Source organism: Monodon monoceros, unplaced genomic scaffold (assembly GCF_005190385.1).
Source record: "Monodon monoceros isolate NGI ecotype Baffin Bay Population unplaced genomic scaffold, NGI_Narwhal_1 Super_Scaffold_3, whole genome shotgun sequence".
Classification (NCBI taxonomy): Eukaryota; Metazoa; Chordata; class Mammalia; order Artiodactyla; family Monodontidae; genus Monodon; species Monodon monoceros.
Window position 1 is genome coordinate 67,272,679 of NW_021703780.1, and position 136,273 is coordinate 67,408,951.

The following is a 136,273-nucleotide window of genomic DNA, read 5'->3' on the forward strand; positions in this document are numbered from 1 at the left end:
AAAGGAACTAGAGAAAGAAGAACAAACAAAACCCAAAGTTAGCAGAAGGAAAGAAATCATAAAGATCAGAGCAGAAATAAATGAAATAGAAACAAAGAAAACAACAGCAAAGATCAATAAAACTAAAAGTTGATTCCTCGAGAAGATAAACAAAATTGACAAACCATTAGCCAGACTCATCAAGAAAAAGAGGGAGAGGACTCAAATCAATAAAATTAGAAATGAAAAAGGAAAAGTTACAACAGACACCGCAGAAATACAAAGTGTCGTAAGAGACTACTACAAGCAACTCTATGCCAATAAAATGGACAACCTGGAAGAAATGGACAAATTCTTAGAAAGGTATAATCTTCCAAGACTGAACCAGGAAGAACTAGAAAATATGAACAGACCAATCACAAGTAATGAAATTGAAACTGTGATTAAAAATCTTCCAACAAACAAAAGTCCAGGACCAGATGGCTTCACAGGTGAATTCTATCAAACATTTAGAGAAGAGCTAACACCCATCCTTCTCAAACTCTTCCAAAAAATGGCAGAGGAAGAAACACTCCCAAACTCATTCTATGAGGCCATCACCACACTGATACCAAAACCAGACAAAGATACTACAAAAAAAGAAAACTAGAGACCAATATCACTGATGAATATAGATGCAAAAATCCTCAAAAAAATACTAGCAAACAGAATCCAACAACACATTAAAAGGATCATACACCATGATCAAGTGGGATTTAACCCAGGGATGCAAGGATTCTTCAATATATGCAAATCAAAGGATGTGATACACCATATAAACAAATTAAAGAATAAAAACCACATGATCATCTCAATACATGCAGAAAAAGCTTTTGACAAAATTCAACACCCATTTATGATAAAAACCTCTCCAGGGCTTCCCTGGTGGCGCAGTGGTTGAGAGTCCGCCTGCCGATGCAGGGGACACGGGTTCGTGCCCTGGTCCGGGAAGATCCCACATGCCGCGGAGCGGCTGGGCCCGTGAGCCATGGCCGCTGAGCCTGCGCGTCCGGAGCCTGTGCTCCGCAACGGGAGAGGCCACAACAGTGAGAGGCCCGCGTACCGCAAAAAAAAAAAAAAAAAAAACCTCTCCAGAAAGTGGTCATAGAGGGAACCTACCTCAACATAATAAAGGCTATATACAACAAACCCACAGCAAACATCATTCTCAATGGTGAAAAACTGAAAGCATTTCCTATAAGATCAGGAACAAGACAAGGATGTCCACTCTTGCCACTTTTATTCAACACAGTTTTGGACTTTCTAGCCACGGCAATCAGAGAAGAAATAAAAGGAATCCGAATTGGAAAAGAAGAAGTAAAACTGTCACTGTTTGCAGATGACATGATACTATACATAGAGAATCCTAAAGATGCCACCAGAAAACTACTAGAGCTCATCAATGAATTTGGTATAGTTGCAGGATACAAAATTAATGCACAGAAATCTCTTGCATTCCTATACACTAATGATGAAAAATCTGAAAGAGAAATTAAGGAAACACTCCCATTTACCATTGCCACAAAAATAATAAAATACCTAGGAATAAACCTACCTAGCGAGACAAAAGACCTGTATGCAGAAAACTGTAAGACACTGTTGAAAGAAATTAGAGATGGAACCAAAAGATGGAGAGACATACCATGTTCTTGGATTGGAAGAATCAATATTGTGAAAATGAATATACTACCCAAAGCAATCTACAAATTCAATGCAATCCCTGTCAAATTACCAATGGCATTTTTTACAGAACTAGAACAAAAAATCTTAAAATTTGCATGGACACACAAAAGACCCCGAATAGCCAAAGCAGTCTTGAGGGAAAAAAACGGAGCTGGAGGAATCAGACTCCCTGACTTCAGACTATACGACAAAGCTACAGTAATCAAGACAATATGGTACTGGCACAAAAACAGAAATATAGATCAATGGAACAGGATAGAAAGCTCTGAGATAAACCCACGCACCTATGGTCAACTAATTTATGACAAACGACGCAAGGATATACCATGGAGAAAAGACCGTCTCTTCAATAAGTGGTGCTGGGAAAACTGGACAGCTACATGTAAAAGAATGAAATTAGAACACTCCCTAACACGATACACAAAAATAAACTCAAAATGGATTAGAGACCTAAATGTAAGACCGGACACTATAAAACGCTTAGAGGAAAACACAGGAAGAACACTCTTTGACATAAATTACAGCAAGATCTTTTTTGATCCACCTCCTAGAGTAATGGAAATAAAAACAAAAATAAACCAATAGGACCTAATGAAACTTAAAAGCTTTTCCCAAGCAAAGGAAACTACAAACAAGACGAAAAGACAACCCTCAGAATGGGAAAAAATGTTTGCAGACGAATCAACGGACAAAGGATTAATCTCCAAAATATATAAACAGCTCATGCAGCTCAATATTAAAAAAACAAACAACCCAATCCGAAAAGGGGCAGAAGACCTAAATAGACATTTCTCCAAAGAAGACATACAGATGGCCAAGAAGCACATGAAAAGCTGCTCAACATCACTAATAATTAGAGAAATGCAAATCAAAACTACGATGAGGTATCACCTCACACCAGTTAGAATGGGCATCATCAGAAAATCTACAAACAACAAATGCTGGAGAGGGTGTGGAGAAAAGGGAACCCTCTTGCACTGTTGATAGGAATGTAAATTGATACAGCCACTGTGGAGAACAGTACGGAGGTTCCCTTAAAAACTAAAAATAGGATTACCATATGATCCAGCAATCCCACTACTGGGCATATACCCAGAGAAAACCGTAATTCAAAAAGACACATGCACCGCAATGTTCACTGGAGCACTATTTACAATAGGCAGGTCATGGAAGCAACCTAAATGCCCATTGACAGATGAATGGATAAAGAAGAGGTGGTACATATATACACTGGAATATAACTCAGCCATAAAAAGGAACAAAACTGGGTCATTTGTAGAGATGTGGATGAATCTAGAGACTGTCATACAGAGTGAAGTAAGTCAGAAAAGGAAAAACAAATATTGCATATTACTGCATATATGTGGAACCTAGAAAAATGGTACAGATGAACCGGTTTGGAGGGCAGATATAGAGACACAGAAGTAGAGAAAAAATGTATGGACACCAAGGGGGGAAAGCGGCAGGGGAGTGAGGGTGGTGGTGTGATGAATTGGGAGATTGGGATTGACATGTATACACTGATGTGTATAAAATGGATGACTAATAAGAACCTGCTGTATAAAAAAATAAATAAAAGAAAATTCAAAAAAAAAAAAAGCCCCAGTTCTTGGAAAAAACTAAAATCAAATGACATGAAAGGTAGTAATTCCCACTGTCAGAAAATTCCATTGCAAGTTGCCACAGCAGCAGAAGGAGCGACAGATGCCTGGAGGTCTCCCTTTCTCCACCCCCTCTTGTTTGGTCTTAGGGCCACACTAAAACCTCTCCCTCACTCCTCAGGACCTTGCCCAGCATGTTCCAGAGGCAGAGCTGGAGAGCCTCCTGGGAGCCCCCAAATCACGTCCAGGATGCAGATACACAGGTTGGGCTGATGTTTCTTGAGCAGCTACTAAGGTCAGATCCTGCATTGGAGGCTTTTCTAGTGTATTTGTGGTCATGTCTCTGAAATGAAGGCTGGACTCGTCAATTCACTCTGTGAGCATTTAGTAAGCACTGACTGCATGTCAGGGCTCTGCAGGATGGTGGGAAACTGTGCAAATGAGGAACAGGCTTGTGGTCTCCTGGGGGAGGCAGGTCTGTAAGCAAATTACAGTACAGGGGAGGGTGGGGGTCAGGGTGTCCGCTGGGGCTGTGGGTGGACAGAGGAAGTACCGGCTCTTCCTGGGAGGGCAACAGGGACTGGAAAGGCCTCCTGGAAGAGGAGACATTTAATCCTGAGATCCAAAGAATGAGTAGGTCCCACTGTCGGACCTGCAACACTTTTAAAGTCTGCTAATACCAAGTTTTGCTGAGATGCAAAGCTGCAGGTCCCTGTTAGCAATCGTGGGAACGTAATTGGCCTCATTCCCCCAGAAGGCAACTTGGCACCCTTTGGGACTGCTGAAGACCCAGCCTTCTTGCTGGAGAAAGTCTTGGTCGCGACACTGCGAGCCACACAGGTAAGATTGTTCATTGCCACACTGTAAAGTGCAAAATTGGAAACAACCGAATGTCCACACAGGAGACTAAATGGAGAAGTGGAGGTGAGTTCGTGCAGTGGGTATGGAGCCTCTGCCTTCACAGTGGACAGGGCTGCCAGCTTCAACACCGACTGACTCTCAAACCCACGTTAAGAGGAAATGTGGAAGAATATGTGTGGGGTGATGAAATAGGGCAGCACAGAGCTGCACGAGCTCAGGGATGCAAGCTTCTGTGTGAAGCGCCCAGAACTCCAGGAGTCAGAGGGTGCAACCAGGACGCAGGATGCTGGGTCCTCTGAAGGGTAGGGGTGGGGGGAGACCTGGGCTCCAGAGACTACTGAAGGGCTTGGCTTCTGTCTGTAATGCTTTACCTCTTTCAAAAAAATTTTGAAGCATGTACAGAAAACCATCAGAGGTTCATAGAGCTTGGTGGAGGGTCTGCAGATGTTTGTTTTATTCTCTGTGCTTTATGCTCAAAACGTTTCATAATTTTTAAAAGTATGTTTTTAAAGAACAGGTAGGTGTTCTGTCTCTTGACCTGACTGCCAGTTACCCAGGTGTCCCTTTCTAATGATTTGTTACACTGTACATTTGTGCTATGTGCTTTTCTTTACGGAGGTGACATTTCACAGTTTTTTAGAAATTAAAAAGAATGAGTAGGCAACAGGGTGGGGTCGGGGAAGCGGTCCCAGGCAGAGGAACTGGCAGAGCCAAGGCCTGGGCGCCGGGCAGGGCCCTGGAGTCCCGCCCTAAGGATGCGTGGTCCCCTGAGCACAGCCCTGCTCCCAGCCCCCACCCGTGGGTGGTCGGGCTCTCTGCACTGGGGGGCCAGGCTGGCAGAAAGTGAGTGCTCAGGCAGGGGCGCCAGCTGGAGTGAGAGGACAGCCTTGACGAAAGGTTTAATCCCTGCCTGGTGTGTTAAGAGGTGGGCGTGCGGCCCGCAGGTGTGGGTTATCATGACCTTGGCATTACTTGTTGGAGGCTGCGGGCGGGCTGCAGCTGAGCTAGTGCGGGAGCTCGTGGCGGGGGCGTGGCGGCCCGGCGGAGCTGCGGAGAGAGTGATGCGGACCGCTGGGCCCGCGAGGTTCCGCTGACTGCAGCCTGCACCAGCTCGGTAAGATTTTCTGGGGCTTTGGGAAGGTTGGGGGAGACGCAGCACGGGCAAGTGTGGTGGGATAGTTGCGCTTTCCCAAGGGAAGCAGAAAACAAGCTTCAAGGGTTGTTTTTTTAAACTCTCCGGCGTTCTTTCTGCATCAGAGATGGGAAGTCAGGGTCCGTGGGGCTGGCGTTCGCTGTGAGGTGCTCGGCCTGCGCAGGGATGGAGAGGCACTGACATCAGGCGAAATGTGGGTGATTTATCTGACAAGTAATCTTATTAAGAAAGCTCGTAAAGGGACTTCCCTGGTGGTCCAATGGGTGAGACTCCGTGCTTCCACTGCAGGGGGCCCGGTTGGATCCCTGCTTGGGTAGCTAAGATCCCACAAGCCCTGTGGCCCACCAAAAAAAAAAAAAAAAAAGAAACAAAGCTCTTAAAGAAAAGTGTAGAGATAAAATTGCCACCCTTTGTACCTCGCACCCTCATTTCCTCTGCATTCTTCCAGAGGGAACCAGCACCTGGTTTTAGTGTGTGGACCATTTCTCTGTACCATAGGCAACCCTGAGCATAGTCTAGAGAATTTTTTTTTATTTTGCTTTAATTAGTTAATTTATTTTTGGCTGTGTTGGGTCTTTGTTGCTGCGTGTGGGCTTTCTGTAGTTGTGGCGAGTGGGGGCTGCTCTTCGTTGCATTGCGCGGGCTTATTGCTGTGGCTTCTCTTGTTGCGGAGCACGGGCTTTAGGTGTGCAGGCTTCAGTAGTTGTGGCTCACGGTCTCTAGAGCGCAGGCTCAGTGGTTGTGGCGCACGGGCTTAGTTGCTCCGCGGCATGTGGAATCTTCCCGGACCAGGGCTCAAACCCGTGTCCCCTGAATTGGCAGGCAGATTCTTAACCACTGCGCCACTAGGGAAGTCCCTAGAGAATTGTTTTGCATGTTTTTAAACTTAATTATAAACAGTGTCTGTGCACAGGAGGATCCTTCTGCCGCCTGATTGCCCACCCCGCCAACCCACGCATGTTTTTGAAATTGACCTTTACTAAGCCCTGTAGCTCAAGTGTATTTCCTTCCTTTTGTGAGAGCTTTGAGATATAATTCATATACCATTCACCCATTCAAAGTGTACAATTCAATGGTTTTCAGTATGTGCATAGTCGTACAATCATTACCGCAATCAATTTCAGAACAGTTTCATCACCCAGAAAAGAAACTCCATACCCTTTAGCCTTCAGCCTCCCACTTCCCCCATATCCCCAGCTCTTGGCAACCACTAATCTACTTTCTGACTGTATAGATTTGCCTATTCAGGATGTGTCATATAAATAGAATCATACAATATATAATCTTTTGTGACTGCTTAAGGAATCCCCATCAGGGTTGTATGATATCCCATCATATATATTGACCACACTTTATCCAAATAAATGATGTAGAATCCTGCTTTTATCTTGCCAAATGGAGTAGAAGGGACTATATTTACCTTCCTGTCCTGCCTGAGGAAAAAAGAAAAAAAACAAAAAACAAAACCAAAAACAAGATAAAATCAATGAAACAACAGTTCTCAAGATTCTGGACATGAGGTAACAAAGGGCAGTGTTCCCTGAGAGATGGTAAACATGGGAGGTGAACCCCATGTTTGCCCAGCTTACTGCCTGGAGACAGTCTCCAGGCTGAGGCTTAGGGAGGGGAAACCAGGTGGTGCCCCGTGGACTCCCCAAGTTGAGAAGATGAAACTGGGAAATCAGGCATGCCAAGGGGGCTGGAATTCAGAATGTAGCCTATTGGAGATGAGAGAGAAAGGCCCAGAGGTCTGCAGAGAATCCTTCTGGAGTACTTGGCTAAGCACTCATCAGGGCATGTGTGTGAGGAAATGCTCCAAGGTGAGAAAGGATTATCTGAGTGGATAAAAGGGAGCAATCCTTAGAACTCACAGGGTGTTGGGAACAGTGGCTATTCTCAGAAGCCATACTGGAAAACCTCATGATTCAGGGTCATTATGTAGAGTACCCAGAGTTCACCACATCCTAGAAAAAAGCCTATTTATGGGAATATAAAAAGTATCCAGCAACCAATCACATAAAATCCACAATGTCTGGTATCCAATCAAAAATTACCAGGCATGGAGACTTGCCTGGTGGTGCAGTGGTTAAGAATCCGCCTGTGAATGCAGGGGACATGGGTTCAAGCCCTGGTCCGGGAAGATCCCACATGCCGTGGAGCCACTAAGCCTGGTGCCACAACTACTAAGCCTGAGCTCTAGAACCCTCAAGCCACAACTACTGAACCCACGTGCCATAACTACTGAAGCCCGTGTGCCCGTGCTCTGCAACAAGAGAAGCCACTGCAATGAGAAGCCCGCACACTGCAATGAAGAATAACCCCCACCCACCGCAACTAGAGAAAGCCTGCGCACAGCAACGAAGACCCAATGCAACCAAAAATAAATAAGTTAATAAAAAAAAAATTACCTGGCATGAAAAGAAACAGGAAAAATACCAATTGAAACTGACCCAGAACCAACACACATATTAGGATTTGCAGACAAGGACATTAAAACTAGTTATTAACTAAATAATTATTATAACTATTCCATATTTCAAAATGTTAAGTAAAGGATGAATAGGCAAAGCACAACAAATGTTTAGGGCAGTAAGTAAAACTATTCTATATGTTAATGTATTGATACATGTCATTATACACTTGTCCAAACTCATAGAATGTATAACGCCAAGAGTGAACCCTAATGTGAATGTGGGCTTTGGGTGATAATGATGTGTCAATATAGGTTCATATCAATTGTAACAGTTGTACCACTCTGGTGGGGGATGTCAATAGCTGGGGAGGCTATGCATGTGTTGGGGTAGGGAGTATATGGGAGCTCTACCTTCCACTCAGTTTTGCTTGTGAACCTAAAACTGCTTTTAAAAATGAAGACTATTTAAAAAAAATAAACAGAAATATAGAAGATACAAAAAAAGACCCCAATTGCACAACGATGTCTGAGATTTTAAAATATGCTGACTGGGATTCACAGCAGATTAGACATAGCAGATAAAAATTTAAAGACATAGCAACAGAAAGTATCCACAATGAAACCCAGAGTGGGGGAAAAATTAACAGCACCAGTTAAGTCATGGTACAACCTCAAGCAATCTAATCTATATCGAAGTGGAATTTCTGAAGGATAAGGGGATGATGGTACAGGAAAAATATTGGAAGAAGTAATGGCAGACAATTTTCTAGACTTGATGAAAACTATAAATCCATAGCTCCAAGAAGCTCAATGAATCCCAAGCACAACAGACACAAGGAAAATACACCAAAGCACATCATAATTAAATTGCTAAAAAGCAGTGATAAAGAGAAAATCTTAAATATATCCAAAGAAAAAAGTCATGTTACAGGCAGAGGAACAAAAAAAAATAAGGATGACAACAGATTTCTCTTTGGAAACAAGGCAAGTGAGGAGACAAGGGGGCAAGCCTTTAAAATACTGAAAGACACACACACACACTCAGAATTCTGTGGCCAGCAAGGGTGTCAAGAGTTTTTCAGACATCCAAAGCTAAAATAATTCATCTCCAGCATTTACAGAAAATGTTAAAAGAGGTCCATCAAGCAGAAGGAAAATTATTCCAGCTGGAAACAGGGATCTACACAAAGGAACAAAGCATACCAGAAATACAAACAGTATGGATGACTTGGTATAGTCATGAAGCTTTGGTGAACTGTTTTCTGGAATTGCACATGCAGGGCAATTCGTTCCAGAGGTGACATGATTTAACATTTCTTTATAAAAATGTCCTTATTCCTCTAGGGGTGGACGCAAGGCAGGAAAACTGTTTCTGCAGATAACAAAGGGCAGGAAATGAGCAGTGCATCTGCATACACCTTTCCCAACCACCACAGTGAAGTTTTTCTCAGGTTAATTGTACTCTTTTGCTACTCATTTCTCATTTACCCACTTTGTTGGACAGCTATTCATGTGCCATCTGCCCCATGCACAACACTGCAACTGGCTATGTGGAGAAAAAGACGAACCAGAAAATTACCCAGGTTTTAAGAATTTCACAGTCTAGAACCAATTGCCATAATAGCAAGTAATAAATACAACTGCCTGATGAGAGGAAGAAATATAGAAGAGGCAGGGAGGGATTCCTCCCAACCAGAGATCTAAGGAAGGCCACTTCCTAGGTAACCCTCCAAAGCGTGAGAATTTAGAAATATTTAGTTAAGAAAGGCTGCAGCGTATCTGTCAAGTGTTGGCAGCTTCTGATGAAAATATAAAATTTCTCCTCCTGCTTCATGCCCCTGCCTTCTGTTACTCTACTGTGTTTGAAACTGGAGGAGCGTGGAGAGGGAGGGGGAGGGGGAGAGACACAGAATGGATGGTGAAGCAGCAAAGTGGAGGAAGATAGTTTTCACCACCAGAATATCTCGATGATCTCCAAAGGCCGCTGGTAGCAGGGTGAGTGGCCTTGGAAATTACGACTCTACTTTGGGCTTGCTTGCAGATTTCTCAGGTGTGTAGGGGGTGTGAACAGAAAGACGCCCTGTTGGTTTGGGAGCTTTGGAATCTGTGGAGAAGTGTGATTAATTTTTCAAGCACTCTATGCGTTGATATCCTTTTTGTTTTCTCTTGGTTTAGTGGACCCTTTCTTGAGAATTTCAGCCCATCTTGTCTTTGGTAAGGAAAGCCACAGAAAGGTGATATTCTGGGCCTGGGACTTGACGTGTGTGTGGAAATCTCCCATTCTGTTCATTAGCCAGGTTTGGGGAATCACTGGCCCAGAGGACATGAATTAGGGCTGGTCCAGCTTTGGATTCCTCTTTTCACAGGACCCGGGCCATGGAAAACATTCAATAAAATATTGGTTGGAGAAGGGAAAAAAAAGAAGTTCCTCTTCCTGTGAAAGTGAAATTGGAAGTCTTTTCGGGCATAGTTGAGATCCAGATTACTGACGTTAGCATTCAAGGCTGCATCCTTCCTCCCCCAGCCCCCCACCGCGTGTGCCCTCTAGTGACACTAGGCATGGGCTAGTGCACAGATAGGCTGTGCCTTCCTTCTGAGAGGCCTCTGCCCCCCAGCCCAAGCTTTCTCTTCCTCCTCCTCAGTCCCCCCGTTTTCTTCCTGTTGTCAAACTGCCTTGTGTTTTTCTCAGCACTAAGTGATCGGCACCAGCGCAGCCTGGGGAGGGGGTGGGAGGGAGAAGAGGAAGTGGGAGAGACCATGGAGGAAGTGACAGAAGCTCGGCCGCCGGGGCTGGCACTGGAGAGACAGGGGGAGATGGTTTGAGGTGAGGCTGCAGCAGGGCAGGAAGAGGCCATTCAGGGCTTCATCCAGTGGGAGTCATGAGGGAGGGGATGTGGTTGAACAGTAAGTGCTTGTGTCAGGTTCTAGAGGATTCCCTTGGGCTGCTGTGTAGAGAATGAGCTGGGGGGAGGGGCAGAAGTCAGAAGGCATCTGGAGGCCGTTGGCTGTGCTCTGTATAAGAAGAGGTGATGGGGACTTCCCTGGGGTGCAGTGGTTAAGAATCTGCCTGCCAGCACAGGGGACTTGGGTTCGAGCCCTGGGCCAGGAAGATCCCACATGCAGCGGGGCAGCTAAGCCTGTGAGCCACAACTACTGAGCGCGCGCACCACAGCTACTGAAACCCGCATGCCTAGAGCCCATGCTCCGCAACAAGAGAAGCCACCGCAATGAGAAGCCCGCGCACCGCAACAAAGAGCGGCACCCGCTCGTCACAACTAGAGAAAGCCCGCACGCAGCAACGAAGACCCAGCGCAGCCAAAAATAAATAAATAGATTTATTAAAAAAAAGAAAAAGAAGAAGAAGAGGTGATGGAGGTCTGGACCAGGATGAAGGCAGAAGCTGGCATATTTGGGATCATTTAGGAAGCAAAATCCATGGGGCCTGGGGTTACTGGGAGAGAACCCTGTCCAGTCCCACGAGCGGAGCGGGGGTGAGTAATTGCCCAAAACTTCCTCTTCATCCCAGCATGCATCTTGCAATTTCAGTGCTGTGTGACTACTGGGAGCCATTGCTGCAGCCCAGGGTCTCTGGTCCATGAGTCAGCTCCTCCCTAGTCCTTACAGGTGGAGGTACAGGCTACTCCTCCACATGGGCCACTTTTTCCTACAAAGTGATGTGACTTGGGCCTCTGAGGTGATGGAGAGACAGGCTCTTTGCTGAGGTCTGTGTTCCTGGGATCAGCTAAAATGAAATTCCTGGTGGGTCTAAACTTCAGCGCCCCTCACCCCCAGCCTGGTGGACCTGGGCTTAAGCACATGCAGAGGCCCTGGCTTGTGTCCAAATACCTCTTGTAAGGATAGAGCTGCTCATCCAGTTCTGAGCTGTGTGATGGTTTTCTTCATCTTTTGAGCTTGGAAGAGCAGAGGTGGAAACTTCTTGAATTTAAGGTGCACAGTATGGTTAGGAAGTTTTTGTTAAAACTCTGATCAGCTGCCTCCTACCCCCATGAAAATATGAGAAAAACATTTATTGCATGTTCAGATCTGAGGTCACTGAAGGCAACATAAAAATGGGCCATGTATGACTTGGGTACTAATAAACTCACCCTTTGTCCTTTGAGGAGTACTGAGGTAGAAAGAGACATTTTCTGGGGAAAAACATTTGTCGATGTTGGAAACTCTGTTGCTTTTTTTTTGTGGTGAGATGGGGATAAAGGCTGGGGGCTCTGGGCTTCCTCCACCCTGGCTTGGGTGTGTGTAGGGAGGTGGTCAGTGATCTGTGGATGAATTTCTGCTCCCTTTTTAAAGAACCTTCCCTCCTCTTCCCCTTTAAATCCCAGATATTTTCCTTTTTCTCTTAAACTTCAAGTTCTAATGTCCAGATGAGTGTTCCCCTGGGAGATGATGGGTGAACCATGAACTGGGTAGATTTGGGGGCTGCTATGCACTGAACTGTGTTGCTCCCAAATTCATAGGTTAAAGCCCTAACCCCCAATGTGACCATATTTGGAGATGGAGACTCTAAGGAGGTATTTAAGGTTAAAAGAGGTCATGTGGGTGGAACCCTGACCAGATAGGGTTAGTGTCCTCTTACTTAGAGACACCAAGGGCACTGTCTGTCTCCACTGGCACAGGGAGGAAAGGCCATGTGAGGACATCTATAAGCCACAGTGTAGGCCCTCACAAGAAACCGGATTGGCCGGCACCTTGATCTTGGACTTCCAGCCTTCAGAACAGTGAGAAATAAGTTTCTGTTGTTTAAGCCACCCAGCCTGAGGAATTTTGTTATGCAGCCCGAGCTAAGACCGGGGCTTCAGCAGCTTTGGGGTCCTCCTTTTTTTTTTTTATTTCTTTTTTTTAAAATAAATTTATTTATTTATTCATTTATGGCTGCATTGGGTCTTCGTTGCTGTGCACAGGCTTTCTCTAGTTGTGGCGAGTGGGGGCTACTCTTTGTTGTGGTGCATGGGCTTCTCATTGCTGTGGCTTCTCTTGCTGCGGAGCACGGGCTCTAGGTGCGCGGGCTTCAGTAGTTGTGGCTCACGGGCTCTAGAGCGCAGGCTCAGTAGTTGTGCCACACGGGCTTAGCTGCTCCACGGCATGTGGGATCTTCCCAGACCAGGGCTGGAACCCGTGTCCCCTGCATTGGCAGGCGGATTCTTAACCACTGCGCCACCAGGGAAGCCCTGGGGTCCTCCTTAATGATGACGTTGTCCCTCCCCGTTCCCAGATGGGTGGGAGCAGGACATCTCCTGGCTCAGGCTTAGGCTATAGAGGCAGTAGCAAGACACCTGACCCCGAGGACCCTGTCCTGCCTTGCCAGCTTGACCAAAGGCTCACTCTCCCCAAGGCTGCGCCTGACCTAGAGTGAGTCAGCACCAAGCCCAGCACCAATGCAGACCCTGTGCCTCCATCCAGGACACAACTCGAAGGAGACAATTTCCTTCTCTTGCCCTTAGGGCCACATCTGCATGACCCCCTTTCTCTAGAGTGGATAGTGGGGGCACAAGACCTGGTTTGGCGGGTCTCAGTGGCCCCCACTGAGCCACTACTTGGGGGAGGAGCCTTGTAGTTCACACCCTTTTATTGCCTCATCCTTTCCCACTTTTTGCCCTTATGTATTTTGTTTAACATCTTTATTGGAGTATAATTGCTTTACAATGGTGTGTTTGTTTCTGCCTTATAACAAAGTGGATCAGCTACACATATACATCTATCCCCATATCTCTTCCCTCTTGCATCTCCCTCCCTCCCACCCTCCCTATCCCACCCCTCTAGGTGGTCACAAAGCACCAAGCTGATCTCCCTGTGCTATGTAGCTGCTTCCCACTAGCTATCGGTTTTACATTTGGCAGTGTATATATGTACATGCCACTCTCCCCCTTTACCCATCCCCCTCCCCGTGTCCTCAAGTCCATTCTCTAGTAGGTCTGCGTCTTTATTCCCATCCTGCCCCTAGGTTCTTCATGACATTTTTTTTTTTTTTTTTAGATTCCATATATATGTGTTAGCATACGGTATTTTTCTTCTTCTGACTTACTTCACTCTGTATGACAGACTCTAGGTCCATCCACCTCACTACAAATAACTCAGTTTCGTTTCATTTTATGGCTGAGTAATATTCCATTGTATATATGTGCCACATCTTCTTTATCCATTCATCTGTCGATGGACACTTAGGTTGCTTCCATGTCCTGGCTGTTGTAAATAGAGCTGCAATGAACATCGTGGTACATGACTCTTTATGAATTATGGTTTTCTCAGGGTATATGCCCAGTAGTGGGATTGCTGGGTCATATGGTAGTTCTACTTGTAGTTTTTTAAGGAACTTCCATACTGTTCTCCATAGTGGCTGTATCAATTTACATTCCCACCAACAGTGCAAGAGGGTTCCCTTTTCTCCACACCCACTCCAGCATTTATTGTTTGTAGATTTTTTGATGATGGCCATTCTGATTGGTGTGAGGTGATACCTCACTGTAGTTTTGATTTGCATTTCTCTAATGATTAGTGATATTCAGCATCCATTCATGTGTTTGTTGGCAATCTGTATATCTTCTTTGGAGAAATATCTAGGTCTTCTGCCCATTTTTGGATTGGGTTGTTTGTTTTTTTGATATTGAGCTGCATGAGCCGCTTGTAAATTTTGGAGATTAATCCTTTGTCAGTTGCTTCATTTGCAAATATTTTTTCCCATTCTGAGGGTTGTCTTTTTGTCTTGTTTATGGTTTCCTTTGCTGTGCAAAAGGTTTTAAATTTCATTAAGTCCCATTTGTTTATTTTTGTTTTTATTTCCATTTCTCTAGGAGGTGGGTCAAAAAGGATCTTGCTGTGATTTATGTTGAAGAGTGTTTTGCCTATATTTTCCTCTAAGAGTTTTATAGTGTCTGGCCTTACATTTAGGTCTTTAATCCATTTTGAGTTTATTTTTGTGTATGGTGTTAGGGAGTGTTCTAACTTCATTCTTTTACATGTAGCTGTCCAGTTTTCCCAGCACCACTTATTGAACATGCTGTCGTTTCTCCATTGTGTGCTCTTGCCTCCTTTATCAAAAATAAGGTGACCATATGTGCGTGGGTTTATCTCTGGGCTTTCTATCGTGTTCCGTTGATCTATATTTCTGTTTTTGTGCCAGTACCAAACTGTCTTGGTTACTGTAGCTTTGTAGTATAGTCTGAAGTCAGGGAGCCTGCTTCCCCCAGCTCCGTTTTTCTTTCTCCAGATTGCTTTGGCTATTCAGGGTCTTTTGTGTTTCCATACAAATTGTGAAATTTTTTGTTCTAGTTCTGTGAAAAATGCCAGTGGTAGTTTGATAGGGATTGCATTGAATCTGTAGATTGCTTTGGGTAGTAGAGTCATTTTCACAATGTTGATTCTTCCAATCCAAGAACATGTTACGTCTCTCCATCTGTTTGTATCATCTTTAATTTCTTTCATCAGTGTCTTTTTTAAAAAAATAAATTTATTTATTTATTTTTGCCGCGTTGGGTCTTCGTTGCTGCACGCGGGCTTTCTCTAGTTGCAGCAAGCGGGGGCTACTCTTTGTTGTGGTGCATGGGCTTCTCATTGCGGTGGCTTCTCTTGTTGTGGAGCACAGGCTCTAGGTGTGCGGGCTTCAGTAGTTGTGGCTCGCAGGCTCTAGAGCGCAGGCTCAGTAGTTGTGGCGCACGGACTTAGTTGCTTTGTGGCATGTGGGATCTTCCTGGACCAGGGCTTGAACCTGTGTCCCTTGCATTGGCAGGCGGATTCTTAACCACTGTGCCACCAGGGAAGCCCCATCACTGTCTTATAGTTTTCTGCATACAGGTCTTTTGTCTCCTTAGATAGGTTTATTCCTAGGTATTTTATTCTTTTTGTTGCAATGGTAAATGGGAGTGTTTCCTTAATTTCTCTTTCAGATTTTTCATCATTAGTGTATAGGAATGCAAGAGATTTCTGTGCATTTATTTTGTATCCTGCTACTCAACCAAATTCATTGATTAGCTCTAGTAGTTTTCTGGTAGCATCTTTAGGATTCTCTATGTATAGTATCATGTCATCTGCAAACAGTGACAGCTTTACTTCTTCTTTTCCAATTTGGATTCCTTTTATTTCTTTTTCTTCTCTGATTGCTGTGGCTAAAACTTCCAAAACAATGTTGAATAATAGTGGTGAGAGTGGGCAGCCTGTCTTTGCCCTTATGTATTTTCCCAGATTCATACTTCAAATCCCCATGTCTGTAACACCCAGATCCCCAAGAGTTAGTGATTTCTGGAATCCTGCCCAGAGCACTTGCCAATGTCCCCTTGCTCTTCTGTTACCTCTCCCCCCACCCCGAAGGGGACAGAAGAGCACAGGGGAGCCCCAGGCAGGGACTCATCTTGGGGAGGAGGGCTGGAACCTGTCTCTGAAATGCTTTAATTATTAAAGTAATACCCACCCCCAAAACCCATTGTCCCGGAGGCTGGGAAGGACAGGCTATTTTAGGTGGCAGCTTTCTTTGTGGCAGAACCTGGATCCCCCTACACACAACATCCGGGGAGGGGATCTTTGGTGAGATGAGGGAACGGTTGTGACCCCAGCTCTGCTGCAAGAGGCGTCTGTGTGGATCTCCACACGGAGATCCTGGAAGCACAGATGTCCTCACTGGGAGAGAAAGGAGCATTTGGTCCCCGGCTGCAGTGAGACACCTCACATTCTGCCCCCCCGTCCTTACCACAGAAAGGACAAGAAGTGAAGGCCTTCAAGTCCTATGAAAAAGACAGGAACTGGTGAAATCTGAGTAAGGTTTGTGGTCACCTGAGACGTTGTACAAACGTGCATGTCCTGGTCTTGGTGATGCACAATAGTTATGTAAGATGCCACCACTGGAGAAAGTTGGTTGAGGTCATGAGACCTCTTCTTTTTTGCAACTTCTTGTGAATCCACAATTATCTCAACAAAAAAGATTTTAAAAAATGGCAGACCCACAGAACAGGAGAAAATATTTTCAAATCATAATTCTGATAAGGGACTTGTATCTGGACTACATAAATAAAGAACTCTTACAATTTGTCTTAGTTTGGGCTACTGTTATAAATTACCATAGACTGGGTGGTTTAGCCAACAATTATTTATTTATCATAGTTCTGGAAAGTCCAAGATCAAGGTGCCCTCAGATTTGGTGTCTGAAAGCCCTCTTCCTGGTATGCAGATGGCTTTTTAGTTATGTCCTCACATAACATAAGACAGATCTTATTTGCTTCCTCTTTTTTTTTTTGGCTGTGTTGGGTCTTCATTTTTGTGCGAGGGCTTTCTCTAGTTGTGGCAAGCGGGGGCCACTCTTCATCGTGGTGCGCGGGCCTCTCACTATCGCGGCCTCTCTTGTTGCGGAGCACAGGCTCCAGACGCGCAGGCTCAGTAGTTGTGGCTCACAGGCCTAGTTGCTCTGCAACATGTGGGATCTTCCCAGACCAGGGCTCGAACCCGTGTCCCCTGCATTGGCAGGCAGATTCTAAAACACTGCGCCACCAGGGAAGCCCCCTTTGCTTCCTCTTTTAAAAGGGCATTAATTCCATTGTAAGAGCTCCACCCTCATGACCTTATCCAACCCTAATTATCTTCCAAAGGCCCCACCTCCAAATTTCATCACACTGGGGATGAGAATGTCCACATATGGACTTTGAGGGGATACAAACATTCAGTCCATACAATTCAATAATAAGAAGAAAAATAACCCAATTTTAAAAATAGGCAAAGAATCCATATAGATATTTCTCCAAAGAAGGTGTGCAAATGGCCAATAAGCATATAAAAAGATGTTCCACACCATTATCCATCGTGAGAATGCAGATCAAAACCATGAGATACCACCTCACCTGTAATAAAAAAGATAATTACAAGTGTTGGCAAGGGTGAAGAGAAATTGGATCTGTTATGCATTGCTGGTGGGAATGTAAAATGGCACAGCCATCAGCCTTGCAGTTCCTCAGAAAGTTAAACATAGATAGTTACCAGCAATTCCAATCCTAGGTATACACCCAAGAGAAATGAGAACATATGTCCCCCCCAGACCACAAATGCTTATAGAAGCGTTACTTATAGTAGACAAAGAGGAGAAATAACTGATGAATGGAAAAATAAAATGCGGTATAACCATACAATAATATATATTATTTGGCAATAAAAAGAAATGAAATTCTGATACATGGGTGAACCTTAAAAACATATGGTAAGTAGAAGAAGGCAGAAAAGACCTGTATTATTTTGTCAGGCTCACCTAGCTCAGCCTCGCCTGAGAACCGAGAAGTCCCCAGGGCACCCCTCACCCCTGTAGCCATGTCACATGCACGGCTGTGGGGTGGTGCCAAGAAAAGTGATCCCTGGCCTCCCCTCCCTGCCAGCTGGGCTGGGAGGCCCTTCACTGGTGCCAGGAGTTTGTCCTGAGGCTGTTGTGGGGCCCTGGAGCTGACCCTCCCCAGGCCATACTGACCTCCCACTCAGCTGCCTAAGCCATGAGGCTTGGCCAGGCCTTTCTGGCTGGGAGGTCAGGCCAAGGAGAGCCTTGGACACTGTGTCCTGGCTTCTCATCCTCCCTGGCCAGGGGCTAAGGAGGAAATAACAGGTTCCTCGGACTCTCATGAGGGCCCAGCTGACTGGGCTTCCTGCACGTGCTTGGCCACACCGCACAGCATGTGGGGTCTTAGTTCCCTGACCAGGGATCAGACCCGCCGTCCCTGCAGTGGAAGCGCGGAGTCTTAATCGCTGGACCTGTAGGGAAGTCCCTACCAAGCACGTTTTATACTATGTCTTCTCAGCCAAAGAGAGGAAGCAGGGTTTCAAAGGCTCATCATGGGCTCTGGGTCCATAAGTGTCCCAGTTTCCTGTGTCCCTGATGTCTTAGGACTAGGTCTGGGGCCTTGGGAGTATTGTCACTTCCTTCACATCCTGCCTAAGCCCCAAGGGCCTGCCCGCCCAGGCCTTTGTCTTTTCCCTCACAAGCTGTGTGGGTTTTGAGAGGCTTAGCAGGCTGGGGTGTTGGGGCAGCTGCCTGTCCTGTCCCTCTGCTTGGATTATCCAGGGCTGCCCAGGTCCTTGGGGCCATGGCTGATGCATATAGATGGGCCCAGCAGGTCTACCCCAGCCTCCCTGCAGGCCTGGGCCTGTGTCCATGGCTCAGGTGCCCTTTTCCCACCATTTGCTTCTAGAAACTTACGTGCATGGGCCTTAGGCCCCAAGGACCACAGGTGGCTTTGCTGACAGCTGTACAGAATCTGAGCTCCAGCGTGCTCTGTCCACGCTCACCATGGCCATGGTCCTGCAGGACCCAAGGCCCTTCTCCAGGTGCCCGCTGCACAACCCCTTCTCCAGGGGGCTGAGGGTGCAGAGGCTGAGGTCTCGGAGTGAGAGAGAACCGGGTTCCAATCCCAGCTCTGCCTTTTACTACTGTGCTGGAGTAACTGGTGTCTCATCTGAGCCTCAGTTCTACCTCATCTGAAAGATGGGGATGATCCAGGTGGAAGGGCTAAATAGATGTATACACATAAAGCGCTGGCTTGCAGGAGGTGTTCAGCAATGTCACCTTCACCTCCCACTCCTCTGGTCCTGGTTGGCTGCAGCCCAGTCCTGGGACAACAGCTGCCGTCCCACTCCTTGTCTCAGCCCCACCTTGGGGATCCATTCCAGGCATCACAGTACCAGGGATGACCACCAGGTGGCACCCACCCCAGCTCCCTGTCCCCAGGCTGCTGCTTTGCAGACCTCCATGGATTTCCTTACTCTTTTTTTCTGGTTTACTGTAGTTTATTTTGGATTATACAAGAAGGGGCATCAGAGTTGTGTCAGGACCCAGAGCTCTGGCTGAGAACTATCCTCTTCCCCCCATCCCACTGGTCCCAGGCGGGAAGAGAGGGCTTGCCTGCTCCCCTCCTCCCCCTACCCATGTGGGCTTCCTGCAGTGCCTGGTGCCAGCCTCCCTGGTGTTTGCCCTGATGTCCGCTTCTGGTGCTTAAGTTGCCTCCAGTTGGTGCCAGCAGGCTGATAAGCCCCGGCTCAGGACTCCTCCCCGCCCCTGCTCTTCCTGGCACCCTTTGGAATTGGTGTTAAACACAGGCACACAGCCTCTGGTCCAGCCAAGCTGGCTGAGTAGCCTTGTGAGCTGACTGTGGGTGTAACTGCTTCATACTGTCCAGGTTGTTGGGCGGACAAATAGACATGTCTGTGAGTATCTCATCTCCCCAAGGGCTCCGGATTTCCTGGGAACCCCACCAGTGGCTGGGAGCACCCAGCTCTCTTTCCCTGGCATTAGTTTGTCCTAGGTCGGGATAAGGTTCGATGCATTTGGCTACAGGCAAGGCCTACCGTAGCTGAGCCCAGGGAGCAAGGGAGAAATAAGCTGTGGTCACGGGGGTGAGGGAACCAGCCCCACGTAGAGGCTGGAGCTCGGGCCTGGACAGCTTTCTAAGTGTGAGCAGAAGCTCCTGGACCAGCTGTCAAATACAGAGTCCGGCCCCAGAGGCAAGGCCCAGGAAACTGCATTTTCACAAGTCGTGGGGAGGCAGTTCTGCACACTTGGAATTGAGGACTGCTGGGTCTGTGGTGCTGGGTGGGAGATTCTTGTTTTTCTTGCTGCCTGCAGCTCTGATGCCGACCCGAGAGCTTCATTCTTTCTCAGGATGGGGCTACCCTGTTTGCCTCTGCTTCTCTGAGGCTGCTGGTTAAGAGGGCATGGGAAGGAACTGGAGCAATAAGCGAGTGCCCTCCCTACCCCAGGAGACCTCGGACCACAGGGGTCAGACTGTGAGGCAGCTCCCTAGACCCCTGGGGCCGGGCCAGCTGAGGGTGAGAGCTTCCGCCTCTGGGCTGGAAGGCAGGTTGCAGGCGAACCTGGTGGTGCTTGGGAAGCAGCAGCAGCAGCTCAGAACCGACTGCGCCAACCTCCCTACTTCTCCCTCCACCCTTCTTCCTCTGAACCAGCACTGGCTGCATTCACATCAAAGAAAAAGCATTTCAGGAGCCAATTCATTTTTCTCAAAACATATATTTATGACTCCTCTCGGCACATCTTTGAGCACCTCTGCCAGGATCTCAGGAATGTGTAGAACTCACTCCCACGCTGTACCCCACACCCCCCACTAGGCCTTGGTGACCAGGCCCCGCACGGCTTGCGCGATGGCGTCCTTGTCAATGCCGAACATCTTGAGCAGCTCTGTTGGTTTCCCGCTTCTTGGCACATGGCTGACAGCCAGGCGAGTGACAGTGACGCCAGGCTCGCCCATTACTGCAGAGGCCACTGCCTCACCTATGCCACCTGGACAAAGGAAAGGAGGTGAGTCAGGTGATGCAGCCTCAGGTGAGCAGTGGGCAGGTCCCCAGAGCCCCTAGCTGCCCCCCTGGGCCCTGAATCAGTTGGAGTTTATTCCCTTTCCCAAGGGTGGGGGGATGGCATATATACCAACCACCGTGCCCTACGCCTGTAGCCAGAGCAGACATCACCAATCACAGTACTTATTTTTTTCATAAGCCCAAATATGGCCTCTGAATCATATTTAACACCATCCTCTGGGCAGCTGTCATCAACCGACATCTGCACTTGATCTCAGGGTCTAAGCCCGTCTATTCCCCTGGGGCCTGCTTTGGAGGAGAGAGTAGTGTGTATTTGTAGAGGATGGCTTTGTGAAAAACTCATTAAAGCCAGAAATTGTGTCGCTTTCCCGGTTTGATTCTGCACAACAGCCTTAACTTTCAGGTACTTCAGGGACATGACCACTGTGTGCTCTTAGCACGGCTGGAACCCTCTCGGGCTTCCTGGGTCAGGCAGGGATCCAAGGAGCCATTCCAGCCGTTGAGTTCAAGGGTCCCCAGGCCAAGCCTGAGGTCTGTTAAGAGGCCAAGTCCCAGCTGCTCTGGGTTTCCTGGGCCGCAGCTACCTTCCTGGGGCTGGGATAAAGGAGGATGTCCAGCCCTATGCCCCCAGCCCTCCCAACCTGTGTGTCCCTGGCTCTCTCACCTTCATAGTAGTGGTCCTCCACGGTGACGATCCTGCCCTTGGTAGCACGGGCACTGTCGAGAATGAGCTTCTTGTCCAGGGGCTTGATGGTAAAAGGGTCCAACACGCGAATGTTGATCTTCTCTGTGAGGGGAGGAGAAGTGGGGCGGGCTGAGGGGAAGGAGCTGGGCACCATGGGTCTGCCCTTTGGGGGCCTTTGATGGGCACCCTGCGAGGGGGCCTGTCACACAGCTACCCACCCCCAATGGCTCGGCCACCTCCTCTGTTGATCTGTGATGCCCGTGTCCTCCACACCCACCCCTCCACCTCGGAGCCTCCCTGGCCTGACAGGAGCAGCAGGTCTCAGGCAGGAAGAGGAGCGCCTCCTCTCTCCCCTCACGCCCTGGGCTGCAGTATCTTGGCCTTTGGACTGACTGTCAGGGAAAGCCAGAGGGACGGCCGCCTCCAGGGGTCCACCCTGAGGTAAAGTGAGGGCATGTGGGGTGGTGGGGAGGGGAGCTGTGGCTGCAGGCAGGACAGTGTCAGGTCAGGAGGATGGGTCAACCCTCCCCCTGGATCTCCAGCCCGTCTCGCTCCTGCTCTGGCCCTCCCCCCAGTTCCTCAGAGCTCTGTTCCTTCTGCCTGGGCCTCTTCGATACCCTCTTTGCTTATCAGTTCCTACTCACATCTGAGGTCATTTTCTTTTCTTTTTTTAAATTTATTTATTTTTGGCTGCATTGGGTCTTCGTTGCTGCGCGCGGGCTTTCTCTAGTCGCCGTGGCTTGTCTTGTTGCAGAGCACGGACTCTAGGCGTGTGGGCTCAGTAGTTGTGACTCCCAGGCTCTAGAGCGCAGGCTCGGTAGTTGTGGCGCATGGGCTTAGTTGCTCCGCGGCAGGTGGGATCTTCCTGCACCAGGGCCTGAACCATGTCCCCTGCACTGGCAGGTGGATTCTTAACCAGTGTGCCACCAGGGAAGCCCTGAGGTCATTTTCCTAAGGACACTCATGTCCACCCTCTCCTGGGTGCTCAGCACGGCTGAAATCTGTTGTGATTCTACTGCAGGGGAGGCTAATGCCCGTCTTCCCTACAGCTAACACTTGTGAGCTCGCAGTGATAATAATAATGCCAGGTCACGTTTATTAAATCCTCAGGACAGCCCCGTGAGGAAGGTGATAGTACCTCCATCATGGATGGGGAAACGAGCCACAACGATGCTGAATAACAGACTTAGTTAATTAGCAGCCAGCTAAGTAGATTCAGGCTCCAGGGCCTCTGATCTGGCCACCATGCTGGGCACACAGTGAGTGTTCCAAGCCTGGTTTTTAGTAATATTCTCATCATTTAATTAGACGAGATTTTTCTTCACCCAAGACTGGGTCTGCAGTTAGCACCCCATCTAAAACTTTGTGGGTCCCACCCTCCTTACCTTTCTTTAGCAGGTCAGCAGCAGCCAAGGCCTCATGCAGGGTCACCCCAGCCCCGATCACAGTCACCTGGTCGTCCCTGCTCTTCAGGACCACCTGGGGGCAACATGGGGGCCAGTGAGGCTCAGAGTCTGGTAGACTGGGGTGGGTCCCGACCTCAGGCTCTCTCTGTGGGATCTCATTGGGGTATAAACCACACTGACCTTGGCCTGTCCGATTTGGAAATCCTCATTGTTGTTGTAGATGATGGCATTTTCTGGGCGGCTGGTCCGGATGAAGCAGATGCCCTGGAATGAAACAGAATAACTGAGGATTTCAGGATGCAGGACTTCCAACCCTGAGGACTGGAGTCTTTCCTCTGCAGCACGTGCCTCTCCAAATATTCCTCCTGCGTGACAGCCAGCCCCAAGCCCCAGATGGAAGATAACTTCTCCATCAGGTAGACTGGCCTCCAAGGACTGCACTCCCCCACCCCCCGCCCCCCGCCCCCGAGTGCTGTGGCTCACCCCCTGCCCTCAGAGGGACGAGAGCCATGTGAGACATTCCAGTCAATGGCAGCGTGGCTCTTGTTCAGGACTCAGTTCATTCCATCTTGGAGAATTCAACTCAGGGAGGGCAGACAGGCAGCAACTGCTGGATTGGCAGGGGCTGCCAGGATGCTCAGTGGTGAAAGAGAGCGGTGATCAATTAGCAATGTCTGCCACGCAGCAGGAAGGGTGGTGTGTATTTCATTTTTCCTGGTCTAACTCCTCCAAGCCACAACACCAGTGCAAGGTCAGGAGACACCACTCTGGGGCAGCAAATTATCAGCTCTGGGCCTGCATACTGGCCTCCCTTCCCGTCCCTTTAGGGAAGCGCTAGCTGCCAGCTGAAGAAAGAACAATTAAGTGACCTACCTTTCTATTGGCTGCTAACTCCACTGCCTTCTCCGTAGACACCCCATCGCTTGGGTAAAAGACGGTTGACATGGGGACAGACCGAAACATAGCCAGATCTTCCAGGGCCATCTGGGAGGGCCCATCTTCCCCTGGGGTGTGGGAAAGGATATGCTGAAGTAAGACCTCACGCGTGGAATGGAATCCTGGCCCCAAACCCTGTTTCAGAAGTCCAGGGACAGAATTTCGCGCCAAGCTGGTGGGCTATCCCCGGCAGTGTGACGTGCTAGCTCGGAAGTGTTTTCTGCCACCGTCATGGTTCGTCTGCTAAACTGCATTGTCGCTGTGTCCCAGAACATGGGCATCGGCAAGAATGGGGACCTGCCCAGGCCCCTGCTCAGGTAAACAGAATTTGGTGATTATGGGTGGGAAAACCTGGTTCTCCATTCCAGAGAAGAATCGACCTTTAAAAGGACAGAATTAATATAGTTCTCAGTAGAGAACTCACAGAACCTCCACAGGGAGCTCGTTTTCTTGCTAAAAGTCTGGATGATGCCTTAAAACTTATTGAGCAACCAGAATTAACAAATAAAGTGGACGTGGTTTGGATAGTGGGAGGCAGTTCCGTTTATAAGATATCCAGGTGTTCCTTCTGATGTCCAGGAGGAGAAAGGCATTAAGTACAAATTTGAAGTATATAAAAAGAACAATTAATGTGAAAGTGATTTCTGATCTAAAGCCTCCTCCTTCCCCCCCCCCAAAAAAATTATGTATTTTTTGTTGTGGAGAGTGTTGTTGACTTTAGATCTATGGATAATTATTTCTAAGCAAAGTACTTTTTTTTTAAGCAAAGTACTTTTATTCCCCATTAACCTTAACTAGACTGTATCAGATACCATTTGTGAAACATTTCTTGCTGTAACTGCCTGAATGCCCATCAAGAGTCAAGAATAGGTGACCAGCACGTGCCTAAGGTAGAACATCTACCAAGACAGCCCAAAGTGGCAGAGTCCCCTGGTAGCATGAGTTGAAACCAGAGCCTATAGAGCTAGGAGCTAGGCAGATGGGGCCAAAGGTCAGAAATGGATTATAAACAGAAGAGTTAGCATTCAGTTACTAAAACTAGATGAAAAAAGGGACTGTGAATTACTTTATATCACACTTTTGAAAAAAATTCTGTTCATTCAGACTAGGAGTCAATAAGTTGAAAACTCCAGGATACTCCAGAGATAGTAAAGAGGCAGGTACGAGACTACCTTTTCGGTGGTTAAAGGAGAAGGTCTGAGACCTTAAAAAACTTTGTTTCTGATCTTCAATGAGATTGCATGGGATGTTACAATGATAGAATAAGAATTGGCTGCTCTTTACAAGAAAGAATAACCTAATATCAAGCATAATGGCTAAAATTAAAAATTCAAAGAGGTGAAAATTGAGAATGAATATTGCTAGAAATGAAAATTAGTAAGTTAGAAACTAAACACAGAATTAAAAAGTGAAAATTAAAACATGTTTTACCCATCACTTTAGCAAAGATTTAGATTAAGTATCAAAAAAAAAATTAGCATTTTCTGCCTTATAAATTGGTACAACCTTTTTAGAGTGTAAGTTAGCAATATCAATTAAAATTCAAAGTATTCTGGGTTTGGATCCAGAACTTCCACTTCTAGAAATTAATCCTGAACAAAGAAATGGACCCAAGAGTATTTCTTGCAACTTTCTTTTTCAAACTTGGAAACAGCCCAAATGTTGATTAATAAGAAATAACTAACCAATATGTCTATAGAATATAACATCTGCAGCAGTTAAAAAGAATGAAGTACTGACAGAAAAATGCCAAAAATTGCTAAGTAAAAGAAGCAAATTGTGTATAATACTCAAAATGTTTAATAAATGTTCATGTGTGGGAAAAAGCAAAAAAATAAAATAAAAAGAACTCTGGGGACGTCACAGGTGTGAGCACCCGGCCGCAGCTCCTTACCGATGGACACGCCACAGTGGGAGCCGCAGAGGTTGATGTTGCTCTCGGAGATGGCTGCCATGCGAATCTGGTCAAAGGCCCGCGTAAAGAAGGCTGCAAAGGTGCTGCAGAAGGGCACCGTCCTGTCACGTGTGGCACAGCCCACGGCGATGCTCACCTGGGGGCAGAGTGGGTGGTGTCTGCCCAGAGGAGGGAGAGGGTGGCCAGGGGGCCCAGGACCCCCAGGGCCACCTCTTGGGAGGTGAGGGTTCCGTCATCCTAGTAACTGTTAATTCTCCTCCTCCCATGCAAGTGATCCTGTGCGCTCACGGACTCCACAGTCTGTTTCCAAACTCCTTCAACTTGAAATCGTAATTTCACAAGTTCTCTTAAAATCACTCTCCTGGGGAACACTTTTCTAGCAAGAAAAGCCTTTCACAGAGCAGCCAGCAAGCTTGAGCATGGATGGTCCATCCTTCCCAGGCCTCTGCAAGTCTCCTTCACCATCTCCCTGCCACCCCAAGGCCTCTGCAGAGACCAGCCCTCGCAACCCCTCTGTATGCCCAGAGGCCCCAGGCCCCAAATGCTGGCCCAGAAGCACTGAGTGCAGGCACTGGTTCTAAATTGGCATCACCTCCACAGCTCTGAAACCCACCAGCTGACAGGAGCCCTCCTTCCCCAGCCCCTCCAGCTGCCAAGGCTGGAAGCCAGAGACAACTTCAGGTTCAGGTGGAGGAAGAACTCTGGATGCAGCAGAGTCAGGTGGTCTCCAGGGTGAGGAAGCTCCCAGTTCCTAGAAGCCTGCAGGCCAGGCTGGGCTCCTCGGCCAGGATATTTTGAAAAACAGGACAAAACACTGTTCCTTATTTAACAACCATAGATCCTGACAAGGAGCTGTTAACCCAACTGTGTGCATGACAGGGGTCCACAAAGTTCTCTCATCTCTGTATTCCACAGGGTGGCAAGGGCCAAAGCCTTGTGCATAAAAGGGCCCAGCAGACTTTGGCTGCTAGTTCCAGCCTCCTGGCTGTGCCTGCCCTTCCACCTGGAGGGCCCTTTACCCCCAGAGAAAGCCCATCCACCACAACGACTGGCCTGCGTGCAGCATCCCCTGCTCAGCTCCCCGGTGTGCACTCACCCAGCCCTTGGGTGTCACAACACCCCTCCCCCACCAGTTACTTGAGGTCAAGGGTCAATGCTGGGTCCTAGCTGTTTCTAGGGCCTAGCAGGCACCTGGCACTGCCAAACACAGCTGCTCAAGGGAACAGGAGGGGTTCAGCCCTGCCCCTGCACCCCTCAGACCCCAGCTGCACTCACCATGTTCTGCTCAGCAATGTAGCACTCGATGAATTGGTCTGGGTGCTCCTTTTTGAAGAGTTCTGAGAAGGTGGAATTCTTGGTGTCCCCGTCCAGGGCGATGATGCGGTCGCTGGCGTGGCCCAGCTTGGCCAGGGCCTGCCCATAGGCCTTGCGGGTGGCTATCTGTAGGGAGGAGAGTGGGAAGGCTGAGCACCTCGGGGGGCATGTGGCCTGGAGCCCAGCTCAGCCTCTGGGCCATAGCTTCCACCAGGGAGGAAAAGGGTAAAACAGCAGAAGAAGGAAGCCCAGCAGCATACGGCCCTATGGAAACTTCTGTAAGGGTGCCAATAAGAACTTAAAACGATGAATGTCTTGGGTGCAGCCTCTTGTCTCCAGCCCGGCTATGAACCATCTGAGCTGGAAAAGATGTCCTAACACCCCCATTTCCCCAGCCCTGTGAAAGAGGCCTGTGAACACGCCCCACTCTGCACGAGAATACACTGAGGGCCTGGGAGTCAGAAAGCCTGACTCAGGTGGCACTGATGGGTCCACAAGGGGGAGTGCCCAGAGCCGGGCAGGCCTGCCCTTTGCCTGGCCAGAAGTGGGGGAGTCCTGAGCGCAGGCCAAGGCCACGATGGACCGGGGCTGGAGGGGGGGGGGACTCAGAAGCTGTCAGCTTTGATCCCAGTAGCTTGCTGTGTGACTATGGGCAAATCCCTTGCCCTCTCTGAGCCTCTCTGCATGTAAATAATTCCAGAGCTGGCTGGCCCCATGAAAGAACTGGCAGGAGCAACATCTCAGGGTTCTTCCTCACCCAGAACTAATCTAATCTCTCTTCTCTTTCCCAGCCCCAGCCCTGGGGAACCAGAGAACCGCTGCCACCCTAGCCCAACCAGTCCAGAAAAATGAGGCCCAACTGGGTACCTTGTCCCCAACTTTGTAGCTGGGTGGGGTGGGCATTCTGATGTTGGTAATGTCCACCGAGGGGGTGTCCTCCTGCGGGGGTTTCGCCAGGATCTTCTTTTTGCTCTGGATCTGGCTGTAGATTTCCTGGATGATCTGATCAGCCATGTTTTTGGGGAGGGGCTTCCCATGCCAAGACTCCTTATCTTCTATCCCTATGGGTACAACGTAGGAGGGCAGAGGGACAGGTAAGGTGAAAGCTCCCAGAGGGCCAGGAAACTGCTCGAGGGGGCCTAACCCTCCACACGTCAAGGGCAGGCCGCTATGGGGGTCAGGGAAGGAGGACCATGGTGACCAGCACTCAACCGCAGGCCCCTGTTGAGTAGCAGCCCAGTCCCCCAGGAGCTCCCAGTGGGGAGGGGGCATGTGTGGTAGATGAATGTTGCTGGCATGCCACCCCATCCCATTCCCCTTGCATCACCTCCCCACCCCAAGCCTGCACAGCGTGGGGTCTGCTGTAGAAATCACACTCAGTTTGTTGCACAGGTTGGGAGAGGAAGCTGAGGCCTAGGGCAGTGGGGGCACTGCCAAGGTCACCGATGCGTCAGTGAGCAGCAGACGGGGCTCTGTAAGCCCCCAGGTGCAACCCCCGTGTGGCGGGGCATCTTGCCGTGTGGGGACCAGTGAGACTTAATAACCTTCTCCTCTAAGGTCACCTCAGATGTCACCACAGCCTGGAGAAAGCCAAGGACTAACCCTCCCAAGCAGCCCCCAGGAGCTGAGGTTTCCAGATCCCACGTGGTGGTAACATCTGAGGAGTCAGCATCAGCGGCACTGAGGCCATGACTGTATCCCAGAGTCCTCTCCCAGGAGGTTCCAGAGCTGTGCACTTCTTCCCAGATACCAGTGAATATCCTCATTTACCTCAAGTCCACACAGGCAGAGGGGGACGTGACCCCTGGTGGGCAGGGGCAGAGCCGGACACATGGCACAGTGAAGCCAGCCCAGAGCCTGCAGTTAGCCCTTTTAGTGCCAGACTCCCTGTATCCCTGGGCAAGTCCCTGGCCACTTCTAGCCCCATCTTCCCATCGTTACAATGGGCAAGGGACATCCCAGCCCCAAGCAAGGGTCTGGAGCCCGTGCCTAGGTGCTAGGGAGGGGCTTATGTCTGCATGGCTCTCAGGCCAGGCACAGGAACCATCTACCAGACGCTCCTGGGCTGCCCACCAGCACAGGCCTCTGGAATCACTTTTCCATTGCATGAGGGGTACCCCGCTTGCCTCCTAGGGAAGAATCTAGGTCTCCCCAGGCTTTCCTGGGGCTCCCGGCATCAGCCCTTCGGCTCAGGGCAGACAGCTGGAGCCGTCAAGGTCGCTCTGCAGATGCCAGGCAGGGAGTGTCCTCTCTCCTTACCCACAGTCCTTCCCAAGTCCTCCCTCTCCTCCTGCCTACACATGACCCCCAGTCGAGACCAGCCAAACCAGGCTCTAAATCCCAGCTCAGCCACGCTGCCCAGCAAGTCTCCTGCTCCCCCTTCCCTGGACTGGGTGCACTCCGCTGAGGAAGCAAGCGGCTGGCTCAACCCCAGGCACGGGCTCTCAGAGGCATATGCCTCCTAAACCACCCCCTCTTCAGTCAGCCGCAGGGCCCAGTCCCGGGGTGGTGGGTGGGAGGAGACTCGAGCATACAGACCTGTGATGCCTCGACCCTTGAAGGTCTTGGCAATGATGACCGTTGGCTGGTTCTTGACCTGCCCGAAAGCCTTGCACAGCTCCTCCACGCTGTGTCCATCTACGATGATAGCGTGCCAGCTGGGGACAGAAAGAGGGCGTGAGGGGCGAGGGCCCTGAGAAGGGTCCTGGGGAAAGGCCCTGCCCTCGCTGCACTGCACGGCTGCGATCTGGAAAAGAGCTGGAGGAGCTGGGGCGCCTCAAACCTGCCGGATTCCGATTTGCGTTTAATTTTCTCTTTTCATATTGTTTTACTTCCTCTTGTTTGCCTTTGAACAGATTTTCCTCCTCTCTCCTAAGTAATGCAAAGCCTAGTTACTTATTGTCTTTCATTCCTGAGATATTCATTTCCTACTGAAAGCTGCTTTTAGGACAATGCAGTGGGTTTGGAATCTACTGCTAGATTTTTGATGAATTTTTATTTAAGGGACACATCCGATCACTCTATAGATGGTGGACGTGGTGCCGGAAACTTGTATAAAATGAGTCATGTTGTCAAACATGCAGAGGAAGGAGCCCTTCTCTTTCAGGCAATCCCTTTGGGGCACTTTTTGGCAGATTAATAGTAACAGAAGTAGCAGCTCACACTTACTGAGTGCCCACTCTATGTAAGCGCGGGGCTGAGCACATATTAACCCATTTAAACCTGTTGTTGGGCTTCCCTGGTGGCGCAGTGTTTAAGAATCCACCTGCCAATGCAGGGGACACGGGTTCGCGCCCTGGTCCGGGAAGATCCCACATGCCGCGGAGCAGCTAAGCCCATGTGCCACAACTGCTGAGCCTGAGAGCCACAACTACTGAAGCCCACGTGCCTAGAGCCTGTGCTCCCAACAGGAGAAGCCACCGCAATGAGAAGCCCGCGCACCGCAACAAACAGTAGCCCCCACTTGATTCAACTAGAGAAAGCCCACGCACAGCAACGAACACCCAACGTAGCCAAACATAAATAAATAAAATAAATTAAAAAAAAAAGAATAAAAGCAAATTATTAAAAACAAACAAAAACCTGTTGTTGTCCCCATTTTATAGACATGTAAACTGACATACTGAAGTTGGAGTAATCTGCCCAAGGCCGCAAAGCAAGTTAAGTGATGAAGCCAGGACTTAAGGAATCTGGCTTCGTAGCCACAAGGTTATGGACACAGACCCAAGGATGCTGCCGGGGTTATACTCCAAGTCCCCAGCCCGATGTGGCCTTGAGGTGGTCTGTCCCTGAGGCATGTTGTGGCTGTTTCTTGCCCTGTCCAACAGAGAATCTTTCTTCTCTTCATTTTCTCCCTCTGTAAGGTCACTCAGATAACAGCCCTGTGTCTGCTGTGTGATCAGGTACTGCAACTCCAACTCAACTTTCCCTGGTCATCAGCTCATCTATGAAGGGTGGCCTTGAAGGCCCTGGGCCCTCAGAGCCCAACTGCAGAACTTGTATTTGGGGTAGGGGAGGGACATCAAGGTGAGGCCCTCTCTGGCTGACACCCGCCCAGATGCACCTCCCTGCTTTGTAACACGTGACTCTGAATTCACAACCATCCAAAGGCCCATGGGGGAAATCTGGAAATCCTATCTCCCGTTTCCCTATGAGAGGCCTGTTCCTCCTCCTGTCACAGGAGGTAACCAGTGGCCTGACGTACTGAGCGAGCCTGGTCCACACCGTGCACCTCCTGCCTCCTCACCCAAGAACAAGGTGAGGATGTGTGATATCACGTTATGTGGAAGCTCTGAGAGCCATCACACCACCCAACGTGCAAATAAAGGAACTTGCTCAGAGCTGGGCCTCAGCCCACAGATCCATGGCACTGGCCAGGGCGGCCAAATGCCCTGTGAGTCAGACCCTGAAGGGAGACCTTCTTCTGATGGGGCTTAACCTCTGGCTTCAGCCCCTGCATCTGCAAAGCTTTTGGTACAGAGGTATCCTTTGCTATGAGGGTGCTCAGGCCACAGCCTCGTACGTACCCGAAGGACTCGCAGCGCTTCTGGTAGACGTCCATCTGATGCTGCAGTGGGGTGGGGTCGCTCTGGCCCAGGCGGTTGATGTCAAGAATGGCGACGAGGTTGTCCAGCTTGTAGATGGCCGCAAAGGCCATGGCCTCCCACACGGAGCCCTCTGACAGCTCCCCGTCTCCCAGCAGGCAGTAGACACGGTAGCTGTGGGGGGGTGGGGGGGTGGGTTAGAGACCAGCCCCCCTGCCTGGCCCACGTGCCCCTGGCCTTTCCCTCTGGGACGTGCAACAGCTGTGCCCACCCCAAGTCCACACCCAGTGAGGAAGGGGCTGTGAAGGAAGCTGTCAGGAGCTCCAGAAAGTAGTACCAGCTGCCAAGAAACAGCTCCAGACAGCAGCGTGGAGTGGTTAGGGCATGAAGAAAATGGTGAGGTTCACAGGGGCTAACTACTCACGCTGGGCGGGAGGGCCCTGAGCCGCCCGCTGCCGGGGCGCACCCACTTCTCTCCACCCCACCGTGAACCAGGACTGCTCTGGGAGCCCTGGGACTCGCTAAGTGGGCCAGAGAGACAGAGCACCTTTCTGCTCAGAGGAGCTGGGCCAGGGAGGCCATCTGTGATGCACCCTAGAGGGAGGCTTCAGGTGAAGATGAGCACGCACGAGGGGGCTTGAAGGCCGGGATCACGGTGTGGGCAGGTGCCTCAAAGGATGGTCTCCTCCCAAACTTCTGGGGCTGGTTCTTACCCAAGACTAGAGCTGGGCCTAGGCTTTCTCCACCCCAGGGTCTATCTCCTGCCCTCAAAACAGGCAGCCATGATTGTTCCAAAGGCAGTGTGACATGGTAAAAAGAGCAATAAAGTTGGGATAAATTACCCAGAAACAGAACCTTCCCTGGCTGGGGAGGGTGGAGCCAAGGGGTGAGGCTGGAGGCAGGGAGACCAGTTCAGGGACCTTGACCCCAACCCCCAACCCCCCAACTCTGCTTAGCACTGAGTAACTCTCTCAAAGAAGGTAAGTGCAGTTGTTATTCCCAAGAAAACATACAGACAAGGAAACAGGCTCAAAGGTCAAGGCACCTGCCTGAAGATCATGCAGTTGGGGAGCAGCTGAGCGAGGATTCAAACACAGGCCTGACTGCCCAGCCCAGACTGTCCACTCCTTGCTGACTAGGATCGCACACAGGGGTAGGGGCAGCAGGATGCTGAGACCCCCTTTCCCCCGCCCAGCGTCCAGATGCGTGACCCCAGGGAGCGAGGCTGGTGCCTGGATGGCTCGGAGGGATGCAGCCGCCCTGTTGCTGAGTGGGTTGGGCCTCCAGGCCTCCCTGCTGCAGGGCCAAGGCAGGGGGAGCTGAAGAGAGGTGGGGACGGCTGTGGTGCTGCCAGCATGACTCAGCACCCCTGCAGGCCTCCAGGTCAGGGAGGGCTCCTGCATCCTCCCCTTGCCACGCCAGGCCCGTACCTTCGCTTCTGCGGCCTCCAGCAGGCCAGGCCACTGGTTCCCCCACAAGGAGCAGAAGGTCCCACTCACAGAGGCTTATGTGAAGCTGGGTCTTGCATGCTGCAAGGGGGGGCCCAAGGACACTGCAGGGGTGGGGTCTGGCACAGCAGCTCCCAAAAATGACCAGCCTGATGGGGCTAAGCCAGAGAAACCTGTAGGGAACTCGACTTCCCCAAAAAGGGATTCCAGGGAAGCAGACTGGCTGCCTTCCCAACCCCACACCCACTTCCAAGGAACCTGAACTGGGGCCAAGCGTGGAGTTCCAGCATAGCCTCAGACTCAAGTCAGGAGGCCGGTGTGGGGAGACACTGGGGGTGCTTGTGAACAGGAAAGGGGGCCCTGCAGAAGCCAGGGCTAACCCTGAGGCCGCATATTTCCTGAAGCTGTTAGATTCAGGGTAGGGCTACAAATGCCCACAGTCCTGAATTACCATGAAGAGAAGAGACCCTAACGAGAGGGCCAACATTTGCTGCAGGAGTTGGGAAACCACCTCAAATATCCAACAACAGATGACGGTCTAAACGTGTTACAGCATCCCCATAAAACAGAACAGTATCCAGTCATTAAACCTAGCTCTTGGACTTCCCTGGTGGCACAGTGGTTAAGAATCCGCCTGCCAATGCAGGGGACACGGGTTCCAGCCCTGGTCCGGGAAGATCCCACATGCCGCGGAGCAACTAAGCCCGTGCACCACAACTATTGAGCCTGCGCTCTAGAGCCGGGAAGCCACAACTACTGAGCCCGTGTGCCATAACTACTGAGCCCGAGTGCCACAACTACTGAAGCCCGCGCACCTAGAGCGCGTGCTCTGCAACAAGAGAAGCCACCGCAATGAGAAGCCCGTGCACCGCAACAAAGAGTAGTTCCCACTTGCCGCAACTAGAGAAAAGCCCACGCACAGCAATGAAGACCCAACACAGCCAAAAATAAAAATAAAATAAACAAACACTAGCTCTTGACAGGGTGTGAGAAAGTGTTCAGATTTTTCTAAAAAGCATGTAAAATTGTATAAATACTAGGATTATAAATCCATTAAGTTTTTTCTCACAATAACATGGAGGAAATAGGATACACTGTTAAGTTAGACTGAAATGGGGGAGAGGTGGTTAAGAATAAGGAAGAAGTTTCTTTTTTTTTTTTTTGGCCACACCTCGCAGTATGCAGGATCTTCATTCCCCGACCAGAGAGTGAACCCATGCCCCCTGCAGTGGAAGCTCAGTCTTAACTACTGGACCGTCAGGGAAGTCCCTCGTTTCTTTTTAATGCATTCCTGTATTTTAGATTAGTATGTATTTTATAATAAAAAAATTATTTAAAAGAGAAATGGGGAATTTCCTGGAGGTCCAGTGGTTAGGACTCAGTGCTCTCGCTGCCGGGGCCCCAGGTTCGATCCCTGGTTGGGGAACTAAGATCCCATAAGCCATGTACTGCAACCAAAAAAAAAAAGAGAAATGGAAGAGACCCAATTGGATGTGTGTTCCCTGGTTGATGGCTGGACAGACCTGACTGGAGGCTGGATCCAGGACCTCTGGCAGCTGGCGCAGCCTGGTAATTCCCTTAACCCCTCAGCCTTAGCCAACCCTGGCCACTGAGAACCCAGCTAAACGCTATCTCCCTACACTGACTTTTCCCATTATGTTAGGGTCAGGAAACGACCCTTCACGAGGAATTATTTCAAGCAACTGTAGAGAATAATTAACTCACAGCTCTGGTTCTGTGCCAAATAAAATACTCTTAAACACACATCCCATTCTTTGTGACTTTCTTCACTGCATAGTGAATCACTTCTGGGTGTAGCTGAGCCTGGCCCCAGAGCCCAGCCCGGGAGGCTATGCCGTCAGGTAACACTGGCCTGAGTCTGGAAGGCCTCGCAGCCCCAGCCCACCTCCTGGAGAGCTGTCTCAGGAGCTTGCCCTGCACACAGTAGGTGCTCACTGGGGTGGAGCATCCAGTCAGACTCCCTGTAGCCACCTGCCGCCTGCAGGCCAGACTCCCTCGGCCTCTCCTCTGGGAAGCTTCCCGCCCACAGAGCTCCCCGAGCCTGCTGTGCTTCCCTCAGGCCCCTCAGAGCAGCCTGGGGACCCTGAATATGGACTCCAGATGCACACCCTGGGTTCACATCCTGCCTCCACCATAAGGCAAACACCTTACCTCAGTTTCCCCACCTGTGAGAGGGGCAGCTGTACGCACCTTATCACCTCATCAAGGTGAAACCCTATAAAGCACAGAGCACAGGGCCTTAAACGGTAAAGGAGTGAAGAAACCACTCGGACAGCCTGCAGCCGACACCCCTCCCCTCCGCAACAGACACCTGTCTGCAGGCCACGGCGGACGGCCTTGCAGCTGAAACCTGCCTCGAGGGGCTTCTCTCTCAAGCTGCCTGGTGCTGCAGCAGCAAACCTCTGACCAGGCTGCTCACCCTCCACAGGCCACTCTCTCCAGGGTTCATCTCTTCCCTGGCTGACACGTGGGGGTCAGGGAGGCCCAGAAACACCCCCGGAACACCCCATTTTCTCCTTTCCCGAGGTAAAGGCGAGTGGCTCGGGCCTGGGTTCTCGGCACCTAGTCAGGCATTGAGAGGTGGGCCCACCTAAGACTTCCAGGGTCCAGGTGCCAGGCTTGGGGGGAACACGGGAACTCATGAGCCAAAGCGCTCTGGCCAAAGAGCATGTGGCTCTGGACGCAAGCCTGGCCCTACCAGTCACTATCCAGGGACTCTGGGCAGGTCCCTTCACTCCTTTGAGCCTATTTCCTCATCTGAAAAGGGAGCTGGTCCTGGTACCAGCCTCATGCCAACATGCACGGTTAGTTACTCAGTTCCTACTCCGCCCTGGGCAGGCCAGGAGGTGCTTGGGGCCAGCGAGTAAAGCTGGGCCACCAGGAGCCCTCCCAAAACCATCGTGGGTGGGGATGGGGAGTGGGAGTGTTACCTGGCTTTGTCCAAGTATTTGCCGGTGTAGGCCATCCCGCAAGCGGCCCCAAGGCCTTGGCCCAGGGAGCCCGTGGCCACGTCGGTGAAAGCTTGTTTCTGTCATGACAGAGGGCTACAGTTACCACAGGCAATGTTTCCCAGAAGTGCCTCCCAGGATTCTAGCCCTGTGGCCTTGGGAGCCTCGAAGCCACACCCCACCCATACCCGCGGTGCAGGCAGGTCTGCAGAAGGCAGTGTGTGACTTCTCATTATTCCCCTACAGCAGTAATTGTGGGTGTGGTTCAAATACCAGCTCGGCCCATGGGGAGCTGTGTGACCTCAGGCCACGGACTGAATCTCTTTGGGCCTTGGTTCCTTCACCTGTAAACAGAGCCCACATTATTCACCTCACACAGTGGTTGGGAGAATTCATGACAAAACTGAAGTATTTGGCCTTAGTGGGTGCCCAGATGGGGCGTCACAGTTTCCATGGTAACCCCATGAACTCCAAACGTTTGCAGCAGCCCGAGGAGCACACCGGGCCGCTTCCGTGGGTGTCACCAGCATCCTGCTGTGACCCCCTTAGAGAATCCCTGGTGAACCTCTTCGCCCAAGCTGTGTCTAAGTGGCCAGGGAGGCCCAGCAGGGAAGGGAAGCCGGTGTTTGGTGCCTGGGGAGAGGCCCTCCCTGCAGTTGACCCAGAGTGCCCTGGGCTGGGGCCTTAAAAGTCTCACCTTTCAGCACAAGCTTGGGGTAAACAGCGTGCCCCCAAACCCCTGCTTCTTCCTCCCTTTAATGCCCTCCTCTGCCCTCCAACACCCTCAGCTCCTCAGTGGGTGCCCTGCCCCCTTCCCGCATGCCTTGAGAAACAGGAAGTGGAAGCAGAGGCCTGGAGAGGCTCCTGGTGGGGTGCACTTACCGGGACAGGGTGCCCGTCCAAGTCAGAGCTGATCTTCCTCAGGTTCAGCAGCTCTGCCTCGGGCAGGAAGCCGGCTTCAGCCCAGACGGCATACAGGATGGGCGCTGCGTGGCCCTGCAGGGGATGGACGGTGGGGGGATGGGTCAGATGAGGAGCTGTTCCCACCACGCCCCGAAACCCAGGGCCTGGCCAAACCGAACCTACCGGCCTGGGTATCCCTTTCAGGAAAGGAAGCAAGTGAAGGCTACCTTCCCTCCTTTCATCCCTCTCCAGCCCAAGGCTCCCACAGCCAAGGCGGAGCAGGCCCTAGGACAGGTGCAGGGGGAGCGCAGCTGTGAGGACTGAGGCCAAAACCCCAGCAGGCAGCCGGCCGCCCTAATCCCTGGGTTCTGGCATGTGAGTGGACTTGGACAGACTTCTAGCTCTCATGCCTACCCCGAGAGACCAGAGGCCATGGAGCCAGGCCTGGGTACAGGTGGATTTCGGGGTTTCATGGCATAGTTTGTGGCTATGGTTCTCAAGCGGGGCGGCGGGGGGAGGTGGTCAGTGCGCCCCATCCCAAACCCTACTGCAGGGCATCACCACTCTTGAGGGAGCGAGCGTGGCCTGGGTACTGGCACAGCAGAGACGCGTGTAGAAAGCCACAAAGCTATACCCCCGACCTGGACTCCAGTCCTGCCTGTCAACACCAAACATGGGTGGAACACCCAGACCATTTCCATTATCCCCTACTAATTCGGTTGTTTATTCCTTAGCTTGGGGTTAAGTTTACCAGCTGGGTCAGCACAGAGCAAGACACTGAGGGAGGGGCCGGGCGGAGCAGGTGGAGAAGAGTGGTGAGGGGCTGGGTTCACACCAGGGAGGTAGGTCCCCTTCTTACCATTTCAGGGCCCACCCAGCCCCAGGTGAAGGACAGAGGGCTGGCCTCCTACCTTGGAGAGCACAAAGCGGTCGTTGTGAGGGCTCTGGGGATCCATGGCCTTGTAGCGCATGGTGTGGAAGAAGAGGACAGCCATGATCTCGGCGGCGCTGCAGCATGACGTGGGGTGGCTGTGGCCCAGGAGAGAGACAAACGCATACATCACAGCCCTGAACCCCTGATCTACAGGGCTTATTTCACGCCCACAGACAGGGACCTGGGGGTGCAGGTCCCAAGGAGTCACGGGCTTGGCTTGTCAGAGAGCCACGTGCTCCTCCCTCCTGGGAGGGTTACATGGGGGTCTCAAGGAGGCACTGCTGGCAGCATGGGGGTTGCACCCTCCCAGGGGCCAACAGTCTGGACCCTCAGAGTCACGGTAATTGAAGAATTCTGGGGCTGGACTAGAGTAAGAAAGGAGGAGAGGTCCAGGAGACTGCGGTGGCCCCTCTATGAACAGTTAGCTAAGTCCCAGTGGGACTGCCCAGGACTCTGCCCACTTGTCGGGGCAACTTGGCGTCCCAGGCCCCCAGGGGTGCTGGGCCTCCTACGGCCCTGGGCAGGGGCTAACGGACGAAGGCTCCCAGCAGCCTCCACCCGCAGGGTTGGTAGTCTGAAAACTGGGCCTTCGGGCTCTCCAAGAGCGTCACTGGGCTGCTCGGCAGGCTTTTAATGGGCATTCTGAGGGCTGGTATAGCCACCAGAAACCAAGTTTCTGCACAGAATTTAACAGGCAACGCAATCTCTTATCTTCTACGAAGGCTACAGTCCTGGAAAAAATAAAAACTCCTTCTGCCTGAGACAGGGCTGGGCTGGCGCTGACAGCAGCAAGCGCCTGCCCTTCCAGGCCTGGGGCGGTGGGCTCAACGGTCTCCCTTTTTCAGGCTCTTGTTCTATTTGCTGCACAGTTATTTGAATGGCTACTGGGCAAAGGACTTAACCGGAGAACGTACAAGGATTATGTCTTAGAGATGTGACATATTCAGGTTTCTTAGGACCCACTTGATTGATTCAGCCCCAGCGCCCAAGAGTGGAGACTGGAGTTCCGGGCAGGACAGCTGTGATTCCTGAAGCCCTCTGGTCCGCAGTTTGATTACAATGTCAGCCTCAGGGCACGTGCCTCCCAGTCGCTCCCTCCATGCAGCTCAGCCAGCTCAGCGCAGCCTTCTGCCGCTGCTCTGAGGCCCTTCACACTAAAACATGCCCACTGCCAAACCCAAGGGCACATGCACCACCTGGAGTTCAGTGGGCCTCCCTCCTCCCTGCCAGCCGGCTCCCACCACGGGTTAGGGGTGAGTCACTCCCAGAGCAGACACATTAGTAGAGAAATCCGGAACTGTCCATGCTGGTTTAGTACCCACATCCCCAGCACACAATCGTCTTATACTTAACCATTTCTACGAACTCCTGGTCATGGGGAAAGACACTAGACCTGAAAGAGGGAGGTGAGGAAATGTGAACGAGAAACCTTTCCCCGCCTGGCAGGAACCCAACTCCCTTGTCGCTAGCGCAGAATTCAGCTGGAGGACACCCCCGTCAACACCAGCCAGGCTGACCTCCTGCCCTTCCCCTCCTAGGGCAGCCCCATCCCTGAGGAACCCTCTTTCAAAAGTCATGACCCTGTTAGGAGAACAGTGGGGGAAGGATGTGGGTGGAGAGCAGGCCAGACTGCTCCAAGAGAAAGAAGGCAGACAGGGACGGGAGCCTGGCCTGCCCTGCGCACCTGGCGGTTCCCAGGAAGGGGCTTCCGGGAGAAAGGGCTGTGACACAAGCACTCTTTGCACATGGTGGAGGTGTGCCTGGCCCGGGCAAAGCTGACGTGGTGGGAGGGAGGTCACCCACGAAGAGACACCAGAAGTTGAAAAGTAGTCGATTTGAACCCTTCCTTGCGAGACCCATGGGGGTTGAGCCTATATTTCCTCCAAAGCCTGCATCCTGGACACACTACTAGCCCTACCTTCATACCTGCCAAATAAAAACGTACAGAATAAGGGATCCTTGGGGGCCAGGTGTCTGCTCCACCGCACCCCAGAGCTTCCAGGGAACTCCCTCTGAGAGGTGTCCCAGGTGGGGATATGGGCCACTCAGGCTGTGACTTCAGCACATGCTTCACCTCCCTGAGGCTCAGCTTCCTCACTTGTAAATGGGGTGCTGTGTGGGGATGGCGGGGCGTCCCTAAGACAATGAACTCAAAGTGCCCAGGTGACCATCGGCCACCACCATCTGCTGGAAGACCAGATGCCACACTTCTCAGGGCCTCCAACTCCTCATCTGAAGGCTGGGACCGCGACCCTCTGCGGACCACGGGGCAGGCAGGAGGGAAGAAATGAGCTGAGAACTGCGATGGCGCTCTGCAAACCGTAAACTGCGGAACACACAGGAGACAGTTACTTGTAGGTGCAACTTACTAGAGGAACTTCAGTGTACAGAGTCTGTGGTCTGAGGGCCTGAGATTCTCCTGTAACCCCAGCCTGCCCCGGGGGGACAACTGTGGGCGGGGGCCCACCCCAAGGTGCTGTACAGGACAAACCCATGAATGTAAACTGGCAAGAGGCAGGGAGGGGTGTGGGCAAGGTGGGAGGCTGCAGGGAGCTTTATCCACTACGCAACTCTTTGTGACGCATGGGGGTTATAAGTTTGTTCCAAAACCTGTCCACTTACTCCTAATTAGTTCAATCTATGAAGGTGGTGCTGAGGCCTTACAGCTGGGCCTAGGTAAGTCTCCCAAAGGCCCCCCACCTCTGGGAGGACATTCTTCCAGATGTCCCCACCACCACCCTTCCCTTCAGCATTCACTCTGCTTGCTCACAGGTTTCCCTGCAGAAAAAGTGCAGAGAAGGTCCCTCACCCCCTGGCTGGGCTCCTCTCCATTATCAGCAGATAATGCTGCCCGCTGCTGGAAGACGGCCCTTCTCCCACCCTACACATGCCATACACATGCCTCAAGGCCTCAGAAAGTGAACCAGGGAGGTGAGCACTACAACAGCCTCTCCCATGCTTAAAAATACAAAGAAAAATAATCTGTTATGAAGAAGAAATAAGTCCCCGAAGGAAAAAGTAAGAAATATGAGTTGAAAACCAACAGTTAAGGTCCAACCTAAAACGTTAAAAAATACAGTGAGCTCAAAGACAGTAGAAAGATAAAAAATGGAAATTTATGAAATAGGAAGCAAATGTGCAATTTTTAAAAATCGAAGTCAAGAGTTAGCTCTTCAAAAAAGAAAAAAAAGGGACTTCCCTGGTGGTGCAGTGGTTAAGAATCTGCCTGCCAATGCAGGGGACACGGGTTCGAGCCCTGGTCCGGGAAGATCCCACATGCCACAGAGCAGCTACGCCTGTGCACCACAACTGCTGAGCCTGCGCTCAAGAGCCCATGCACCCCAGAGCCCGTGCTCCGCAACAAGAGAAGCCACCGCAATGAGAAGCCCGCGTACCGCAACGAAGAGTATCCCCCGCTCGCCTCAACAAGAGAAAGCCCGCGCACAGCAACGAAGACCCAACGCAGCCAAAAAGAAATAAAGAGGATATTTAATGACAATATATTCCTATAATGGAATACTATGCAACAACCTCAACAAGATCTCACAAATACAACACGTGAACAAAGCACACTGCTGCCAGATCTCTACAGCAGGGAAGACCACACTGTTTATGAATTTATACAAACGTTATAAGACTATAAGGAAAACAATAAAATGCAAAACTCAGTGTATAGTTCTTTCTGGGGGAAACCCTCCTTCTGTGAGGAGGGAGAGACACCCAGCAGGTTCTAAAGCACTATAACGTCCTAGTTCTTAAGCCTGGAGGTAGGTACACCCAGGATAGTTATTTATAACATGTACATCATTTATATTCTTTTTTAGGTATATATTAAAAAAAAAAATACTCAGGGGACTTCCCTAGTGGCATTCTTAACTAGTGGTTAAGAATCCGCCTGCCAATGCCGGGGACACGGGTTCGATCCCTGGTCTGGGAAGATCCCACATACCGTGGAGCGACTAAGCCTGTGCGCCACAACTACTGAGCCTGTGCTCTGGAGCCTTCGAGCCACAGCTACTGAAGCCCGCGCGCCTAGAGCCCGTGCTCTGCAACAAGAGAAGCCACCACAGTGAGAAGCCCACGTACCACAACAAAGAGTAGCCCCCACTCACCGCAACCAGAGAAAGCCCGCGCACAGCGATGAAGACCCAACACAGCCAAAAATAAATAAATAAAATAAATAAATTTATATATTAAAAAAAAAAATTAAAAAAGAAAATACTCAGGCAAGAGAATCTCAGGATGCCAGGACACAAGCCATCCTTGTTCTTCCTGTTCCTAGAACCACCTGGGCTGGCTCCTGCCTGGAAGGACTGCCTCCACACCTCAGACTGTGAAGAAACAGAGCTATGCCCCACACCACTCTCTCCGAGAAGCCCTCCCTGACGACACTATCTAAAATACCTTCTTCAAGACTTCCCTGGCGGTCTACCGGTTAAGACTCTGCGCTTCCACTGCAGTGGGCTTGTGTTTAATCCTTGGTCGGGGAACTAAGATCCCGCATACTGCGTTAAAAAAACAAACAAAAAAAACCTTCTTCCCCTTACTCATACTTGCCGCCAACTGACATTATGTGGCTATTTGTTGCCTGTCTATCCTAGGTGCAACTCCAGCTCCAGGAGGGCAGGGAGTTTGAGCCTTTTCACTGTTGTAGCCTCCGGCCTGAAGAGCATCTGGAACAAAGAGTGCACAAACAAATGATGTATCCTGGCTCCAAGACTCTAGGGATGTGACCTCTCTGAGCCTCAGTTTCCTCAATGTAAAATGGAGACAGTAGCAGAATCTGACTGAATGAGGTAGTATTTGTGTGTCAAGAGTTTGACACAGTGCATAGGAAAACGGCAATTGCTCAGTAAATATCAGCTCTAAAAATACCAGATACAAAGTCGAACCTCCTTCTCATTTTGAGGATGGGACCACCAAGGTCCACGGAAGGGGGAAGTACCTTGCCCAAGGTCACACAGTCTACCATCAGAAGAGCTAGGAGAAAAGCAAAATGCTAAGAGAAAGTGAAGAATGGATAAACAAAATGCAGTATATCCAAACAATGGACTATACAGCAATAAAAAGAAATGAAGTACTAATTCACGCTACAACATGATGACCTTCCAAATATTGTGCTAAGTGAAAAAAGCCAGACCCCCAAAGACCTCATTCTGTAGGATTCCATTTATATGAAATATCCATTAGAGTTAAAATGGGAAGTGGTAAATTCACTAAAACTTATACTAAATTTACTAAAAGCCACTGGACCATACACTAAGAATGTTATGATATGAAAATTATACCTCACTAGAGCTATAAAAGGATGATCTTTAAAAGGAAGAAGGTGCTCAGAGCCCAGTAGAGGAAATACTTGAGCAGCCACACTCCCTTACCCAGTTGTGCAGCCCTCAGAGATTACAGCCAGGCCATGCGTGAGGCTGACTTCTGAGCAAGAAGGCCAAACAGTGCAGGCCCCCGCCAGCTAGACCCACATGCTGGGGCGATCGCCAGCTCCCACCAGCCCACCCCATGGAGTGGACTTCACCTCACTGTTCAGGGCAGGAGCACAGAGTCTGCCTGAGGACCCAGCCTCCAGGGCTGGTAGCTGTAGTCTGTGGCAATAAGGGAGTTCCTGATTTTGTGAGACTGGGCTCTAGTGACAATAGGCCTCTGCCTAAAGAGGCAAAGTCAAGGGGAGTCAGAGCTGGTGGTCCAGGGGCCACAGTGTGATCAGCTAGCTCACGGGAAGACAGGAGAACATCTCAGACCCTAGCCAGGTGGCTGCACCAGGTTCCCAGCTTCAGGAAGCACTGCCCATCAGCACTGCTGAGTTCGGAGGCAAAGAACAGGGTCATTGCGGGACAGCCGGGTGTCCTCACACAGAGTGGGGAAATGCTGCTGCTGGGGTAATCTCAACGGGCTTGCTCTTGCCTCAGTCAGGGCCAGGCTGGGGTGAAGACAGCCCGAATGGAGAAGCAGGCCCAGACAGCAGTTTTCTGCCCAGAGAGAGCACTCAAAGCCTCTCAGAGTACCAGAGCTGGGTAGCAGGGAGGGATGTACTTCCAGCCACTTCAAGGTCACGTGAATCCCCCAGGACATGAAACCCACAACAGGAGGTGGCAGGACCCCAGAGCTTGCTCATTCTGGTCCCCCAGCCCCACCCCGGAGAAACCCAGTTCAAAAACCACCTATCTGTGAACTTCTCCTTTAGAGATGGGGAAACTGAGGCCCTGGGATGGGAAGGGTCTTTCTGACAAGGGCACAGCCAGTCGGAACACAGCCAGGGTTAGATTCGTCTCCCTGTGCCCACCAGCCAGGCCTGGCCAGACCTTACGTTCCTGAGTATCCACCCCAACACTGTGGGTCAGAGTCCCGGGGACTTCTAGGCACAGCCTGCACCTCCAGACCCGGGCCTGACTCTGATGGCGTCCTCAGATGACACTCAGCACTGTTTGGATAATGCCAGTCTAGCCCGCTTGGTGAGAACTTAGAAATCTCCACCATGAGCCTCAGCAGGAAGGGCCCCTCTGACAAGGCCATCAAGTCTTATCTTTTAAAGCCTGGATGAGCTGGACCCTTGCCACGGCTGCCACAGCTCCCCCAGCATGCGGAGGGAGGGGCAGGTGACCTGGAGAAGCTGTGGGTGTTGCCACAAGGAGCCCTCTGTGCAGGCTCTGTCCCTCAGCTCCTCGGACACAGAGGCCAGTGTCCTCACTTCCCGGGCCTGGTGACGTCCACTGTCACTTGGTCAGTGATGGCACAGGAAGGGGAAAGCTACCGAGATATCAGGACTTCACCGAATCCTGAACACCACGGCCTGGTCCTCACTGATCCAATGTCAGTCCAGCCTCTGCAGTGACCATGAAAAGACTTTGGCCTAAGTGCTGTTTCACCACCGGGGTGTAAGCTCCCCCAGAAAGGAGACAACCTGACAGGATGGTCACTTTGGCCGCGACTGCACAGAGCCGGGGCCTCAAAGCTGAGCCTTCACTTGATGGACCGCACGCGTTGCTGTGAGGGAATAGCCGGCCTCAAAACCAACATCTGGAGACCTGTTCAAGTCTTCCTTTACTGTTTTTTTTTTGTGTGTTGTGTGCACACAGAGCTCTTGGCACATGCCTTTCAAAATCTCTTGTGAAAGGTAGTAATCGTAATGTTACTTCCTTCTGAAAAATTAAGTTTTTTCTAAGTATTTCTTTTTTTTTTTTTTGGCCTTGCAGCATGTTTTTTCCTAAGTATTTCTTTCCTGCACTTTTTACGCATGCTTAAAACGAACAGGAATCACTGTATCTTGCACTTTTTCTTTTTGTAAATGGACACTTTGAGTTCAGTGAGTTCCTCCCTAAGGCATTACAGTGTAAACCTGGGTGTAACTTAGTTGCCAATCCAGTATCTTTTCCCCATAGAAATCAGAGTTTAACTATCTAACAAAGACCCAGGAGACCCATTGGACACCCTCTCCCTTTGGGAGCCCCCCTCCGCCAGCTGTAAATGCTATTTCATTTCTTTCCAAGTGCCTTCAAACTGACTGAGATCCCTTATCACTGTGCCTTATCTTCCCCTTTCTAGTTTCTCTCCATATTCTGGCCTGGGGCTGCCTGCCTGCCCAAGAAGTCTTCTTGGTTAATGGGAGCCCCTCACTGGACAGCATGGAACAGCTACCAATGACCAGCTTGGGCAAGTCACTCAACACACTAGCTTCACTCTCCTCATCTATAAAATGTGATATGACAGCATCTGTCTCATAGGGTTATTCTCAGAATCCATAAGATAATATTAGCAATAAAGGATGCTCTGTGTCACACCAGGGATACTTATTGACCACTCAGGATCCCTGTAATTGTCTACAGGTTTTATCTAGACCTGTAAGATGCTCAGAAGTGTAACACTATTTTGTGTCCCTCCAGCTAGATCGTCAGGAATCTAGCTAGAGAGCTCCTAGCATACAGCAGGGCTCAACAAGGTTCTGCAGGGCAAATGATCCCCTGAAGTGGTCAAGGGAAGGGAATCCAGTAGTACTTACCAAGCAATATAGGTGTGCAGACCTACTGTGTGCCAGGCAGGGGAGAGGGCACCAAGAGTAAGCCAGATCCCTGCCTGGCCAAGGGGTACCCCACATAATCGGGTATCAGCCAGAAGCAAGAAGACTTGGCTGGGAAGGTTTCTGGAAACCATCCCCCACCCAGACTTCAAAATCATTTCATGAACCCATCACACGCTGTCTGGGCAGCCTCATGTCCCGCCCCAAAGGGCTGGAATCCTGAAAACCACTCAGTGTGTAGGCGCTACTACTGTTCCCATTTTACAGAGCGGGGAAACAGGCTCTGAAGCGACTCACTAGCTGACCCTCTCAACTACCCCACCTGATGCCTCCAGCTGCACAGTGGCCAGTTATCATTACTGTCCCTTGCAACTGGCCATCTTCAGAGAAGGCTCCTTGGGATGGGCAACAGCCTTTCTCCATCTTCTGAGCCATTAGGGCTGACTGGAAAGAACGCTGGGGGATGGGCCTCTGACTTGAGGAAAGTGCACCTGGAGGCTGGCCCTGTATGTTCACCCCAAGGCCCTGGGGCTTGGTTCTTGGTTCTCTTAACCTTCCAAGCCTCCCCTCTTCCACCCCATCCCCTCCTCCTGCCCCCACCCCAGAGGAGATCTTAGACCTTCCCTTCACAAGGGATGCCAGGGTTCTGTATCCACGTGGCCACCTTCCTCCTCACTCTCCACTCCTGGAGTCTCAGCACCCCTGCTCCAAAGCCAAGAGTGGCAGGAATGTGACTCTGAACAGGAATGTGAGGTGGAGAAGGGGACGGGTAGTTTGAGGTAGGGACAAGGCCGGGGCCCCCAGGCTCCTCTGCAAGATGAGGGGTTAAAACAGGCGCTCTCGAGTTGGGCAGCACGGGTTCAAATTCCAGATCTCGCCGCGGGCGACCTCGGGCAACTGACAAATTCGGAGCTTCAGTTTCCTCACATATGGGTGGAACGTTACCAGTTACCAGGGAGGAAAGAGTCCTGGGGCCGCGCGTGCTGAGGGCACGGTACAGGGCTTGTCTCTCGGCGAGTGGGCACTAATGGTGGCCTTCCCGGCACGGCCGGCGAGGAGCCTCCGCAGTGCGTAGCCGCGCGTCCCCTGCGCCTTTGAGCAGCGGGGAATGAGGGGCCGAGCCGGCCTGAGGCCTGCTGGGAGCCGGGCCCCAGCGGGCGGAAGCCGGGCCGAGCGCGGGCGCGGCGGAAGGCTCCTCCGGCGCTGACCTGCGAGGCGCGCGCTCCGCCATGTGACCGCGCCCCCGGCCGCCTCCCTCGTGGTGGCACCGTGCAGCGCGACACGGAGCCGGCGTGCCCGCGGCCCCGGCGCCCTCGCCCTGCGCCCCCACTCACCCCGAGCCGGCCGCCGTGGTGGCCTGGATGGAACTGATGCGCAGGCGGTTGGCTGTGTCCTTCAGGGCCTGCAGCTTCTGCTGGTCTGGCTTATGGTATGCCTCCATGGCGCGGCCGGGCGAACGGGCGGGTGGGGAGGCCGAGGACGCGGAGACGCAGCGCAGCGTAGCTGCCGGCAACTTGCTAAGGCCGGACGCAGCGCGGGGTGGCGTTAAGAGTGCCGGGAGCCGCCCGCAGGGGCGGGGCGCCGGCATCACCCCAGGTTGCCCCGCCCCGCCCCGCCCCCGGACCCGCGGAGGCAGCCCCGCCCCAGCCCTCCGGCGCTGTTAGGAAACCGAGACCTTCGGGAGCCTGGGAGTCTCTGGACCCAGCCCGATGCTGTCCACCCGCCTAACCTCTCCGTCCCTCTTTCCTTCCCTGCGGGGCAGCTGCGGGCTGCCAGGCTCCTGTGAGTCAGGCTGCACTGCCATGCCGGGATTAACCACCGACACAAATAATGTGATAATAACTGCAGGTTCTAGGCCCGGCTCAGGGTTCTTCTGTTGAATCGCATCTTCACTGCAGACCGCTCTCCTTCCTCCACAAAGCCCTGGAGTGAAACTGAGAGGGGAGGCTTCATTGATTGTACCTTAGTAAAAATGAGCAAACTGAAACTGGCAAGGTCAATTAAGGTCACAGGGCTGGTGCGCGCAGGGGGCTCTGTCCTAGCAAACACGCCCTATCCTCAAGCCCCAGCCCCAGAGAGGGACCCCAGGGCTTGAGGAGCCTGTAGGAGGATGAGGATTATGAAAATGAGAATACATATTAGTAGTAATGATAATATCAGTTAATGTTAACTGAGAAATTACTAGAGGCAAACCCTTCACAAGTTATTAGGGCCTAATAACACTGCTGACTCTTAGGGAGATCACTAGATTTGGTTTCCAGGCCTGTAAGGACAGGAGAACCCACCTCTGCTCTTACCAGGTCCCCTGGCCCCCAGGGGGACGAAGGTCCCCCGAATGGGAGTAGGGAGGGGACCGTCATCACAGATGTTGTCGGTGGAGTTCACCCACCCCACATGCCCCAGGAGGCTGATACCCTTTACCACGTCTTATACAGGAAGAAGCTCCATTTTACAGAGGACAGAGAAAGGTATCCCCTCAAATCAGTGGCTGAGGAGGGGGCTGCATCAGATCTGTCTGATGCTGAGCCCCTGAGCAAGCTGAGGGAGGCAAGTGGCCAGGCCTTCCTTGCCTGTGTCCCCTCTGTGTCTTTTGCCAACACTCAGAGCTCTGGGTCATGAGGGACAATGGACTGAATGTGACTGAGTCCCCCACCCCACTTCTGGGTGCTCCTTGGCTGTTCCTCTGCTGGCCTGGCTCCCAGATGCCCAGCCAGACCCTAAGCCAAATGCATCTCATAGCACTTGGGTCCTGCTGGCCCAGCCCACGGAGGCCTGCCCACCCAAGGTTGGGTCCAAAGCTGGCAAGGGCTGAGGGCTGGATTGGAGTGAGACAGCCCCAGGGGTATGCCATGTCAGAGACCTGACATGTGCCTCTGCCCTCAGTCTGATAAGAAAGGACATACCTTTGAAACCCTTTGGAAGCTCTGTGCCTTCCAACTCTGGCCTTTAGAGCAGTGTTTTCCTGTTCCAAACCTCAGTTTCTCCCTCTGCCCAATGGGACTAATCCTTGCCATTCTGCACCCACCCTGGTCTCTAATGGTGACACAGTTCTCTCCATGGCTCTGGGGATCCAGCAGTGATGGAATAAAATGCCCCTCCACCTGCCCCATTGTGGGGCTCTAGGGACCCCTGGGGCAGCTTCTTGTCATCCCAGGATTCCAGGTGAATAAGACCCAGTTTGGCATCACCACAGCCTTCTCCTCCTGCCCCGCTCCCCGACTCCCCTGGCCTACAAGGTCTGGGCGCCTTAGCTGAGGCACACTGCAGAGCCAAGGTCTAGCTCCTCCTGCTGCTCAGACCTGGGCACCCAACTAGACCCTTGGACATGAAGACCTCCACAGTGCTCGTGCCCTTCCACTAGGAACTCTGTGCCTGGGAGATGATGTTGAGGGAAGTTCCATGGGCAAGCATGTCTGCAATGGCAGCAGGCACGGGCTGGTGGGGCCCTACGTGGTCATTTCACCCAATCGGTGTGAAGACCAAGCCTCCTGAGAAATGGGGATACTCTAAAGTATCCCCATTTCTGACTTGCGGACAGAAATTGGAAGGGCCCGTGGGGAACTGTAGCTCCTAAGGGTCCCAATCACCAGACATGACAGTCCCCTAGTTGGCTGAGTCATAAGAATTGCCTGAAACAGTTATTCTACACACGAATCCCTGGTCACCACATCTAACCTTCTGAATCAGAATCCCTAGGGTGGGGCCTGGGACTCTGCATTTCCAAGAAGACACTCAGGCAATTCTGTTTTGGGGCTCTGAGAACTCTCCAGAGAAAAACATCAGGGAGACCTGGACAGACCTGAGTTCAACGCCTCGCTGGTTACGCCATGGGGCTAAGAGAAGCACTGAAAGTCCAGCTGTGGTGGGGAGATGTCTGTGACGTGTAAACAGAGTAAAGCAAGGTATAGAATAGCAGGTAGAGTGTGATCCTATTTCTGTCAAAAGTAAATTAAAGTGTGCACACGCATGTGTGTGTGTGTGCATGCGTGTGTACCCATGCATGTGTGTGTTCGTAAGTGTGTCTGGGCAGAACAGAGGCTGCAAGGACAGACTTCAAGCCATGGAGGGTTGGACTGAGGGAGACTTTGGGTTTCTACTTTACGAATTTCTCTTTGGCTGGAATTTAGTGCTAGTGAACACTGTTGACTTTTATAATCCAAAAAAAAAAGCAAAACAAAATTCCGTCTTGAAAAAAGCACTGTTGAGATTGGGAGATGCATTTTTTTTATTTTAATTTTTTAAATTAATTAATTAATGGCCGCTTTGGGTCTTCATTGCTGCACGCGGGCTTTCTCTAGTTGTGGCGAGCATGCGGTACTCTTCGTTGCGGTGCGCGGGCTTCTCATTGCGGTGGCTTCTCTTCACGTGGAGCATGGGCTCTAGGTGCACCTGCTTCAGTAGTTGTGGCTCGCGAGCTCTAGAGCACAGGTTCAATAGTTGTGGTGCTCGGGCTTAGTTGCTCCGTGGCATGTGGGATCTTCCTGGACCAGGGCTCAAACCCATGTCCCGTGCATTGGCAGGTGGATTCTTAACCACTGTGCCACCAGGGAAGCCCTGGAGACGCATTTTTATGAATGCGCTTTTTCTTGTAATTTTTCATGATTATGTAAAGCTGCCTCTGTGTTTCATAAGCCAGGCTGTTTCCTTGGATGTTTTTGAGTTGGGAGCAAACCTCCAGGCGGTGGGTGCTCACCAGTGGGAGGTCCCTCCTGCCCTTGCTCTGCTATCTACATGAAATTCAGGGCAGAGCTATCCTGATGTGCTTCTGCACATCCCCTGAGTGGACACCAATGAGGTGTGAACAGGTCCCGAGCAGCTGTGTTCCTGAATGACAGCACTGGGCATCACTTTGGCAGGTCTGGCCCACGTGTGGCTCCTGGGTCAGGCCTGGGCTAGTGCTGGGGGCCCTAAGTCAGCACTGGGCTTGCAGTGGAGGCAACATCCCAGTCTGGGTCTTCAGAACACTGTCTTTGACTCATATCCGGGGCTCAAAGCCTGTGGGGGCCTGGGATGGGTCCTTGTGTGAGGATGTGTCCAGCCTCGTGTCCACCAATGCGTAGCAGAGGGCCCACTCTTGGACACTCTCTAACGGGCTTGTAGGTTGATGAAGAATTCAGTTTTAATAAATCCATCTCTCCTCTCAATGCCGGAAATTTCCTTCCAGAGGCATTTTTGGGGTAAAGTTTCTTTTGATAATGTTGCCCCCAGGGACGTGAGATGACACACAGTTCAACTCACAGAACCTCTGATTTTTCTGATTTAACTTTTGTTTTTGTTCTTGTTTTTTAAAAACACTGCCCCCCCTCCAAAGGTAAAAGTAAAGTACACTCATTGTAAAAACCTGGAAGGTATAGAAAATTTAGAAGTAAACTAAAATTGTATGTAATGCCACCCAAAGAGGACCACTGTTAAAGTCATTTGTTCGTTTGACAAATTTTTTTTTTTTTTTGGCTGCACCACGCTGCATGCAGGATCTTAGCTCCCCGCCAGAGACTGAACCTGTGACCCTTCCAGAGGAAGCTCGGAGTCCTAACCACTGGACCACCAGGGAATTCCCTCATTTGACAAATACTGATTTATTACAATTGTTTGAAGAAAATAAAACAGGGTCAAGGGTCAGGGAGAGGGGCTGGAGAGTAGAAGTGGGGGTCCCTTCAATAGGTGTTTGCTACTATAGTTTCTTTTGTTTTCTTATTGTCAGGATCACATAAAGTTCTCCATTTTTCATTTACATTTTCCCATTAGCATTCCCAAATTCTTCAAAGACATCATTTTTACTAGCTGTGTATTGTCCCATCATGGAGCTATGTCCTCATTATTAACCATCCCTCAGTGATGAGTATTTGGAGTGCTTCCAGGTTTTCACCAAGATGTATTACCCTGCAGTTAACATGTGGTACCTAAATCCTTGTCCTCCTGGCAGCTTAGCTGGGAGTTTTCCCAGAGTTTTCAATGGGAAACTGCTAGGTCAGAGGGTGGCAACCCTTCTAAAGCCCTTGATACATATTTGGCAATGAGCTCTCCAGGAAGTCTGGTTGTGACTCAGTCACCTCTGCCTCTCAGGCATGTGCTTGGGGGAGAGGGCAGAGGGAGGGAATCCAAGACCTGCATGGCCTTGAGTGGATCCCTGCATGTTTCTGGGCCTCTGTTTCCTCACATTTGTAAAATGGGCTCATTCTCACAACAAACAGAGGTTTCTTCTTGTTTTCCCTTTCTCTGCCTGGGGAAAGCAAATTCAAGGTGGGGAGGCTACCCTCATTTTCACAGCTGTAAGCTCTTCCTGGCAGTGGTATGTAGGCAGCAGGAGGTATTAGACCCCCTTGGCCAGTGAGCAAAGGGAAAATCAATGAGAAGAGAGAATTCTGAGATGAGTTTTATAGATGGTTTTCTCCAGGACACCTGCAGACTCTGGGACCGTGGGCACTGGGCAAGAGCCCCATGACAGGGAGGCAGGGGTGGGGAAAGGGAACCTGGACACAGGGGATAACTCACCAGCTCCTCGACTTTGCTAGAAGGCAGCTCTAACCCAGGTGCACATGGCTCTCTCTCCTTCCTTTCTCATTTTATTGCTTTTTTAAAAAATCACAACTTGGGAATTCCCTGGTGGTCCAGTGGTTAGGACTCAGCGCTTTCACTGCCGGGGGACTGGGTTCATTCCCTGGTCGGGAAACTAAGATCCCGTAAGCCGCGTGGTACTGAAACTGTGCACCTCAGATTGGGACTTGAATCCACATGCCGGGACTCGAACCCAGCTTAAACCCAGATTGGGACTTGAACCTACGCGCTGGGACTCGAACCAGTCAGGGTTTGCTTCTTTACTCCCAAATCTTCTCTCTGGATTCACTTTTCTTCTTGCAGAAATGTATCTTTTAATAATTTTTTAAAATAAATTTATTTTTATTTTTGGCTCTGTTGGGTCTTTGTTGCTGCACACAGGCTTTCTCGAGTTGTAGTGAGCGGGGGCTACTCTTTGTTGTGGTGCACGGGCTTCTCATAGCGGTGGCTTCTCTTGTTGCAGAGCACGGGCTTTAGGAGCACGGGCTTCGGTAGTTGTGGCACGCAGGCTCGGTAGTTGTGGCGCACGGGCTCGGTAGTTGTGGTGCACGGGCTTAGTTGCTCCACGGCATGTGGGATCGTCCCAGACCAGGGCTTGAACCCATGTCTCCTGCATTGGCAGGCAGATTCTTAACCACTGCGCCACCAGGGAAGCCCATCCTCTTGTCTTTTTTATTTTAACTAGCCTTGTAGGTGCAAAGTGGTATCTCATGGTGGTTTTGTCACTTACTGCTTAAAAAAAAAAATTATACAAATAACAACACATGTTCTTTGTAGAAAATTTGAGAATATAGCAAAATACTGTGATAGTCTGTTTTATATGTCATTCTGAAACCGTGCACCCCAAATTGGGACTTGAACTCATGTGCCGGGACTCAAACCCAGCCAAAACCCAGACTGGGACTTGAACCCACATGGCCGGGACTAGAACCCGGACCAAACTCCCAGTCTTCCAACTGAGATGGCACACCTGGTTTCAGGACTTAATGAAGCTCAGGTTTTTGATGTCTCATTGCAGAAAGGATTCAGTGAGACAAAGTAATAGGTAAGAAGTGAGAAACACTCCACAGACAGAGTGTGGGCCATCTCAGAAGGTGAGAAAGGCACCAAGGTATGGGATTGTCAGTTTTTATAAGGGTGGGTAATTTCATAGGCTAATGAGTGGGAGGAGTATTCCAGCTATTCCGGGAAGGGGCGGGGATTTCCATGAACTGGGCCACTGCCCACTTTTTCATCCTTATGGTTGGCCTTGGAACTGTCATGGCACCTGTGGGTTTGTCATTTAGCTTACTGATGTGTTACAATGAGCGTATACTGAGGCTCAAGGTCTAGTGGAAGTCCACTTGTCCACCATCTTGGACCCATTTGGTTCTAATCCGTTTATGTCATGTCCTCGGGCTATGTCATTCTTTCAAAGGTTGTGCCCTGCCTCCCTTCCCTCCTGTTTCAATTCAGCTAGGCTGTGTCCCCAATTATTCAGTCAAACACTAACCTAGGTGCTGCTGTGAAGGTATCTTGTAGATGTGATTAAATCCCATAATCAGTTGATTTTAAGTAAAAGAGATTATTCTAGATAACTGGGTGGATCTGATTCAGTTGGTTGAAAGGCTGAAGAAGAAAAGTGACTTCTTCTGTGGCAGCTCCAGCCTCCTCTGCAGTTTGTGACTTACCTATCAGTCCCCTCGGCCCACCACCTTGGAGCAATCCAATTCTTTGCCACAAATCTTTAATATAGACCTACAGGTTCTGCTTCTCTGCTTGTAGCCTGCCTGATACACAAAGAGGAAAACTTCATCCCCCATAATCCACCATCCAGAGGTCACTAAGGACAACATTTTGGTTATTTCCTTCCAGCCTTTTTTTTTCCTTTTTATCCATGAACATGAATATTTTAAGTAAGGTCATGATCCCTCTGGTTTATATCACTGTGCATCTTAAATGCTTTCCCGCAGAGTCCACATGCTTTTCTCCCCCAGAATTATTACTGGCGCAGAGGAAGGTCATCCACTGTCCCCCCTTGGTTGGATGTTTACGTTGCTTCTGCGTTTATACTGTATCAAACAATACTTGTGCTTTCACTATAGCTAGCACTTGCTTCTGGGAGAGAGGGCTTCTTTTCTGGTCATCACTGTGTGTCCTTGGCCAATCCCAGGACCAGATTGGGTGGTCGACCCTCTGAGTCACCCCCAAAGGCCGGGGCTGCAGGCACCTGGCACTCCTGAAAGGTGAGCACCAGCATGGAGCCCAGCGCAGCCCTGCCAGGCCTGCTTTCCTTGCACACAAAGGAAAAGTGCCTAGTCATTGCAGCTTGCGGTTTGAGTAGCAGAGCCTGGGCACCTCCCTGGGTGGGGAGTGGGGAGCTGCCTCAACAGCCCCCATCAGTTCCTGTCTGGGTGTGCCATGCCAGGCGGGGCTTGGGCAGTGCTATTGACAGTCAGGGCACTTCTAGGGCAGCCGGGCCCGCCTGCATGGCCTGCAGCACAGAGTGGGGAGAGATTGTCACCCTGTTCCCTCTTCTGGTATCTCCTGGTTTCCCTGAGCAAGCTGGGTGGTAGAGGTGGCTTTTGTTCCTGTGGATATTAAAGATGAACATTTTTGTTTTGTTGTGGGGAGATTAAGTGGATTTTCTCCTGGGCAGTTGTTGAATAGCTGAGGTGGTGGTTATTTAGGGTAGGGCTGCAGCAGTCTGGAGAAAGGCATGGAGAGGGATTCTTTCCCTGTTTAGAGCCACATGGCTCCTCCTGGGAAACACGAAGCCGTAACAGTGTTTGGCTGGGAGGAACAGTCAGCAGCCACAGGAAGTCCCAAACCCAGGTTGGTTGCCCTCCAAACACAATGGCTTTTTCTCCCCACCCCACCCCTAGAATTAGCAATGACATCTAGTCAGCCTTCCTTCTGGTGACTTTGATGAGGCCTCAATTGACCCTTTGATTCTCTCATGAATTCACTCCTTTGTTGCATTTACCAAGGCCTGTGTGCCAGCACTGTGCTAGATGTTTGGGGAAGAAGATGATCCTGTCTTGGTTCTCAGATCACAGGTCACAGGTCGGCAGGGGCCACACGGCCCTGTCCTGTGATCTGTATAAAGAATTGCCTGCTGAGACTGCAGATCAGGGAAGGCTCCAAGGAGGAAGAGACAACCGACAGCAAATTTTGAAATAACAGTATTCCCTGCCACCAAACTGTACCTGTGTCATGCTGGCATGGGTGATGGGAATTGAGACTATAAACGCATTTCAGATCTGGACCTCGGCTTCCCAGCTCGGCCAGTATCCTGGCAGGATGCCTCTGAGCCACTCCCACGCACCACCCACCCCCCCACCCCCGGCCTAGGGCTGAGAAAGCCCTCTGAAGAGCCATACCTGGGAGGAAGGGATAACAACAGGTGACTGGCAGCAACGCCACTGTCATTTCCAAACGTGCTTCAAAATTCTCCAGGGACCCGAAAGCTTTTCCCACGTTCCACAAACCCAGAGGGAGGTTTGAACTGAACACGTCCAGGTCAACTATTGCCACTGCTGCCCCCTAGCTGGGTGAACTTGGATGGATGGCCTTCGGCAAATCACTCAGTGGTCAGTTCCTTCACCTGGAAAACGAGGCAATGACATGTGTCCCCCAGGTGGTCAGGATGGTCAAAGTCACTCTATTCCACAGAGTGACGTGCATCCCTGCTCCCGAAATCGCAGTTTACCACGGAGCCCAGGCTAAGGGGACAGGGCAGGCGTGTGTGGTGCTGTGCCCATAGTGTCCAGCACTGAGTCTGGGACAGAATAGCTGCTACCCCCAGCCCCAAGGGTCAGATGGGGACCAACAAATAGGGTGTGTGTGTGTGTGTCTCTCTCTCCCACCTTCCCTCCTACCTTTCTCTGAGGTTGACGCACCGGCCCATCATTTAAGGGCTCCAAAGTCCTCGGGAAATGTTAATTAATAACCTTGCCATCTTGGGCTGGAGCGCAAACAGCTCCTCGGTCTCCTTTTGGGCAGAAGCCCAGTGAGTCAGGGCAGGCGATGGAGCGGGGCGGGAGCTGGCTCCCAGGTGTGTCAGCCCTGGATGGGCCCTTTGTGGGAGAGCGGCCGTCTTCTGGGTGAAGGGGAGCTGTGTCAGAGTGAAGACCAGGGCTCCTATTTACGGGGGCATTCTGAGAATTTGTGTAGTCATGCCCAAGCATTTCCATATTTAATATGGAACATCTGATTATAAATTACTTTAAAACTTCTCCTTTAGATCACAATTAAGGTCTTATTTAAAAATTATGTAGGCATAGGTTACATTCTCTATGAATTCTAGGTCAAAATGGTAAAGGTGAAATGACAAAATATTTGTTTAAAAGGGGGTGAGGTGCCTGCTAGGGTGGAGACCACACAGTAAATGGGGGTGTTGGCCGGCAACATTGCTAGCGTCCCCTTTCCCATCAGGGGGCCTGTCGGGGTAAGGGTCAAACAGAAATCAGGGAAGCTTCTCGGTGCCAGCAGGACGGGAGAGGATGTCAGCCCTTCTGTCCAGGGGAAAGACCCCTGCCTGGGAGGGGCAGTCTGTGGGGGCAGGAACGTGTCAGATATAGAAACAACAAAACGGGGCTTCGTTAGCAAAACGTGTAGGGGTCCAGATTTTTGTACATGCTTCAGAAGCCAGGGCGCTATTGCCAACACTAAGAAATTCCACAGAACATGGTGGGCGGTTTGCTGGGGGTGCCTCTAGAGCTTTGCCAGGGCTCAGGCAGTACCAGACCCATCTTTCTGGAGGGGCAGGGACAGAGTAAGCAAGCAGCAGTTCCTGTGGACTGTGGCCGCCTTCTCAGCTCCAAATTCTGGGGCCCTTTTTAGACTGATGGGCTGACGTCAGTCTAACCACAGCCAGGGCCTCTGCCCCTTCCCAGGATGACAGGAAGCTGGTGTCGTGAGTGGCCCTTTCCCAAGGCTGCACTTTGAATGGCCTCCACCTCCGAGGGATGTGGGGAGGGTTAAAGAATACACATAGAGCACACAGCACACAACAAATGTCGGTTATGATTACTTGTGGGACTGTACTTCAAATATATTCAAACTTACGTGAAAGAAGTGCCTGTGAAACATGATGTGACTGTCATGTGGCCTTTGTATCACCTACTTCCGAGCCATTCTACCACCGGGCATAAGAGATCTCTTAGTAGTCAGCTTTACTTTTAGCTAATTTGCCTGGTGAACCTGAAGAGATATATGTAAGCCCCATCTGCCCGCCCGCCCTGCCATGGGTTCCGTCTGCATGAGCGTGGCAGCAAACTTAAGACAGGTGGAGAATCTTGAATTGATCTAAGCCCTTTAGAAACCTGTTGGTGTCTTCCCATTACATTTGGGGGTAACAGAGACCCCAAAAGACACGGCCTGAAGGAGAGAATGCAGGCTGGGCTCCAGGGTTTGCTTGGTTTAGTGACTGTTTCGCTGCTCTTCCCTTCAGCTTTCCAAGAACCTGGCTTCATCTTTAGAGGAAGCCCCATGGCTGGATTTCTAGCTGCTCATCCAGGAGAGACAAGCTGGTTCTTGTAGCTCTGACAAACACAGAAGCCTCAGCAATTTCTAACTCACACACTTACTCAAAGACCAGGTATTTTTTAAAATTAATCACTTAATTAATTCATATTTATTTATTTTTGGCTGCGTTGGGTCTTTGTTGCTGCATGCGGGCTTTCTTCAGTTGCGGAGAGGGGGGGCTACTCTTTGTTGTGGTACGTGGGCTTCTCATTGTGGTGGCTTCTCTTGTTGCGGAGCATGGGCTCTAGGCACGCAGGGATCAGTAGTTGTGGCTCACGGGCTCTAGAGCGCAGGCTCAGGAGCCGTGGCGCACGGGCTTTGTTGCTCCGCGGCATGTGGGATCTTCCCGGACCAGGGCTCGAACCCGTGTCCCCTGCATTGGCAGGCGGATTCTTAACCACTGCGCCACCAGGGGAGCCTAAGACGAGGTATCTTTTAGCAACAGCATGAACCAGGATCCATAAACGGTGAGTGAAAACATCATTAGAAACAACCAGGAAGCCTAAAATCCCAAACCCTATGGCTCTTGTTCACGATCCAGTGGCCTTAGTTTTTCACGAAATTCCAATGAACCTGGTTACCTGGTTTCCTAGGTCATGACAGCTGAAAAGCAGCATGTGAGTAGGTCAAACTAGCTTTTACTAAACAGTGGTAATATGTGACCTAAGGAATTATAGAAAGCAATCTAGAATAATTTATCGTGGAGGCAATGGAGTCAAGAAAGAAGTTCTAGACCAGCCCTCTGGTCTGCTTGGCTTCAGGTCCCTAACTCAGTACTGGCTTAATAAGCAGCAGGCCCTGTCACTCTCGGCTTCAACTCCCTTCTCCCTAAAATGGGTTATTGCGAAGATCAGGAAAATAATGGACAGCAATGCTTAAGTGCTGGATGAGCATGCATTAATGATGACTGGGGTGTGTGTACAAAAGTCATAAAGCAAGGGTTAAGCATATGCTCTGCTCTAAAAAAGCAGGCAGGTATAACAAACATTTTAGAGAGAATTTCATTTGGAAACACACTTAATGTGAACAATTACTAGGGAGATATATGATTAACACTTTTTTCCTTTTCCCTATGTCCCATAATGATGACATTTTACTTTCTTCCCTCCCTCTTTCCTTCCTTATCATCCTAGATGCATGGCACATATGACAACTCAACACACATAAACTGAGTGAATTTGGGAAGTGACCTGGAAGGTTAAGTCCCCTGTAAAACAGTGTTTTTGGTCATGATTAAACCTGTACCCTCCATCTGGGGAAAACTCAGAGGAATAAATGGAGTTGTTTTGTTCTCTCACCTCACTCCCTCTCAGCAGTAGGAGACTCTGGAAAAGTGTAGCAACTCATTCAAAAGTTCCTATTTCTGTAAATTCAATAAAAACACAATTAAAATTTAGTAGGTGCTAAAACTTGGTTTTGAACTTTTATTAAAAAAATATATTTGCAAACATATAAAATTTAGGATGAAAAATGCTCATCTGAAAACAGGTAATAACTTAATATTTGCAAACATACACAGATGGTATAAAATCCATACCATTAAAAATGTTAATGATGCTGTATTGCGCTCATGGAACAAAAATCTTGCTGTAACCCCAGAGCTTCTCATGCTCACATTTCAGGGTGCTGAGACTCTGGTACACTGAAGGTCATGAGAGCCACATGGCCGAAGCAGGAATACAGAATAAAAAACCATTTAGAACACATACTGTTAAAAACACGTTTCTTAAGGAATCACACAGATAAAAGGGAAACACAATTTTGCATTTTCCCCATTCAAAGTGAACAATATTGCATCATAGCATTTCAAATGAAGATGTCAAACACAAAACTGAGTGAAACATTGCACACATCTCTCCTGCTGAATTTGCTGAAAAACAGGCTCCTTGAGGCCCCGGCCCACTCAGGGAAATGTTCTCAAGCACAGCTTTAAAAAGCTCAGTGTAAGTTGCTTTACTTGTTTCAGATCTTAACGTTTTAGACACCTGAAAACACAGGGCACTATTGGTTCCAGAAGGCCCTTTGAATACAACTGAAGAAAACCAAAGACAAGTAAGAAAGAAACACGTGCTCAGCAGCAAACGCGCAGCAAGAATGCAGGACACACGTCCCTGTGATTCCTCGTCTTCACTCACGTGGACTGAGCCCACTCGTGCCTGTGCTGCCTCTCATTCCTCTGTGTTTCATTTCGCCCAGAGTTACAGTATGATGGCTAATTTTGTTTTTTAAGCAGTTAGGCACCTTCAATTTCATGTTGCATTGTTAGTAATACAATGGCAGTTATGGCCTCTACTACCAAAATGAGAAAATTTCAAACTACATTCTTTGGGGAGGAGAGTAATAAAGCTGCGTGGTTTAAAAATATTTACCTAGTAGAAGATTTGATGGGGTTTAAAATTTTTACAAGAAAACATGGGTGGAAAAAGAACAATTCTTGACATGCAAAATCGGGTCATATTCTAAACTTAGCCTGTGCATCCTCCGGCAGAGAAGGACCCAGGTCAACTTGGGCTCTTAACAAAACCCCACTCCCAAAAGCCTTCCAAAGTAAGCCATGGACACTCACATTCACATGCAGACGGCATGAATGCTTCTGAAACTGACAGTCACTTGAAAACCTAGGATTCAAAGTCACACCTTACAAACCTCGGGAGAGATGCACAATGAGGAGGAGCTTCTTCCTTAAAGGAAAGGAGCAAGGCTGTTTGGGAGGTGGGAGTCCATTCAAAGACACCACATTAACTACAACCAAAGAAGAGGAGTGCCACCCACCCAGGTGAGGGGGGGGGGGCATACAGACAGTCACGGTGACCTAAATGCAGGTCACCTGAAGTTCTGCAAACCTAGCAAGAAGCATCTCTGTTTTGGTGTCCGTTTTGATTCAACTAAGGTTTAAAACTAAGATTCCAGTAAAGTCACTGCAGCAATGTAAACATGCAACCTAAACTAGCATGAGGTTCTGGGCAGAAGCCTGAATGAGGAATAAGGCATCTGAACTGCGACTTTCGGGCCAGGGTCATCCAACTGCAACTGTTCAGGCTTGGCCTGACTTCTCTAGGGACTCATTCTGGCCTGAACTTCCTAGTCATCATGACGGGGGACTTCTGGCTTCTGAATTTTCAAAATGCTTTGAATACATAAATCTGGGAGTTGAAACAGGTTTACCCTTTTCAAGTCTCCATGACTTGGGCACTTAAAAATTTACTTTCACACTAAGGAAACCTTATCACAGATTCTCTTTACTGTCTGTCATATTCATTCCTTGGATTAAAGGGTGAAAATTAAGAGATTTGATTAAAGACCCTCTTCAGGATATTCTCTCAACTCTCTTGTAATATTGTCCATACTCAAATCATCATTTCAATTCAAATGTCTATCATAACAAGAATCCCTCGATTCTTCCGCTTACCAAAGCCCACTGAGACTACACCTGGGATGCGAGCAAACCTGCCAGGGCAACTGTTTTCTGAGAACAGTCATGTGGCTCCCTGGACACCATCTCCTGGTGTCAGCAACACTTCACGTCTTACTGTAACTTTCTCATTCCCAGGTGACACGCAAGGAATTCATTTTTGGTTGCTGAATTTACACACTACCTTTGAAAACAAACTATTCCTAATGGAGTATGAGAACTTAAAAGCTTCCCTGACTTCTGCGCAATTCACAAATAACTAGGTAAATGCAATAGAAGACACTAAATTGGGAAGCAGAAAAGTTGCCCAGGAAGCATGTTTAGATTAACAAAAGCCAATCAAGGTATTCTTTATGCTAAAAAACTACGAGCAAACTAAAACAAGTATGTAATTCACAAGTAATTTTCTAAAATCTCAGCTAGAAAAAAAAAAATCTGTGGACTTATGATTGAGTTACCATTAAAGCTTAAATGATTGTTCCCGAGGAACCATTACATCTGTCAGCATTATTCACAGCTAATCCTTATGCTAGCTGGTTGAGCCAATTGGGTTTTACCCCATCATTAAATAGTGCTCAGAAAAGTAAGCAGTGCATCTTAATTGGTTAAATACTACAAAATGACCTGTATCATAGAAACGAAGACATTTTCATTCAAAGAATATCTTAAAATTACTATTGCTGAAATAAATCAAAATCTACATTAAAATATTACTAATCACCATTACATGCCATAAAAGAATAAATATAAATCATGGCAGATCAATAGCAGCATAACAAAGCATCTTTACATATTTTCACACTTCAGGCTGCAAAAGTACTCACAGCCTAGGAATACATTGGTAAAGTTCTGAATTTCACACTTTGTTTTTAACTCCATATTCTATAATAAAGTAAGGGCAGTGTGAATAACAGCTCCCTTTTCTGCATAGCTTTAAAACTATTCTCAGTAGACTTGAGGAATGGAACCAGAATGGCTTTGTCAGATTGGTCCACTGGTCCTTTTGTCAAAGTGTTAAGGAAAACAATTAACAATGACTTCTCACTGTGTTTAGACAGAAAAGGAAAATAAGGCTATGATTCACACACACATGTAACATTTTCAAAACCACTGGAGAGTAACTTAAAGTGAAGATTTCTGATAGAATTCGGGCCTTACCAGTCCCAGCCTTTATTTCAAAGGTGTGCCACGCCTGCTCCCATACCATGACAGGGCCTGCAGGGCCCGATTCCCAGTATCCCCACACTGGGAGCCTGCTACATGGCATCACTGGGGACACTTAAAAACAAAACACAATTAAGAAATTTCAGAACTTTTAAGGCCCAAGCGAGGCATTCATATAAAACATACTTCACTTGAACAAATCAGTCCTAATTTGCCAGCTTAAACTCTGACCCTTAAAACACGAAGCTACTTTGCACAGAGCTGACTTCTGCTCTGTTCTGAACTTGACTACCAGCCCAATGCTCAAGTTTTTAGGGGGGGAGTGGAGGGGAGAGGGGTGCAGACTGGGCTGAACTCTGACTGCTGCAAGGCTGGTGACCCCTTTTCCCTAAGACCTTGAACGTGAAAGTGAGTTGAAAATCAGATTCCTTATTTCACAAACTTGCTTAGATCTGATGAAAACACCCACACAACTCAACACAATGGTCTTTTTTTTTTTTTTTTTTTTTTTTTTTTTTGTCAAAACAAAGGTCTGCTGGTGATGCTTCACAGTGAAACCTCCATTATCACTGGGAACGTCACTTGGAAAACATTCTTAAGGAATGAGTCTCTTTCTCATAGGCTCAATTTCAGGATTCTCAAAACTCAATGTTCTGTTTAGAAGTTTCCATGATGAGGCCTATTGTTTCTGAGGTCGCCATTCTGCCTTCGGATCGACTCTGCTCCAGTCATAGGTTGTGGCTGTCTTTGTTCTTGGTCAGAACCTGCAAGTAGACTTCATGAAGCGTACTGAGGAAGCTGGAATCATTCTGGAAGAGATGGTAATGTCACATTCACCTCACTAGAGCTTACTTTCTTGATAACTGCTTAGGAAGAAGCTGTATACATGATTTGTATAACTAATTACCCAAAGAATCCCACCACCCAGAGATAACCATTAATATTTTGGAATTCACTCAGATATTTTTCCACCTGGAGCATATGCCCAAGAAGAGAGAAACACTGGTTCTGGCTAGTCTTGAATTTTCTTTATGAGCTGATTTTCTAAGAAGTCATACAATTTTTTTATTTTTAAAGAATGAAATTCAAAGACGAAATTGGTATCCTACATACCTTAATTAGATGTATTAATGTATCCTGGAGCTGAGACTTGCTGAGGACAATGGAAGGCTTTCTCTGATTTTCTGATGTTCCAACAGTTAGAGGAGAAGGGGAGCTTGCTTTCCTCTCAAGGTCTGAGGACCTTGTAACTGTCTGCTGGAAAACACTTGGGGACAGCAGGACTGAGGACACTGCCGAAGTTGTTGCAGGAACCAGTGGGGGGCCTGCCACCTGCAGGGGAACAATGGTCATTTTGCACCGAAGTGTGGAAGTCAGCAGCCACGCTGAGTAGTGGACGCCCGATAACAAGCATAAGCAGCAGGAGACTGGAGCCCAGAGTCCAGTGCTAACTATCTGGGGTTCAGATAAACATTCAGGAGCAGCATCTGGGCATTTTACGTCTGGTTAGGAAGCTTGTTAGCTGAAGGATAAAGAGTCCATTTATATGATAAGGATGCCCTAGAGTTGTTATGAGAAGCCAGGCCCGATCATCACAGAAGGGGGACCTGATAAATAACAGCAGGGTATGCACAGCAAGAATAGTCCTGTGATAAATCAAACATGTAAAGTTTTTCCATGAGGGGCACAGAAATGACTGGAAGAGGGTGTGAATGAACTTCCTGAGGTGATGGAAATGTTACAAACCTTGGCTGGGTCATTACCCAAGGGATATATGTATGTTAAAACTCAATTAAAAAAATCTGCATTTTATTATATGTAAGTTTTATTTCAATAAAAAGAGAATTTAAAAAAACCCAGTTATATGAAGCATTAGTTTCTTTCTTTTAAAAAATATTTATTTATTTGGCTGTACTGGGTCTTAGTTGGGGCATGCGGGATCTTTTAGTTGTGGCATGTGGGATCTAGTTTCCTGACCAGGGATCAAACCTGGGCCCCCCTGCATTGGGAGTGCGGAGTCTTAGCCACTGGACCACCATGGAAACCCTGAGCCTTAGTTTCTTTGGTGGTGTTCAACGTATTTATTATACCATTACTGGTATCAAAGATATATATATATATTTTTTGTGGTACGTGGGCCCCTCACTGTTGTGGCCTCTCCCGTTGCGGAGCACAGGCTCCGAATGCGCAGGCTCAGCGGCCATGGCTCACGGGCCCAGCCGCTCCGCGGCACGTGGGATCTTCCCGGACCGGGGCACGAACCCGTGTCCCCTGCATCGGCAGGCAGACTCTCAACCACTGCGCCACCAGGGAAGCCCCCAAAGATACATTTTAAAAACATAAATCTAATATCTATCTCCTTTCATTTAGATGTACTTCTGGGCTAATAACGGCTAACCATTAGAATACACAAAAGAGTAATAATTAGTATTTTAAATAATTCTCACATTTTGATACAATCAACAGAGAGCTATATATTTTTTTCCTCCTATCTGTCACCCTCCTCATTTACAAATAGCCAAGAGCTTGCCATAGTTTTGAGAATGTGGTTTCTGGGTTCTGAGCCATTTGGTTTGTTTTTTTGGTGCAACACCAGGCTGAGAGCTTCCGCCGATCACCATACAGCAGGACAAGCTACAGAAAAGACCCGTTAACAAGACCAGTCAGAAGCTGGCTATACTTTAAATTCTGAGACTTGAGGAGCGGTGTAAAGGCTCAAAGGCAAAAGGAATGTAAAAGTTTAAAAACTGAAAAAAATTAGTGTGCATGTCAAGGCTGGTAGGTAATGGAGGATGAGGGCAACTTTTAAAAAATGAGGCAGGGGAGACACAGCAAGTCCCAGAGCACACAGCCCTGGGAGGCTTTGTCGTCAGAGCAACGGGAAGCCAATGAGGGCATCGTAGTGATGCTGCCCTCTGTTTACTGAGACACCACAGCTCTTCCAGGGCAAAGACAATCGCCTACTCACAGGGACCAGGCTGACTTGCTCTCAGCAGTCGCCCATTCACGAACACTGAGTGAGTGCCCCTGCTGTGGCCCACCCTGCCCTCCCATACACACAGTCAGGGAAGACATCACTGCAGACAGATGCCTTGAGGCCTACTGGAGGGGGCATCTAAGATGGGCCTAGGCTTGATGCAGGAGGGGGCATCTAAGATGGGCCTAGGCTTGAAAGCTAAAACTTTTCACTCAAGTGACAACGTTTTACTTCACACTCAGCAGAAGAACTTAAACATACTGTGCTCTTCAGAAAAAGGGAATCCTTACCGGGATGGCACTGGATAACATCATAGGCTGGGCAAAAACTTCAGGATCCTGGTTTTGCTGCATAGACTGCAACGTTTAAAAAGAAAAGATGAACAGATGTAGCAAGTTTCAATTAAGATTTCTTAGTTACTGTGGAAAAATCTAGGTTAGCAGCAGTAAGGAATAGTTCAGACATGATCTGGTTCCTAGACTCCTGAGGGGAGAGGCTGACCAGAACTTGTGACAATGCAGGATGAGAGCTCTGGGACAGTACCCGACCCCCTTCAGTTCCACCCGAGAACAGGGGTGCGTGCAAAGCCTTGAAAGTGTCTCTAAGGAAAAAGCTGAAACCTGTGTCTCTTATAAGAGCTGGGACAGCCCAAGCCTATTTTTGCTGTTGAGGCTGTAGAGATGCAAGATCCTGGCAGTGTGATACCTCTTGATAAGGTGATTTAAACTTTGGACAGGTGGCACTAAATAGTCTTCATACAGAGTCACAATTCCACATGTCAAATTTTATCCCCATTCACTGGGAGACAAAAAACTTCCTGTGCAGAGCAAATATATTGGAACTCAATAAAGCCCAAGGTCCTAAAATTCAATACTGCCACATAAATGAAAATGTACATGTTTATAAGCTTCCTTTGCAAGGAGGCATGCTGGAGAGCAGGGTGCCATCCCAGAGGGCAAAATCTGGAGGGGGTGGCATTCACCACTGCTGGTTGTACTTCCAGAACAACAGGAACAGTGGCAGCAGACACACTGCAGGGGTGTGATACCTAACTGTTAAACAGAACATTTTCTCCCCTCCTTATACTGCAGATAGAAACGGCAAAAAATGACAATTTAATGATGTAACCGGGACACTAGGTTTCCTCTTTTTCTGTACAGAATTTCAATGGAATGGAAAAAATACTCCATTAACTAAGAAATAATATTCAATTATTATGATGGGCTCTTCTATATAATATTATTTGGTAAAATGTTAAGAGTTGGGGATTATAATTATTAAAGGGCATGAGACTAAAACCCTGAAAGGTTCTACCCCCTTTCAGTTCTGTGATCTTGCACAAGTCACTTCCAACTCTGACCTGACTTCCTCATTTGTAAACTCACCAACCTTATAAACTGAGGGACAAGCCTCTTCTTCACCCCCACACCCACTTCACCACTAAGTCCCACTGACCCTGCTTCTTAAAAAATCCACGGGTCCACACTCCCCAGTGCAGGCCCCCACCAGCTCAAGCCTGGGTGACTGCCCCAGCCTCCTTCCTGATGGGTCATTCTACTTCCATCTTCTCCTTTCCCGGCAAGCCACCCTTGGCTCAAAGCACTTAAAAGACTCCCCAGGGCCCTTAGAACAAACCTCTAACTCCTTGACGCAATTTACAAAGTTTTGCTCATCAACAAATACCTGCTCCCCTACATTTCTTTCCATGTAGATCCAGCCACAGTGCAAGTTCAGCAAATGCCCTCTCATGTCCAGGCCTCTGTATGTGCTATTTTCCTTGCTTCCACATACTCTTCCTACCTCTAGAATAGGTCTGGCTAACCTCTACTGAGTCTTCAGATCTCAGCTGAACATCAGTTTCCTGAGGAAACTTTATTTGACCCCAGACCTCCAAATCTGGGATGGTCTGATGGCAGCCCTAACGCTCCTGGCACAAGGCAGGCACTCAGTGAGAGTACTGAGGGAGCCAGGGATGGAACAAAGATTGGGATAATCTGGATCCGTGGTCCCGAGTCAAATAAGAACTGCTGGAACTGTTAGGCAAAAATAAACAAAAAACCCTAAAATGTACACCCGGGAAGGAAAATACAAATCCTGTTTCTTAGCTTTTATCAGTTGAAATAACTTTGGGAAGTGAATTGAGTTACAACACCAGTTACCAATGGTCTGGCTGATCACTGCAGGGCTTCTCTCTCCTTTCTTCTAGCTCCTGACACACTCAACAGCTGTCTCTTTAAACAACTGTCTCCTGTCAATTAAAATCCAGGTCTTTGCAGTTTCATCCCACCCAGATACAGCCACCCACCCTCCTGCCAGTACCTGAAGGGGAGCAAGCACCATGTTGCTCAGGGAGGCTGAGGCTCTCGCTGCTGCTGTCTTCGTGGGAGGCTCTATGAAGCTCTCAGGCGTGGCCAGCTGGCCAGCTGCTGCAGAAAAGCTGGGTGCCACTGCACCTTTCCCAAGTGACTGTGTCTGTATTTGGTCATGCTGTGGGGTCAACCTGAGTTTCTGGAGAAGATCAACGCTTGGGAGGGATGTACTGGCTGTGTTTGTCACACTCAGCGGGGCCCTGAATGAGCTCTGGCTGGCAGTCAGACTGGTGTGGCTCAGCTCAGGGACTGGCTGACTCAGAAGTGGAGACCTCTGTCTAGGTGTGGTCTTCACTGCTTGCATCATGGTGGTGTTTCGGGGTAGGCTTGGGGGAGCCTGTCCAGTAGAAGCTTCTGCTGGTAGAGTAGGACTAAGCACAGGGTGCAACGGGATCGTATAGCTTGGGGCCTGCTTTTCGCTGGACTGTGTGATGGAGGCAGGAGTGATTAGCACCGGGGTGGTGACTTCAGGCTGGACTGAGTGGTGGGCAGCAGGATGGACACCCAGGTTTTCCGACTGAGGGGCCCCTCCTGGCTCAAAGGAAAATGGTAGGAACGAGCTGGGCTCTTTCTGGGAGGCATCTCCTGGCAGCTTCTCCACTTCTTCTGAATCCAGACCCAAAACTGTTGGCTGTTCCTTTGGCAAAGAGGTTCCAAATAATTCTTCCACTGTCAGATGTTTGTGTCCAGATGGAGCAGACTGAAAAACAAATCAAACCACCCAATGAAAGAAATCTCTTGCAAACAAGCGCATCTAAACTTCCTTTCCATCAACCAAAACAGTTTGCAGAAGCAAGGTTGGGTGGAGTCTGAAAATAGGAAATGGAACAAACTGAAGATGTCCTCAGGATTAAGGCCTAGGTCCATCTATCTGGTCTCCCCAAGGTGGTGGACAGAAATCTGCATTAGTAGTAAAATTCCAATTTTCCGGACTCTAGGTGGTAGCTTAGAATTCACCTTTTTTTTTGTTGGCAAACAGATATAAGGTGAAGGGGCAATTACTTTACTTCAAAGTTAATTGTGCCTAATTGCCCTATGTCAGTCACACATGGTAGGGAAATTACACTCAAGAGGACAGAGGGACCAAATGCTGATCAAGCAATCATACCTTTATTTTCATGACTTTTGACTAAAAGGTAGGCACTGCACCTTGAGGACTAGGCCTCAAATACCAGAAAATAAAATTAACTATTAAAGAAAATTAAAGTATAGCTGATACAACATTATATTAGTTACAGGTGTAAACATAGTGATTCAATATTTTTATAGATCGTACTTCATTTAAAGTTATTATAAAATATTGGTTATGTCCTCTGTGCTGTACAATATATCCTTATATCTTATTTTATACATAGTAGTTTGTACCTCTTAATCCCCTACCGTGATCTTGTCCCTACAATTTAACCATTTTTTAAAATAGCTAGCCATTTCTCCTTCCTACTCCCGAATCACAGAATCCTTAAGAAAAAGCAAAGCATTTAAGCCTGAACACGTTACATTTACATAGTTTAGTGATCTGGTTTATTGACGCCGCTGCAATGACTCAAAGGAGAAATATTCGTGCCTCCCACTTGTGAGCTTTCCTGCCCCTTCCCTTCAAGGAGTATTGCTGAATTCATTTAACCTTTATTTGCTGAGTATGCACGGGGTGGCAGGTTCTGCTCTGACCTGGGCCCAAAGGACATACCAGGAAGTAATGAAAAAGAGTCCTACGCTGACAGAGCTTACATTCTCATGGGAGACAAAGTACTCTGAGAACACAAGCAGCCTCAACTTATGGTTTTATCCCTAAAGTGTATGGACTTCTTAGTTGTTTACATATATGTTTACATGAAAAAAAAATTCACTGAAAACACATGATTTTCAGGGCCCGAGAAAGTCTATAAAGGCCTTAAAGTACACTGCATCTGAAATACAATGATGATAACACTACGGTATGATCCCATTTCTACAGGAAAACAAGCTCAGTTTTCCCCCAATGTTTGCTGCGTCCATTTGACAAATAATTAATGGTGTTAACCAGGTGCCAGGGGCATTGGGCTGCGAAGGGCGGGGAGAAGAAGAGAGAGGGAGCTTCTGGGCAGCAGGCTCTTAAGGGAAGGGGGTTAGGGATCCCCTCTGTTGAGAGACAACAGGGAAGGGAGGACTGAGGATGCAGGGGAGCTTACACATAAGGGACAGAAAAAGTTTCAGGGGCGCCGCTGTGCACTTTCTCCCTGGCGTGAGGGCAGAAGCACCTGCTGGGTGAGAGAGAGGTGGCCGGGAGAGCGTAGGTGGTGCGGAATAGCTGTTGTGGAGGAAGAGGCAGAAGCCTCCTCCAGTTGTCAAAAATTACAACTTCGTACCAAACCATTCATTATATCTTAGAAAATAGTCAATGAAGAGAATTCTATTAATATTAAAGCTAACATAATGTATCTTGGCAAGTTAATGTGACGAGAGGCTTTGTTTAGGTGAAGGAACTCTCACATGGCACATTCAGGCCCCCGCTAACAATGCTGTAGTGAGACTAGTAAGACTGTCTTGTCACAACACTTTCTAGCACTTCAAGGGATTTTCCAGATTCAGTCTCACTCCAAATACTAGGCAGCACTAACACCTCATCATAAACTGTGGATGTGAAGAACTGCAAAAGACTTTATATGGTTTAATATCCTTACATTTTTACTTCTGGAAAACTGCAGAGCTTAGGGTCTGAAATAACAAGTACCTAGGTTCAAGTCCCAGCTGTTAACTCGTAAAATTACAGCATTTCTATGTAGTGCGCTCATTTGAAAACTGAGGTGAACTGTGGCTAATTGCCTCACAGAGCTGTTGTAAAAATTAAGTTCTCGATATAATGTCTGGTGCCCAACAAGCATTCAATAATTGGGAGTTGGCTATTATCATCATTATATGAACCCAGATACAGTCTTTTTGTTTTTTGTTTTTTTTTTTTTGCTGCAAAAAGCTCTATTGTTTCCATTTGGTCCAAGGCTTGGGAGAGGGGGTCCAGGGTGGTTAAAAAGCTGCCTAGTGGCTGCAGAGAGGGGCTTCAGGCAGAAGCCCTGACACCAGAGGGGCTCCTCAAAGGCCGCTGGGCTCTGGAGGCTCTTAATCATGCTTGAGGGTGAGACTTTCGAAGAGATACTCGCCCAGCCCAGCCTGGGGACCAAACAGCTTGCGGAGGTTGGTCAGGCGGTGACTCATCTTCTTCATGAGTTTCACCTCCTTATCTAGGAAGTGGCTCTCCAGGAAGTCACAGAGGTGGGGGTCTGGGCGGGCAGAACCCAGGGCATGCAGATCCAAAAGGCCTGGTTCAGGTTCTTCTCCATGAGAATGGCAGCTTCCAAAGTGTCCTGGGTTTGTACCCCACTCATCTTGAGATGGCTTCTGCATGTCCTCGAAGAGGGCACGGCTGCCACACTGGTTTTGCATTTTCAAGAGACGCTGGGCGCCCTTGCACTTCTTCCCCACCAATTCACAGAAAAAGTGGCGCATGTCCTCCAGAGCCACGTTGTCGTGGTTGAAATAGAAGCCTGGAGAGGAGGTAGGTGTAGGAGGCCCGCAGATGCATGCTGACCGGGCAGCTGATGGCAGCCTCCACCTTGGTGGAATAATTCTGACGAATCCGGGAGCTCAGGGTTGGTCGGTAATAAGGAGTTATGCTCAAAAAATGGTGTTAGCTGGTCCTGGTGGCCAAGGATAGCTGAGTGGCTGATTCTGAAGGTTGCGACTGGAAAAAAGGTTGGAGGGTGGTCGGAGGCTGGAGCAAGAGGCGTCCCTGGGTCTCTTCCGTCCAAACACTGTTGAAGCAAGAGACAGATCTGCGGGACTGGTGAGCACATTGCCCCACATATACTCTTAACAGCAATTATGATAAATCTGTGTGTGGATATGTTTTAAAGAATATCAAATAATATGTGGGGATATTAAAAATCTATTAAATCCTTTTAGAATATCATCCCCTATAATGCAAAATAATAACAACAAAACCACTTGATGGGATATGGAGGCTGTGCTATTATAAATCACCCCATTGTTCCCTGAGGCAAGGAGTCATTAAAGACACAGCTGTTTGTTCAGAATTCACTGGTAACGTTTCAAATCCATTCAAAGTAATCCGAAATAGACAATGAATTCTGATATGGGACAGATGTCTCTTTCTCTCTGTCCAGACCACATAACTGTAGTAGAATGCATAGGTTCCAACCCCAGGCTGAACACTGTGATCTACTCACTTTTGGATCCCTGGCATCATAAGTGTCTGCTGATGAGCAGAGAGACAATTCCTTCCCCCTTCCCATTTCTAAAAGTTATGGTAAAATATACATAACAAAAGCTACCAATTTAACCATATTTAACCATATTTATACCTAAGTGTAAAATTCAGTGGCATTCAGAATATTCACAATGCTGTCGATTTACACAAGTTTTTCATCAACCCTAATAGAAACTCTGTACCCATTAAACAACTCCCTATCTTCTCTCCCGGTCACCCCCAATGCCCCACCCACAGACCCCCGTAATCTCTATTCTACTTTCTGTATCTATAAATTTGCCTATTCTACCTACCTTGTTTAAGTGTAATCATACAATATTTGTCATTTTGTGACTGACTTAATTTCACCTAGCATGTTTTCAAGGTTCATCCATGTTGTAGCAGGTATCAGAATTTCATTCCTTTTTATTTTTTATTTTTATTATTATTTTTTTGGCTGCGCCTCGTGGCTTGCGGGATCTTAGTTCCCCAACCAGGGATCAAACCTGTGCCCTCTGCACTGGAAGCGCAGAATCCTAACCACTGGACCACCAGGGTATTCCCAGAATATCATTCCTTTTAAAGGCTGAATAACACTCCATTGTATGTATATACCACATTTCGTTTATCCATTCATCTGATGATTGACAATTTGTTTCCACCTCTTGGCTGTTATGAATAATGCTTCATAGAACATTAGTGTAAAAGTGTCTGTTTTAGTCCTTGTTTTCAATTCTCTCAGGTACATATCCAGGAACAGAACTGCTGCATCATATGGCAATTCCACATTTTAACTTTTTGAGGAACCGCCAAACTGTTCTCCAGGGCTGCTGTACCATTTTACATTACCATAACACTTGGCCTTTTGTGTATGTTATTTGGAGAAGTTTCTATTCAGCCCTTTGCCCATTTAAAAATTTTATTTATTTATTTACTATTTTTTGGCTGCACCATGCAGCATGCAGGATCTTAGTTCCCAGACCAGGGACTGAACCCATGCCCACTGCAATGGAAGCTCGGAGTCTTAACCACTGGACTGCCAGGGAAGTCACCCCTTTGCCCATTTTTGAGTTGTGTTAATTCCTTTTTCACACATCATGTTTAGAACAAAATGGTGAAGACTGCTTGGCAAAAGAAGTGCTGGAAAACTACACTAATTCTTATTCATTAATGCAAATTATGTAGTTTTTTTTTGCCACGCCACACGGCATGCAGGATCTTAGTACCCCAACCAGGGATTGAACCTGTGCCCCCTGCAGTGGAAGCACGGAGTCCTAACCACTGGACTGCGAGGGAATTCCCAATTACGTAGATCTTAACCACCATATTCTTTTATATATATGTGTGTATATATATATATATATATATATATATATAAACATGCACAAACCAACATTTAGACATACCTACTTTAAAAAACACAGACCACATTGGGACTGTCCTGCAGAAACTTAAGAGTCTTTTCCAGGGAAGAATACTATTTTATGTTATAATAAAAGGAGCAATCAAACAATAGGACATGGAGACGCCTCATCATGAAATACACCTTAGGCTTCATAAATGACACGATCCAGGTAGCAATTTTTACCTATCTAGTGGAACACAAATCAACTTTTGAACAACTAACATTACCCACATTTACATGTGAAATGTTTCTACACTTACACTTAAAAACTGGTATCTCTAGGGACTTTCCTGGTGGTCCAGTGGTTAAGAACCTGCCTTCCGATGCAGAGGACATGGGTTTGATCCCTGGTCAGGGAACTAAGATCCCACATGCTGCAGGGCAACTTAGCCCACGGGCCGCAACTGAGTCTGCACGCCGCAAGGAAAGATGCCGCATGCCACAGCTAAGACCCGACAGAGCCAAATAAATAAATAAATATTAAAAAAAAAAAAATCACCTTCCAAGATGATTAGAATGGTGAATGTCTTATGGGGCTTGATGATAATGTTTATTTCAGTATAGAAAAACAGGGCTTACTTTGAAGTATAAATTTAATAAATATTTACTGAATTAATACATACATCTAAGACTGCTGAAAAAAACTGGTATTTTTTTTTAAAGTCTCTCTAAATCCTCCATTAAAAAAAATATATATATATATTTATTTTCTTTCTTTCTTTCATTTGGCTGCGTTAGGTCTTAGTTGCTGCACACAGGATCTTTGTTGAGGCATGCGGGATCTTTCGTTGCAGCACGTGGGCTTCCCTCTAGTTGTGGTGTGCAGGCTGCAGAGCGTGTGGGCTCTGTAGTTGTGGCGCGAGGGCGGGCTCTAGCGTTGAGGCACGAGAGCTTGGTAGTTGTGGCACACGGGCTTGGTTGCCCCACAGATCTTAGTCGGAATCTTAGTTCCCTGACCAGGGATCGAACCTGAGTCCCCTGCATTGGAAAGTGGATTCTTTACCACTGGACCACCGGGGAAGTCCCCCAAACTGGTATTTCTAATGGTATGAAATCTACTTCATATTAAAAAATGGGACTTCCCCGGTGGTCCAGTGGGTAAGACTCTACACTCCCAATGCAGAGTGCCCGGGTCTGATCCCTGGTCGGGGAACTAAATCCTGCATGCATGCTGCAACTAAGGGTTCGAATGCTGCAACTAAGGAGTCTGCATGCTGCAACTAAAAGATCCCGCATGCCTCAATGAAGATCCTTCGTGCCGCAATTAAGACCTGGCACAGCCTAAATAAATATAAATAAGTAAATAAATAATGAAACCATATGGTAGAATGCTGAACTCTGATGGCAAAAGCAGCAGAAAGTTTCCAATTTCTCCATGCTGCCTCCCTGCAGCTTCTGCCAGGCCAGAGACAGATTCTCAGACTTTCTCTGGAATAGGGTGTGTGGTAAAGCTTTAGGGTTTCAGAGGTATCTCACATGAGGCAGAATAAATGAGGTTACGAGAGCAATAAGAGTTATCATAGACAGAACGCTCATTACACATGAGGCCCTGTGCTACACACTTTACACGCATTACTCTATTAATCGGTGAGGGCAGTACTATTATTATTGCCATTTTATAGATGATGACCAAGTACAACAACAGAACCAGACTCCAACCTAGTTCTAACAAGACAGTCCATATCCCTAACCATTATGCCACCATCCTGAGATGTCCATCAAGCAGATGATAGACTACCTACTCAACTGAATGGTGATATGATCCTCTGGGGAACAGAGGTGCAGCTAAGACTTGAATATCTAAGAGGTGGATACAAGTCAAAAGGTACCAACTTTTGGAAATATGTAACTGGCTGAATCAGTCGCAAGAGGCTGAGTAGGCAGAGCATGCGTCTCCACACAAACTCCCCAAAGCTTTATAGTCTCTGAGTTGGACAGGACCCTCTCTACACTTCTCTGCCTCTGACAAGAAAAACTGGCTGCATTCCTCTAGTAGCTGGGCTTATTTATTCATGGATTCATCTTCCATCATCCATAGAAAAGGTGAAATTTTATTCTTTACTCATCTTTAAAGACTGGGTTCTGAGTTCTGTAATGCCTCACTTAAATCAAGTTTTAGTCTGACCATGCCCCTGGGAAATGGAATTCAATGAGTGACACCATGTATGGTACTCAAAAAAAATTCTAATAAACTGTATCAGGGGACTTCCCTGGTGGTCCAGTGGCTAAGACTCTGAGCTCCCTATGCAGGGCGCCCAGGTTCGATCCCTGGTCAGGGAACTAGATGCTACATGCCGCAACTAAACATCCCGCTTGCCACAACTAAACTATCACATGGGCTGCAACGAAGATCCTGCATGCTGCAGTGAAGATCCCGCGTGCCACAATGAAGACCCGGCACAGCCAAATAAATAAATAAATATTTAAAAACCCCCAAGAAACAAAACAACAACAAAACTGTATCAGGTTTTCCATTGTTCTTTCCTCACCCCATAGCTCTTGCTGTTTAGAGAACTTCATATTTCTGTTTGGATTTATTGTGTCCATGTCAGATTTCCTACCTGATAGTGCCCTGGGCACACTAGAAGATATGATTATTGTTAACCACAGGAACCAAAAAAACAATACAAAACAAACTAGAGAAATAGTCCCAAGGGAATTTTAATAAGTAAATTATGAAACTGAAATAAAATTTAATACTAGTAAGGCTTGACAGCATTACTTGTTCCTCAGCACTAGATGGCAGTGTTACTAAACCAACATACAATCTGCCTGCAGGGCCGATTATGGATTTTAGCTAATTTTAGACATGGCTCTGACAATATCCAGATCTCAATATTTTACAAAATGCTGTCACTTTGGCTATAAAATGGAGTTTCTGGGGGTCCATTTCTTCATTTGGATCTCACAGTAAGTCTGTGAGTTAGGCACTGCAAGAATCCTTAATCCCATGATTCAGAAGGAAAGGGGAAGTGACTGGCCCACTGGCTGATAAACCAGACCAGAAGGAATCTGCTCCTTCCCTTGCTGCCTCTCTTAACATATATTTTTTAAAAATTAAGTTTTATATAGCACTGCTTTTTTCTTTGATTTTTTAAAAACACAGCATTGCTTCTAATATATGTTTGACCTTTAGGATCCTAAGTCCAAATACAGTAAAAATGGAGCAAAGGAATGTGGTATACAAAATGTGGTTTAAATTAATTACCATCTACATACCTAAAAACTTTATAGACACATCGCTGACGGGAATGTAAAATGGTACAGCCTCTCTGGAAAACAGTATGGCAGGGCAGTTTCCTATTCAACTAAAACATGCAATTACCAAATTACCCAACATTTGCACTCTTGGGCATTTATCCCAGAGTAAAGGGAATTTATGTACAAAAACCTATATACAAATGTTCATGGAAACTTTATTCATAATAGTCCCAAACTGAAAACAACTCAGATGTCCTTTAACAGGTTAATGGTTAAAAATGTTAATTCCACTCAGCAATGACAGGGAACTATTGATATACATAACAATTTCAATGAATCTCCAGGAGTTATGCTGCGTGAAGAAGCATAATCCCCAAAGGTTATATATTATATGATTCCATTTATAGAAAATTCTTGAAATGACAACATTACAGACCTGGAGACAGATTAGTCACTGCCAGGGGTTAGGGATGCCAGAAGAAGGCTGGGAGGGTGTGACATGTAAGTTAGTGTGATAACAAAAGGGCAACACAGAGGATTCTTGTGGTGATGGAAGTCTTCTGTATCTTGACTGTGGTGGAAGACATACAAAGCTCTACATGAGATAAAATTGCATAGAACTCAATAAACACATGCACATACACACAAATGAATATGAATAAAACTGAGGAAATGTGAACAAGATGGGTATATTGTATCAATATTCTGGTTGTGATATTGTACTGTATTTTACAACCTGTTATCAATGGAGTAAATGGGTAAAGGGGACATAGATCTTTCTGTATTATTTCTTACAACTGCATATTAATCTATAATTATCTCAAAATAAAAAGTTTAATTAAAAAACTATGGTTTTCTGGGACTTCCCTGGTGGTCCAGTGGTTAAGACTCTGCTCCCAATGCAGGGGGCCGAGGTTTGATCCCTGGTCAGGGAAGATCCCACATGCCATGGAGCAACAAAGCCCGTGTGCCACAACTACTGAAGCTTGTGCACCTAGAGCCCGTGCCCTGCAACAAGAGAAGCCACCGCAATGAGAAGCCCGTGCACCACAACAAAGACTAGCCCTGCTCGCTGCAACTAGAGAGAGCCCGCGCGCAGCAACAAAGACCCAACGCAGCCAAAAAAAAGGGTGGTGAGGGACTTCCCTGGTGGCGCAGTGGTTAAGAATCCTCCTGCCAATGCAGGGGACACAGGTTTGATCCCTGGTCTGGGAAGATCCCACATGCCATGGAGCAACTAAGCCCATTCGCAACAACTACTGAAGCCCATGTGCCTAGAGCCCGTGCTCTGCAACAAGAGGAGCCACCGCAAGGAGAAGCCCGTGCACCGCAATGAAGAGTAGCCCCCGCTCATCACAACTAGGGAAAGCCCACATGCAGCAACAAAGACCCAACACAGCCAAAAAAAAAAAAAAAAAAAAAAAAAAGAATAAATTTATTAAAAAAATAAACAAATAAAATAGGGTGGTGAGAGAGGCTCTCACCTTTATGGAAGACACTAGAGATCTGAAGGAAGAAAGGAAGCAAGCTATTTCTAGGAGGGAAGTCTTCCAGGCCAAGGGAACTGTAAGTGCAAAGGCCTGTGCTGAGGCAGGGGCATGTGTGGCACATTTGTGGAAAGGCAGGAAAGCCAATGAGGCTGGGAGCAAGGCAGAAAGGTAGAGGATGAGGCCAGGGTTAGGGGGGCCAGATCAGGTAGGGCCTTGTAAGCCACTGCCATGACCCTGGCTTTTATTTGAGTGAGATGAGATACCACTGGAGGAAGGCCATGATCTAACTTATGTTATACCAGGATTACTTTGGCTGCTGGGTTAAGAATAGGGGAGGGAGTGGCAAGGGCAAATGCTGGGAAACCAGACAAGAGGCTACGGCAAAATCCAGATGCAAGATAGTTTTACATGGATCAGGGGATATGACATGAGAGGATGACATTACATTGCTGCCTGTACATACATACTTTGACAGATGAACAACAAATCAAACTTGTACTGCATTAAAATCCTTACAAAATGTTGACTCTGTTAGGTTACCTTAGGTGAAGTTAGGGCTTTAGCTGTACAAACCTTATCTTGGGACCCGGATGGCGTCTCTTCTAGAGTCTCGGTGCTTCCCAGATTGGAGATCTGAGTACTTGGCTGTAACCCAGGGCTGGAGATATTTGAATTGCCCATCTGATTCTTAAATTAGAAGGAAAAGTATATCAGGTGAAAAGCTTGCTATTCTTTGGCTCACAAAACAGCATTCAAGGTTACTAGAAATATTATTTTAAAAGTCAAGCATAAAATCCCCCCAAATGTTTGCTCTGGACCTACATGTAAATTAACCTGTACAATAAAATTTCTAGAAAGCCGAGCACCTGATTTTAGACAATAGTGTTAGTAACAACTGCTGTTTTTATAACCCCTTTAAGGAAAAGCAAATAGCATTACTTTATCATGTACTCTTTTCCATTTTATTTTTTAAGTTAATATATGGTGAAATTAACTTTTGGAGTGCACAGTTCTATCTGTGTACCTATCGCCACAATCAGGATATAAAATATATTGATCACCCCCCCAAAACTCCCTCGTGCTATCCCAATGCAGTCATGCCCTCCATCCACTCCTGGCAACCAGTGATCTGTTCTCTGGCACTAATTCTGTCTTTTCGAGAATGTCATATAAATGGAATGCTGGCTTCTTTAACTTAGAATAATGCCTTTGAGATTCATCCAAGCTGTTGTATGTATCGGGCTGGCCAAAAAGTTCGTTTGGGTTTTTTCCATAACGATCTTAAAGTTTTTTAACCATTTACCTATAGGAGGACATTTGTGTTGCTTCCAGTTTTTGGTGACTATGAATACAGCTTCTACAAACATTCATGTACAGGTTTTTGTGTGGACAAAAGCTTTATTTTCTAGAGTAAATTCCTAGGAGTGGTAATTCTTGGTCATATGGTAAATATATATTTCTTCTAAATTTTTGTACTTTTATTTTTTACATTTAGATCTACTGACCCATTTTAAGTTGATTTTTGTATAAAGTGTTACATTTAGGTTGAGGTTCATTTTTTTGGACATATGAATGTACAAGTACTCTAATACCATCATATATTTAAAAAATTAAATTAAAAAGGTCTTTAGGGACTTCCCTGGTAGTCCAGTGGGTAAGACCCTGCACTCCCAATGCAGGGGGCCTGGTTTGATCCCTGGTCGGGGAACTAGATCCCGCATGTATGCCGCAACTAAGAAGCGTGCATGCTGCAACTAACACCCAGAACAGCCAAAATAAATAAATAAATTAAAAAAAAAGTCTCTAAACATCACTATCACAGATGACAAAACATTGTAATAAAGTGTTTAAAAATTCCTGTTAACTTGTATCTTTGTTCTTAGAAAGAATCCTAAAAAAATGATCACTAGATGGACATGGAATTTTTAGAAACTTATGTATTTAGGCTATATAATCGAGCATCTAGTGAGCATTATCTGTGTCAAAATAGACACCAAAACCAGTTTAGAACAGTCAAGGGACTGGACTTTTTAAAAACAGAAGCTCCAAACTTTAGATCAGAGACAGATTAACTTTCTTGACACCATATTATAAAGATATGTGCCTAGTGCAGGAGTAGGTACTGAATGTGAAATGAATGGATAATATGCATTTTTTTTCTATTCAAATGACTTAGTCCTTGTATTATTTCAGAACACCATTTACTCAATGTTACGCATTTAAGCAGAGGTGAAATAGTCTGTGAAAGCTTATGAACTGTCTTATCTTCTAACATACCTCTTTGTGCAACACCACCATCAGCCAGTATCAACAACTTATGGGGAATCCTTGGAACTGAATTGTATTAGAGAAAATATAATGGGTTGGCCCAAAAGTTTGTTCCGGTTTTTCCACAAAATGTTACGAACTTTTGGGCCAACCCAATATAAACTGAAAACACTGCTCACAACAAGTTCTTAAGATGGAAGGTGCAAATGTTCAGGAGCATCTTTAAAATTGGAAATTTTCACATAAAAATCCTGGCTTGTCATTTTTCAGAGAGAAGCTGAATAATTTGGCACACCAGCCCATTTGGTAATGACTGGTTATAGCTGAGCTGCAACTGACCAGATGACACAGGGACAGGCTCTCTGTTGGTTTTACTTCCACTCTGGTTCACTGTGGGCGCCACTGTGGCCCACCTGGTTTTGGGACATGTGAGTCTGCAATACTTACTTAACTCAACATAAGCTATAAGATGGGTTGTACTTTAAAAGGTTTCCAGAACTTCAAATATTTTATTACACTTATGCAGGGCTGTTCTCGGAAGGTTTGTTTGTTTATTTATTTATTTTTGAGGGTTTATTTTGGGTTTGTTTGTTAATGATAGTAACCAGTATTCATAAGAATTGGGGGAAATGGACAATCACAAAGAAACATTTTTTTTTTTTTTTTAATTTTGTTTTTGGCTGCGTTGGGTCTTCATTGCTGCGCACGTGCTTTCTCTAGTTGTTGTTGAGCAGGGGCTACTCTTTGTTGTGGTGCACGTGCTTCTCATTGAGGTGGCTTCTGTTGTTGTGCAGCACAGGCTCTAGGCATGTGGGCTTCAGTAGTTGCAGCATGTGGGCTCAGTAGTTGTGGCTTGCAGGCTCTAGAGTGCAGGCTCAGTAGTTGTGGTGCACAGGCTTAGCTGCTCCGAGGCATGAGGGATCTTCCTGGACTAGGGATCGAACCCGTGTCCCCCGCATTGGCAGGTGGATTCTTAGCCACTGCACCACCAGGGAAGTCCCACAAACAAACTTTTGGGAAGATAATTTTACAGTATTTGGTAAAAACCTTAAAAATGTCAAAATCCTTTGATTTACCAATCCCATTTCAAGTAACTTATCTTAAGAGAAAATTAATGCTAATTAATAACAAGACAGCTACCAAAGGTATACTTCTGAGTTCTTAAACAGAATTAGAAAAATCTAGGATATTGTTTATATAAGGCACAGAAATAAAAATATACAACTATTAACATCACAGTTTGCTTTTTCAAAAGCTTTTCATTCTACCAAATGAACTCTCCCAGGGACTCCCTGTGAGATAAATACTGTCACAAAAAGATACTGTTCTTTGGGAAAAAAATAGGTTACAAAAAAGTTAATGAAAAAGTAGTTTTAAAACTAGTTAATAAAACTGTGTACTTAAATATTATCACACACATTGGGACATATTTAGACAAATTTGTAGAAGGATAAATAACAAGGCATTAGTAGCAATTATTTCTAGGTGGTGGAATTATTTTTTTTCCCGTTTATTATAATTTTAAAATATAAAGTCTTCTATAATTAATATGCACTGCTTACATAATAAGAAAACTAAGTGTTCCTATTTTTTTAAGAACAAAAAAATCCCTACCAAAATCTAGGATTACATCCTGTGGCTAGATGTGACTCAGAATGGGCCAACCTTAGTCAAGGCCTGTGTTTCAGCTATCTTTCTTTACATTAAAAACAGGAAAGTTGGGGGACTTCCCTAGTGGTCCAGTGGGTACGACTCCTCACTCTCAATGCAAGGGGCCTGGGTTTGATCCCTGGTTGGGGAATTGGATTCCACCCCATGTGCATGCCGCAACTAAGAAGTCCATGTGCTGCAACTAAAAAGATCCCACATGCCGCAACGAAGATCCTGTGTGCTGCACCTGGGACCCGGCACAGCCAAAATGAATGAATAAATAAATAAATGAATGAATAAATAAATATAAAAAAACCCCAGGAAGTTGGTTAAAACAAACTACTATAGGACTTGGGGAGAAAATGTTTATTATAAAGTGTTTTTATTTTCAAATAGTCTCTATTATAAATTCCTCACTCAAAAGTCTGGAATTTCCAGACTTCCCTGATGGTCCAGTGGTTAAGAATCCATCTTGCAATGCAGGGGACGCCAGTTCGATCCCTGGTTGGGGAACTGAGATCCCACGTGCCAAGGGGCAACTAAGCCTGCATGTCACAATTAGAGAAAAGCCTGCACACCACAACAAAGCAGAAGAGCCCGTGTGCCGCAACTAAGACCCGACGCAGCCAAAAAAAAAAAAAAAGTCTGGAATTTCATTCACTGTATTATATACACTGGACAGGGGAGATTTAGAATTGGGATTAAATTCCATCACTGAGGCCTAGCTTGTACCCCTGCCCTTGAAACTATCAATCTCCCAAGTCTCTACCTAAAGATAAAGGGTCCATCTGGAACCATCGGCACCAGAGAAGAGCCCATCCAAACACTAAGATGTGAATTCATGGGCCACTGCTAATACTAACTCCATTTGATTAGATGATAGGTAAGTGCAGACAAGAAACAAAACTCTTGTTTAAGGACGCGCCACCTATTTATGGACGGTTTTCAAAAATAGAAAGAACATATTATGAAGTAAATATCAAAGATTTAACTAAATTCCCAAAGGTTTAGTCTTAATCCAACCACAGAAATTTCATTTATTCCACACCATGGAAGAATTTTCTTTACAACAGTAATTACTGCACTTCCCATATTTTCTACTTTTGCAATGTTTATTAACTAGAAATCGTGTCAGATTTTTTTTTTTTTTTTTGCGGTACGCGGGCCTCTCACTGCTGTGGCCTCTCCCGTTGCGGAGCACAGGCTCCGGACGCGCAGGCTCAGCGGCCATGGCTCACGGGCCCAGCCGCTCCGCGGCATGCGGGATCTTCCCGGACCAGGGCACAAACCCGCATCCCTTGCATCGGCAGGCGGACTCTCAACCACTGCGCCACCAGGGAAGCCCCGTGTCAGATTTTTATTCTGCTCATGTGACCTAGAGTTCCTTTACAGCTCTGTGTAGAAAAACAAGGCTTTAGTTCTTTCTTTCCTTTGGAGATTACTCGCTTCTCAGCCTGAGGGGGAAGGCGAGCCATCTCCTGGAGTGTCTGCTCTAGTGTACAGTGCCTATACTTCCTATCCTGTGTGGCACCTTGATCTACTCATCACTGGGAAGAGGTGACAGAGCTCGGAACTTATTAGTTACTTGTTGTCAGAACACCAAAAGGTCTGTATAAAAACAGAACAAGGCATCTATGTAGATAACCCATATCTCATTAAGGATATGAGAGGGAATTTACGGTAATATATGGTAACCTAAAAGTTTACAAATGATTCTTGAATTTAATCTCATCTAGTTTCCGAAGAATCAAGGAATTCATTATAGAGATGACTGCTTTTCCTATATTAATTTTCACAGATCCACAGATTCTTCGTAATTCTCTATGAGACGCTGAGGAATTTGGTACAAACTGAAACTTCTCATGGGCTCTAAGTACATTTCTCTGCCCAGGAGGTGGGACCTTTGGTGTCTGAACATAGAAGATTTGTTGTAGTTTATGGTGAATATGACTGTTTTTAATTAGGGGCAACTACCTTCTAGAGCACTGTTTCCAAAGTTTGTTCCCCGAACTCCAGATTCTTGAGATGTTAAAGGGCAGTATGTGAGAAATGGTCCTGTAGTCAAGTCAATCTGGAACTTGAGGTTACTGTTTTGTTTATTGTGGGACCTCTCAGAGTCTTGAGCACTGTAACGCCCCAAGAAGATGGGGGAGGAGAAGCCATTCTAACAATGTTTTCTTAACTCATTTGACCAATTAGAACCTCTTTTCAAGGACCACCTGTTAACAACGTAGAGGCTAGTGTTAGAGAACTGTTAAGGGAGCTACAGTCTTAGTGTTTTTCATACCTTGTTCCTTTAACTTTTGGTGAGGTGAAGATTAAACAAAAAAAGCTTAACTTAACCCAATGTTAGTAAAGAGTAAGATGACAATTACAATTCTGCTGAAACAAAGTGCAGCAGTGGAAACCTTCCACCTCACTCCAAGGAAGCGTGGGGCTTTGAAGTGCCGATGTCAGGTGAAAAGCCAGGACAGTTCCAAAGCCACAAAGTTTGAAGACCACTGAGGAACTGCCCACTGCTTGGCACATAGTGGACAGTTCATAAGTATGTATTGAATAAATTAATGAATGCACCACAACTTCCATTTAATTCAACTTTGGGGAGAAAATGTTATTGATTAACTTTTAAACTAAAATACAGGGAGGGACTTCCCTGGTGGTCCAGTGGCTAAGACTCCGTGCTCCCAATGCACGGGGCCCAGGTTTGATTCCCTGGTCAGCGAACTAGATTCCACATGCCGCAACTAAGACCCAGCGCAGCCAAATAAATAAATAAATAAATATTTAAAAAAACACAAACAAAACCCAGGGAATTCTGGTGGTCTAGTGGTTAGGACTCTGCACTTTCACTGCTGAGGGCCTATGTTCAGTCCTTGTCGGGGAACTAAGATCCCACAAACCATGTGGCGAGGCTTAAATAAATAAATAAACTAAAATACAAAACAGAAAGAAAAAAAAAAGCATTCTAGAAAAGCCTCTCATTTGGGTAATATTCCAAATGATGCTTAATGAGGGTTGTGCACCTAGCACCAATTACAGATCATAAATTATACGCTTTGGTATTACAGGGTGCAAGTTATCAGAGTACTTTTCAAAAACCACATAAATTCCTAAGACCTAGCAGAGCCTGCAGGGTGGAAGAAGAGGCGTAAAACCTTTCCAGAACTACCTGCTACAGGCTAACTCCTGCAGTCCAAGATCATTTTCTCCCACAGTAATTTTACAGGAATAAAAAAAGAGCATTCTAAATTTTCTGAGGTAAGAAAATGTCTTTCCTTATCTTTTAGGCTTAAAATTATAAGACATGTTTTCTTTTTGAAATACTTATTCCCGCTGGCCCTGGAGGTGACTTCCCCAGCCCACGAGCCCCCCGCAGGTCTCCTCCTCCCTAATTTAGTTCTCCCACTCAGCATGCAGAGTCTCACCCTCTCATACTCATCCTTGGCTCTGCTTAGCATCTCCAGGATGTCGATGGGCCTGTGGTCACTGCAGCCGTTGGCCTGGCTGGGACTCTGCTTATCCCGAGCTGCTTGCTGGGACCGCCGTGTCTCCTCTTCTACCACGCTACAGGAGGAGAACCAGGTTTTAGAAAGACCTCTTTTGATACAATCTGACCCAAGAACTCTTTTGCTGTCCATCTTCCAAGGATACAGGAAGAATGCCACATGGTAACACTGTCCTCACAATACAAAACACAGAGCCTCGGTTACCCCATCCCAGGAGTATTCGACTACCTACTTCGCCACCTCACTCACAACAGTACCAACCAATATATTTCACTGTCAGAAGGCCAAAAATACAGAATTCCTTTCCAGAGTGGGTAGAAGTAGGTACCTTTAAAACTCTACTGAATTATCTCATTCTCTCTCTTTTTTAAAAGTATGTCAAAATCAGTCAAACTAACTGGTGAAGTAAATCTGAAAATGGACAATGCCACCAAGACCAAGGAAGGCTGCACAGTTGAACAACCCCTGGGGAGAGTGTGTATTGATAATGGGGTAGCAAGGAGAAAGATCAGCTTCTTGAAAACGGAGGTCTTGGTGAATCTTCAAAAGTTAACGATAGCACTAAAGCAAAAAAAGATTTCCCTTGTTCTCTCCTTAAAAAATCACTAAGTGGGTGACTGAGGTTAGGGTGACTGTGGTGATGCTCTTTATTTTGATTGGTGCTGCTTAAGCTAATTCTGCACTTGAAAATATATAAAGCATGAAAGGTCAAGGTCTAAGTCGAGGGTTGCAGTCTTCAAATCTATCTGAGGGGTTTCATTTCTTAGGAACATCCTCTCTCCCCTGCCACATATTAAAGTCTGAAGCAATTATAGCAAAATGTGAGAAACTGAAGGCTGGGTGGTGAGCACATGGATATTTTATTGTTTCTTATATTTTTCTTCAAGCTTGAAATAAAAGTAATAAATTTTAATGAGGCAACTAGTCTTATTTTCTTTTAAAGATCCATTCAGGTTTCAATCCCAACTGTAATGAATAGGCCTACCTGCCATGGGATATTATAGGTACAGCCACAACTTGATAATCATATTAATTGAGAACTTTCAGACAGTGATGATGACAGGCAATGAAACAATTCAGTAGCAAAAGGCTTGTTTTTATGGACTAAGAGGAGTAGGACAACAACAGGCCACCCAGTGTCAGCTTTACTGCTTTAAAACAGCCTGTCCAGGAACTCCCAGTAGTGTGTGTGGGATGGTTCTTTTATTTGAAAATACTGGGTTAAACAATATTAAACAGATTTTTTTTTAAACAGCAAAAACATTCTGAGTTTTTAACAAGCTAAAATGTATTACGATTCTCCAAGGATGGGCTTATAGATTTCCCCAAATTTATTTGACCGTAGAATCTTCTCTTGAAGCAGGATTCTTATTTGGAAAGTGCTGCTTTAAGGTAATGGTGTCATTTCTCTATTTAGATTCTTACAGCTCTTAATAGGATTATTATTTATAAAACAAATGTAGAATCATGGACTTGATGGCAGACTGAAAGAAGACAGGCACGTGATATGAGGATCAGACCAATTAGAATATTGTTTCATTTATATCCATACTGGTAATCAACTCTTGGGAAAGAAATACTGTATTGTGACAACTGTGAGGCCTGTTGCAAAGGAAAAAAAGACTGGAGAGATCTACATTGGTTATTTCTTGATGGTAGATTACAAGCGATTTCACTTTCTTTTTTTGTACTTCTCTTCATTTTCCATAATTAACAGGCACTCTTTTAATAATCGGAAAAAAGAGTACTATTAAAAATGACTAATTAGTTAATACTCAGTCATAGGCCACATCAGCCTGAATCCACCTTCTTGCTCTCCTACATAGCTTCTCAGTTCTTATTAACACCTTTTGGAATAAATCAATTTTTTACTTGAAGAATTTTTATTATATTGTGGCTGTCAAAACAGTGATAAGAACTAGACTTAACAGAATGGGCAATAATGGGCACTTTTATTTAGATGCACAATATGCCCAAAAGAATTTTACCTGTATTTCTGGTTAAGAGAGGTGATATTCTGAAATATGTAGCAAATAGAGGCTGTATGCAGGCAAAGTTAGAGCAGAGAAGGATAAAGTAACCTTTTTATCTTTGGTGACCAGAACACCATTTATCACAAAGTTAATGTTAACATTAGGTATTCTCTTCAGCCATAAATAGGCCAGACACTTGAAAACTCACTATCAACAGTTTCATGAGGGCATTCACTAATCAGTTTCAATACCACCCCTGCTTCTAGTAAAACAAGCTTAAAGCTTAAGCAAATGTCCCTCTTTTGGGCATTTCTAGTGAAGGAACCCTGAATGCCCTTCTTTTTCCTTTTTGCTTCCTGTTTCTACTTTCTCATCCTATTTCTAGGCTCAATACAATAGTTTCAGATAGGCCTTCAGTCTTCTGCTTTATCTACATTCTGAAGTCTTGCCTTAGATGCACCTGCCCTGAGAGAGAAAAAAGCTCAAAATGGTTTCCTGCAAATAGCTGTTAGTTCTGCAAAAGCCAGGTTCTCTTACTTTGGGCCCAAAAGCTCTCAATCTGCAGGAGAAAGTCTATATATTAATATACTCCAAAGCATAGATATTTAAGAAAAATATTCTGGATTTCAGGACAACCAAGAATCAACAAATCTTTGTCTTCGAAGTTATCAGAAGCTGCCTCTGCCGTCACTTTCAGAACTACAAAATAGTCAAATAAATGGGTTTGTAAAAAAAAGTTTATCTTTTTTTTTTTTTTTTTTTTTAGAGAAAAGTTGTTCTAAAAAGAAAGTCTGGTTCTAGAGAGCCAACAACACATTTTCAAATGAATGACACAAGTTCATAAGGAACAATGTCCTTGGGGTGCACACAGTAATAAACATGGCCTGCCAGTGGCTCATAGCTACAGCAAACAAAGCAGGAAGCAGATAAACATCCAATTGAGACATGTTAGCAGTCCTGGACTAAAACGTGGCCTTAGCCATGTGCACTTCTTTTAAAATGCAAATATACCTGGAACTGAGATTTTGGGCCTAATTATTTACACTTTTACAAGAATTAGTTTAAAATTAGACTGTTAAAAAGAAAATTAAGACTGTTTTCCCCCAGGCATGTAGGTAAAAACCTTGCAGGAGAGCAAGGGGAATTTTGATTTGACAGAGCGGAAAGAGAGGTCTGCATTTCTGAGGAGATTCAGGCAAAAATTGCAAAGGAAATATAAGTGCACCAGAACTTGCCGCCCACTGCATCAGTTTGTCCAGAGCTCTGTAGCACCTCAGGCCCCTCTAGCACCTAAGTGTCTTGGGCTCCCAGAAACCAGAAGGGCAATACCAGCAATACAGATAAGCCACATGAGGGGTGGCTTCTGTAGGCCAGTCTGAGAAAGGTCGATGAACCATCCCTCAGAACATCAATCCAATGAAAATTACTTTCCAAATTCCAAGATTCTGGTTTATAAGAACTCTCCTGGAACATAATCCATTAGAGGATTGGGGACTACTAAACCTAGAATCTGTGTCAAAAATAAGTTCTCTTAAAGGAAGTAGCCACGGATGTGTGCAGAAGTTCTCTATCAGTTACTGAACACAGTTCTACCTGCTACAGTGGAAATCTGGAGAGAACCTAAGTCAGATCCACTGCATGTGGTGGTTAGGCTGTGCACTGGATATAGAGGATACCCTCTGGAGCTAGGCAGTTCAATGGCTCTAACCACATGTTTAACAGTAAAATTATGATCTGTCTGCAGGACTGAATACAATGCAGTCATTATAAATACTAGAATGCCCTGGAAAAATGCTGTTGACATGAAAAGTAGGATGTACAGTATGATCTCATTTTTGTAAGTGTAAAGAAAAAAGTGTTGCTTGCCATTCCAGTTTAAGAAACATCAAGCCTATAGCTACTGCAGTTGCCCACAGAGAGTGTGCCCTGAGAGGAATTCAGAATGGAGAAAAACAGGAAACATTCTGTGCTCTGGATATACTGGTCCTTAGATTAAGATGCATATCTAAGGAATCATTTCAATGACTCCAGATTCTTGCATCTTCTCATACATAGAAAAGCACTAAAATCATCAACTTGAGATGTCTGTTCTTTGCTATTGGCAGCAATCTTTTGATGCTTGACTACATGTTTTTCTCAGCAAAAAAGTTCATATATCCTCATTCTTTTGGCATTCCATTCTCTAGCTCCCTTTTTTTTTTTATTAAAGTATTTTAAAATTCTTGTTACTATTGCTGAGGGTCATATTTTGAATTCTTTTTTTTCTTACCTTTTTGGTTTAAAAACAAAGTAGTCTTTAGCTGGTTTCAATTATGTAAATATATTTTTTCCTATGGTATTTTCCTCTTGGTGGTAACATCTTAAGTAGATGATTTTTTTCTGATGTATATATATTAAAAAAAAGTTCATATATATCCTGGCTCCTCCTTTACCTCCTGGGAGCAGTTCCTCAGAGCTCTCTGAGAGGCTATCTCCCAGGCTATAGCGCTCAGTAAGGTCACTGAATAAAAATTAACTCACAACTTTTATGTTGTGCATTGTTCTCTCAGTGGACGTAAGAAACAATCACACACATCAACCCAAGGTACATGTAAAGAAAAAGACTGGAATCAAACAGACAAAAACGGTAATGCTAGTAAGTAGTAGGATTATAGATAATTTTAGATTACTTTAAGCTTTGCTGCCTTTTTCAAAACTTTGACAATAACAGGAAATCAGGGGAAAATACGAGTTAGTGGACTCCAGTAACAAAGAGAAAGGGGAAAAGTCATTTTTTCATCTCCCATATATCACTAATTAAATCTATGGTGTAAACAGAAATACTTACTCGGCCATGAGTTTGGCTATGCGGTGACAGTCATTCTTGTCATAAAACCAGATACTGTATATTGACACTTGAAAAACAAAGAAAAAAAAATAAGGGGAAATGAGGTTTCAATACTTGGGTAATATGTAAGTAATATATTATCACCATAAAATGTCACAGAATTTACCATGAGGACCTCAAACTGTTAACAGTTACTCTAAAGAAAAAAAAAGCCTCCCCGCAAACTGTTTAATAATAAAATTATTAATAAAATTAGGACAGCTAAAATATTCAGATGAAAATTGCAAAAATTGTTGGTTTTAGACATCATTACCAGATCTCATCAAGCTTAAGATGCCACTAAAGTACAAGATAAACTATTATTTTATGTATTATCAAGAAAAAAATGCTGCCAATTAAACTAAGAATTAACATTGATTGTGTGGAAAGGGAACATTGCCTACCATTCCAGTAAATATCGTATGTTGCCCTAGCCTGCCATCAAGCCATCAGCCACTGCAGCGCCCCCTACTCCCCTATGGTGAGCCCTAAGGCAAATTCAGGATGGAGACAAACAGCAAACATTGTGTGCTCTGGATACTGGCCCTAGATAGTTGCATATCTAAGATGCCTATCTAAGGAATAATTTCAATGGGCGCAGACCTTGCATCTTCCCGTACACACAAAAGCACAAAAATCATTAACTTAAGGTATCTATTTTTTGTGATTAGCAGTAATATTTTCATGTTCAACTACATGTTTTCAGCAAAAACTCCTACATATCCTGGCTCCTCCCTTACCTCTTTGAAGCATTCTTCAGAGTTATCTGAGAAGCTATCTCCTGGGCAATAGTCCTCAGAAAGGTCTCAATAAAATTTAACCTGCAACTTTTAGGTTTTGTTTTTCTTCACTTGATAATTGTAAAATACTTTCCAAATTGATAGTCAAATGTGGGGAAAAAGTTGTCTTAATCGTTGAAAACCATGTTCCAAAACCAAACACCAGAACCTTTATGAGTCTCTTGAAATTTAAAAATATAAAATTAATACATTACAGTAAAAACAAAGCTTTAAAAAACAAACACCAACTCCAGACCCATCCTATGATCGACTCTATTCACACGTGAAATGGAAGTGCCCAGGCTGAGCTCCATATCACACTTCTTTTCCAATCTTTTATTCCCAGTATGGTGATTACCACTAAGAAAGCCCCCACAAAACACTGAATAATAAACAAGTTCCTGCTGTATAGCACAGGGAACTATATTCAATATCCTGGGATAAACCATAATGAAAAAGATAATAAAAAAGAATGTATATATGTATATAGCTGAGTCACACTGCTGTACAGCAGAAATTAACATCGTAAATCAATTATACTTCAATAAAAAAATAAAGAAAAACACTGGTGAATGGATAGATGAACTTTATAAAGATGACTAAATATAAAACTACTGTAAATACTTTTTTAAAAATATTAATTTATTTCTATTTATTTTTGGCTGCGTTGGGTCTTCCTTGCTGCACACGGGCTTTCTCTAGTTGTGGTGAGCGGGGGCTACTCTTTGATGCGGTGCATGGGCTTCTCATTGCGGTAGCTTCTCTTGTTGAGGAGCACAGGGCTTCAGTAGTTGTGGCACGTGGGCTCAGTAGTTGTGGTGCATGGGCTTAGTTGCTCCGCGGCATGTGGGATCTTCCCAGACCAGGGCTCGAACCTTTGTGTCCTGCATTGGCAGGTGGATTCTTAACCACTGCACCACCAGGGAAGCCCCAGATACTTTTTGAATTTATTTTTTTACTTGAACTTTTAATTTTTATACAATTTTTAAAGGTTATTTTCCATTTACAGTTATTACAAAATTTTGGCTGTATTCTCTGTGTCGTACATATAAATACTTTCTGGATAAGGTAGATATACTGAATACATAAGTCAAAATAAACATAGCGATAGGCATGGCTCATTGCTATCATGTGCACCCACTGTGACACAGCACATCCCAGGTTGCACCCCCTTTCATACTTACTGTGACTCTCTGGCACAGGAAGGGCAGATATGCTTTTATTTTTTTAAATTAAACTTTTAGTTTTGAAATAATTGTAGCTTAACATGCAACTGCAAAAAGTAAACAGAGATCCTGTGTGCCCTTTGTTTGATCCAGTGGTAACATTTTGTAAAACTATAACATAATATCACAGCCAGACTACTGACATTGATAAAATCAAGATACAGAACATTTTGGGACTTCCCTGGTGGCCAGTGGTTAAGACTCTGCCCTCCCAATGCAGGGGGCCCAGATTCGATCCCTGGTCAGGGAACTAGATCCCACATGCATGCCACAACTAAGAGTTCACATGCCACAACTAAGGAGCCTGGAAGCCACAACTAAGGAGCCCACCTGCTGCAACTAAGACCCAGCAAAACCAAATAAATATTTAAAAAATATATATTAAAAAAAAAGATACACAACATTTCTGTAACCACAGGGATCCCTGTTGCCCTTTTATTGCCACAGCCATCTCCCTTGGTACCCCTCCCCCATCTCTGACCCCTGACAAGAACACTAATCTGTTCTCCATTTCTATAACGTTGCCATTTCAAGAATGTATTATAAATGGAAACATAGAGGATGCAACTTTTTGCAACTGACTTTTCTGTCTCAACATAATTCTCTAGATATTCATCTAAGTTGTTGCTTGCATCAATAGTTTGTTCCCATTTTTTGCTGAATAGTATTTCACGGTATGGATGCACTAGTTTATTTAACCATTTGTCCACTGAAGGACATCTGGAGTGTTTCCAGTTTTTGGCCATTATGCATAAAGCTGCTATGTTCGGGTATAGGTTTTTGTGAACCTAAGTTTTCACTTCTCTGGGTTAAATGTCCAAAAGTACAGTTACTGAGTCACAGTAGTTCCATGTTTTTTAAAGAGAAACTGTTAAACGGCTTTCCAGTTTTACAGTGGATGACACATCTAGTCTCTGTGCATCCTTGCCAGCATTTGTTGTTCTATTTTTACCTTTATGCATTCTGATAGGTGCATAGTGGTAACTCATGGTGGTTTTAATTTACATTTTCCTAATGGCTAACGTTACTGAACGTCTTTTCATCTGCCTGTCATCTGTGTATCCTCTCTAGTCAAATGTCTGTTTATGTCTTTTGACCCATTGGATTGTTTTTTAAACTGTTGAGTTGAGAGTTCTTCATATATTCAATATACCAGTCCTTTGTCAGACTTGTGGTTTGAAAATATTTTCTCCTTTGTCTGTAGTTTTTTTTCATCCTCTTCACGAGGTCCTTCCAGAGCAAAAGTTTTTAATTCTGACAAGGTGCAATTTATGAGTTTTTCCTTTTATGGATTATGCTTTTGATGTCAAGTCTAAAAACTCTTTACTGACCCCTAGATTCAAAATTTTATCCTGGGCTTCCCTGGTGGCACAGTGGTTAAGAATCTGCCTTGCCAATGCAGGGGACAGGTTTCCAGCCCTGGTCCAGGAAGATCCCACATGATGCAGAGCAACTAAGCCCGTGCACCCCAACTACTGAGCCTGCGGTCTAGAGCCCGTGAGCCACAACTACTGAAGCCTGAGCGCCTAGAGACTGTGCTCTGCAACAAGAGAAGCCACTGCGATGAGACGCCCATGCACCGCAATGAAGAGTAGGCCCTGCTATCTAGAGAATGCCTGCATGTAGCAATGAAGACCCAAAGCAGGCAAAGGTAAAATAAATAAAATAAATAAATAAATAAAAATTTTTATCCTGTTTTTTCCCTAAAGGGTTTATAGTTTTACATTTAAGATGGTGATCCACTTTGAAGTTTTTTTGGGGAAAAAAAGGTTTAGGTTAAGGTTCTTTTTTTTCTTTTTGGTGCAACTGTTCCAGTATTATTTGTTGAAAATGCTCTCTTCTATTGAGAGATCTTTTGTACCTTTGTCAAATATGAGTTGGGCATATTTGTGTGTGTCTATTTCTGGATTCTTTATTCTGTCCTATTTATTTGTTTATCCCTCTACCAATGCCACATCATCTTGATTACTGCAGCTATATACAGGCTTTAATATTGGGAAGAATAATTCCTCCACTTTATGCTTCTTTTTCCAAGATCGTTTTAGCTTCTAGGGTCTGTGTCTTTCCATATAAATTTTAGAATAAGTTTGTCTATGCCTAAAAAAATCCTTGCTGGGATTTTGACAGGACTTGGGAAGAGCTGACATCTTTAGTATGTCAAGTCCTTCAATGCACAGATATAGCACATCTCTCCATTTATTTAGGTTTTGATTTCTTTCATTTTGTAATTTTCAGCACATATACCCTGTATATTTTTTGTTATGTTTACCCTAAGTATTTAATTTTCTTTGTAGAGATTATGAATGGTATTGTTTTTAACTTGGGTTTCCACAGGTTCATTGTTAGTATGTAGAAGTCTGATTGATTTTTGTGTGTTGATCTTGTATCCTCAGACCTTACCAAACTCACTTATTAGTTCTAGGAGTTTACACATAGACAATCATGTCATTTGTGAATAGAGACAGTTTTATTTCTTCTTTTCCAATCTGTAGCCCTCTTCTTTTTTCTTTTTCGCCTTATTGCAGTGGCTAGATCTTCTAGTGCTCTGTTGAATAGCAGTGATGACAATGGATATCCTTGTCTTGTTTTCCATCTTAGAAGGGAGACATTCAGCCTTTCACTTATGATATGGTGGATTAGAGTGACTGATTTTTAATATTGAACAAGCTTTGCAGATTTGGAATAAGGCCCATTTGGGCATAATTTATATTTCTTTTCTATATATTGTTGGCTTTGCTAATATTTGGTTAAGGATTTTTTTCATCTAAGTTCATGAGAGATACTGGTTTGTGGTCTCCTTTTTTTTTGTACTGTCTTTGTCTTGTTTGGGTATTAGAGTAAATACTGGTCTTACACAATCAGTTGAGAAGAGTTCCTTCCTTTTCTGTTTTCTGGAACAAACTGTGTAAAATTAGTGTTAATTCTTCTTTGAATTCTCCAGTAAAACCATCTGGGCCTGGAGATTTCTTTTTTGAGAGCTTTAAAATTATGGATTCAATTTCTTTCATGGCTATAGGACTACTCATGTTATCTATTTTATCTCGGTTGAGTTTTGCAGTTTGTTTTTTTCAAGAAATTGGTCCATTTCTTCTAAGTTGTCAAGTTTATGAGTATAAAGTTGTTAATAGCATTCTCTTATTACAGAGGATGTGTAGTGACATTGTAACCAGATACGGTAGGAGGTCCCAGGAGAAAGAGAACCAGGCACAGCTTTCTTGACAGAAGAGAAGCCATTTTTGGCCTAAGACATTTTGTGTTCTAAGCCTGGCCACCACGCTTGCCCCTGAACAGGTCCCAGTAACTAACGATCTTAAAGGAACAAAAGAGTGCAGAAATAAGCTATTATCAGGCAAGAGAAGTAACAATAACAAAGATAACATATCAGTCTTAGACTCCCTGTTCTGTTTCAATGGTAAGACTAGCCTGAAAAGCTCAACCACCAGATCAACTGAAACCTAAGGAATGATGATGTTGACCTTTTCTGACCCTCAATCAACTATAGAAGCTTGGACTCTGTGGACCACTCAAGCCCCTTCATGAATATGCATGTATCCTTAGCTTAAAACTCCCCCAATTTTGCTGTTCAGGGAAACCCTGCTTTGGGAAAGCCCAGTAGTTCTTAATTGCTGCAAGTAATAATAAATCCTTCCGGGTTTCCCTGGTGGTGCAGTGGTTAAGAGTCCGCCTGCCGATGCAGGGGACACGGGTTCGTGCCCCGGTCGGTCCGGGAAGATCCCACATGCCGCAGAGCGGCTGGGCCCGTGAGCCATGGCCGCTGAGCCTGCGCATTCGGAGCCTGTGCTCTGCAACGGGAGAGGCCACAACAGTGAGAAGCCCACGTACCGCAAAAAAAAAACCCCAAAAAACAAACAAACAAAAAATAAATCCTTCCTTCTACTGATCTTTGGCTTGGTTTTGTCTTTTGGCTCGACACCCACCAAGAGGCAAACCCAGTTTGGGGGTAACAACGTCCACTATTTCATTCCTGATATTGCTAATCTGTGTCGTGTTTTTGCTTTTGTTAGTCATTACTAAAGGTTTATCAATTTTATCGACTTTTTCAAAGAACTTTTTTTTTTTTTTTTTTTGCAGTACGTGGGCCTCTCACTGTTGTGGCCTCTCCGGATGCACAGGCTCAGCGGCCATGGCTCATGGGCCCAGCTGCTCTGCGGCACGTGGGATCTTCCCAGACCGGGGCATGAACCCGCGTCCCCTGCATCGGCAGGCGGACTCTCAACCACTGCGCCACCAGGGAAGCCCTCAAAGAACCAACTTTTTGTTTCATTGGTTTTTCTCTATTTTCATCTTTTCAATGTCACTGATTTTTCTGTTCTCATCTTTGTTCTTTCCTTACTTCTGTATGCTTTATTTTATTTTGTTCTTCTTTTCCTAATTTCTTGAGGTGGGAATTTAGTAGACTCCTAGGCAGTGTTGCTTGAAGGGGTGAGAGAAGTTTCCCATGGCTAGGCCATCTGGTATGCCTTTAGTGGGGAGCCTCTGACCTTCAGAGATGAAGACTGCTACCCAGGCCAGGCTGGTTGTGATGTGACTCCTCCCCTGCTCCCACCACACCTTCATGAAAAGGAGGGAACATATTACCCCAGTGGCCACTTATTGTCAGTAGGGCTTCCAATCCTTCCTGCCAGTTTTGCTGGGCTCACCTGGTATTGTTGGCAGGACTCCCATTTGATCTGGGAGAGGAATGAGCCTAACTGGGGCACCCTCCTTTGCTACACTGGAGGTCAAGAAACACCAGGCCTGGGTCCCCTTCTTCTGTTGGGTGGGAGGGTTGTAAGACAACATGCTGCTGTGTTGTTCTTTGAGTTCTGGGTCCTGCACCAGATCATCTTCCTCTTTCTACTGTTCAGAGTTTTCCTGATTGTCTTTTGTGTTACTTCTGGTTTTTATAGTTGTACTTAACAGGGTAGAAGCAAAGAAAGACAAATCTATGTCATTTTGTTTGGATCATTAGTCTCATTATGTATGCTTATGGGTGGAAAACTGAAGCTCATGGAAAGACTACATGACATTAATAAATCAGAGAAAAATAGCCTTATAACTAGAACTCAGGTCTTCTCATTCCTAGGCCAATAATCCTGCCGCTATACACCCAATGCCTCATTAGTTGAAATAATGTAAAATATTTTGTAGAAACAAAAGAGTTAATGGGCTTCAATTATGCTTGAAGACTAAAGCAACACATAGAAGAATAAAGTATAAATAATTGAATAAGTTAAAAATTATACACTAAAAGACTGACAGAATATAAAAAATATAAATGCTAGCACAAGAAACTTTAAATAAACTAAAAATCCTTTTTTATAACTACGATTTGCATTTCATCAATACACATTAACATATATTGATATTACCAATACACATTCATTTAGGAAGCCACTGTTAATAAAAGCTTTTTTTTAAAAAAAATTAAGGTATAAACGACATATTATATTAGTTTCAGGTGTACAGTGCAATGATTTGATATTTGTGTATACTGCAAAATAATTACAAGGCCAGTTAACATCCATCAACCATACACAGTTACAAAAAAATTTTTTTTCTTGTGATGAGAACTTTTAAGATCCGCTCTCTTAGCTACATTCAAATATGCAATACAGTACTATTAACCATAGTCACCATGCTGTACATTACATTCACATGACTTATTCAATTTATAACTGGAAATTTGTACCTTTTGACTTCCCTCGCCCATTTTACCTACCCACCTCAGGCAACCACAAACCTGTTCTCTATATCTATGATCTCCATTTTTGTTTGATTCCACATATAAGTGGGATCATGTGGTATTATTTTTTCCATCTGACTTATTTCACTTAGCATAATGCCCTCAAAGGCCAACCAAATGGAAGGATTTCATTCTTTTTTATGGCTGAGTAATATTCCATTGTGTGCTCAGTTCACCCAATACCATTTATCAGAGACTGTTCTTTCTCCATTGTGTATTCTTGGCTTCTCTGTCATAAGTTAATCAGCCATACATGCCTGGGTTTATTTGTGGGCTCTCTATTCTGTTCCATTGACCTATGTGTGTTTTTATGCCAATACCATACTGTTTTGATTACTACAGCTTTATAATATAGTTTGAAATCAGGGCGGGTAATGCCTCCAGCTTTGTTGTTCTTTCTCAAAATTACTTTGGCTCAGCACTTCCCTGGTGGTCCAGTGGTTAAGAATCCACCTTCCAAAGCAGGGGACGCGAGTTCAAGCCCTGGTCAGGGAACTAAGATCCCACGTGCCGTGGGGCAACTAAGCCCGTGTGCTCTGGAGCCTGCGCGCCACAACTAGAGAGCCTGTGTGCTGCAAGGAAAGATCTCACATGCCTAAACGTTTTAAAGACGCAATGTAACCAAATAAATAAATAAAATATTAAAAAAAAAGGGGGGGCTTCCCTGGTGGCGCAGTGGTTGAGAGTCCGCCTGTTGATGCAGGGGACACGGGTTCGTGCCCCGGTCCGGGGAGATCCCACATGCCACGGAGCGGCTCGGCCCGTGAGCCATGACCGCTGAGCCTGTGCATCTGGAGCCTGTGCTCCGCAATGGGAGGGGCCACAACAGTGAGAGGCCCATGTACCGCAAAAAAAAAAGATTTCTTTGGCTCTTCAGGGTCTTTGTGGTTTCATACAAATATTAGGATTGTTTGTTCTATTTTGGTGAAAAATGTCATTGGAATTTTGACAGGGACTGCACTGAACCTGTAGATTGCTGTGGGTAGTATGGACATTTTAACGCTATTAATTCTTCTAATCCATGAGCATGGGATATCTTTTTTTTCTTTTTATAAATTTATTTATTTATTTATTTATTTATTTATGGCTGCATTGGGTCTTTGTTGCTGTATGCGGGCTTCCTCTAGTTGTGGCGAGCAGGGGGCTACTCTTCGTTGCAGTGTGCGGGCTTCTCACTGCGGTGGCTTCTCTTGTTGTGGAGCACAGATTCTAGGCGTGCAGGCTTCAGTAGTTGTGGCACATGGGCTCAGTAGTTGTGGCTCGCGGGCTCTAGAGTGCAGGCTCAGTAGTTGTGGCGCATGAGCTTAGTTGCTCCGCGGCACGTGGGATCTTCCTGGACCAGGGCTCAAACCCGTGTCCCCTGTATTGGCAGGCAGATTCTAAACCACTGTGCCACCAGGGAAGTCCAATGTGTCTTCTTCAATTTCTTTGATTAATGTCATCGTTTTCAGTGTACACTGAAAGCTATTTTAATGGCGAATTTTTTGTTTCACCCTGAATTAAGGTCATTACATTCTATAAAAGACTTCGTGGCCAATCACAACTTTAACAGTTTCTTTTCAATGGAAATAAAAGTTTAATTGGCTTTTTTATTGCCATTGTAGAGTGAGATAAAACACTGATATACAGAGTAAGTGAATGGTTTCATTTTAATCAATGAAGATCATGAACATGGATTTTTTTTTTCCCTACTCTGTTCACAAGGGGGTTTCTCTGACCCCACATCTGGCCATGCGTCCTACCATGAGGCAGCCCAGGCTTGCTTTTGTTTTCTGAGCCGTCAGCCTGCTGTGAATAGTTCCCTGTGTTTGGAATCCATTTTCATCGCCCCTCTTCTGTTCACAGAACTTCAAAACACTACCAATGCTTCAAACAGAGTTAATATCCTTAAATAATAGATAATTCTGGAATATTTTATATGATGTAAGTCGACAGATTAAACTTACCTTTGACATCCCAATGGAAGAAGCACAGAAGCAACCCTGTTACAGAGGAGATAATTGCTAAGCATTATCTACCACAGGCTCTTAAGTTATGTTCCTTGCAGCTAAGAATTGCTCCAGCATAGAGTAAATTGGATTGGGGTTCTGAAAAGACTTCATATATGGCAATCACACACAACTACCTTTCTCTAAATATGCCTCATCTGACCTTGGCTAAAGAACACACAAAATACAAGAGGCCAAATACAAAAGATACCAATATTTCTCTAATAGACAATCCCATACAACTTAGAGTGATGAGAAAAAAGGATGATATGCAGTACATCAGGCGCAGAGAGGAACACACAATATTACTGGGGGCTAAGCAGAGGCATTTAAGTATGTTTTCATAGGGGATTTGCAAAGCAAACTCTTAAGAAAGAATTCCATATCAATAATCAAAGTAAGTCCACCCGAGCTGTCAACTTACTTCGACAAATCTTTACTTAAGCCCTACCCCCTTTCCTTTGAAGAAATACACTATAATTTAGAAATAAGATGCACACTTTCCACGCTTGTACATTATCAAGTAAACGGCCAAAAAAGAGCCAAACACTTTCAAAGGCATGCTGCAGAAGAAATAAAGATAAGGAAGCCATAATGATAGCTTAATGGGTAAAGGATAAGAGTCACACTCGATTCTGCCAAAAGTAGACCTGTAGAGGTTCAGACACGCATCAAAGAATCAGCTCTGTCTGCCAACATATCAAATGCTCAGTGCATGCAACTGGCAAGGAGGCCCAGGGAGCTGCCACTAAGCCTGTCACTGTCACTGGTGAGGAAAGACAGACAAGTTCACCAGATAGCTAAAACCATGGAAGACCTTGTCTCTAAACCAAAGCTAAGTATTCTTCCCTCAAGAGAACTTACACTCTAAGGCCCAACACATTTTTGTCAACAATTTGTTTGCTGAAACATCTTGATTAATTATACCACAGAGGATTTAGGGATGTGGCAATACCGTATAATTTTGCTATGGTAAATAATAATGGCATCCTGCTTTATAAGTGGCTTTTATCAATATGAAAGCAAATTATTTAGTTATTGGACACCCATCACATATCATGGCTGTTAACCATTGTCCCAAGTAAGTCATGCTGTTACTGAAGAGTTAGGGGGTGTGACAGGACATTTAAATACCTTTATGTTGTACTTCCATAAAAAATAGCAAAGTGCAGAAAAGTATATTCAAAATTAAACGTTTCCATTGCTTTTCTTTTTTCTTTTTATAACTTAAAAAAATTATTTATTTTACTTATTTTTGGCTGCATTGGGTCTTTGTTGCTATGTGCAGGCTTTCTCTAGCTGCGGTGCATGGGCTTCTCACTGCGGCAGCTTCTCTTGTTGCAGAGCACGGGCTCTAGGCACGTGGGCTCAGTAGTTGTGGCTCGTGGGCTCTGGAGCACAGGCTCAGTAGTTGTGGCGCATGGGCTTAGTTGCTCTGCGGCATGTGGGATCTTCCCAGATCAGGGCTCGAACCCATGTCCCCTGCATCAGCAGGCGGATTCTTAACCACTGAGCCACCAGGGAAGCTCTCCATTGCTTTTCAAGTGACAGCCCTTTTCTTTTGAAAGTATGAAAAATACAATCGACAAAGATTAAAGTTATTGGATTGTTTAATACTGATAAATTTTAAAAAGCTGAAGGGCAAGACATCCATTTCCCTAGAGTCCTGTTTGAAGATCCAGGAGCCAATTATGATTTGATGTTATACCTCATTTTGCTTCTCATCTGCAGTGGCATATGGCACACACAAGATCAAGGAAACCCAAATTAATTTGGAGCCTTTATAAAATCCCTTGAGACTTCTAGAGATTCTGTGAACTGTCACAGAGCTGGGAATCACTCTCATGCACGTTGTCTTTTTATTCATTTATTATTTAGATCTGATCTACTTTCTAAAAGGATTTGAGGAGGCTGAAAATTTTCTCAGTATGGTGCCAAGCAGAAAAAGGGGTTTGATAAAGCTTTTTGGGGTTGAGTTATAAAATTATTATAAAATTTATGAAGATGACACCCACAAAGATCCCCTAGACCGGGGAACAAAAACAAGAAAATGTACTTTCAACATAACCAAAAATATTTACCCTAGAATGAGGAAGACCCTTCTGATTATAAAAGTACTGTTAAGAATGGAGTAGATGATACAAACATAAGCCTGCCCTGACAAGTGAAAAAGCAAATGCCTTGACAGATCATTTCCTTTAAGACAAGAATAAGCCTGGTGGCTCCTTATCAGTATCAAAAGGTTGGGAAAGAGAGAGAAGAGAAAGTCTCTAAGGTGGGGTGGGGTTTAGAACACACACACACACACACACACACACACAGGAAAAGGGGTATGGAGACAAAGATTGCGGACCTGGGATTACGACTGGAGACTGTGGTAGGTGGCAAACAGGCAGGTGAGGCAATGCTGTGAATCTATAAGTAAGGCTGGTAAGTGTAACTGGGTTATGTCAGCAGCTTACCTTTTTTGGACAAAAGAACACACATATTAAAACACCACTGAACACTAACATGGCAGAGAAAGAGCACACCTTCTAAAATTTAAATTATAATGTCCATTTAGTAAACACTGATTAAAAGACTTAGACCAGGAAATTAAAAATGCTATTTTGCAAGCTCTTTGGTTTGTTTCTAAATTTGGTTCCCCTCTCTAAATTAAATCAAGTCCAAAAATATTTACCAGCAATACTGCTTCCAAAGTCCCTTTTAACACTGTAATTTCAATATAGGATTCAGACACATGAAATGACCACTGAATGTTTTGGGGGACTAGGAAAATAAACCCCAAAATATCACAACTGATGATTCCTATTTATAAACTTTTTATTCTTTAATGATGGGCAACCCTGAATAAAATAGTGAATCACACTAGGGTTTCACCTCTGCTGTCAGGATCTTTCGCCACTATTGCCACACAGTACTTGCCACTCCCTAAGGCAGAGCTTCCCCTGAGCTGCAAGTGATTATGGGTGTGCCAAAATGTTGGATTCATCCAACCCCCACTAGTGGTCTATTCATCCCAGTGTCCCACACAAATCCATATTATCATTTTTATGTATCACAAGGGACAACAAAGGGTGGGAAGCATGGCCCTTGGCTTCCATGCAGCCAAGTTCCTGTTTCCTGGGCTTCTAAAAATCTACACTTAGGGGTTTGGGAAACAGGTCAGACAGTGGTGTAAGAAAAGGGGGAACTTCTTTTCTCTCCTTTCTCTAACTTCTCTCCTACATGTTTTTCTACCAATTTACTAAGAGATTATCCAAGCCAGGGTTGTAAGGCAAATGCCGAAGCGGGTATAAGAGACCTCAGGGTGTGATGGATCAGCGAGGCTCCGGTGAGCAGGCCCTACCCAGCACTCTGCTGACTGTTAGTGCTTGCAGGAATGCAGGTGCTGTGTGGCCATACATGCCATTTTATCATAACAAGAAAAGGTAGAACTCCAGATGTGTGTGTGTAAAATACCCCAATTTTTTTTTTAATTTAATTAATTTATTTATTTTTGGCTGCATTGAGTCTCTGTTGCTGAACGCAGGCTTTCTCTAGCTGCAGCGAGCAGGGGCTACTCTTCGTTGAGGTGCGAAGGCTTCTCATTGCAGTGGCTTCTCTTGTTGTGGAGCCCAGGCTCTAGGCACACGGGCTTCAGTAGTTGTGGCTCGTGGGCTCAGTAGTTGTGGTTCGTGGGCTCTAGAGTGCAGGCTCAGTAGTTGCGGTGCATGGGATTAGTTGCTCTGCGGCATGTGGGATCTTCCCGGACCAGGGCTCGAACCTGTGTCCCCTACATTGGCAGGTGGATTCTTAACTGCTGCGCCACCAGGGAAGCCCAAATGCCCTAATTTTTAAAATGTTGGTAGCAAATGCTTATCCTATGCCTTCCTCTAACAAAAAGAAAAAGTTGAGCATGCCTAGAAGCAGTGACTTTGCAAGTAGCTCAGATCTGCCTGGACCCTCCGGGGGACTGAATGTCAGAGGGCTGTCTTGAGGTTTATTCTGCCCACTCCAGAGTGGCTTCAAATCTTCCTGGACAAGTGGTTACTCTGTTTCAATTTTTCACCTCCACAGTGTGCTTCCCTATATTAACACAAGGTGAAAACCTATACAACACATAGTAAGAAGTTTCTGCCACTTAGCTATAAGTAAATGTTGCTTTCCTTTTTGAGTTCTTGAAAGAGAAAACATTAATTACCTAAAAGAAATAAGTGGAGCATACATGGTTAACTTTTTAAATCTTTACAATTAAGATAACACTATAATTAAAAAAAAATGATAAAAATTGCTTTTCCCCTGACAACACTACTTTGGGCGGGGCGGGGCGGGGCGAAGCCAGTAATTAATTAGGCATAATGAAAAGAATCTGCTTTGGAAATTCTGACACATTCACAGGCTCAGGAAGTTAACAAGAAGGTACCTGATGGAGCTCTACTAGAATACTAAGTGGTGGCCTATGACAGGAAGCATTAAAGATTTTTGATATGTCTGACCTAACAGTGTCACCAGATCAGCCTTAGAGTCTAAGTCACTGTTTTCATGGTGTTTTTACCTCTTCAATCTACAAAGGTGGCAACAGCAAGGCTCTTTATCTTGGTTCAGAAGGCCAGGCTAAGGCAGCGCCACAGATCCTCCTTCTTTCACTGATTGCAGAATCATGCCGACCACAGCAGCTGCTGCTGATGGGGGAAGACTGCCTGCCTTTCTTCAGGCTAAGTAAGAAGCAGCGTGCTGGATTCAAAGACCACAAAGAATGAACTGTGTAACTTTAAAAACTGTTCATAAATTCCTCTTTCAGTCTTGACGTAGAACTCACATTTTCTGAGTTGACAAATTGTAAACTTCTCTTGCAAGGAAATTTCCTGCACTGTGCTTTAAGTCTGAAGATTTGCGCCAAATGCCAGCAGCCACCTAGCACCTCTACTGTTCGGAGTCTTGCCCTTGAACTGAGAAAGGACAAGCAGAGACCAAGAAACACACACAAACACACACTACAGTATTTCTCCTACTAAAACTTTCCATTTGGCAGCTACATTTTCAACGCTATGGAAATGAATCTCCCTGCTTTTTCTAGTGATCTAATTTTAATTAAAAATGCTCTATATCAAGAGACTGATGCCCGATATAAAGGAAAAATTACAAGTGAAACGGAAACGAAGGGGTACTTCGCACAGGTTTTTGGAGGTAAGTTCTTAAAAATATTAAATAGCAATAATACTTTTATATTCAATTGTTTTGTTATGGTGATCTGTTGTTGTTGTTAAGCTGGTTACAGAGTGAAGCTTTGTTGATTTTTTTCAAAAGTACTTCTGGATTATAGAAAACATTTTAAAATGAAAAGTGGCATTCAGTGGGAGATCCATGCCTTAAGGTGTTGGGTGGAGGAAACACGGAGTTGTCCTTGTTAAAATGATTATAGTTCAGTAAAAAGATGTCAAGTCTAACATGCACACAAAATAAGATAATTGCTTCTCTTCTGGCTAAAACCACCACCACCAACTTGTCTAAGGACAGAATAAAGTTAGGTGTGAGAAGAGAAAATCTAGACTGTATACTTCTAATTCATGAATCAGTATTGCTGTTAAAAATGACCAGGAAAAACAACACGTAAATACCCTCACAGTCCCTCTGGTGGATCACATTTTCACTGTAACGAGCTTAATCATTCAAATTGGCAACTGGTAAGTCTCAAATCACAGATCTTAAATCATTAATTTTTACCACTAACAGGGTTGTTTCAGGAATAAATATGCGCAGCATTGGGATTAATATAGTAGCATATTTCTTTAAGAATCTTGACCTTTACCAGAAAGGCAGAGGTCTGACATTAAAAGTTCTAACACAATTTAAAGACTTCCGCTTATAATTTTCTAAGAAAATAAAACAGAATCTCAGAACTAGAAACATACATAAAATTCTTTAAAAGTACACAATACTGTTAATCAAAATGATATACCGTGTGGTAAAATGCTTAGCAAAAGATACTTAATAAACATTAATGAATTAAGATGTGCATCTGAATTAAATAATCACCTTGTTTGTTTAAAAACAAAGGACAAAATAAATAGTTTTTGCAAAAGAAAATCATTAAATGCTAGAATCGATTTTACAGAGCTTAGTGGTACCACAAACCTTTATCTTAATATTTTCAATTAACCAGGTTATACTGTGAACTGTCTAGCTGTAACAAAGAAAAACCAGTTTTGCTTGCTTTCACTTTTTTGTTGATTCACATACCAAATTTTGGATTTAAAAAAATTGCTCAGAACCTACCTTACAAAATGGCCTTGGGGCATGTCATAATTAAGTCACACACACACACACACACACACACACATACATATAAATAACAGATTCCAGGTTGCCACGTTCACCCTGAGAGATACCCACAGAAGTGGAAATCAAAGCACCCCTGACATTGATCTTGGGGAAAAGAACCTTCGAAGAGAAACATACTTAGTGAGGCATGTTTCTTGTAGCAGGTGCTCACCAAATGCTTGAAGGAAGAGTGGATAATAGAAGCACAATTTCCTCACTGTGGAGATAAATGTCCTGTGATAAGATCAGAAATGTATAGATCGTATGGATGCTTTTTCAGAGGCCGGTTGCTATATGGAGAACTACTCTAGTACCATTTACTGAACCTGACAGAACATCCTTCTCAGCATTTTTTAAGATGTGATGGAAGAGATTTTAAACTACTGACCCAGTTATTTTATTGAGTCCATTTATTCCTAAGTTTTGTTACACTGTGTTTTTTCCAGGAAATTGTCCATATAATCCAAGTTTTAAACTTACAGGCAGAAAGTTCTTCATAGTGGTTTCTTATTTTTAAAAAGTTCTTTGCGGTGGTTTCTTATTTTATTCTCTATCTTTAGTTGCTCTATATATACAGTATATATTATTACTAGTATTGCCTATTATGCCTCTCCTTACTCTTTTTTTGTTGTTGGATCAATCAAGTTATAGGGGAGAGTTTTTTGTTTTGTTGATTTGCTCTACTGTTCTATTGCAATTCCTACTTTCTGCAATTAATTTCTACTCATCTATATTTTCCTTCAACTTAAAGATTTCTTTTTTCCTCTATAACTTTTGTGGCTGGGTAGCCTACATATGGTATTTTTTATAAAATTCTATACAGACTTGAAAAAAATGCAAATTCTTGAACTGCTAGAAGCAGGGTTCTTTATATGTCCATTAGATCAAGCCTAACTGTGTTGTTTAAATATCCCATAACCTTATTAAATTATCTGCCTTATCTGTCAATTACTGAGGTGGCCTGTTTAACTCTCCCATTATAATTATGGATTTTAAACATTTGATATGTAATTCTGACGAATATTAATACAAGGTAATACCAGTCTGGAATTGTTTTACCTTGCAGGTTATTTACTCCTTTTGTCATTATGTGGTAACTTTTATTCCTGATGATGTTTCTTACCTTAGAATCTATCATGTGTGATTTACATAGTTACATCAGCCTTGTTTGGTTAATAGTTACCTTATATCATTCTATCCCTTTACTTTCAACCTTTCCTGGTTTTTGAGTTTTAAGTTTTTTGGAAACAGCATTTTAGGCAAATTCTGTATCTTTATCCAATCTCAGAATCTCTTTTAACTGGCAAGTACAGTTCACTTAACATTTGTTCTAAATACTGATTTATTTATTTCTGCCATTTTATTATAACTGGGCTATTTCCCATGGTTTCTATTTATGTTTTACCTATCTTGACTTATACTGGCTTAAAATCAAGACATCCTATTTTTTGTTCTGCAGTGATTACCCTGAATCTTTTGGGTAATCACTTGACTTAAAAGTCTGTTGTTCATCAATTTATTTACCCTCTTCTCAGTCTTGGGATGCTTTATGTTTGGAAAGCTTTTATCTTATATTATTGGGGTCTAGTATTTTTGCTTCACTTTTTTTTTTTTGCGGTACGCGGGCCTCTCACTGCTGTGGCCTCTCCCGTAGCGGAGAACAGGCTCTGGACACGCAGGCTCAGCGGCCATGGCTCATGGGCCTAGCCGCTCCGCGGCATGTGGGATCTTCCCGGACCGGGGCACGAACTCGTGTCCCCTGCATCGTTAGGCGGACTCTCAACCATTGCGCCACCAGGGAAGCCCTGCTTCACCTTTTTAATACCTCTACTGAAACTAGTCATTTTATTGTTTTATACAGTTAATGCTTATTTTGATGTACCTTCTTTTCTTTGCTCATTATGGTTGTTGCTTAAATCTCATTACTTCTGTGTTCAATTTCCTTATTTCTGAACTATATAGCCTTTAGAGCTGCACTGGTAAAATTAAATTAATTAAACTAAATTAAGAATTAATTTACAATTAAAAACTCACTTGTACTAGGCACATTTCAAGTGTTCAATAGCCACATGTGACTAGTGGCTACCATACTGGACAGTATTGCTTTGGAAGTGTATACAACAAGGGTCTGGGGAGACAACAGTTCTGTTTTTGTTGAAAAATGTCTTTATTTTGCTCTCTTGAATTACTGAATTGTTTGTTTTTTCCTCAGTACTCTGCATATATTATTCCCCTGTCTTTCAAATTCAGTAGCTGCAATTAAATATGCTGTCAAACTGGTGCTCTTTGTAAATAATCAATCTCAAGCTTGGTTGCTTCTGTCTTTGCCTTTGATGTTTTACCATCTGTCCAGGTGTGTATTTATTTCTATTTACTTTGCTTGGGGCCTTATTTTACTGCCTAAATCTGAGATTTCTGTCTTTCATGGATTCTGGAAAATTCTCAGTCATAATCTCTTCAAATATTACCTCTCTCTATATTTTATCTTTCTGAAATTCTTCTCTGTCATATGTTAAACTTTCTAAGACTTTCCTATCCTATCCTCTCTTTCAAATTTTCCATTTTTTCCCTTTCTGGAACGCATCCTGGATAATTTTCTCAGATGTCTCTTCCAGTTCCCCAATTCTCTTTTCAGTTGTTATAAATTCACTGTTGAGTCCAGGTAGAGAGTTTATTTCAATAACTAAAATTTTAATTTCTAGAAGTTTTACTTGGTTATTTTTCAAATCTACCTATCATTTTATTTTATAATCTACATCGGATATTCATATCCATTAAAGTCTCTATCTGATCATTTCATTACCCAAAGTTTCTGCGAAGGGTTGGCTATTTGTTTTATCGTAACTTTTACTGACTGAATTATTTCTTTGTACATATAGTAATTTTGGACCACGAGGCTTGTCAATAAGATGCCTGGGCAATCTGGATTAAGAATATTTCTCTCCAGAAAAGTTTTGTATTTGCTTTTGCCAGATGTTCTAGAGTACTCAACAGTTGATGATCAATTTTATGTTAATTTTTTGGCCTGGGTAAGAAATTATACCAAATGAATGATATAACTTGAATCTCAAATCTGCATGAGAGAGCTCATGGTTACAATTTTCAGGGGAGACATTTTCCCTCTAACTCATAGCCTAGACTGAGGTAGATTAGCTTGCCTGTCATCTCCCTAGGTTCGTGGGGATATCTCTGATATCCTTCTAATTTATTAATATATAACTCATTAGGGCACCTGGGTGAACGTTGGTATGTACGTCTCAGCTCCAATGAGCCACCTCGTGAGGGGTCAAGGTCTTGTCTCCTGACCCCATGTAATTATAATGGGGTCCTTATGTTAAGGAACGTTCCCTATCCCCAAGAACCCTTTAACCATCTGGCAGCTGGTGTCAGCACACAAGCTTCCCACTTTGGCTTTCAGTTTTCACTTTGATGCTGACCCATTAAAATGCCCCCATTCCCTTTCAGGCTATACTATGCATTTAATATTTTATATAGCATTTCTAAGTGTTTATAGGAGGAAGATTTTCTGACATCATATTGCTGGACAGGAGTTTTTCTTTGATGTGCCTATGCCATAACTCCTCGAAATTCAGAGTTCGCAAGAATGGTTTTATAATCCAGTTAGCAAAATGGATTCTGTTCACAAATGAAAACAGAAGATCAGCAGATTGGTAGTAATGCATATGTCTACACAGCAAAAGAATTATGATTTTTCAACTAATCACAGATAAAATGAAAACTATCATAAGTGTTTTTAAGGGAGATGTGTCCACAGATTAAAACAGCATTACATTATCCTACAAAATTTTAGCCAGGAGGGGGCTGTGTGTTCCAGCACACCATGACCCACTGATCAGAGTTTTAAAAAATTTGTAGCCTCCAAGATTTCTCATCTTTAACATATATTTATATATATTCAACTTATCATACCTCAGGCTGTCTAGTAATTGCCCTTACAACATTTGAATGTAATATTTGTAAAGGTAAACAGAGTTCCCAGCTTGTCATGGTGCTAATCAGAAGGGATGGAAAGAAGCACACTATGGGCCTAGGTTATAAGAGAGCCTGTATAATATTAAAGTCTTTATGATTCTTTCACTAAGAAGATCATTTGGCTTAAGTCCAAGATGGAGACAAAGTCTATAATATTTTATATTTGTAAGTGCCTGACAAAAAACCTTTACATATATGGTGCTCTCTTAAGATAAGCAGGTCAGATCAGTGGTTTAAGTGATTTATCCAAGGTTACAGTTGGTAAAATGGCAAAGCCTAGAATAGAATTCTTGTCTGCAAACTAAATTCCACGCAGAAGAGTGTTACCATGGCAAAGCCACCCTCAGGGATATCTTCTGCAGCCTTTGTATCTAGAAATCATTTGTAAATTTTAAAAAGGAATTACTAAGTGAGAGGCATAAAAATCTAATCTAAAGCTTCCCAAGTGCTTGTTCAGTTCAGGTATGGCATAACAAAAGGGTGTGTTTCTGCATGGATCCATGCTTTAGACCTCTGTTGTCCAATATGGTAGCCACTGGTCTCGTATGGCTATTCAAATGCAGACTGATTAAATTAAATAAACTTAAAAATAATTTTTTTCTTGGTCACACCAGCCACACTTCAAGTGCTCAACAGTCACATGTGGCTGGCTGGCAATTGCTATACGAGACAGTACCCATATAGAATCTTTCCATCATCACAGAGTTCTGTTGGATAGCACTGCTCTAGAATGTGAATTGATGAAGTAATGTTATTGTTGTAGCAGAGTAGAAAGAACATTGGTTTTGAAGCTCAACAGACCTAGATTTGACTTCTGCCTGTCACTTATAACCTTTGTGACTCTTATGCAAATTTCTTAACTTCTCTGGGACTCTTGTTTCCTCATCTGTAAGTTGGGAATCAGAAATAAGGTGCTGGGAACATCATTTTTGCTTAATAACTACAGAATCTGCAGTCTCCACAACCCTCATTGGGGTCTTGTGGCTGCCCAAAGTCCTTGCACAGTATACAAAAATATACTGCTTCCAAAAGGTTCAAGAGAATCACCAAAGCTAAGCTTCTGGAAGGCATAAGCATTTCCTCTGTAAGATTTTACCTTTCTCTTGGGGTGGTGGGGCTAGGGTGTGTGGGGAGTGTATAAAGAAAACCTAGGGAATTCCCTGGTGGTCCAGTGGTTAGGACTCCACGCTTTCACTGCTGTGGGCCAGGATTCAATCCCTGGTCGGGGAACTAAGATCCCACAAGCCGCAAAGAATGGCCAAAACAAACCAACAAGAAAAACCACTCAAAAAAAGAATATAAAGCAAAACAAACAATTTAGAACTGGAAAAAGTTATAGCTCAATATTCTCTCAACTCTGAAAACTGATTTAAGTGGAACTAGATCTGAGGGTGTAACTTGAGTAAAATGGGTCAGGTGTCTTGGTGGTATTTTCCAAAAGAAAACAACAGAAGAGCAGCTACAGAATCATGTACAATTACCTGTATACACAATCAGACACTAATTAACTTTTTATTTAAAGAACAATCCCTAAACAACTCAATAGCCTGCTGACCTGACAAGACTACTTTTTACTTTTAAGACTAGGTAGACAAAACATATACTCAAGAGAGGCCTGAACACTCCCAGAATCACTTTATGCTGCCTCTGTCACTTCTCCCCGAAACAGCTATTCCTTTAAATACTTTCCCCAAGCTCCTCCTCTGGACTGTTTCTAATATATCCACAGTATTGTGCTTGACCTTTTCAGGCTTTTCTCTGGTCTGAAAGCAAACTGATGTGCTCTTGAATTTCTAATTAGCAATATCAGAAACTGTAAGGCCCTTGAGATGATTCAGTGCCTCAATTAACCGAGGAAGGGAATGACCTGGTTAAGTGAGTCTTCTGTTTAACTAAGGAAACCTTTGTTTCAACCTCTTGTTGAAAATCTTTCTAAAATAAAAAGCAGTAGTACACTTTTTCCCTCAAGAATATTCTAATTAATATAAAAAACACTCCTGACAATTTAAGGTCTTATCATTACAGCAAATCAATCTATGACACTATAGTGCGGTTAAAGTTATAGTATTGATCCCAAGTAACACATGAGAAATTTACTAGATTTTCACAAAATAAAACCTAACATTAACCTGTTTTTTTTACAATTTGCTTTCATTTCTTCCACACATGGACTATAGAAATATTTCCAGATATTTTAGGCTCCGATTAAATTTTGTTTTATCAACACAACATTGTAAATCAACTATACTCCAATAAAAATTAATTTAAAAAAATTTTGGTTAATCATGGTTCACTTATATTTGTGTTATCTTGCACTTTCAACTTCACAGGAAACTTTACTTGTTAAAGAAATATAATGAGATTCACTTCAGGCTTATGCTAAATGGTAATCAAGTCCATGGGCCTCTGATAATTTCCCCTACTGACTACTTTACTAATCAAACTTTTCTTAGAGGCAATAGCTAGATTAAACTTTCAGGTAATAAAAAGCAGAATTAAACCAATTTTCCTTAAAAAAAAATTGGATCTGTGTTACTTTGCAGAATTTCCCCTTTAACAGAATGGTCAGCGTAAAGAAAACAGCTATTTGAAGTAATTCTACTGTAACATTAGTTTAAATAAATCCATTCAAACCATCTAAGAGAGGTAATTATCTGGACAAACAGTTTACTGAAAAGTCAAGAGACAGATTTTATTTCACTTAAAAGTGAGCTACAGAGAAGAATTTGGGGTTTCTAGCTTCAACACAGACCTTGTCATTTCTCATTCAGGGAATGAAAAGATGCATAATTTCTAGTTTTTTACATTTTATACTGAAGACATTCCCCCCATACCAGTTACCTCCCAGTCAAGTGAAATTCAAACTTTTACTTAAGGAGCAAAGTTATCTCCAGCAATCTCCTTAGATGATGGTTACAGCACAATCACCTTACCACCGTAACCAGTTTTGATATCCCTACCATCAATGCCAAACAAATCGCCCGTCTTCTTTCCTCAAACACTCATACTTTCAATACCCATGCTGAAGTACAGGAACCAGGTATACTTTTTAGTGCTTTCCTTCTTGAAAGGGCCACTCTAGCTTTGCTGACCACACCCAACCATTTTTAGAGTCTATAAAATGCCTGAAAGGACCCTGGACTAGGAAGCAGAAAAAAGGGTTACAATCCTCACTCTTCAACTGAATAGCCGCCACTCACCTCAGGGTCTCAGCTGACTTAACTGCCGGCCTACCCCATAGGTTATTATATTATTAACATTAAAGTACAATAGCTCTTGGCCCTGCACTTTTACCCAACAGATACTCAACTAAATAAACAGATCGAAAAATACCACAATCAGGGCAAAGATGTACTTTCTTTGTGGACAGAAATATCAGTATCTGTCCTGTGTCTCTCAAACTAAGTTCTGTTGCTCAGGGGCATGGGCAGCCAATAATACATGTTACAACAAAAACAAAGGGTGAAACTTATGTTCAGAGAACAAACAATAGGAATATAATGTAATGCTATTATATGGAATAGTATAGTTAACTAAAATAACGTAATAAGTTACTGTATACAAAAGAGTGTTTCAATTTTAGAAGCCCAATTTAAAAGCTCTGATCTTACTAAGAGACTCATTTATAACCACAAGAGTATAGACCATATTTTTTATTGTACCTTTAATTTCCAAGAATAATGTGCTGACAGAAACTGAAGTCACTCAATTTTAACTGCAAACATATGCACTGTAATTAACAGATAGATACTCACAGCTTGCATTTCTATATAGTAGAAATGGTTCATGGAGCTGAAATTCCAAGTCTTTATTCACTGGTTCAACTAGATTGTGCATATTCAGTCGATTCACAATGGTAAAACCATGGTAAGGTGAAGCTGACCTTAGATTTAATAGAAGAAAAAAAATCTGCTATTGTTCATTTGCAGAAATGTTATCTACCTCTTTATTTCCATTTTAAAGAATGAATACAATATTGCATTATATAATATTATTGGCACTTAAAATTGTAAACAAAAAAATCTAAGTCAGATCATACCCCTCCTCCTCTCAGAAGCTTTCTCGGTCCATCAGAGTAAAGACCAAGGTCCTATCTAAGGCCACCAAGGCCTCAGGTGATGTGCGCCCCCTTGACTTCATCTCCTATGCCTCTTCCCTGTTCCTCCTGCTCCAGCCACACTGGGCTCCTTGCCATTCTTCCTACAGGTATGTTTCCACCTAAAGACCTCTGCCTGGGCCACTGGCCTAGAATCTAGAGTTACCCATTTTCCGCAAGCCTTTGGTAAACTGTCCTGTTCTCACTGAGGCCACTAGAGAACTACCCTTTTTAATGCTCCCAAACTCAATACCTCTAATCCTCCTCTCTCTTTTTCCATACCACTTATTATTTTTTGTATTTATTGTCCTTCTCCACTAAACTGTAAGTTCCATGAAAATAGGGTTGTCATTTTTTTAGATATGTCCCAAGACAGACATATAGTATATGTTTAATAAACATATGCTCAATAAAAATATAATTTATTTTAAATATGTTGCAGGATTGGTTATAATTATTGCCCACCATTACAATGATTTTTCTTACATCAAATGTGAGAACTATGGAAAAACCTGAGTTACAAAGAAAATGCTTCCAATCCTACAATAAGAAACACCCTTGGTTCTCATATCAGGATGATTCAGCATATGATCCTTTAGATATTTCTCACTTGTATACAACACTTTACGGTTTCTCACTTGTTTCTCTGTATACACTTGTTTCACTGAATCCTTTAGGTTTTCTGATTCCAAATCCAGGCTTCTTTTATACTAAGGTCTCTCCAAATCGACATTCTGACATCCTGGTATATATTTATCCAAAGTATATAAAATGTTCTCACATTTCCCAAATAGAGTTTCTCTGGTCTCCTTTTATTACAATCAATACTGTGTAAGCCTCCATAAATTTCATTAAATCAAGTCGCTCACTAAACTAAATTTCATCTTCTATAACCGGTGGATCTGTACTCTACTGTAACAATAAGGCCAGCAAAGCACTTTCCAAGTACCAACATTCTAACAACAGTTGAAGAGCTTCTAGACATTTATATTGGTAATGAAGACAAATAATGTAGGTGAAGGGTAAAGTGTTTTTTTTTTTTAAAGGAGAAAGATGAATAACAGTAAACAAAATGTCAAAAAATAAAAAGTAACATCAAAGCATATACATTTAAAGGAAGAAAAAGATCAGTATTTTTAGACAAGATCTCAAAGTTGTACAGCAAAATTTAGAAGAATATTTGACAAATTCTTGTTAATAACCATCAGTGGAGAAATGGAGAAAGGCAATCCATAAAAGATAACTCACAATACACACACACAGGAAAAGAACCAGGTATCAGTAATAACTCCTGCTGAGTTCCCTAAGCTTTAGAAACCAAAGGAAGGAACCTACCTCAGTCAGAGCAAGACCTAAGAGGGATCCAGGAAAACAAGGAACTCCAATGACTAACATACCCTGTCAGCTGCCTTTAGGCCAAGAAATTTGCCGAACAAAACACAAGCTGCATTTACAAACCAATCATTTTTTTAAAAATCATGTTTTAAGACGATAATTCTCAGAAAAGTTAAAAATAAAAAATGTGCAATTATGAATAATCTAGGCTTTCTAAAGGACTCTCAAACTAAAAATACATATTACTACAGACACTGACAAAATCCAAAACTTTTGGGGGTAGATGGAAAGGGGACAGAACCAGAGTCTTAGAAGATAACTTTTTGTTTAGTAATCACACAACAGCTAGTCCATCTATTCTCTTTTTTCTCAACTATTTTTCTCAATGTATTCTATTTTTCTTAATATGGGGGGAGGGAGAAAGGCAACTGCTTTAGACTCATTCTTTACTAGAAAACGTTTTCCATTTTGCTAGGTTCCTAAATAAATTCTAGTTCTGTTTGATTCTGAATCACAGGAAGTGTCAAAGAAAGGACATTACTTGGTAAGGATCTCACAGCGAGGGATGGATGAATACTTGAAGGGTCAAGCAGGAAGGTCCCAAAGACAAATATACGATAGGGTTGAATCACTCCATATGACACCATTCACCATCAAATTAAAAAAAAAAAAATTAAAAAAAATTTTTTTAAAAAAGCTTACCTTCGATATACAAATAAGGTCCCTTCTATATCAGTCTTCTCCTATAACAGACAATGAGACAATTAGTTTTTTTCCCATAATCTAACCCCAAGTAGTCCCAATGGAGAAGAAATACTTCATGTTTAAGATCAACTTATTTATTTTAAAATTAATCACTTTGAACAGGTCAAGTAGGTCTTCTCCACAGACTACTATTACCGGTTTCTTTTGTATCCTTTCTATTCTATTGATGTGTATTAACTGATATGCAATGTTCTATCTAGCAACACGCCTGTATCTGCAGCAATTTCCCTTTCCTTTTTTAAAATTTAAAGGAGAAAAATTCTAGAATTAGCTTTCAATTTTTAAAACTAAAATGTTTTAGCCAAATTTCTTAATTTTAAAGCCAAGGTCCTGTATAAAGCAATTTCTTCACCTTTAAAGTTTATCAAAGTTACTAGGGGGAAAAAAAAAACATTTTCTTATAGGGCACTTTGTTTCATCATTGGGGGATTTTGGTATATTTTTATGAGTAGCAAATTTTGTAGCAAATTTAGTTAAGAGTTACTGTCAAACACAGTTTGTTATTTTTAAAACTGTGTTGAAGAATCATGAATATTGAAACTATACTCTGTCTTAGTGTAATTCTTATAGGTCTTACAAATAATTAAAAACTGTTTTTTAGCTTAAAGTAAATGTTTTGATTAACAAAGTACAACTCATCATCCTTCATTTGCTGTGACAAGAGCGTATTTAGGTTTTAAACACAGTTACAGGGGCTTCCCTGGTGGCGCAGTGGTTGAGAGTCCGCCTGTCGATGCAGGGGACACCGGTTCGTGCCCCGATCCGGGAAGATCCCACATGCCATGGAGCGGCTGGGCCCATGAGCCATGGCCGCTGAGCCTGCGCGTCGGAGCCTGTGCTCCGCAACGGGAGAGGCCACAACAGTGAGAGGCCTGCATACCGCAAAAACAAACAAACAAACAAAACCACACAATAACAATGTTTTTAAAAAAGCAAAAGAAACACATTAGTCTACAGTTCACAGCCCAGATAGGACCTAAATGGTTTAAGGTAATCAACAAACTTAGCAAACTTAAATGTCAGCCATATAAAACTGAATTTGCTGGGATGAAAAAATAATTAAAAAAAATATTTACCATCTTGATTTCTTCCAGGAGTACTGCCTTAGCTTAAACATCATAATGAAACTTTTCCTTACTAAAAATTCAGAGGCTTTTTCTTGCCTTTCAAACTTTATTAGTGCAAGAAATTGGTAATCAACGGTTTCACAATGAAAGAAAACTTGCCCAAATAAACCACTGTGCAAAGTTACAACTCACTGTAAAATAACAATGAGAGAAGAGACTTTGGTTATACTCCATGTGCCATGACCCAAATGAATAATGGCAGCTTATTTTTCAGTTCAGGTTATTATAGCTTGTATTTCATATTTAAAGGTGAACAACACAATTAAAATTCCAAAATATTGGAAGTCTGTGACAAACTAGAGATAAAAGCCTAAGTCCATGCCCCAAATAATAAGTCCATGTCCCAAATCTTCACCATTTGTCTGCAACCCATATTACAAAAATTCATACGTAGAGCAAGAAAAATGATTAAGAACGATTCAAACTAAAGCAATGTCTAAAACAGCCACACTTTAAAAAAAAATCTATAATTTTGTTCTCTTTAGCTTCCCATACCTCCTTCTCTTACAGGAGGTGAAGGAAAGAGGATAAAGTAAAGCAAGATGACTTTGAAAACTCTCTTTATCTGAATTAACTGTTTATAAATGCCAAATGATTTTCACAAAATTACTAATTAACTATAACCTATGTATCTGCACTATGTTGTAAAGGACATACTACGATAATAATCTTTCAGTTTTGTTAGTATAAAGATTTCAATTCTTACTGAAATGTTAATGTCAATCATTAATTCGATCCAACAAATATTTACGGATTATTTCCTAAGTAAAGCCTATATAGCTGAATGAGTTAATCAAGAAGGTTCAATTTTTTTTTAATGGGAAATTTTGTTACCTTTATTTGTTTGGCCACTTGCACGGCTTGTGGGATCTTAGTTCCCCGACAAGGGATCGAACCCGGGCACCCTGAAGCGGAAGTGCGGAGTCCTAACCACTGGACCGCCAGGAAATTCCCTAATTATGTTATTTAAACAACGGTCGAAGCTTCAAACGGGCTAACAAGTCAGTGAACAAACTGAATGCAACTTTTCGGATCCTCTCCCGTGCAAAAAAGACAAAAAGTACTTAGTCTGATGGGTGCATTCAGAGGTGACATCACCAGCAGCATTGCTGAACAGACACAGGGTCTCTTTTCCAAAGGTTTCAAGGTAATCCAATTAACATGGAAGTCATTTTCCTAAGCGCCTTGAAGTCTTTTCCAAACTCTGGAAATACAGTGTAGTTCGATAAATGCAGGACTTATCCCCAACCCCTCTCTTCCAATAATTGAAACTAACTGGATTTCAAGCTATAAATCCAAATGACCTCTGAGAAGGGAGCCCTTATTTATGTCTATTGGGGGGAGAGAAGGAGTGTTTATTTTATAGATTATGTATATATACTTTATCTAATAACGCTCAAAGCTTCAAACAATCTTTCAGGCATCTTTATGACTCCACCGGTCTCATATCCTCTAACACACCTGCAAAAAAGGCAAGTCGCCCACATCCTCGAACCGGACCCCATGGGACTGATCCTCTTCCAACCCTCCCCTCTATCAGCTTTTCCCCCGGATGTTTGGACCTACTTCCTTCGCTCCTCTCGCCCAATCTGCGGCTCCGCCGACACCCCTCAGGCGCCAGCCGGACTCTTCTCCAGTCCCTGGCCTCGCCCCTGCCGCCCTGGCCTCCCTCATCGGCCCCCACCCAGAACGGTCCCCGCGGTCCCTTTAAGAGGCGGCGGCCGGGCGGGCGACTTCAACGGCCTGGCTGCACTCACCCACTGGTTGGCCTTGGGGCAGAAGGTGTACAGTGCAACCTGGCCCGTGAGGTCTGCGATGCTGGTGATGTAGGGGTCGTGTTGCTTCAAGGCCGCTAGGCTCATCTCTTGCCCCGCTCGACTCAGCGACTCCATCTTGAATTCCGGAACCTAGCCCCTCTGGCGGGGCGGAGTCGCGGACAGGAAGGTGCCATGGAGCCAAAGTTCCCCCAGCTGCGTGAGCACCCTCATCTTCCGCCTCTCAGCCGGGCCTCGCGGCGAGGCGGTACGTCAGCTATTATGCTCCGCTGCGCCCACGCCCGGGGCGCTGGGTTCCAGTGTCGTCAGGTCCCAGTGGACCTACCGACCGGGTTGGCGTATGTCGCCGCGTGGCCGAGCTGGTAGGCTGGGACTCAGTTGCTTCTTTTCCGCTGGCTGAAAGGTACCGGCGCCCGGATCAAGGCTGCTCGGGAGCTTTCTCAGCGTTCCTGCCGGACTAGGCTCCCAGGGCCGCAGAATGGAAACCTCGCTGTGGCAAGGCAGTGCTCCACGGGCAGTTTAGAAAGCACAGAGAAGCGGAGAGGAAGGAGGGAGGGAACCCCGAAAATTACCCCAGATCTCGGCTCTCTTGGTGTTTTTATGAAGGAAAATTTTGATAAAAGCCAAACTAACCCTCCTGTAACTATACAGGAGTGTCTTTTATTATCCACGTTTACTTATTTTCCTCGTCTGAATCCCACGAAAATATTTCTATCCAGTCTTGGAAAGAGCCCGTGAAGGCTTGAGTTTGTCTTGGATCGTTTAAAGCTTTAAAACAATAACTCATTCTTTTAGCAAACATCTGTTGAGCATTTTAAGGCATTTTAAAGGGCCAGGTACTAGCTGAAGAGGAAAACAAGGCTTGTAAGGTATAGGGAGCTCTGCCCCACCGCCGACTTGTTAAAAAAACATTTTCTTATAGAAAAGATACCCCAATGGAATGGAAAATTTTTGACAGAAAAAAAAAAAGAAAAAAAGGATAGTAGTTGTATTGTTGATGATTTTACATCCCAAGGCCATTTGTTAATGGAAAGATACTTCATGTCTTACATTCTTTGCAGAATCACGTTACGTATACAAATGCAGACAAGGAAACATGTATCATTCATTTACCGTTCATTAAGCAAGTATTTATTGAACTCCTAATTGTGAAAGGGTAGTCCCCTGGAAGCTTCAAAGACAACTTTCTAGCTCTGGGAGAAACTGAAAGAAGTAGGGGCAATGCTAGAGACCTTTCACTTGAAACCCAGAGGATGGAGCCAATAACTTCATCTGGTCAGGAAAGTATAGGAAGGCTTCATGGAGGAGATGCTGTTTGAATTAATGTTTCAGGGATGAGTAGGAATTCATCAGAGAAGAAAGGCAAGGGCTTCCTTTCATCTCACAGTCTAATGGTAGAAATGTGTTCATCCTCATTTGCTGGTTCATTTAATTGAAGCTGGGTGGAGAAATCACTGGCTAGTTCCACACTAGTCAGGGGGGATCTGGTATTAAATCCAGGGACTACTGCCCGCTACCCCAGGGTCCTTTTATCCACACTATGGCTGCCTTTCTTCATAGTGGAGGCAGAGCCCTACATCCCCTCTGCCTACTTTTTTTTTTTTTAACTTTTTATTTTATATTGGAGTATAGTTGATTAACAATTTTGTGTTAGTTTCAGGTGTACAACAAAGTGACTCAGGTATACGTATATATGTATCTATTCTTTATCAAATTCTTTTCCCATTTAGGTTGTTACAGAATATTGAACAGAGTTCCCTGTGCTCTACAGTAGGTCCTTGTTGGTTATCCATTTTAAATATGGCAGTGTGTATATGTCAATCCCAAACTCCCTGACTATCCCTCCCCCCCACCTACTTTCAAGGGAACATTTAAACAATCTGTACCCTAATTTTTTTTTAGTTGTATTTTTTGAATAAGTAATACATTCCCTTGGTACAGAATTCAAAGGCACACCTGAAACAGAATTTAGGTGTTTTTAATTCTTATTTTTTAATTGAGGTAGAGTTGACATATAACATTATATTAGTTTCAGGTGTGCAACATAATGATTTGATATTTGTATATATTGTAAAATGATCACCACAATAGTCCAGTTAACATCCATCACCACATAGTTACACATTTTTTTTCTCATGATGACAACGTTCAAGATCCACTCTCTTAGCTACTTTCAAATACGCAATACAGTATTACCTGTAGTTACCATGCTGTACATTACATTCTTGTGCCTTATTCATACGTTTTTCTCTTATGTAGATTTCCTGAAATAATCTAGGACATTTCCTTTTTTATTTATTAAATATATATTTTTGATTGAACAGGGCTAGACTAGTGAAGAACACCAAGTTATTTTAGGGAGTTTTCATATTCAGAATAGAAAATTGCTTCGAAATGCATGTTTGCATGGCCCCAAACATGTTAATGTTGACTTTGATGCCCTATACAGCTCTTAAGATATATTAAAGAGAATGTGAGTATTTTGGAATCGAAAATCTTATTTACTTTGAGGCCTGACTTTGCCTTATATTTGTGAATGAAACCTTAAGACCTTTCCCATGTCTTTTAGACCAGGGGTCCCCAACCCCCAGGCCTCGGACCTGTAGTGGTCCAGGAACCAGGCCGCACAGCAGGAGGTGAGCGGCGGGCTAGGGAGCGAAGTTTCGTCTGCCACTCCCCATTGCTCTCCATTGCTCTGAACCATTCCCCACCCCCCACCCCATCTGTGGAAAAATTGTCTTCCATGAAACTGGTCCCTGGTGCCAAAAAGGTTGGGGACCACTATTTTAGACGATAGGCTTTGAGAGGTCAGAGATTCCATCTCAGTCTCTTAGGTCTCCAGTACCTAACACAGCCCCGGCAAAGAGTAGACTCTCAATAAATACTGGTGAATGAATGTTGTCTTAAAACCCAACTCCCTTAAGGCCATGGAAGAGACTTGTGGGCGGGGTGGGGAGGTGGGTGGCTGGGATCATGTGATCGGAGGTGGGAAGGAGTCTTACTCTGCACTGGAAGACCTTTGGTAACATTTGCGTTGTGTTCCATGAATGACAGTTTTTTAATAAAAATAATTTAAAATATGAAAACCTAAAACCCAATCAGTCCAACCCATGTGTCTCCCACTCTGAGTGGTTCTGTGGTAGAAAATAAAACTTGCCATTTAAAACCATGGGCTCTAGGTCCACGATGGTGGACAAGTTGATTTCCACTAGACCTTGAGCCTCAGTATACCCTCATTGTAATACATCAGCAAGCTAAATGACACACCCACAGGAGCCATGGCAGTTCCGAGGCTGACCATAAAAGGCCAATAAGTGGGCTGTGGCCCAGTTCCTAGAAATCTCTGCCCCTTTCCCAAAATTGTTGGAATAATCCTCCCACTCATTAGTCTATGAAATTACCCAGTCTATAAAAAGTAACCACCCCCACACCTTGGGGCCTCTCACCTTCTGAGATGGCCCACATTTTGTCTATGGAGTGTGTATCTCCCTGAATAAACCTTTCATTTAAAAAAAATAAAATCATGGGCTGTAAGTAAAGGGCACTAAAATACATCTACCAGCTGTGTAGCTTTGTCAGTCCCAGACTTCCCATTTCTCCAGTGTCAAATCCCAAGTCCTTGCCATGGCCTAGGAGGAGACATCACTGGGCCTGGTCTCTTGCTTTCTTTCCATCTCCATTTTCTGTGAATTGCTCTTTCAAATTTTCCATCCCAGCCCACTGACTGACATGTGCTAAATGAGTCTAGTCTCAGGGCCTTTGCACTTGTTGTTCTCCCTTTCTGGAACATTCTTTTTTTTTTTTTTTTTTTTTTTTGCGGTGTGTGGGCCTCTCACTGTTGTGGCCTCTCCCATTGCGGAGCACAGGCTCCGGACACACAGGCTCAGCGGCCATGGCTCACGGGCCTAGCCGCTCCGCGGCATGTGGGATCTTCCCGGGCTGGGGCACAAACCCGTGTCCCCTGCATCGGCAGGCGGACTCTCAACCACTGCGCCACCAGGGAAGCCCTGGAACATTCTTGTCTCTGATATCCCTGTGATATAATAATGGCTCATTTCCTCACTTTCTTCATAGCACTTATCTGTGAGTTGTAGTTATTATATTCACTTATGTTTTGTCTGTCTCATCAGCTTAGTGAAGCAGGAACCATGTCTGTCTTGTTTACTACCACATTTTGACACAGAAGCCAGGCTTAATAAGTATTTGTTGGATTAAATGGAATGTTAAGTTGATTTCTATCTACCACATAAACCTGAGAGAAGGGATGGTTGTTTCAGCTCTACAGCCAACAAAACATTTGTTTGTCATAAGTATAAACAAATAATCATGATTGATTTACTTGTATTGTTAATATAATTTTTTGTTTCTTAGGCTCTATGCTTATCGCTTTTAGTATAGCCCAGAATTCAGCATCTTTTCACTCTTGCAACTTTCTCCCTGTCCATTTTCTCTCCATCTCTGTCTCCTCTCTCCTCCCTGTCCCCTTCTTTCTCAGATTTTTTTTTAATTTTTAATTTTTAAAATTTATTTATTTTTTGGTTGTGTTGGGTCTTCGTTGCTGTGTGTGGGCTTTCTGTAGTTGCAGCAAACGGGAACTACTCTTCATTGCAGTGCGTGGGCTTCTCATTGCAGTGGCTTCTCTTGTTGCAGAGCACGGGCTTCTAGGCATGTGGGCTTCAGTAGTTGTGGCACACAGGCTCAGTAGTTGTGGCTCATGGGCTTAGTTGCTCCACAGCATATGAGAGCTTCCCAGACCAGGGATCGAACCCTTGTCCCTGCATTGGCAGGCGGATTCTTAACCACTGTGCCACCAGGGAAGTCCTCTTTCTCAGATTTCAAAGATTTATTCTAAAAGTATCTGCTTAGGGACTTCCCTGGTGGTCTAGTGGTTAAGACTCCACATTCCCAATGCAGGGAGCCCAGGTTCGATTCCTGGTCAGGGAACTAGATCACACATGCCACAACTAAGACCTGGCGCAGCCAAATAAATAAATAATTTAAAAAATAAATGAAAGTATCTGCTTATTACTGTTTACCTTTGTAGGCAGAGAAAGCAAGCTAACTAAATTTCCCAAGGTCCAATAGTGATTCATTAGCTGAGTTGGAATTAGCATCTTCTAGCCTTGGTTTCCAGGTAGATCATGTATCTTGCTACTGTTCTGCCAGGCACACTCTTAAATTACACTGGGTACACATGAGTGAAACTTGTTTTCCTTATGCTGCTGTTTCACTGTTGATACTTACTTGACATGATTGATATCCAAAAGGTTGTGGAGTTACTGTAAAACTCCTTACCTCATCCTTGCCAGATGATCAGGGTGGTAGCTCTTTCCTTCAGTTTCTCCAGAAAGGCCTCTGACCTCTGTATTTCAGTTATTTATTTATTTATTTTTGATTTGTACTTTATTTTATTTACTATTTTTTATACAGCAGGTTCTTATTAGTTACCAATTTTATACATATTAGTGTATACATGTCAATCCCAATCTCCCAATTCATCCCACCACCACCTCCCCCTCCCCACATTCCCCCCTTGGTGTCCATACATTTGTTCTCTACATCTGTGTCTCTATTTCTGCCTTGCAGACCTGTTCATCTGTACCATTATTCTAGATTCCACATATATGCATTAACATACAATATTTGTTTTTCTCTTTCTGATTTACTTCGCTCTGTATGACAGTCTCTAGGTCTCTAGGTATTTGTTGTTTGTAGATTTTCTTTTTTTTTTAATTAATTAATTTATTTTTTTATTTTTGGCTGCATTGGGTCTTCATTGCAGTGCGCGGGTTTTCTCTAGCTGCTGTGAGCGGGGGCTACTCTTTGTTGCGGTGCTTGGGCTTCTCATTGTCGTGGCTTCTCTTGTTGTGGAGCACGGGCCCTAGGCGCCCGGGCTTCAGTAGGTGTGGCACGCGGGCTTCAGAGTGCAGGCTCAGGAGTTGTGGTGCACGGGCTTAGTTGCTCTGCAGTATGTGGGATCTTCCTGGACCAGGGATTGAACCCGTGTCTCCTGCATTGGCAGGTGGATTCTTAACCACTGCGCTACCAGGGAAGCCCTGTTTGTAGATTTTCTGATGATGCCCATTCTAACCGGTGTGAGGTGATACCACGTTGTAGTTTTGATTTGCATTTCTCTAATGATTAGTGATGTTGAGCAGCTTTTCATGTGCCTCTTGGCCATCTGTATGTCTTCTTTGGAGAAATGTCTATTTAGGTCTTCTGCCTATTTTTTGATTGGGTCGTTTGTTTTTTTAATGTTGAGCTGCATGAGCTGTTTATATATTTTGGAGATTAATTCTTTGTCCATTGATTCGTTTGCAAATATTTTCTCCCATTCTGAGGGTTGTCTTTTCATCTTGTTTATAGTTTCCTTTGCTGTGCAAAGGCTTTTAAATTTCATTAGGTCCCATTTGTTTATTTTTGTTTTTATTTCCATCACTCTAGGAGGTGGGTCAAAAAAGATCTTGCTGTGATTTATGTCAAAGAGTGTTCTTCCTATGTTTTCCTCTAAGAGTTTTATAGTGTCCGGTCTTACATTTAGGTCTTTAATCCATTTTGAGTTTATTTTTGTGTATGGTGTTAGGGAGTGTTCTAAGTTCATTCTTTTACATGTAGCTGTCCAGTTTTCCCAGCACCACTTATTGAAGAGACTATCTTTTTTCCATTGTATATCATTGCCTCCTTTGTCGTAGATTAGTTGACCATAGGTGCGTGGGTTTATCTCTGGGCTTTCTATCCTGTTCCATTGATCTATATTTCTGTTTTTGTGCCAGTACCATATTGTCTTGATTACTGTAGCTTTGTAGTATAGTCTGAAGTCAGGGAGTCTGATTCCTCCAGCTCCATTTTTTCCCCTCAACATTGCTTTGGCTATTTGGGGTCTTTTGTGTCTCCATACAAATTTTAAGATTTTTTGTTCTAGTTCTGTAAAAAATGTCATTGGTAATTTGATAGTGATTACATTGAATCTGTAGATTGCTTTGGGTAGTATAGTCATTTTCACACTATTGATTCTTCCAATCCAATAACATGGTATATCTCTCCATCTGTTTGTGTCATCTTTGATTTCTTTCATCAGTGTCTTATAGTTTTCTGAGTACAGGTCTTTTACCTCTTTAGGTAGGTTTATTCCTAGGTATTTCATTCTTTTTTTTGCAATGGTGAATGGGATTGGTTCCTTAATTACTCTTTCTGATTTTTCATTGTTAGTGTATAGGAATGCAAGAGATTTCTGTGCATTAATTTTGTATCCTGCAACTTTACCAAATTCATTGATTAGCTCTAGTAGTTTTCTGGTGGCATCTTTAGGATTCTCTATGTATAGTATCATGTCATCTGCAAACGATGACAGTTTTACTTCTTCTTTTCCAATTTGTATTCCTTTTATTTCTTTTTCTTCTCTGATTGCCATGGCTAGGACTTCTAAAACTATGTTGAATAATAGTGGTGAGAGTGGACATCCTTGTCTTGTTCCTGATCTTAGAGGAAATGCTTTCAGTTTTTCACCATTGAGAATGATGTTTGCTGTGGGTTTGTCATATATGACCTTTATTATGTTGAGGTAGGTTCCCTCTATGCCCACTTTCTGGAGAGTTTTTATCATAAACCGGTGTTGAATTTTGTCAAAACCTTTTTCTGCATCTATTGAGATGATCATATGGTTTTTATTCTTCTATTTGTTAATATGGTGTATCACATCCATTGATTTGTGTATATTGAAGAATCCTTGCTTCCCTGGGATAAATCCCACTTGATCATGGTGTATGATCCTTTTAATGTGTTGTTGGATTCTGTTTGCTAGTATTTTGTTGAGGATTTTTGCATCTATTTTCATCAGTGATATTGGTCTGTAATTTTCTTTTTTTGTAGTATCTTTGTCTGGTTTTGGTATCAGGGTGATGGTGGCCTCGTAGAATGAGTTTGGGAGTGTTCCTTCTTCTGCAATTTTTTGGAAGAGTTTGAGAAGGATGGGTGTTAGCTCTTCTCTTAATGTTTGATAGAATTCACCTGTGAAGCCATCTGGTCAGACCTCTGTATTTTAAAATGTTACTCTATGAAAGTATTTTAAGTGGTGCTAGATGTTTTCTAGAATTACATTTCTGATATGTAGAACTAGTTAAATCTGTCAATTCTGGAGCAGAAATAATAATACTTTCAACTAGGGAGAAAGAAATGGCTTTCCCATATGGAATAATGTAGTGAGAGTAAAGGAACATGGGATTAGAACAACATTTAGTTCATCCCTCTATTGCCAGGAAAGATTGCATTTAACATGGTGTTCTTGATAATGTTCTTTGGTAGAAAGTTCTATGTTGTTTACTGTTACTTTACCCAATGTAATGTTTCAAATTACCAATAACATAGCAATGTCATAAACAACAGCAGGATATTTAACTGATACACTGTTTATCCATGGAACTCAAAGTGCTTCATAGGTACACTGTGGAAGGAAGATAAAAATGGAGTCGGTATTGCTAAGAGAGCTCTCTAAATTGCAGCAGGGAGGCCACTGAGAAAGTATGACTTATGCATGCCTCAGACTGTATGGAATCTGACCTTTTGACCACTTAGTGTCCTAACGCAATCATCCAGAACATCTACCAGAAACTCAAGATAATTATCAGACCCTTACCCTAAAATAACTCATCATTACTTAAGGACAGATATTTCCCTTCTTGCATCAGAGTCAATCACAATTCTTGCCAGGAACTTTAACAACGTTGTGGCTTTTGTCTTTAGAAGCCCCTGACTCTTTCTGTTCCACAGAACACTCTTTTGGTTTTACCCATATCTGTGTCTCCCGAATTCTAAGACTTCAAATAAACCCTTTTCTTATTTGCAACCTTATTATTTATTTTCTTTCTTTCTTCTTCTTCTTTTTTTTTTTTTTGTCGATGATAAATATACACAAGCCCTCAAGATTGGTACATGGATGTAGACAATTGTACATGAAGGAGCTCAGAGGCCCAGGATTAGTTGACTTGCCTCTGGCAGAGATTGTCTGCCATTCACCAACAATCCTTTTATCCATTTCCATTGACTGAGGCACAGCTAGGCTTCACTTACCAAGCTCCTTTGGCTTCCCTTTGCCTCTATGACCAAAATCAGGCCAGTAGAATATTAGCAAAAGTGCTGTGTGTCTGCTCTAGGCCAAGGCTTAAAGGAGAACCTTGCCCTTCCAGACTTTGTTTTACCCCTTCTGTTGACTGGGTGCAGGCCACTCTGAGGACCTGAGGAATGGCAGAGAAAAGGGATGAAAAGAGCTGACACCCTGAATCACCACACAAAGGACAGCTGCCTGCCTAAGAAGGTACCCTTCTCAGACTATTATAGGAATGACAAGCAGGCTCTGTTAGGTTTGCATGATATACTTCAGGGTCTTTTTGTTACCTGAGCCTAGCTGATCTGAAATATTTTACCATCCAGGTTGTTTAGAAAGTACCAATAACATTTCAATTTTCTGAAGTAGAATTAAAACGAAGCATATAATTTACCAGAACACTTCTTAGTGCTTTGACAAGTCAAGATTATAAAAGAATTCAAGCCAAAACTCTGCATTTACAATCAGTTATAGGCACAAATTTGCAGAGTCACGAAGTGGCTAAGGACCAAAAATATTTTACCTTATACCATTAGAAAACTGATTTTATAATTCCATCATGAAAAACCTCTGAGCCAAATGGTAGACTGTCCTTATCAATGGGAGATTCCAAGGATACACTCAGACTTCTTTTTTTACACCCTTATTTTTCTCAATTAAAAGGCAAGCATTTATTTTTTCCTTGTAATTAGATTTTGGGTTTAAATTTTTTATTTTATTTTATATTAGAGTACATTTGATTTAAAATGTTCTGTCATCTTCAGGTGCACAGCAAAGTGATTCAATTGTACATATATCTATTCTCTTACAAATTATTTTTATACTATGCTATTACAGAATGTTGAGCAAAGAACCCTGTGCTATACAAGGGGTCTTTGTTGATTATCTAATTTAAAAAAGGCAGAGTGTGCACATCAATCCCAAACTCCCAATATATCTCTCAAGCTGCCCGCCCCCCAAATTTCCACTTGGTGACCGTAGGTTTCTTTTCTAACTACTGAGACTTATTTCGGTTTTCAAAATTAGGTCATTTGTATCAGTTTTTAGAATCCACATATAAATATGACATAATATTTGTCCACTCTGTCTGACTTACTTCACTTCGTATGATCTTCTCTAGGTCCATCCGAGATGCTGCAGATGGCATGATTTTATTCTTTTCTAGGGCTGAGTAGTATTTCATCGTAGATGTGTAGCACATGATCTTTACCCATTCATCTCTGGGTGGACGTTTCGGTTCCCTCCGTGTCGTGGCTATTGTAAATGGTGCTTCAGTCAATGGCAAGTGCATGTAACTTTTCCAATCCTGGTTTTCTGCAGATATACACCCAGGACTGGGCTAGCAGGATCACATGGTGGCTCCATTTTTTTGTTTTCTAAGCAACCTCTACACTCTTTTCCACAGTAGCTCTACCAATTTACATTCCCCCCCCCAGTAGTGTAGGGGGTTCCCTTTTCTCACGGTCTCTCCAGCATGCATTGTTTCCAGACCTTTAGAGGATGGCCACTGTGACTAGTGTGGGGTGATAGGTCGTGGTAGCTGTGATGGGCATTTCTCTAAAAATTAGCAAAGTTGAACAGCTTTTTCTGTTCCCGTTTGGACACAGCGTGCGCGTGCAATGTGCGGGTAGAAACTGGCTAATTGAAAGTCGGCCCTGTTTGATTCTTTTGCGATTACCCACCCCAGGACATTTCTTGAGGGTAGGTGTTATTTCCAGCCCCGCAGGCCTTGTGAGTATGAAGTGTCCAGAAGCCCGGGTTGAAACTTGTCGTTACGGGCCGTGGCCACAAGGTGGCAGCATTTCATCATGCCCGCCTCCGGTTCCTCTGGCCACCAGAGCCTTAGCCAAAGTGGTGTTCCTGGGCTGGAAATTACGGTGAATGGGCCTGCAGAGACACCCAAAAGTTTCTGTCTCATTGCTTCTTCCTTCAGTCCCTCCCCCGGACTCATCCCAAGGCCTGCAACACCCCGATGTGCTGTCGGCTGAAGGTGGGGCGGTGACTCTAAGGAAAAAGGCTGGAGTTGGGAACCTTAGCAGCAGGAGACGTGGACAGCAAGGGACTTTTCCAAGCTCTTCCAGCCCAGAGGGTCCAGCATCCTTGGGTGCACTCGGTCTGCTTTAGCCGTAGGAGGGCCTGCCTGGATGTGGAGTTTGTGGTGCCATCCAGAGGGGATGAGGCGCTCCAGGTTGGAAAGGAGGCTCATGTGCCTGCACATCCTCCCTAGGTCCCTCAGCCCTATGGTGGGCCAGCCTTGGGTCCCAGGCTGCTCAGACTCCAGGGAGGTGACAAAAGCCTAGGTAACCGGAGCCTGAGGAGAATATTATAAGAATTTCTTCCTGGGTTTGTTTGTTTTTTAATTTGATTTTATCTTTCTATTGGAGTATATTTGATTCATAATGTTTGTTTCTTTTAGTTGTACCACAAGAGGATTCAGTTATACATATAGATATATTTATTCTGTTTTGGTTCCTTACCCTCATAGAGTTTGACACAATGTTTAGTTAAATTTACTATGGTCTGCAGTTGGTATGTGTTTATTATTTATTATATATATATTAATATGTTCGTGTTAATCCCAGTCTCCCAATTTATCCCTCCCCACCTCCTTTCCCTTTGGTAACCATAAGTTTTTTTTTTCTAATTCTGTGAGTTTGTTTTAGTTTTATAAATTAGTTTTTTTGTTTCTATTTTTAGATTCCACATATTCGTGGTATGATATGATGTTTGTCGGTGTCTGTCTGCCTTACTTCACTTCATATTTACATCCCTAGTCCATCCATGTTGGTTAAACTGGCATTACTTCATTCTTTTTTATGGCTGAGTACTATTCCATTGTGTATATGTACTACATCTTCTTTATCCATTCATCTCTCAATGGGCATTTAGGTTGCCTCTATATCTTGGTCATTGTAAATAGTGCTCCATTCAACACTGAGCAGCATGTATCCTTTCGAATTATAGTATTCTGTGAAGATATGCCCAGGAGTGTGATTGCTGCATCATTTGGCATCTGAATTTCAATTTTTTAAGGAGCCTCCACAGTGATCTCCATATTGGTTTTAGCGATTTTCATTCCCAGGAACAGTGTAGGATTTTTTTCCCACACTCTCTCCAGCATTTATTGTTTCTATCATTTCTTTTTTTTTTAAAAAAAAATTTATTTATTTATTTGGTTGCGCTGGGTCTTAGTTGCAGCAGGCGGGCTCCTTAGTTGTGGCTCACAGGCTCCTTAGTCGCGGCTCGACAGCTCCTTAGCTGCGGCACGCAGGCTCCTTAGTTGTGGCATGTGAACTGTTAGTTGCGGCATAAATGTGGGATCTAATTCCCTCACCAGGAATCGAACCCAGGCCCCCTGCACTGGGAGCACAGAATCTTAACCACTGTGCCACCAGAAAAGTCCCAGCATTTATTGTTTCTGGACTTTAAAAATATATATATATTTATTTATTTGGCTGTGTCAGGTCTTCATTGTGGCACATGGAATCTTTCATTGTGGCACATGGACTCAGTAGTTGCGGCATGAGGGCTCTCTATTTGTGGCGCACAGGCTGTAGAGTGTGCAGGCTTCATTGCCCCGTGACATGTGGGATCTTACTTCCCCGACGTGGGGTCGAACCCGTGTCCCCTGCATTGGAAGGCATATTCTTAACCACTGGACCATGAGGGAAGTCCCTAGACTTTTTGATGATGACCATTTTGAGTGGTGTGAGGTGGTACCTCATTATAGTTTTCATGTGAGTTTCTCTAATAATTTGCATGTTGAGCAGATTTCCATGTGCCTTTTGGCCATCTGTATGTCTTCTTTGGAGAAAAGTCTATTATAGGTCTTCTGCCCAGAAAATGCAATATTTCTTAAGCCAAGACCATAAGAAGAGTTTTTGTAAGGCATCTCTCTGTTGTGTCAACTCTGAATGCTGATAGTTTCTTTGTGACTGTCCAGATAAATATGAAAGCCTGAGAAGCACTGGTAATAGAACCTATAGATTCTCTCCATGGATTCTCTCCTATAACTACCTGATTTTAATTCTGGGTTTCTTCTAGGCTTATATTGCCATTATTCATTTACTAATATTTATTTTTCTGGCATAATTAACATCATAATCATTTTTACATATGAATTTAATTCATTTAATGAATTTTAGCTCCCTCGAATCTAAAATTTGATTGTTCGGTGGCCAGGGAATATTCATAAGTTGTTGATCTCCTATGGTTTGCATCTGTACAGAAATATCTGTAGGAATTAATTATTTATATTTATTATACCCTCCCACTTTGTGGTAAAACCACAATGTTGCATAGTTAAAGGGTTCAATGCTTTCTGTTTTTCTGTTTACATCTTTTCCTAATTTGCCTCTCTGACATGTGGTCTACTTGAGACAAAACTGACATACGAGTCATTGGGAGTCTCTCTTGTGTAAACCACTCACTATATGATCTGTGGAGTAATAAATGTGGTCCAGATACAGTTTATGTGAACTCAAACTCATTCACCCTGAAGGCTCACGTATTAGGAAATCCTATCTTTCCCAATTCAAGTGCACTTACAGACTTCGATGTCACACAGGATCATTAAAAATCACTCTGAATTACTGAACCGCTATAATTTAATGGAGATTAACTGTCACAATATGAAAAGCCAGTCACTCATCTATATGTTGTCTGCAGCCTTGAATTTAATGAGTATTACCTGTTCTGAGCCTTGAAGGGATCTTGATATTCATTATCTAAAGAGAAGCACATAAATTATACTTTACCATTCAATAAGCATGAACCCAAAAGGTAACAGAATAACCGGTTTCTCTTGCACAATAAAATTATTGCCACTACTGTGAAAAAAGAGGTTGAACTAGGTCAGGAACGGTTCTTTTTACGTTGCTCAAGAACACTAGAAGAATTAAAAATTTATGGATTACCTCCTAGAAACAATGATCTGGTAGAGAAATGTAATTAAACACCCACTCTCCTGTATCTTCCTAAGCTGCTCCCTGCCATTTCATTTTGCGATTGTGTTAGTGTGACAACTTTCTGAAGCTCTAGAAACTGTCTTTTGGCAAAGATGAAGATTTCCAAAGCAAAAGATTTTTTATGGGAAATCCAGAGGCAGACGGTGTAGAAAGGTAATGTTAAAATGGGAATCAAATAGAATCTCATTCTGTGTATACTCTATATATTCGTATTTTTATTTTACTTAGGTTACTGATAAATACAAGCCAAAAAACAATGAAGGTGAAGTAAAGAGTGGTATTAATAGTATCATACAATATAAGTATCCTTCTGGCTACGAAAAATGCTATATTGTTATTTTTATGTGAAATCTTCCAGCAGCAAAAGCTGGCAAAGTCACTTCTTAAAAGAACTGTATCTGGTTTTGAAAAGTCTTTTATTAATGGTTCTTTAACCTTTCAGACACTTCTAAGTCTTTGTTGTTGTTTTTAAAGAGTATTTTAAAGCACGTATATTTGTATTATATTTAATGCTGGAAAATAATCTAAGTGGGCCCGTTCAGTGATAGACGTAACTTAGTTTTAAGGGATTTGGGGGGGGAGTTGGACATTTTATTTGTAAGTGTCTAAAAATCATGTGTTTCCTAAGTATTGATGGATGTTTTCATATAGAAAAATTTTTGTTTTCTGACTCAGTGATTCCTTTCCTATATCTGTTTTCCTTTGATGGCCTTTTATTCTTCCATGATGAACCGCTTGAGAAGATACACAGTGTCAAGCGTTCCATTGATCTGTTTTTGAGCTAAATTGCCTTGTGGTTTAGCAAAGGTAATGGAAATATGATTAGTTGGGTGAAACATTACTGTACAGACATTTTCTGCTTTCCACAGATTCCTGCATTTAAAGTAATCTACAGAAAACTAAGGCTTCGGAGGAAAAAATGCCCATCCACAGTTTATGCTAATAGAATATGTGCAAAAAAAAAAAAAAAAAAACTCGAATTTTTTAGTCAGTTAATCCCTGAGGATTGAGGTACATCATCTATTGAAAGCAGCCAAGAGATCTGTTGAAAGGCATATCACATCAGAGAAAAGAGCTGTGTAGCTTGCAATTGCTTGAAATACATCAGCTAAACCGAACTAAAAGATAATCTCAATGTCATATTTTGGCGTGCCTTCTCAGAATAAACAAGGAGTTTTTTCTTCCCCCCAAAGAAGTCAACTGATTTTTTTTTTTTTTTTTTTTTTGCCATACGCGGGCCTCTCACTGCTGTGGCCTCTCCCGTTGCGGAGCACAGGCTCCGGACGTGCAGGCTCAGCGGCCATGGCTCACGGGCCCAGCCGCTCCGCGGCATGTGGGATATTCCCGGACCGGGGCACGAACCCGTGTCCCCTGCATCGGCAGGCGGACTCCCAACCACTGTGCCACCAGGGAAGCCCCAACTGATTTTTAAAGTGTTTGGAATAGCATAGATCTTTCCTGGTGTGATCTGGAAAGGTCTTTGAAAAAGGTATCATTGACCATAAAAAGGGAGCAGTCTTTGGATTTTTTGTCCTTCAAACTGGAGATGGGTAGTGCAAAAGAGGTTTCAGAGGCAAAGCCAATGAGTTTGTTTCAACCTTCTTCAGACAGGCAGAGGGTAAATGAATTGATATTAACATCATTAAAGAGAAGAGAACTGACCTTTTTATGAAAGTATGGGTTAGGTCTGCATCTATTAGACGTAAGTATTTCATAGGTCTGAGCAGAGCAAAGCCAGCTGCTGACTGTGCAATATTGTGGTGTGCCCGGGCTTTCTGTTGTAGGGTCACCCGTCCTCCAAGATGCAGGCGGGGTGAAAAAAGCATTTTGAAAGCTGAGGGGAAAACACAGACCTGACTTCCTTTTGATCTTCTACCCAGCTTTTGAATCCAGCTTTATTTAAAACCATCACCATCAGATGTATGTACACTAAAATACTTGACTTTTAACTTTATTTTTTTATTTTTTGGCCCTGCCACACGGCATGTAGGATCTTAGTTCCCCGACCAGGGATTGAACCCACACCCCCTGCAGTGGAAGCGCAGAGTCTTAAGCACTGTACCGCCAGGGAAATCCTTTGACTTTTAACTTTAAACAAAAAATATAAGCAACAAACCCGTGAGGACTCAGTAGCACTTCATCCAATAAATAGTTAGGCACTTTGATTTTGTATAGAATTAATTGACCAAACAATCTTGACCCAACAGTTCCAGGGTAAGAACATTGATAAACTACATCCAAACTCTGCCATGATGACAAAGCACCGCATTCTGGTACTTTCATCTTTTAATATGCTCCTTGCTATAGGTGAGGAAAAGGTTTTCCTCAAACTTTTTTTTTTTTTTTTTTTTTTTCGGTACGCGGACCTCTCACTGCTG

The 136,273-nt window shown here is 44.6% G+C and overlaps 2 protein-coding genes and 1 pseudogene across 2 annotated transcripts; 1 reads left to right on the top strand and 2 right to left on the bottom strand.

Moving 5' to 3' along the window:
* Positions 1 to 20,706: 20,706 nt before the first annotated feature.
* TKT (transketolase) lies at positions 20,707 to 47,694 on the bottom strand. The gene is made up of 14 exons (XM_029243027.1): positions 47,446 to 47,694; positions 38,063 to 38,180; positions 37,131 to 37,244; positions 36,231 to 36,328; positions 31,814 to 32,005; positions 29,826 to 29,944; positions 28,155 to 28,348; positions 27,249 to 27,413; positions 25,953 to 26,109; positions 23,996 to 24,126; positions 23,303 to 23,386; positions 23,102 to 23,195; positions 21,696 to 21,818; positions 20,707 to 20,996 (listed from the first exon to the last, which is right to left on the bottom strand). The coding sequence occupies exons 1-14, from the start codon at positions 47,550 to 47,552 to the stop codon at positions 20,821 to 20,823; spliced, it is 1,872 nt and encodes a 623-aa protein (XP_029098860.1). The 5' UTR covers positions 47,553 to 47,694; the 3' UTR covers positions 20,707 to 20,820.
* LOC114907406 lies at positions 20,833 to 25,903 on the top strand (annotated as a pseudogene).
* An 11,890-nt stretch (positions 47,695 to 59,584) lies between the features above and the next one.
* On the bottom strand, positions 59,585 to 120,052 carry DCP1A (decapping mRNA 1A). Its single transcript, XM_029242500.1, has 10 exons — positions 119,811 to 120,052; positions 116,864 to 116,904; positions 114,486 to 114,613; positions 90,657 to 90,723; positions 85,776 to 85,914; positions 79,006 to 79,119; positions 68,047 to 68,796; positions 66,018 to 66,083; positions 63,864 to 64,082; positions 59,585 to 63,559 (listed from the first exon to the last, which is right to left on the bottom strand). The coding sequence occupies exons 1-10, from the start codon at positions 119,943 to 119,945 to the stop codon at positions 63,479 to 63,481; spliced, it is 1,740 nt and encodes a 579-aa protein (XP_029098333.1). The 5' UTR covers positions 119,946 to 120,052; the 3' UTR covers positions 59,585 to 63,478.
* Positions 120,053 to 136,273: the final 16,221 nt, after the last annotated feature.

Coding starts and splice junctions, on each gene's coding strand:
- DCP1A (XM_029242500.1), bottom strand. CDS start 119,945: ATGGAGTCGCTGAGTCGAGCGGGGCAAGAGATGAGCCTAGCGGCCTTG. Junction 64,083..66,017: donor TGTTATCCAGTGCCATCCCG/GTAAGGATTCCC, acceptor GTTCCCCTGCAG/GTGGCAGGCCCCCCACTGGT. Junction 63,560..63,863: donor CATTAATACATCTAATTAAG/GTATGTAGGATA, acceptor CATCTCTTCCAG/AATGATTCCAGCTTCCTCAG.
- TKT (XM_029243027.1), bottom strand. CDS start 47,552: ATGGAGGCATACCATAAGCCAGACCAGCAGAAGCTGCAGGCCCTGAAG. Junction 23,387..23,995: donor AGTTAGCAGCCAATAGAAAG/GTAGGTCACTTA, acceptor GTTTCATTCCAG/GGCATCTGCTTCATCCGGAC. Junction 23,196..23,302: donor TCCAAATCGGACAGGCCAAG/GTCAGTGTGGTT, acceptor TGTTGCCCCCAG/GTGGTCCTGAAGAGCAGGGA.